This window comes from Dipteris shenzhenensis, chromosome 4 (assembly GCF_047967505.1).
Source record: "Dipteris shenzhenensis isolate YYH24624 ecotype China chromosome 4, Dip_SZ_1.0, whole genome shotgun sequence".
Classification (NCBI taxonomy): Eukaryota; Viridiplantae; Streptophyta; class Polypodiopsida; order Gleicheniales; family Dipteridaceae; genus Dipteris; species Dipteris shenzhenensis.
In genome coordinates this window covers 59,292,751-59,405,085 of record NC_141599.1, presented here as the reverse complement: position 1 = coordinate 59,405,085, position 112,335 = coordinate 59,292,751, and the positions used below count along the sequence as shown (strand labels likewise).

The following is a 112,335-nucleotide window of genomic DNA, read 5'->3' as shown; positions in this document are numbered from 1 at the left end:
TTGCTTACACAATGATTTGAATAATGTTAAGGATGCCGATGTGGAAGCCCGGTAAGTCTTCAATAAATGAAATCCCAGAAGTATACTTTTCCTGGCTGATTAATGTACCATGTTAATTTGCCAAAGTGAGATCGCAATTGTCCTCTTTGCTCTCACGCTTGTTATTGTGAAGTTTACACATAATCTATCAAATAGAAGAGCGGTGGCATGATGTGATTCGGGTTTGCAAGGCCGAGAGAAGCGTGTCGAGAAGGATGATGGGGGACTTCAACATTAATCAACCAATACACTAAATACATGGGAATTAGCAGCACCTGGATTGTTGTCATCGACATTGGCATCATAGAGCTTTGGGTTCAATAGTCTAAAGTTGGATAAATTCAAAGACTTGGTTTTCGAAAGAGTTGATGAATTAGCAATTTTTCCCAAAAAGAGCAGATTTCTTTTAGAGCGCAAGCCTTAGATTATCTATAGCATGTCTAATGGCTCCAATGAGGTATTATTGATAGCCCCATAATTCTTCTTGTTGGCATCGCCTAAATTGCTTATCATCTCGGGTCGAAGTTCATAGAATTATCGAATTCTCATTGTTGCTCCATTGTTGCTAACTGTATTACTTTTTGGCTCGTGAGTCGCATCACGTCATGGTTCCATCTATTGTTTCAAAAGAAGGGAGGCTCTCCAAAACTCATCTTTCTCCTCTTCCAAAACCCATCTTTTTGTAGTTTCCATCTCGCAATGAACCAATCTCCAAAACAGTCGTCCTTTTGCAATTCCATGGCACCGAACCAATCTGATCATCATCTTCAAATGGGGCATTGCATCTCAATGCCCAACCTCTAATCCATGGCCAAGGATAGAGCTTTAAGTTCTCCAGGATTTCGCTTCTCGGTTTTGGTTTTGGTTTTTGTTTGTAGTACCCGCCCAAAACTGCTAGATTATGCCAAAGAGCTACGGAAGCTTCTAACAGACCTAAGCTTACCGTCACCATGAATGGATTGTCTCCCAAATACCTTCATGATTGGATCTGGCCCTCATGGCAACAACTACACGGTGATGAAGCGTGCTTTTAAGGAACGTTGGGGCACTGTTGTCACTAAAACGATACACACAACCTATGATGAGTTCTTTTCTTCGCCTTCTTATACTATAGACAAAACCTTCGCACCTCTCTCAATTGGAATTTCAATGACGACAAGTTAGCAACCAGAGGGGATGAGAGGGAATCATTGTTGGAGCGCAATGGTCGCATTTCTGTTTCAAAAAGGTCAACTTATAGCAGCTTGGAGCCAACCAAGGGCTGCCCTTGGAGCCAAAGGTCAAGGACTGGAGGGCGGGTGGTATTCAAAGATCTCTCACTGTAGCCAAGCTTTGCTCATCCAGTGTCTTCTCTTGTTGTGGATTTATTACTTCCCTTTGCATGCGGCGTGCTTGGCGACATCTTTACGGTTGGTGATATGTTAATGCGAGCATTACGGAGGTTGTCAAAAAACAGGTTTCCTCTTTGCAAGGTAACGTGATGCTTGGCAAGGTGACAAGCCAACGCTAGAGCCTCACGATCATTCGGACCTGCAAAGACCTGAGAACTGAGCGGAACCCCACAGACCTTTGTCCACCAAAATCCCGCACAGCATGTAACACTTTCTCGTTCACTGTTCGAAAGCCTGAATTGATGTACACGATCGTTCCATCTTCTCGCTAGTATACGTTGAAGGGGAAGATGATCATCATTGCTCGCTTCTCATTCTCCAAGCTACAAATGTCTTCGTGCATGTCTGCGAGCTCTAAGATCATGCTATACATCCACATAGCCAGTCGCCAGGGTCATGATTGCATAAGAAGTTCTCTCTGGGAATTTGATCACCTGGCAACTGGTGGTAGACCATGGCAAATAGGCTTCATAAAAAGCCGTAAATCTAGTTACAGTAGGTAGCCTAGAGGGAAGTTTTAATTTCGAGATTCCTCATGAAACCGTGTGTCACGATTGTAGACCTTGATGTTCATAAAAGATCGAAAGGTGTGAATATTATGTTCCAAATTTGTCTGCTAGCTACATACATGGCATGCAGGCATGTTGGCACGTGATGTATACAATAGAATTGTCTGAATCTCATGTGGCACAATTGCACTATTAGACCCTCCCATCGGTCTTGAACATTCACATCGGGCATCGGCCGCAGCGATGTGGTTAGAGGAGGTGGGATACCATTTTGCCCCAGAATCAATGTGAATGTACATCATGCTTCCTTGCAAGGCTTGGAAAGCACAAAATGAACCAGATCTGTGTCCATCATCCCAAATGCTTCATCACCTCTTCTTCCTCACCCACATGGTCCGTGACTATGGCAGCTCAGTTTGACCTGCCTACGGTGGAGATTGATCATTGAGTGATTTCACGAAGGAACACCCTCAGATTGAAACAAAAGCTTCACGGAGGAAGACCCTCGGCTTGAAGATTGATCGTCCAAAGCTTCTAAGTGATTTCATGGAGGAAGACCCTTAGATTGATCATTCGGAGCTTGTGGAGCATGCCTTGGAATTTTGTAATGAATGTGAATGCTGCCCAAAGTAGTAGGAGCGATGGCAGCTGCCGACTAGTGATGCATAAGAGCCACTATGCATACCCCAGATCTTGAGGATAGACTAGTCCTTCCAACAAAATCTGACCTTTAGGGTTTTTAAATTTGAAAGACGCGGGATGACAAGCATCAGAGAGGATTTCCTCATCGCAAACATGAACATTGCGAGGGGCTCCATGGCCTTATTGTTAGTAGTATCGAGAGCCAACAAGCCCGACCTCCTCCAGCACGAATGACCACATCCAAATCTCGCAATGCAGGCTCACTCCAGGAAGGAAATTAATCGATGCTCTAGGAAGGGTAGCGATTAAAAAAAACAATCCAAAAACAATCGAAAAAGCAGTCTTACGCTTTTGCAATGTTGGAAGAATTGATTTTTACCTCTAGCCCTTAGATCAATCCAATTGTACAAGTGGCTCAACTAGGGCTCATGAAAGCCAAACTTACCCTTATGCTGCCTGCCATAAATAGAATGTATATGCAAATGCATGTCTGTGTGTGTGTGTGTGTCGATAGTAGAGGAGAGGGGAAGGAGGAGAGGAGGAGAGGAGAGGGGAGGAGAGGGGGCCTGGAGAGGGGGGGGGAGCAAGGAAGAGCAGGGGGGAGAGGAGGGGACGGGGGGGGGACGTGCAGGCAGCAGCATGGGGGAGTAGGCTGCAGCAAGGGGGAGCAGACTGCAGCGCAGGGGGGGAGTTAAACTATTGTTTACATATCACTACCATGTTGTTTAAAGGGATGATAAGATATGTGATGTCATGTTTGAAAGTGCATAGCATTTTTTCTTTTACATTGAGATTTGCAAAAAAAAAGTGTTGCGACTATTATGAAAACATGGTGAGTTGTTGAAGCCGTTTACCTTGCAACTACTACTCTTAGTGTTTCTCTTAAAGGGAACGGAAGCTATAAACAAGGGCTCCCAAAGTCATCCACCTTCTAGCTGTGAGCTTCTCGTAGGTGATTACATATAGGTGTGACCTTAGACTTAAGCCTTTTAAGACTGGTAATATGCAAGCATTGTTGAGCCCTTTGGTTTCCTGCCTCATTGTTGTTGCGATCCAATATGTCTTGGCTTTGAAGTAAGCATGTCTTGTTCTTGGAAATCTAGAAAAGATAGTCAATTTTATTAGGTTTATGTCCGATTGGTGTTGACCATAGTTAGATACTGTAGTGGGTGAAAGCATGTGAAGAGTGTATGCTATAGAACTGAATCTTTATTTTGTTGGTATCTGAGAAGTGCTCAGGCATAGGTATGGTTTTGCACCCAAATCTTGTAGGCTCGTGCCTTTGCCTTGCCATAATTTGCTAGATGTTCTGCTTTAGCAGAGGTCTTTGAAGTAGTCCGAATCTACTCTTGGACATCTGGAACAGACATGCGAGTTCATTAGATGTGTGTTTTACTGGTGCTAACCACGGCCAAATACCATAGTAAGTGAAAGATCTTAATAGGAATGTGACAACTCAGCATGATATAAACATATTCAATTTTTAAAAATTAAGAATCTTTGCTATGAAACTCAATATTGATTTTATTGATAGGTGAATGGCAGGGAACTTACACAAATTGATGTAATGGGATCATACCAAAACATTACAAGGTCTATGATTATGAGTGTGATCACATGAGTGGGTGTGTGAACACATGTGAGTGTGTAGGTGTGTCTGAGTTAGGTGTGTCTGAGTTAGGTGTGACTGATGATGTGTCAGTTAGTAGGTGTGTTGTCTCTGTGCCAACATGGACTTAGGTAGTACAGAAGGTGTGTGTAGAGTAGCGACAAAGCTCCACTTGTACTTGCATAAGGCTAGGAATAATCTCTCTTAGGAATCCTCAACATGCAAGTTCTACTTCCAACTCCTACACGCATGTTCTACATGCAAGTCCTACATGCAATTCTTACATGCATGTTCTACATATGAGTTCTACATGCAACATGCAACTCCTGCATGAAACTTCTATATGCAAGTTCTACATGTAGAGAGAGAAAGTCTTACAATTCGTACATGCAGAGAGAGAAGCTCTCCAACTTGTATAAAAACCCCATAATGGAAAGAAGCCCACACTCTTTGGGGCATTGTGTTGAGTTCTACTTTAGTATTCCAAGCATTTGTCTCAAGTATTTCCTTGCACTCCACGTCCAAAAGAATATCCTAACCTTGCAACTCCTCCTCCAACCTTGCAACCCATCCTCTCCCTCTCCTCCTCCTCCTCCCCCCTCCTCCTCCTCCTTCTCTCTCTCCTTTCCTCCCATGCTCTTACATCTTCTTCCTCTCCCACTCCTATGCACCCCCTAAACCCTTAGTTCCTCAACCCTTAACCTCCAGGAAGATGAGTTCTCCACCATGCACTCTACCCTGAACCTTGGATCCTCCTTCTAAACTCTAGAACCTCTCTCTGAACCTTGGAACCTCCTTCTAAACCTTGAACCTCCCTCTAACCCTTCAACCCCCAATGAAGGTGAAAGCCTTCATTACCCCAACCATGATGATGCACGTTCCTTTCACACATGCTTGCACTATGTTTGCTTACCCCACTTAAGCCTACGTCTCTCACCGAAATACGACTCGAGGTCCTAAGCTACACTTATACTACAAACGACAACACCAATATATCTGTAGGTGACAAAAAGCCTCGAAACCTTGCATACTGAGAATACCCTGCTCTACCTGCGAAAGCCGTGGGAAAGATCCAATGACGTGTAATTAAAGGACTCTAGGATTGTGGTGTGTGATAGGACTGTGTGATAGGACTGTGGTGTGTGATTGAGAGATTCATGGAGAAATTTGTGGATCTAGATGCTCTCTTGAGCTCATAGGTACATTATATCTCTTGCATATATATCTCTGATGAATGAATCAGCTTCTTTCCATTGTAGTTCCATAATGTGGTATCAGAGCCACTTTGACCTCATTGAGCCTCCTAGATCCTCCTTGAAGTCTATAGCTCTCATTATGCCACATCATCATCTTCTTCTAAGTTGCATTAATTCGGCCAATTATTTTTTTGATTCGAAAAAACACTCAAATTTGCACTTTTTATGATTTAAAATGTATTGAGTGATTTATGCCAATTTATTCGTACGAATAACATAGTATTCATACGAATAATTGTATTTGTATGAATAAACTTAGTATAAGATGGGTCCCACCTTATTTTTTTGTATTTGGACAAAAACTGCCACGTTTGCCTACCTCTTTGCCACTTTATCTGCCTACCTACATGTTTGTTTGCTTACCTTACTTCCCAGTTCACCCACCTATCCACAGATAACCTCTTCTCTCTTGTTTGAGACTAGCACTCATCTCTCTTGCGAGAGTTGTGAGTTGTAGTCTTTGTTTTTATATTAATGTTTGTTTTGTTTTGGGTTTGAGACTGGCACTCATCTCTCTTGTGAGAGTTTGTATTGCAGTTTCAATTTTAATATTAAGATTTGTTTTTTATCTGAGGCTGGCACTCATCTGTGTGATGCAGTCTCAGTTTTGATAATAATGTTTGTTTGTAGGATTGCTCAGTTTGGCACTCATCTCTCTTAAGAGAGGTGTGATATAGTCTAAGTTTAATATTTAGTTGTGTTTTCATAGACACTGAGAATCATGCTAATCTCTCTATTAAAGTCTCAAGAGTTGTGTGATGCAGTCTAAGTTTAGAGATGTTTTCATAGACACTTATTCTGGCACTTAGCTCTCTCTTGAGAGTTGTGTGATGCAATCTAAGTTTAATATCATGCAGTGTGCTCATAGACACTTAGTTTGACACTCAATTGTCCCTTGATAGTTGTGTGTTGCAGTCAAAGACCAATGTTAGGTGTGAAGAAACGGTTAGGTAGTGTTACACACTCATGAATCACAAGATCTCGTAATTAATTTTTTTGTGGTTTGATTTATTGTTACATGAGTTGAGAGGTTGTACTTGGGTTATTTCTAGAATTACTTGCATTGTTAATTGTCATTGCCTGCATTGTTTTTAATCATACATGGCACTATTTTTTTTTTTGGGATTTTGTGTTGCGGCTTGTTGCATACTAGATGGCTCATGCGGGTGAGAAGAGAAAGGCTCAGCATCTTGATCTCAATTGAGCTCAGAAGAAGGTGCTAAAAATTGAGAATATGCAGTCCTTAATGAATGTCGATCAGGACATCATTGGGACTGCTTTCAACAATGGTGAAAGCGTCATGCAAAATCTTGCTAGGAGCATGGCAGAGGGTGGAGTAAGGGCCCTATGTGAACGTTTTCCATACATTTTTCCAACAGAAATGTAGATCAATTCATGCACCACTTCACCTTAGAGAGTCGATGATGTCTTGGTCAAATAGATTAGAAGTGGGAGGGTCCTGCTGTAGAAGCGAGAGTCGCATATATAAAGAATGCATGGCGAGACTTCAAAGGCAAAGGAGCTACCTCATCCTCCATTCCACCAATGCACCCATGCCCCCAAGTACCATTACCATTGCATCCCCCATAGCCACAAGCACCATTGTAGCCATGCCGCCCACAAGCACCAATGCATCCACCACAACCCATCTTCCCATGTATCCTTTTCCTCAAAATTCTTCATGTATATGGTCCCCCGTATTCGACCCCATCATATCCATACCCACAAGTGATTCTATCACTTGTTGCACATCTCCCATCACATTCATGTCCCAATTTTGCAACTTCTTTTGCATGTCCGTTTGTGCCTCCTTTCGGACACGCTCATCAGTTTCCCTCTCCATACTACTCACCTGCACTAGGAATAACTCCAGTACCTACACACCAAGATAATCCTAATGCACATGTTGATAGACTTCCCTCACCATCATACTCGTCTCCATCGGCACCACTAATAGCACTAACACCACATGGCCATGGTGAATGTGTACAGGTGGCAATGCCTCTATGACCCACACAGCGTCAACGACAAGATGTTCGATTCAAACCCATTGTAGCTGTGGGCACAAGCACCCATGGAAATGTTAGCATGTGTAATATTCTCATCAACATATTTGATCCACAGATGATTTATGCCTGCAAGGTGCTGAAGCACTCTAAGCCCCCCAAAGATTTGAAGGCGACAGCCTTGGAGGAAGCCACATGCCTGGGCAATGTCGTACATCTAGGCATCATCTGAGCTATAGGTCTATATGACGATAATCCAATGATAACATTTTCGTTTTGGAATGCAAATCATTTGGAAAGATGGATGACTCGGACATGATGATGAAAAGTGACCATCTCCGGTGGGACACAGAGATGATGTGAAAATGCTTGCTAGAGCTCCATGGGTTCGTCAGCATGTTTTGGATCTTTAAGTGCACTTGTACGCACTGTTCATTACATGCACCAAAACAATGTCCTACATAATGATTTGCATGCGCAAAACATTATGCTACATTTTTATGAGTCATACAAAGAAGTGTATCTGGGCATTTGTGATTGGGGAATGATGACACCGAGGACAAGAACTAGCAAAACACTATCCAGCATTATAGAGTAATAGTCCCACCACTGTGCAGACTTCTCGTCAGAGATTTCGTCATGTAGCTCCGGAGTGCCTTTGCACAAACTCCCCACCTTTCGACATTGCACAAGATGTGTATGCAATGTCCCACCACATTTTGAAGATTAAAAACATTTGCATACCATCTACTTTTTTGGGAGCCATTGAAGCTTTAATCGAGTGGCTACGACGACTCGTAGTCCAAGGAAAGTCTGCACAACCAAACAATCGTCCAAGTACTGCATAATTTTGTGGTGTTTTTGATATTGCTGTAAGATACGGAATATAACTCAGTCCCCACCAAGGACTTAGAACAACCAATGACCGAGTCTCTTATACAATTTGTAACATCTATTTTGGGACATGATTACTTGTAACATGATTATTTTTAAATATTATTGAGTCCCAAGCCCATGATTCAATGCGATATTATTTTAAATATTGTTTGTAAATTTGAAATTCAAATTGGTAATATTTAAAGCGATAAGTGTCATGTTGTGGCGATCTAATGTGATATTGTTTAAATGTTATTTGTAGGATTAAAATTCAAGTTGATAAGATTTGATGTGATAAGTGTCATGTTGATACGATTGCATGTCATTTTTAAGGTTAAATATGAGCATGGAGGGAGAGAGAGTTCTCCCAATGGATCCTCCCCAACCACAAGCACAACCAAAGGATTCTCCAAATCTGTGGGAACATCCCAAGGACCCTCCCCCTCCACAACCTGATTTTGTGTCTCAAGAGGCCGATTTGGCTAACTAGCTGAATCATGCAGAGGTTCAAGCGATCCTTAATGCCCAAAGAGAGATGCTAGGAAGGGAGGGATTGGGTGCGTTCACCACTGGTCCATTGGATGACGACACCATGCAAGGCGACCCACTCTCTCTTTGACAAGTGGCTAGGCTTTGTCCATCGGAGTTCGTAAGAAAGACCTTATTTCTTCAAACTAGAAATGCTAGAAACAGGTATGTATAGCCTAAGTTGTCTGACCTGCGGCACAAGACTCTTGCTCTCACATCCTTCTCGGGCAATTTATAGAGGTGGAAGGGAGCATACCCAAACAACCAGCAGATTCCCATCTTCTTCATTCAACAGGTGTATGTCCACGATGTATTGCATCGACGTGTAGATTGGAATGACAAGCATCACTTGTCAGGAATAGGAAAGGGACATCCTGCCAATTACAAGCGAGTAAGAATAGAGAATAGAGAGCCGGCATCTCAGAGGCCTCACGTGCTAACTCCCTAAGCACATATTGATCGCATTGACCTAGCTGCTGCTACCATATCTCTTCGTCAGCAGGATGTTACTATCGAGGAGTTACAAACTCGCATTGCATCATAGACCAAAGAGATTGAGGACTTGCGAGCATGCGTACACACACTAGAGGTTGAACTTGCATGCTACAAAGGTGCTCTTGGGGACTTGGATGCCGCTGAGAATGTTGATACATTTGATTTTGAGGACTTGGCCAATCTAGATTCTCAGGGTGCAGGACCAAGCACTCATGGTATGGCAGATGTGGGACCTAGTACATCTGTCCCTTGAGATTTTATCAATTGTATTGGATAATCAATTGTGAACTTCATATGTTATAATGAACCAATCGTATTCATATGTAATTTTGTAAAGTTGATCTTGAAATATATTGAAATGGATTATGTGGATTTTGTAGAGTTGATCTTGGAGTATATTGAAGTGGATTATGTCACATAGACTCATGTCACTAAGCTAGCATTGATGTAGTGCACATAATAGCTAGATCAACCCTTGCACCTTGAAAATATAAACTTCGATTGCATAAATATGATTGTTCTCCCCTTTTTCTCGAAGATGCATTGACCAGGTTGGCTTGAAAGTATTTGCAAGTCACAAGGTTGGCTCTAGATATTATGTATGCCAGATCATCCATAAAATGAATAAGCCCAACATAAACAACATACTCCAAACCATCATTTAAAGTAACCTACAAGTCATTAGCTTTATGCCTTCAAAGTACAAGAGCTTCATCCCTTTGCTTCAAGTACAAAATGAGACAAGATGGATATGAGCATATGTACTTTTCTATCAATTAACATATTCTCTTATCCATCCCCTCACATGCAACATACCCATCTACATATTTAGAGCTTCATTCCTTCGCTTACAAGTACAAAATGAGATAGGATGATATGCGCTCTTCCATCACTTAACATGTTCTTCTAACCATCCCATTATGTGTAACATACAACACTCTATATTGCATTTAACATAGGTAAGATATCATCAATCTCTTTGACTTCATTGTTGTCACTGAGTAGAGCAAGCTCGTTTGCTTCTTCGCTAAATGCTCCTTTAGCAACTGCTTCTGCTACTCAACAATTCTCATTACATTGGATTCGCTTGTTGCCTTGGTCATAACATTGAACCCTTTCAACAATCATAGATTCCCAAAACAATAAACCAAATCTGCATCTCTTGATGGCTTTAATCGATTGCATTTTTTTGGATGAATAAAATCTTATGCACTCCAATTTTATTCACATGCTCCTGATGATGTAGCAACTGAGAGCACACATGTTGTAACATGTTTTAACTCTAATGTCTCTCCACCATATTCCTTCCACCAAGTAGATGCAATCGTCGTCTTAATAGCATCAAGATTCCAAGGATCTCTAGAAGAGCCTTCACGGTTCATATACTTCACTCGTTGTTGGTAGGCCAATTTGCCTTGATCTCCTAGAAGCAAGTTCTTACAAACCTCTCAAAAGTTACTTATGACTTCTGGATTCTGCAATTGAGTGTGCATTCGATGCAAAGGGGTGTGCATTCGCTTTCATCGCCTATTAGCCAAATATAGCACTTGTTGCTTTTCCCTTGCTACAAAGTGCATGAATTCTTTAACCTATCGCATTGCTTTGGACATCTTCCAATGCACCTTACCCATAACAAAGGCATCATCGTCAACCATCCTCAACACCATGACAAATGGCTCTACACCTTCTTTTATTCTTTCTATAGTTTTCCAAAATGCTGATGATTGTACAAGATGTACACATTTACTGCTTGGTATTATGTACTGCATCTTTTTCTCGAGCCAATTTGTCCATCGTCTATCAACAACAACAAAACAATCTCGACTAAAGCTTGACACACTTCCAATAATCTAGCAAATATAAAAAAAGAAGTGGCAAATCTAGTTTGACAAAATTGCCTTAGTCGCTTCTCAGAGTGCTCTTTGAATATTGCATGCAAGTATTGATGGCTCTTTATAAAACTAGCTATAGCGTTAGCATCTTGTAGCACTCGTAGCACAAATGGCAATCGTCCAATATCTTTCAACAATAAGTTGAGAGTATGAGCACCACATGGCACCCATGTCAGAGTGGGATACTTTTCCATGATCATCTCTCCTGTGGTCTTATAGTTTGATGCATTATCTATTACTAACATAGTAACATTTTCACTACCACCAATTTTCTGAATTGCTCTTTCGTATATTTTAAAATATATGCTAAAGTTTTTTCTTTTAGACATGTATCAATACTCTCCAAAAACATTGTTCCCTTTGGAGTAATGCACATTACATTTATCAAGGTCTAGCCTGCTTGTTGCTAGTCCATCCATTAAAAGCAAGAGTGTACCCATATATAGGAATAAAATCCAATATCTTTTTCTTTAAGTAGTATGCCACAGTCTTTTTAACTCTATCAAGATGATCCGTACGCATTTTATTATGATCTGGCAAAACAAATCCTGGTCTATCACATGACTTTCAAAGCATTACGAAATGTCTTATCTCTCATGACATTGAATGGTATGCATGGCAATGACGTTGAAGCTTGCTCATGCACTCCATCTGATGTTCTTCAGTTATGCAAATTATATATAGAAAAAGTGAAAAAAGTGGTTAATACAACATGGATAAGGAATCATGGAAGTGTTAATGTGAGCGCTAAGGTTGATGAGATTGTCAAAGGAAAAGAGCCTTTAAATGTGAGGGATCAGTACATGACAGGGATGTAGATTTACTGGCAAGCAGGTTGTAGATGAGTTTTGATGCGATAAATGTCAGTCAAGTAAGAAAGAGAAAAAGGGGAGAACAATCATCTATGGAGGATGGTTTTCTTCAACAAGTGCACGAAGAGCACTTAAGATGGACAGAAGCATGTGTAAAAGTTTCGTTAAAAGCTTCTCTTTTTTAGAAAGCTATTGTGTTTACATTGATGTCAATCGACACCCTAGAATGATTTAGATGAACAACCTAAAGTCTTACACGTGGCTCAAGGAGAGCTTGCAAAACCAAAATATGCTACCATAAAAATTTGATAAAATACTCCCCGAAATACTCCCTGTCGCAAATCTAATGGACTTCTCAAAGTTGAACTTTCACTAAGGCTACCTAGGCTCATTACTTTCTCTACTTTCTGGACTGAACTGCTGCCTGGTCAGATCCAGTTCTGCACTTCGAGACGCGATGGAGAAGAGGGTTTGGGTGAAGCTTGGCGACCTTGCTCCAAAGCGCTTTCGACTTGCAGCGGACAGGAAGTTAGATGTTAAGAAGATCGCGAGCTTTTGGAACCTGGACCCGTCGAGGATTTCTGTAGGCCCTGATCCCGTCGATATCGATACAGAGGGCAAGTCTGTTGCGAGCATCTCGAAAATACGTAAATTGGTCTCTGAAGTTGATGCCGGGGATGGTTCTAAGGACAATCCCTTCTCCATTGAGGGTACTTGCCAGCTTCTTTATATTCATCGTGTTTTTCTGCTTCGTCTGATCTGATCAAATACCCTTGCTTTCCTTATGGGAGTTGTTGTTTCTCAGGTGTTCCTGCTCCTAGTGGGCGGCAGCGGAGGTACTATCGACTTCAGAGTCTCTTTCTTTCGTGCATGCCAAACCCAGGGATTCCTACGCAATATACTTCCCTTCTTCAAGCATTTACTTGCACTTCATTAGCCATGAAGGTTCTCTTGCTAACGTCGTTTGTAAGTCGTTCCTGCAAAGATTTCTTGTTTTTCGTTTTTTTTTTTTGGGATGGGAGGATTAATTCTTGATAGGAGCGGTCAGCCCATGTAGAGGCTGATTAGATTGCTGCCTATCATGTCTCTAACTTGCCCTTTACCATCTGGGTGGAGTCTTTAAGAGTGGCTAGAACAGGTTCGAAAGAGTTGCCATAAGCCACATTTGGACAAAAAAAACACTGCGGTTATGGATCAACCAAATCGGATACAAGGTTGCAGCCCTAACTAGAGGCCACATCGCTGCCCATGGTGATAAGAACCCCTGGGGGAGATCCCAGGAGAGCCGCTTTCCAATTCCGTTTGAGATTGACCCTTGCACGATGCTTGCTAGTTGAATGGCCGCCATACTGGTTTGACAGCCGAGCAGTGCCACATCTGGTGTTCCTCCCTTGCCACCTTAGAGAGCGGGCATATGTAGTGAACTTGCATCCGTTTCCTCAAAGATGCCCCTTACCGGGACGCATCTTAGAGAACTTTCCACAGAAAGAACTTCCCTGCCAAATCTCCTTACATTTCTCCTTTTACTATCGGTCACCATGTCTCATCTGCCATTTCCTGTTTAGCCACGACACAACCTGTCTCTCCTTACTAAGGCAATTATACGCTGCCTTTACTGTAAGCTTGGAGAGCAAAAAACCCTTATCAATGTCTCGCTGTTTGGCCCCCTCCATGCCGTGTTTAAGGTGGCGTTAGTGGGCCATGAGGAATAGCTTGTCCACCTCCAACCAATGTGACTTGGTGAAGTTCAAAAATGGAGGCTATATAAACTATGGTTGCAGCTAGGATATGTTGAATCACCCATGATGTATCATTCCATTCCTGCCACACCCATGCCAGGGTCCCTAGCTTGGACCGAAGTTTTTCTAGGAACCAATCAAACGTTTGTTGCAAAGAAATCCTACCCTGAAAGGGCACGCAGTAAGATACCCAAAGACTAACCCCACTTTTTCCATTTCACGGCAACTCTTTGGCCCACTCAGCCTTAGCTTCATTGGATTACCAAACACCAAAGCTTTTGTTGAGATTATAAAGCGACCCGAAATTGTCACAGAACCAGTCCATAATATCCAATAAGGCCTTAACCTTATCTTGTTTGTTTTGAGTTGGAGCTGAGACATGGCTAGCAGATTTGTATTACCTGGAGAAGAAGACTCCCAATAGAGAAGTAAAAAATACATAAAGTGTGTACCACTAGGGTACATATACACGCATACATCCTAAAGGTGTGTTCACATGCATTGGGGGAGAAACCTCCTAGTGAGGGAAAATAAGCCCCATGCTATTAATTCTCATAGTGATATTGCACCTCAAGCTTAGTGCGAGGATGAAACACAGGGTTCCTTGCAATTGCCAACGTGCTTTGAGCGTTAGTGAAAATAGTAGTGGTGGACGGCTGTCCCACATCGAAATAAGCAAATAATCTTGTGAGCCAAACACACTGAATTGAAAACTGCATTTAACTCAGCCTCACAACTGGAGGTCGCCACCATAGGTTGCTTCTTATTGAGCCATGATATGCATGAATCACCAAGGAAGAAGCAAAATGTGTGGTGGACACCCATCATGTGTCCACTCTTAATTACCAAGGAACGCCATTCCCCCTTCCGAAATGCGGAGGTAACACGTCCCCCATTCTCGAAGTGCATTCGCTTGCGTTCCGGGGATTTGGCGTGGCATTCTCTGCTCTTACTGCCTCTCACCTCCCTCTCCACTCATTACTACCCTTTCAGTCCTCACTTCACTCTTTCGTACCCTCTCAGCCTTCACTCCACTCTCTACTAGCCTCTCAGCCCTCACAACTCAGCCTAGCTCCTTTCTCTTACCGCTCAGCCCTCCCTCAGCCCCCTTCTCTCAGTCCTCACCTCTAGCCTCTCCACTCTCAGCCCTCACCTCCAGCCTCTCCACTCTCAATGCCCGCCTCTACTACCCTCCCTCAGCCCCCTTCTCTCAGCCCTCACCTCTATCCTCCCCACTCTAAGCCCTTCCCTCGGGCCTCCTCTCAGCCTCACCTTGCAAACCCGCCAAGCTTCAGAGTTCAGCTCAAGTTCTCACTGCACAGCCTCTCCCTTTGTTGAACATTTGCAGCTCTTTTACTGCATCTTTTGCATGAGCCCGTACCCTTCTCTCTCCCTCTCCTTCGAGTGCCATCCTCTCTTTCAAAGGCTCCTCCACGTGGCATTGAGACAGACAATAAGTCTCCTTGTTGGTTCGAGGTGGATCACCAAGCCAAGTACGACAAAGCGAAAGGAGAGGCTTGCAAGTGGCTTTGTCACTTTGTAAAGCATTAAAAAGTGGAGGCACAAAATGAGCGAGGGCTCGTTTATTGGGAGTGAAGAAGAAAGGCATCACCCCTTGCCCCTCAGATCTAGCAGTAGACCTCACATGTTTGAAGGCACTTGTAGAGAGGTTGGACAGTATTGGATCACGACCCATAGTACTGGATCCTTGAGGTTGAGCATCGCCGGCCCTAGGTGCAACGGTTTCTTCCATGTGTGGTAGCACACTCTACTTTTGCTAAACACAACGAATAAGATTAGCATCAAATAGAAGGGCAACCAACCATAGATTACATCGAGGTAATTCGTTATTCTATGGTTGGGTTGGTGAGTTAGCCTACACCTTTTATATTTGGTACTAATCTTGTTGCTTGTGTTTAGGAAATTGAGGCTCTATTTGATGAGTATAAAGGGCTTCCTTCCCAAAAACATAGTAACAACTAAGATCGATAATGGACATGTAAGAATGAGACATATGATGGACGGTCGTGAAGGATTGGGCTTGTGAAGCATGATCATAAATTGCTCAAGGATGGTTGTCCATTAGTTGGAGGTTCAGTGGGGAGCCTTGTATAGTCATTGATTTGACATAAGTGGTGCGCATCAAGGTAGTGCTCATACATGTAAAGGAAGAAGCGGCTAAGTATCGGGTTACAAGGTAATAAGATGTAGTCCGTTATACATAACATGTTAGGCCAATTATGGCAAAAGGTCTACTGGAATAGATTGATATTTGGCTATATAGTGGCGTGGCTGTGTGGTGAGTCTTAGGGTTCCTCTCCTACGATTGTCCTTTCAATATATATATATGTGTGTGTGTGTGTGTGTGTGTGTGTATTTATACAAACTCCAATTTTCAAATGGTATTCATATATGAAAAAAGGACATATTACACAATTTGAAAATTTTAAGAATACAATGATTGGGGGCTGACCAACAGGTCAAGGTCCGGGATACTACCCCAACATCAAACTGAAAAGAAAAAATACAAGCCTCTGAAGGCGGAATGAGACGAGTAGCGGCAAAAAGCCACTCGGCGGGTGTGAAGTGCCAGCGCAGCTCATTGGTGGACAATTTCGGGCTGATCCCAAGTGAGGAACTTGCTCCACTCGCGACTAGCATCTAGCAAAAGTATGTGATCCGCTGAGACCTCTAGCTATCCCACAGGGTTCTCTAGAATCCTCAGAGGAAGATGAGGGAGAGACCCTGCCCATACCAATGATGAGCTCAAGTGAGGGGTCTGCTATCTTGGATCTGCATAAAATGTGGCGGCCAATTGAGACATTGGCAAAACTGATTGACTTTAATGAACTTATCTACTAGATTGCCAATTCCATGATGTTATAAAGTAACATCAAATAATTTCCAAGTCTACTCTGCAATTGAGTTTAGAGATGAAGATTCAATACAAATGGGTTCAACGGGTAATGGACTCAGAAACTGGGAAACATAAGATACTATTCACTAAAAGAAAGTATGTGTCTCAAGAGGGAATGAATCATGTATCGAGTTTGAAACCCAAGATTCATGTAATGTTATTTGAGGAGAACAAAGAAAGGACTCTTATGCAGGTTTGTCGTAAGAAACTTTGCATATGTCAAGTTTCAAAAGATGATTGTGAAGCCATACGCCTTAGCATTTGGTGTTAAGACAGGTCCTAATAGACATAACTATCTTCTTCAAGAGTTTTCTTGCTTTCTTCATCAAAGTGATCAGAGCTTGAGAACAAGACATTGCAAACCTAGATTGAAATCCATGGTAAATGAGACATCCATATGTAGTCGAGGATATCAATGGTTAATTTGCTTGTCATATGATACATATTGGACTATCTAGGTAGAGGTGAAAGACAAAGTGGTTTATAGAATTCATGGAAATGCCTACAAGCTTAAATGCAAAAGAAGCACTAGAGATGGAATTGCAACGTTAAAGCAAATCATTGAAGATCATGCATTAGCACATCCTCATTTAGACGGAAGTGTTGAATAATATCAAAATGCAAGACGTGTGATGAATTGAAAAATGCCATTGAGCATAGTAAATTTGAGCAATGACGAGGAAGATATATAAGATGGAGAGCAACCCATTTACGACATGTGCAAGATTCTACATTGTTGTATGCCTCTTGGAGAGAGGAAGCTATTGTCCATAACAAAAAGTCCATGTGCATCACCATTGATGGAATGGATCTGAATATAACAATGTTGCTAAGGTGTAGACGCACCCCATCAGCATTGGAGGGTAAGCATGGACTAAAAATAGGAGGCTTAGTGCATGGATTTTGACTCTTTTGTGATGCAGATTGGAGAGCATTCATAGAGCCACATTTAAAAGAGGGAGATGATGCATTAATAGGGCACACAAATCCACACTATTGTCAGTTTAGCATGCATATCGATATTCCAGTGATGTAATGAAAGCATTACTGAGTGGATGGAGATCATTTATGGAGTGAGTCCTATGCTTTATTACAAAGAATAACTCCATTGGAGGAAACTAGATTTATTCTTGTAAAGAATAAGGCACTTGGCATAGATGAAATGAAAGGCTTAGAAGCCTTTGTAATCAAGTCAACTGAGGAACTTGTAAAATCTCTATGAAAACAAGAAAATTTAATGAGCATTGAATACTCCAAATCTTTTTGGCCGACACAAGCCATATCAGTGAGATTCACATTGGATACAAATATGGCAATAGATAAGAAAGAAGCTAAGAAGTGCCTTTTACGTAAGAAATATTGTGGTAGGAAGGAGGGAAAACCCTTACCAGATTTTGTACCATCTAATGATATTGAAGTGGATACATTTGTTGCAGTTTGGGCATCTGATGCGGATTCGGAGATGGATGACCAAGCTGAGCCTTGAACACCACACCACCAAGATATGCTAATCATACAAGTCCATAAGGATACATCCATACCACCAGAAAAGGACCCACACATCTCATATTTAGCTTACTAGGGTGCTTGATATACCTAATATCATACAATAACAATAAATGCCCTTCATCAAAGGTATTCTCTTTATCTTTTATACCACTCTTTCTTCCACCTTGGTAGAGCTACTCTGGTCTACAAAGCAATACATCTGCTCTCATCTAAACTATTGAGCAATCATCTCTTCTTAATGCCACTCATACAATGACTCTAATTTCAATTGTACATGCAACACTTCCTATTACCCATATAATGATAAAAGTGGAGTCACATTTGTGGTAACCTTGTGAGCCATATAGTAGGCTCCTTGTAGGCCCATAATGCTGAGTGTAGCTTCATATTCCAAGTAGTATGCTTTGGTAGGATTGCAAGGACTAAAAGCTCCAAACATGCTAGTTGAGGATCTCAAATTATAATTGTTTTTCTTTTCTGGGCTAGTTTGTTTGCTTTTCCTGTTTGTTGGCATGCTAGAGGGGGTATTTAACCCAATGCTAGCGTTCATTTTGGGAAAACCAATTCAATTTATGACAGCATCATCGATTCACTCAGCTTTTCTTATTTTTCAACTTTGTCCTACCTTTGTCTGAATTTAGCATAGCTTTTCCTTTCTTGGCTTTCCTAGCTTGATCGTCATTTATTCTCGGCTTGATCTTTTTTTTCGTCATAAACTTTCATTCAACATTGCAATTTAAGCATAAAGGGGAAATGTTGCTACGTAGAGCAAGCAAAATAGGCTTGGGCAATGCTAGCGTGCCCCATGTGCCACTTGTTACTTTTAACCATTGATTACTTGAGCATGGTTGGTTAGATTTTGAGGCCATCTTGTATAGCTTGTACCTCGTTAGTAGTAGCCTACCAATGTAAACTAGCATGCTTTAAAACATGTCTACTCTTCCTTTTTTTTGCTTAAATAGAAAAGTTAGGGATTAAAATAGATTTTGGACATGTGGCTTAATAAGAGATTTAAATGTTTCTACTATTGTTATTCTTGCTATTGTTGGACGTGCTAAGGGTCTATGAGTTTATGTTGTTTTTTTCTAACTGGGGCTTTTTGGTGCTTTCCTTGTGTATTCCGTCAAGTCGAGCATATTATGTTCAGTTTATTAGCATTGCTCTAGAGGGGTTATTTAACCCCATGCTGACATTCATTTTGGAAAACCTAATACAAGTTATGAATCATCATCATTTTATAATAATTCTTTCTATTTCTTTGTGGCTTGATCATTGTTTATTCTTGGCTTGATCTCCTCTGTCGCCATAAACTTTTATTGCAATTTAAGCATGAAAGGGACAACATTGCTACATAAAGCAAACAAAACAAGCTTAGGCAATGCACTTGTTAGTTTAGTTTATTATGTAATTTGTTAACTATAGTTACGTTTCAAACTATGATTATGTTTTTTTAATGTTAGATCTATATATTATTAGTACTCCTAGCCCAACTTTTCTATTTACTATCTCCTCCTCCATCTCCACCTCGCCGGTGAGTTTGCCACCTCTTAGCAGTTCTTGGACGTGTGTCACGTTTCTTGCATTCTATATACGGAGAATTATTTCGTTCTACCACTTGTTCTTGCCTCTTACCATACTTTCGCTAGCATAAATTCCAATTTCCAACTAGAATCTCAGACTGGTTACACAAGTCTTAATAAATAGGCTTTTGGTGAGTAGGGTTGCATATACACTATCGATAGTATGGTGGTAAAAAACCTTTATGTGTGGCGAGAGGTGGTGGTTTCGAGTCCCACTGTTGCAAGTGCATTAAAATTTTCATGTGGAGAAATCCGTCGCCCTGAGCGCTTGGACGGGCAAGCCCCCCCACCTAAGTTTGGGCGGCTGATAAAAAGGACAAGGCCAATGGGTGACCGACATATGGCGATCCGGCATTAAATTTTTGGCCGTATGGGCGGGCAGATCCATCGGCTACATACGTGTAAGTATGTGAGGTTTTGGGAGAATAATATAAGAAAGGTGGTGGCTCGAACCTCACACCTCCAACCTGAGTGAAACATTGTGACCTTGTCATTAGAGCTCATTTTTCAACTTTTTGGGGTGGTTGTATGTGTAACTTTTTTTTTTTGGTGGCTTTGTCCCTTTTAGTAGAGTGCCTCAATGACTTTTATTCAGGGTATAAGTATTAGAGGAGGGGGGAGCGATGGTGCATTAACCTAAGTTGTGCGATGGAGATTAATCGATGGCGAGTTAGTAAATTGGTTCCCAGAAGTTTCATGACGTCTCTTTTTTGAGAAACTTCATGTCGCCGTGAGCACCTATATAAAAGGGAAGGCAGAGACGAGGAAGGGGGGCTGAGAGGCAAAGAGGGGAGGCAGATGCTGAAGTCGGTGACCGTTCATTGCTTTGTGTTGTGTGTTGCATTGAGTCGGCTATAAAAGGTGGCATGCTTCCCTTGCACTTGTCTAATGAAGCATTGTATTGATGGAGCTGCTCATGGAGCGTAGGCGTTGGTGCCTCTTGCTTCGAGGGGTAGGGAGAGCAAAGCAGTAAGAGAGGAGGGAGAGAGGCAATGCTCACCATTAAGTATACTTGGGTGATACTTAATTAATCAAAGTATGCTTGGGTTAATCAAAGGTGATATACAAAAAATTAATGAACAATGGAGAGGGAGAGAGAGAGAGAGAGTGGGAGAGGCACACACAATTTACAAGGGGAATTTTCTACAGAAAATTAGGAGCATGTTGCAATTGATATCAGGTGTAGATCATTAGTAGATTAGAAGTTAGAAATAAACAAGAGGGCACAATTTGTGTGCTCGAGAGCATTGCTGCCTAAAAGAGATGGTCAAGTGTTGTTGTTCCCAATTTCCAAGGGCTCCCAAACAATAAAGCTAATTTTTGCCGTGGTTCTAGAGAAGAACAGTCCTTACCGGCTGCCAACATGTAGACCAAGTGGCAAAGATTTGGCTTGGGAACAACGTCCTACTTTGCTGGCATAAAGTCCCAAATCTCGCACTTGAGCCGTTTATTAGCACTGCCTGTTGCTCTAATTTTGCATCCATGTCTTTTTTGTCGTGCTTCTTCCATTTTCTTTTGCATGTCCCTCTCCTTTTCTACATTGGTATCAAAGCCCAAGCTCCTAGCACTTGATCCTCACGGAGTTCGTGCTATCATTTGTGGTTTGCCAGCGCTTCTGGTTGAGGGGAAATACTAGCAGGTCTTTGGGCAAAGCTACATCAAGGAAATCGTGACCATTGCAAACAAGAGTGGGCTGCCAGCAAGCATGTTTTGACAGGCGTTGCTAGCTCTTTCTAGTTCATGCGAACTTGGGAATAGCAAATGTCACTATAAGTGTGACTTTCTTCCTACCGGTCAGACTATGGACCTTCGATCCTGAATAACTCTAACAATAGCCCTGTCTTGTCGTCGGTCTCCACACCCATGCTGTGATGCCTAGCAGCCCATGCTGTTGTACAATCTCTGCCCTTGTACCTCGAACCTGCTGCCCTCAAACCTCAGATCCGTCCTCTTTCGTCCATTGCGCATATGTGAGATACTTTGGTTCATCCTGCCAGTCTCCGTTGAACGAAACGACCTTGTTGTCACGAACGTGAACACCCCTTTTCTATCCACCACATGCGTCATCCTTTTTTTCATCACCAATGCGTCACCCTCATCGTGTTTCTTTGTCGCCCTCACTGCATCGTGCCGCCCGTCACCTCCTACAAACCTTAGTCTACAAGGTCCTAAGCCTTAGGTTAGACTTTAGACAAGGTTAGTTTAGTTAGGGGTTAGGTTTAGGTTTGGTTAGTTTGGACCTTGGTTAGGTTAGTACTAACTAGGGTTACAAGGAGGGTTAGGTTAGACTAAGTCAGTGTCCTAACTGCCTTACCAGTTCTTAGATTAGGAGTCCTAAGCGTCTTAGGTGACTTAGGGGCCCCCTTACTCAAAATGAAAAGTCCCCATCCGATAAGTACTTGGTTGAATAACACACCTAGAACCGTGTTTTTTTAATGGTTGTGCATGACACTAAGACAAAAACAGTGTTTTATGCTTGATCAACAATGAAAAGCATATCTGATGGGCAAAATACTTTGCATGCACCTTTACATTGGTGGAATTGACTTACATGCAAAGTGGCGCTCTCATCCCATAATCACTTGTTTGAATAACACACCTACGATCGTGTTTTTTGACGGTTGTGCATGACACTAAGGCAAAAATGGTATTTAATGCTCCCTCGATCATGCAAAGCAAATACGATGACACAGTACTTCACATGAGTCTCAACCACAATGGTATTGCATTGCACGCAAAGTGGTACACCCATCTGATAAGCACTTGGTCAGATAACACACCTATAAGTGTTTTTTAATGGTTGTGCATGACATTGAGGCACAACCGGTGTTTAATGCATGATATACCATGCAAAGCATATCTGATGGACACAATACTTTGCACACATCTCAATCTAGGTGTTATTGAGTTACATGCAAAGTGGCATGTCCGTCCAATAAGTACTTGATCGGATAACACACCTAGGAGCGTGTTTTTTTATGAATGTGCTTGACACTAAGGCTAAAATTGTATTTAAAGCTCAATTGACCATGCAATGCATATTCGATGGGCATAATACTTTACTTGCACCTCAACCTAGGTGGTATTGACTTGTTTGCAAAGAGGCACGCCCATTCGATAAGTACTTGGTCGGATAACACATCTAAGGGCGTGTTTTTTTATGGATGTGCATAACACTAGGGGGAAAACGGTGTAAAAAGAAAAAAAGAAAAAGAAAAAGACAGGCAAAAACTCAATAATTTTCAGCCTCTTTAAGGGGGTTTCAAGACCTTATTTTGGCTTATTCAAACCCCGTTTCAAAGCTTCTTCGACGACCTTTCTTTCGAGCCTCGCCATCGACCTTTTTTTGTTTCCACACACTATCTCAGATGCTCATTACAAGAGGGATTTGCTATCCATTTCTTTTTGTCTACATTCGAGCTTATCTCTCCAGGGCTAGTCACCATGCCATCGAAGCGTGCCCCTCGTGATATATTGCATGACAGTGATGAGGTTGCTCAGTATGAGCAAGTGCCTACCATAGTGGTTGCATCCACTGGTGGTATGGAGGTTCCTTCATCTCAGCCTCTCTCCCCTACATCCCGCAAAGCGCAGGCAGCGCAGACGTAGTTTCTCGATGCCCTTTTCTCTATGCTTCAGGGTGCTTTCCGCCATATAGGACAGGAGTTCAGCCAGCAACTTACCACAGCCATGGCCTACCGCTCTTGCCCAGATGGGACAGCAGATCACATTTGCCATTGCTATGCAAGATAAGGGTAAGCAACCCGCACCCCAGCAAGGGGACCATTCAGATAGTCAGGATGTTTTGTTTGCTCCATGCAGGGATTTTATGGTAGATGCCCGTTGTGCCTATGAGCATCATTCTTTTGGACCATTGCATGTACCCTAGCATGGGGATTATCTCGACTTAGATGATGCATTTTCTGTGCCACAGAGCATCTTCTTGTAGAATGTCAGCCCATCTTTTGGCTCTCAACTTTCTGCATCTATGGACGCTGAGCCGTATCTTTTGGGCTGACCCGTTGGTGTGCATCCAGCTAGTGCTCCTTTAACCACACCAGCAAGTATGCTTGGAGCTGGCTTGGGTTTATATGGCAGCCCACACCCCTCGGAGAGAGGTCAGTCCTCTTCTCAACCCTTTGGTATGCCATCATTTCAGAGAGATGCATTTGGCAGAGAGACCCGGGGTTCATGCACCTATCGCTTTGCCAGTAAGCACATATAGCGAGACATAGCCAGTGCATTAGATGGTAGCAGCTACTACGCATCAGGGGGTTGGTCGTAGGCAGCAAGCTACTTTTGATAACATGTTGGTAAATTCTTTGAAGGCATCCAGAAGACAGATATGCTAGCATCCAAGTATTGGAGCTATGATGGGGCACCAAGGGGGTGGGGGCAGCAAGGAGGCGGGGGGAGAGGGCAGGAAGGGAGTGGAGGGGGAGAGGGCAATGGGCAGCAAGGAGGTGGGGGGAGAGGGCAGGGAGAGGCAGGGGAGGGGGTGGGATAGGGGCAGGAGGGGGTAGGGGGAAGGGGGTGGGAAGAGGGGGAAGTAGGGGGGAGGGAAGGAGAGGGGAGGAGCTAAGGGGGAGGGAGAGGGTAGTAGGTTGAATCTAAGGTTTGACTGTGAGAGTTTATCAAATCAAAGAGCTACTATATAGTTCAACCAAGTATATCATACATGGAGCCCCCTCACCCCCCCTTGCCTCGGACAAAGCAACCTTCTCTTCTATGTGAGGAAAATACAAGCTAAGCAATTCGTGAGGTGTTGAAAGGGGAAAACAACTGCTTTGGGACCAGGTTCACCGGCTAAACTTGTCATGTAGCAGTGATAGATGATATCCCTTGTCATTTGCTCCAGCCATGAGCAGGTCGGCCTCCATGCCCCACTACCTAGAAGAAGTATGAAATCTTCGGCTTATTAGTCGAAAGCAGTGACCCAAATCTTTGAAAAATCTTGTGTAATACCTTGTTGCTCGAGCCAATACCTCCCACCAGATGGCGGCCACCCATTAATTGCAACCATATGCCAAAATGGGAAGTATATAAGAAGCTGCACAATCCTTGTGGACTGCCCTGTCTATGTTGGGCGAAACTGCTTCCTTGGGTTTCACAGGCTTCCCAGAGGAGGTGGCACTCTCACGGCCAAAGCTGTCACTGTGTGTACTCATATCTAGCAAGTGAGGTCAATGGCCTAGTGCTTGCCTTACTTCCATGGTACATGGGATTATGGACTCAAATATGACAAATCTGAACTAAAATATGACAGATCTACAAACCTAGATCTTGATGGATTCACTATTGTAGATTGGGCTAGTAGTGTAGATGACAGGAGTACTTGTTGATGGTCTTGTCACCTCACCCCTTGGTTGACTTGTGCTGAACGCGGTGCTCGATAGTAGAAGATGCCCTCTCTTGCACTCATGCAGAGACTCCTCGGTGCTTGGATGCTAGAGATTGAACGTCGTACTATCATGGGGTTGCGTAGGCATGGATGAAACCGTAGGAAGACGGGTGGACGATTGTGCATGAATAAATAGAAGCGTTTGAAGAGAAAGCAGAATTGTAACCCAAGATAAAAGCCAATCACTTGTATTATGAAGAAGAGGCCTCAGCTTGTTACAGACAGACACAGTTGCAAGGGCGCTCATGCACCAAGATAAAAACCAATCACGTGTATTATGAAGAGACCTCGGCTTGTTATTACAAACAACCATAGTTGCAAGGTGTTGGTGCAAACTTCATAGACACTTGCCGCAACTCGAGACACAACTATCCCTTAGAGCAGAAATGCCCAACCTTTAGTTTACAACCTTTGGGATAGGCCTTAATGCTACCATTAGGCGAGAATTGGGGTCTCAAAAGGGCCTGATAAGGAATGGGTTAAGAAATGTATTAGGCCTAATACAAGTCCTCTTGTGGGGTCCAAGGGAGTCCTAACCCCCCCTACCTAGGTGGGTTAAGCCCAGTTGATCCCACCTCTTACACCTCTTACACCTAAGAGGGGGCCACTTTTCCCAAAGTCAAAATTTTGAATTTTGAATTTGCAATCCCTCTCTCTCCCTCCTACCCCATCCTCCAAAGTCAAACTTTTGAATTTGAATTCCCTCCTCCTCCCCCCATCCTCCTCCTTGTCTCCCTTCTCCTCTTTCACACGTCCCATTCCTCCTCCTCCTCCTCCCTCCCCTTGCCTCCCTCTTCCCTCCCCCTCTCCTCCTCCCTTTGTCCACATGCCTCCTCCTCCCTCCTCCCACATGGATCCTCCTCCTCCCCCCTCCCACATGCATCCTCCTCCTCCCCCCTGCTGCTTTTTCCTCCTCCTCCCTCCTCCCACATGCATCCTCCTCCTCCCCCCCTGCTGCTTTTTCCTGCTCCTCCCCATCCCTCATGCTCATCCATTCTCATCTTCCCTTATGCTCACGCTTACTCCTGTTGCTTCTACTCCTCCTACTCATGCGTATTTGTCTGCCTTCATCCTCACACCTAGTCCTCCGCTTGCTTCTCCTCCCTTGTAATCATTAATGGTCCTTCTTATCCCTCCTTAAACATCACCTACCTTCTATCATGGCCTATCACAGTCTCTGTAAACTCTGCGACTATTGATGGCACCATTTGTGGAGATCTCCCATGTTACCATATGACCGTACAGTTGCAGGATCAATGTGATCCATGATTGTTTTTTTAAAGAAAAGAAGCATCTTGAACCTCAATAGGTGCTGTAAAGAGGAGAATATGAGATAAAATGTTAATTTCATAGTGTTTCAATGTAATTTCTTACTTTGGATTATCCACAGTGGTGCATTGCTTTTGCTAAGGTTCCCTTAGTTGTTACCTTCATGGAGGACGATATGAGAATGGTGGGCATGGATGATATGGATCCACTCTTCATATCTAAAGACATAAAGTCATGCATGAGCAAGTTGTTTTGGAGGTGATGCAGGACTTGAAGGGAGTGGTGATATGCAAACGAGATGCCTAGAGCTTGTGATGCTACTAATGTAAGTCTTGAAGCTGAAAAGTTTATTGAAGAAGAAGAATTCACATGATGCATTACATCTATTTAAATTTAAATTTCTAAAATAATGTTTCTTCATGTGTGTAGTAGCAAGCAAAAATGGAGAATCTATCCATTTGGAACAAGAAGGCATGGAGAATTCACAGTATTGACCCAAGGCAACCTATGTGATCCATTCCAATGTGTTATACATGAGATTATAAGAACTTACGAGTTGAATGTGAGATTCCAAATAGCATAGCGGTCTTTCTAAGGACTTAGTCGAGGATTCAAAGATCCTATTATTGGTGTATTAGAGTTGAAGAAGAAGAGAAATAGGCTATGAAGCCTCTTTGTAATACAATTTGTAATATAAACACCTATTTCTAATAATATTGTTTTATCTAAAGCTAAAAAATTTCATGTATTTTATGGCCAAATGGTGAATCTTTTGTTATGTCTATATTAATTATATGTTGTTTCTTTTTTTATATCATCTTGCACACAAAAGTTATGTCACATTTTGATGTAACTTACAAGTCAATAAAATGTTGTTTGCCAAGTTTGGCCATTCCAATACATATGTAGAAGGGATTTGACCATAGCACCACATTGATTAGATGGAGTGTTTAAAAACCAAAATTTGAGATTTTCCTACATCACCTTGTAAAGGATTGATGCATTTCATGATTTTCTACAAAGAAATATAGATTTTGAAGTGGTAGATGAAGAAATTTGACAACTTTGGCCATTTCAATGTCAATTTTTGGCAAATGTAGGAGGAATTTGATCGCGGCGGAGAAGGCAAAGTTAGTTGGGACATCATGGGGTGTCCAAAAATGCCAAAACCCACCATGGAGCGAATTTGGCCATTTGGACACCCTCCAAATGGCCAAATTCGTGCCATGGTGGATTTTTGCATTTTTGGACACCCGATGACATCCTAACCAACTTTGTCTTTAGTGCCGTGGTCGAATTCCTTCAAAATTTACAAAAAATGGACATTGGAATGGCCCAAATTGTCAAATTCCTTCATCTACCTAATTGAAATACATGTGTCTTTATAGATGCATCAACTTCAACATAGATAAACATGGAAAAGAAAATATTTACAAAGTAACTTAGCAAATGACGGTTGGTCAATATGACAACTTATGTGCCTTGTAGCACAGCTCTAGTAAGACCCTTAGGCAATATATTCTCTATATAATTTCTTGCGCTTTGAAGGAACCTTGTAGGTTGGCTATGTCAATGTAATTTTTAATTTAATCCAGAAGACTTTGATCTTCCACTACATCACCTTGTAAATTTTCATTTTCTTTGTTTATCTTGCCTTTGGAGCCACCTTTTAGGTTGGCTATGTCAATGAAGTATTTGATTTCATATTACTAAATCACCTTGAAATAATTTGATGCATTACATGAGAAAATATATATTTTGAAGAGGAATCTAAAAATTTCATTTTCTATGTTTTCTTAGTCATGGAGGTTGGCTATGTCCATGTATCTTTTATTTTAATTTTTAAGTTTGCTACTATATCACCTTGTAAAGGATTGATGCACTTCATGATTTCCTATGAAGAAATATAGATTTTGAAGAGGTAGATGAAGGAGTTTTACAACTTCGGCCATTTTGATGTCCATTTTTGGCAAATAAAGGAGGAATTTGACAACGGCGCAGAAGGCAAAGTTGGTCAGGACATCATGGGGTGTCAAAAAATGCACAAACCCACCACGGCATGAATTTGGCCATTTGGACACCCTCCAGATGGCCAAATTCGCGCCGTGGTGTCCAGATGGCCAAATTCATGCCGTGGTGGGTTTGTGTATTTTTGGACACTCCATGATGTCTTGACTAACTTTGCCTTCTGTGCCATGGTCAAATTCCTCCTACATTTGCAAAAAATGGTCACCAAAATTACCAAACTTGGTCGAGAGTATTATTCATAATATTTTCCTAGATTAGTTTTACAAAATAATATATACAAGTCATAGAACTTAATTGCATGGAATATGAAGAGAATAGTAAAATAGCTATAACATTTGCGCTATAACTTCGATTGTAAATTTTTTTAGTTCAAAATCGAGAGCATGAGTAGCTCTATGATATTTGACTGGAAAAATCGAGAGCATGAGTAGCTCTATGATCCTATTTTTCCTTGAATGTTCAAATTCAATGCAAAAGACCTTCAAAAATCAGTCACAAGTTAAGGGGGTCATAAATTTGTAATTACTTTGGATACAAATGAAGGAGAAGGGACAAGTTTGCATCTAAAAGGTTCACCTCTCTACACAACAAACTTGGAGGTAGTGCAATACTCTACAATTCAAAGCGACATTACCTTATAACACATTTAAAATTTCAACCATGACTTAATCTAAATTATTGCTTATGACATGATATCTTGCAACAAGGAAGAGAATGTGATAAAATGTACATTTTTGTATGATAATCTCTCCATTCAAATACAAACACTCTTCATAGCCTGTACCTCCTCTTTGCTACCTCTAATACATAGAAAAAAGAGGCTTTTGAAATCCCTAAGTAAGATCCTAATACTAATACCATTAAGGCTCTCCTCTCAAGGTAGCCAGGCACAAAGTTTTTTACACCATTGCCAATGGGATATAATGCAATAGGGGAAGCCATGTGATGTAGATCACAATGATCAAGCTGTCAATACTTTGATGCACTTCAGTAGTTAAGTAGGTCATTCTAAAAATTGGATGTGGAAGACCACAATGTATCCTCGTGCTCGACTAATATAGTGCACCAATGAGTGATCTCAAATGCCTCCTGCATCAATTCAACAACCATTACATTAGTAGACCTAACAAAGCACATTACATTAAAAGACCATAAAATATAAATCAATACATAGGATGCTTACCATCATGGCATTGTCTCCTTTCATGATGTAAGCAAGGTAGATAGGTATAAATTGTAAACTTTAGACATGAAATCTTTAGGCATGAAAAATTTATACATATTACCTATGAAAACTTTGGACACGAAACCACACAATAAAACCATCAATGCTTTTGATGTCCTCCAAGTCATGAAGAAAAACTATGCAAATTCAAAAATGCCCAACACATTGTTTGATGTTGCACGAGGGATAAATTGGACATTTTCATGTAGTTCTCTAGATTCTTGCTTGCTATTTCACCATTTCAAGTAAAGTTGAAGGACTATACATTTCATTTTCCATGACTAAAAGGTATTCCTGCACATAACTTAGAGACATTCCATTGTCAGTTATATTAAAGATTCCACTACTTCCCAATGTTAAAATAGGATCTTGTAAAGAAGATAGGCAAGGAAGGTACGTAGTCTAAGAAATACATCCTTCCTCTTAGGAAGCTTATGTGGACCCTTGGCAAAACCTTTCATGACTATCTAGTTAGTCAAACTGTAAGTTCAAGTCATCTAATGCATTTTTTATGTTCTACAACACACTAGAGCTCACAATATTGTCAACTTCTATCACTTTCTTCCTGACCATGCCTCTAGAACACACTAGAGCTCACAATATTGCCATCTTTGGCCACTTTGGTCACTTTGTTCGTGACCATTCCTCTACAACACACTAGAGCTCACAATATTGCTAGCTTGTCACTTTCTTCCTGACCATACCTCCAGAACACATGAGCTCACAGCATTACCACCTTGTGTCACTGTGTTATAGACCATGCCTGTTGGGAAAACAATAGCTGTAGGAGAGGAAAGAGTAGTTATATCCTATATGAGAAGGAAAAGAAAGAGGGAAAAAGCTCTTGTAGGAGATCAAAGAGTTGGTGTAGCAGAAGGAAAAGTGCTTGTAGGAGGGAAAAGAGCACCTATACCAGAAGGAGAAGTGCCTACAGAAGGGAAAGAGAACCTGTAGGATATGGCGGCTAAGCAAGAGGCCATAGAAAAAGAGAGGGCAGATCAAGAGAGGAAAGAGAAGGCAGAGGTAGAGCATAAGGAGATAGAGCAAGAGGAGGCACACAATGAGAAGAGCAGGAGAGAGAAGACCACCTGTAGGAGGTGCTACAACCCAAATTTTGAAAAATGGAGGGAGAGAGTAGCTGGAGTAGAGTAAAGGAGAAGAGAGAGAGGGGGCATGCCTATAGTAGGCTAGAGGACAAAAGAAATTCGTCCAAAAGGTCCCACAATGGAGGGAGAGGGAAGTTGGACCAGAGCAGAGGAGCAGAGAAAGGGGAGACCTACAGTAGGCTAGAGGACAAAAGAAATTCATCCAAAAGGTCCCACAATGGAGGGAGAGGGCAGTTGGACCAGAGTAGAGGAGTAGAGAAAGGGGGCAGACCTGTAGTAGGCTAGAGGACAAAAGAAATTCGTCCAAAAGGTCCCACAATGGAGGGAGAGGGTAGTTGGACCAGAGTAAAGGAGCAGAGAAAGAGGGGGCAGACCTGCAACACACCTAAGGAGAAGAGAAATTCACCCACAAGGGCCCACAAAGACATAAATGAGATTTGGGGATGATCTGGGGTGGGTGCTCATGGGAGGGTGGTCAAGCATGGATTAAGGGGGGGGAGGATGGTTTGGGTGGTCCCCAATGTAAGAGGAATAGCCAATAGGGGATTTCTGCATGCCTGCCATCCCTCCGCCTCAGCATACCATTGCCCCACACAAAGGAGCACTCTCATTGGTACACCTCAAATCCGTCTCTAATCCCTTGAAATTAGGAAACACTAATTGGAGGCCCTTTTGAGACCCCATTTCTCCCCTAATGTCAGTGTGGCTTGGAAGGGCATGAAGAGATGACGCAAAGGCCCTTTTTTGATATAGAAATGGAAATACTCTTTCACTAACCTTTGCTATTTATCCGTATGAGGAAGAGGCTTTGATGCTGAAGGGACTGCTCTTATGCCAAAGATACCCATCCATGTAGGTTTGGGAGATGAGAACCCCATATCGAAGCCAATGCTCCCCTATGCTCCAGCATAATTTCTCTAGATCTCTTAGTACTAGCAAGGTTTGAGGGGTGTTAGAGACATTGACTTTAGCAAAACTTTTAATGTGGAAGACCAATGGTCACATGGAGAAGAGGGTGAGAGAGTGCATGGGCAAAGCTACAAGCATGCAAGTGGCATATATATAAACTAGTGTGTGCTCCTCAGAATAACCTGGTTTTTTGGAGATATTAAAGCCGTTCTCCCCCTAAGCTAGACAAGTAAAGCAATCTTGATATAGTTCCACTACACCGTCTAGACTCTAAATCTATTGTCTATCTAAATTAAGTAACTAGCTGATTGGGACAAGCATAGCAACACGGCATCTAATCCAGATTCAGAGATGGGGATGACCAAGGTGGCCCAATTTGGGTTGCAAATGTTGCTCATATAGGAAGGGATGAGCTTTATGGTATTAACAAAGTCTTTGAAAAGTATTCCAAAAAAATATACAATGAAACAACTTTAGGAGGGTTGCTTGCTAAAGAAACACGAATGGATTCCAAATAAAGAGAGCTTGATAGAGGTGGAAGTGAGTACATTATATATAACTGGAAATCAAGGACTCACAGTTATAAAAAGAAGATTCATACAGATATTTTCACGACACTTTTGAGTACATTTCTTGCTCCATGTCTATGACTAGAAACCTCAATCTGGAGGCATCTCCTAAGCTAGACAACTCCAATTACGGTACATGGAAATACCAAATGGAGACCATTCTTGTACTTCAAGATAAATGGGAGTATGTCGATGGATCTACACCTAGACCATTGGATGATCTAGCCAGCAGTAGCTCTATACCTATTGTCACATCACCAGTAGCAGCGGGATCTACAATGGAATCTACAGCTACACAAACACTTTTTGCACCTGTAGTAGATCCTGCCATTATCGGCGGAGCTGAGGCAGAATGGGATAAGAAAGACAAGTATGCCTATCATCTGATCAAGCAGAATGTGCAAGATGTCATGCTAGGACAGCTCAACACAGTCAAGACATCGAAAAAAGCATGGGATATGTTCGTAGCTCTCTACGAGTCCAAGAACACATCTAGGATTCTCACCCTGAGAAACCAAATCAACCAGGGTTTCTGCAACAGTTGTGAAACTGGTCATGCTTATGTACTCCGGATAAAAGACTACAACAATCAACTTGCAGCAGTAGGAGAGACTATGAACCTCACAGAAATGGTTCAAGTCATCTTGAATGGACTAGGAGAGGGATACGAGAATCTAGTCCAAACTATTGCCATACAACAGCAAATTCCGACACTGGAAGAACTTTAGTCAGTCCTACTTGGTGAAGAACTCAGAACTCAGGCCATTCAAGCACAAAAAGGTCATTCTAATGATTAGGCATTCATAGCTTTAGATAGAAGCAGAAGCAGAGGCAGAGGTATGCCTACAAAACTCAATAGATGACTGTATGGGTTTCAATGATTAGCACATTGAATTACTAGAACTTTGCCTTAATAGAGTGAGTTGCCTTTGCTTTGATAATAACTATTGGATTGGGTACCACATCTATTGGATCTAGATCAGCTAGGTTGAGTAGCCTTGGCCTTGCTAGCTCGGCTCTATTCCTATGACCAATAGTGTAGCCGGCCCAACAAGTATTGGACTTCTCGATTATCTCATGGAAAAGAAATCCTCCACGATGCATAGAGTTTATCGGAGTAAAAGCAAAGCTTTACTTTATGGAAAAGATTATCATAAGGCTAAAACATCTGATGAGTGGCAAGCATAAAACCTAACTGTGATACGATAGCTGAATATATTATACCTAACAATGGCTAAGCAAGAAGCTCTCAAGAAGCTTGTCATTCTTGAACCTGGAGATGATGCCCGCCGGCGCAAGATCTTGAGCGTGAAGTGTTTCCTCACTTATCCATCTCAGATCCTCCGTGGTGTAAATGAATATCTTGTGTAGTTTCATTACTTCACTTGCAATGTCATCATCAGGAGCCTTGGGAAATTTCTCCCCGAAATATGTGTGTATGTCTATCATCGTCCTGCAAAATCGCGAGGGTGGGCAGCAATAACCCAAAGCAAAACAGAACCACCAAACAACAAGTTGAAAGGCATTCAAATGGTCTACCCTATGGCCTTAGAAGCAAAAGCAGCAGTAGAACAAATGACTTGAAGGTGACGAAGGAGCATGAGGGGGTGTCGAGGTTTGGAGTGGGGGGAAGAGAGAGAGAGAGAGAGAGAGAGAGAGAGAGAGAGAGTAGTGAGTGAAATAGTAAGGAGAGAAAAAGAGGGGGAGATGGCATATCCCAACCAATGGAAATTGAGAGAAAAACTAAAAATTCCAAAATATGGAATTTTAGCTTCTTGCACAAAAGCGTTCACTATAGTCTACCCACAAGGCAAGCCAACAAGATTACACAACACCGACAAGTGATAAGCATGCAAAAGAAAATGGAAGAAGCACGACAAAAAAGACGTGCATGCAAAATTAGAGCAGAGAAGAATAGTCCTATCGGGTGCCAACAACATGTAGACCAAGTGGCAACGAGTTTTGCTTGGGAACAACACCCTACTTGCTAGCACAAAGTCCCAAGACAAAAAATTGCTTTATTGGGAGGCCTTGGAAATCGAGAACAAAAGCACTTAACCATCTCTTTTAGGCAGCAATGCTCTCGGGCACACAAATTGTGCCCTCTTGTTTACTTCTAATCTACTAATGATCTACAACTGATATCAATTGCAATATGTTCCTAATTTTCTATAGAAATCTCCCCTTATAAACTGTGTGCTCCTCTCCTGCTCTCTCTCTCTATCTGTCCCTTTCCATCGCTCTCATTAATTTTTTGTGTATCACCTTTGATTAACCCAAGCATACTTTGATTAATTAAGTATCACCACTTAATGGTGAGCATTGTCTCTCTCCGTCCTCCCTCACTGCTCTGCTCTCGCTACCCCTCGAAGCAAGAGGCACCAATTCCTATGCTCCATGAGCAACTTCATTGATAAAACACTTTATTAGACAAGTGCAAGGGAACCATGCGACCTTTTATAGTCGAGGCGACTCAATGCAGCACACAACACAAAGCAATGAATGGCTACCGACTTCAGCATCTGCCTCCCCTCTCTCTCTACTCATCTTCTTTGCCTCCCCTCTCTACGTCTCAGCCCCCCTTCCTTCTCTCTACATTCCCTTTTATATAGGTGCTCAGGGCGACATGAAGTTTCTCAAAAAAGAGACGTCATGAAACTTCTGGGAACCAATTTACTAACTCGCCATCGATTAATCTCCATCATACAACTTAGGTTAATGTGTCATCGATCCCTCTCCACTAATACTTATACCCCGAATAAAAATCATTGAGGCGCTCTGCTAAAAAGGATAAAGCAAAAAAAAAAAAGGTTACACATACAACCACCCTAAAAGTTGAAAAATGAGCTCTAATGACAAGGTCATGATGTTTCAATGAGCGTGGAGGTGTGAGGTTGGGGCCACCACCTTTCTTATATTATTCTCCAAAAACCTTACATACTTACACGTATGCAGCCAATGGATCTGCCCGCTCGGACGGCTAAAAATTTAATGTCGGCCACATGTCGATCACCCATTGGCCTTGTCATTTTTACCGCCCGCCCAAACTTAGGCGAGGGGTCTTGCCTGCCCGAGCGCCCAGGGCGGGGGATTTCTCCACATGAAAAATTTAATGCACTTGCAACGGTGGGACTCGAAGCCACCACCTCTCGCCATGTATAAAGGTTTTTTACCACCATGCTATCGATGGTGTATATGTAACCCTACTCGCCAAAAGCCTAATTGTTGAGACTTGTGTAACCAGTTTGAGTTGCTAGTTGGAAAATGAAATTTATGCCAGCAAAAGTATGGTAAGAGGCAATGACAAGTGGTAGAATATAATAATTCTATCTATATAGAATGCAGGAAATGTGACACACATCCAAGAACTACTAAGAGGTGGCAATCTCACCGGCGAGGTGGAGGAGATAGTAAAAAGAAAACTTGGGCTAGGAGTACAAATAATATATAGATCTAACATTAAAAAAACATAATCATAGTTTATAGCTATAGTTAAAAATTTACATAATAAACTAAACTAACAAGCGCATTGCCTAAGCTTGTTTTGCTTGCTTTATGTAGCAATGTTGTCCATTTCATGCTTAAATTGCAATAAAAGTTTATGGTGAAAGAGGAGATCAAGCCAAGAATAAAGGATGATCAAGCCACAAAGAAATAAGAAGAATTTCTATAAAATGATGATGATTTATAACTGTGGACTTCACATACTCAGGTATGCGTCTAGCCGCATCCAAATGTGGTTTCCTTGGAGCCTGCATCTACCCACTGAAACAATCTCCAATGCCTCTGAGGTTTTCCAAAACGAATGTCAGCATTGGGTTAAATAACCCCTCTAGGGCAATGCTAATAAACTGAACATAATATGCTTGGCTTGATGGAATACACAAGGAAAGCACCAAAAAAAGCCCCAGTTAGAAAAAAACAACATAGACTCATAGACCCTTAGCAGGTCCAACAATAGCGAGAATAACAATAGCAGAGACATTTAAAGTTCTTATTAAGCCACATGTCCAAAATCTATTTCAATCCCTAACTTTTCTATAAATATTTTGAGCAAAAAAAGGGAAGAGTAGACATGTTTCAAAGCATGCTAGTTTACTTTGGTAGGCTACTACTAAGGAGGTACAAGCTATACAAGATGGCCTCAGGCAAGATGAGCTCTCATTAAGCCATGTGCCCAAAATCTAACCAACCATGCTCATGTAATCAATGGTTAAAAGTAACAAGTGGTACATGGGGCACGCTAGCATTGCCCAAGCCTATTTTGCTTGCTCTACGTAGCAACATTGTTCCCTTTGTGCTTAATTTGCCATGTTGAATGAAATTTTATGACCAAAAGAAAGATCAAGTTGAGAATAAATGATGATCAAGCTAGGAAAGCCAAGAAAGGAAAAGCTACGCTAAATTTAGACAAAGGTAGGAAAAAGTTGGGAAATAAGAAAAGCTGAGTGAATTTCTATAAAATGATGATGTTGTCATAAATTGAATTGGTTTTCCCAATATATATGCTAGCATTGGGTTAAATAACCCCTCTAGCATTGCCAACAAACAGAAAAAACAAACAAACTAGCCCAAAAAAGAAAAACAAAAATAATTGGAGATCCTTAACTAGCATGTTTGGAGCTTTTAGTACTTGCAATCCTACTAAAGCATGCTAGTTTCGAATAGCTTGGAATATGAAGCTATACTCAGCATTATGGGCCTATGAGGGGCCTACTATATGGCTCACAAGGTTGCCACAAATGTGACTTCAATTTTATCATTATATGGGTAATAGGAAGTGTTGCATGTACAATTGAAATTAGAGTCATTGTACGAGTGGCATTAAGAAGAAATGATTGCTCAATAGTTTGGATGAGAGCAAATGTATTGCTTTGTAAGACAAGAGAAGCTCTACCAAGGTGGAAGAAAGCATGGTATGAAAGATAAAGAGAATACCTTTGATGACGGGCATTTATTGTTATTGTATGATAGTAGGTATATCAAGCACCCTAGTAAGCTAAAGATGAGATGTGTGGGTCCTTTTTTGGTGTAATGGATGTATCCTAATAATGGACTTGTATGATTAGCATATCTTGGTGGTGTGGTGTTCAAGGCTCAGCTTGATGGATCTTGGTTGAAAAAATACAAAGGCCCCATTCATCGATGATGGTGAATTTTGTTATGTGGACTACTATGGCTGCAATGGTTTGCTTAGCTACCCCTTGTTTTAAAAATGGTACATCTTATGTGTACATATGTTGTTCCTTTTGCAGTAATTTTAGGTTATATTGCATGGTGTTTTTGGTCATCGGGCTTGCTTTTGGATTTTTGTAAGCTTTAATGGTTTCAAATAATCATTAACCTATTTGTCTTACAAAATTTGTTGGATTCTTTCCTGATTTTTGTAGGTTGTAGTATGCCTCATCTTCCTTTGAGGATTCTGGAGAGCCCTATGGGATAGCTAGAGGTCTCAATGGATCACATACTTCTGCTAGCTACTTGCTCACGATGTATTGTCGATGGGCAGCTGAGTCACACAGATGGGCCAAGACGATGGTTGTCAAAGGTGCCAGCTACAAGTTATCGAGATCCCAAAGCATTGTCTTTGGGAGTGCTTACATGTGCAAGGGATTTGGAGCAGAGCCTTATGGATTATAGCCAAGGTGGTTCCAAATCTCACTCTGATATAATGGGGGGCCTTTTGTTGGCTCACCACACAGGCAGGCAAGCATCGTGGGTTTGAGGCCTCTCCCCACGACAGTGTTTACAGGATTTCCAGAGGCACATGGAGCCGCATCACCCTTCCAGAGCATCAGGTGGACGTAGACTCAGACACATATGTGCGACGGGAGGCATGGGAGATCCTTGGTAGCATCACGGGTTGGCACATCTAGAAGTCCCGATGCTCATAGGCCCTTGGGGGTGAGGTGATCACAGTGGCTCACAACATTGCTGGCATTTAGAGCGAGATTACCCACACCCTCAAAGAGCAGTGGGATCAGATTCAGGGTAGCTCGCGCAGCAGTCTCGAGCGAAGGAGGAAGTTCCTCCTTACTTGGGATCAGCACGATCTCTTCTTCCAATTGTCCACCAGTGGGCCGCGCTGGCACTTCACGCCCCCGAGTGGCTTTTTGCCGCTACTCTTCTCATTCTGTCTTGAGAGGCTTGCACTTTTTCTTTTCAGTTTGTTGTTGGGATAGTACCCTGGACCTTGACTTGTTGGTCGGTCCCCAATCATTGTATTCTTGATCTTTGACTTAATAATCAGCCCTACCTTTTTTGCTTTTTTGCAAAAAAATATGATGGCTCATGGGGGACAGCCATGGCTAATAGCATGGAGGAAAGAGAAAGAGAGAAATAAAGAAAGAAAGTGGTTTTAACGTTTTCGAAAGGCCTCATTGATACATGTAGTATCTCATCAAAATGAAACAAAAACTGAAAGAACGGGGGGGAAAGCAAACCCGTTAGCCACACAAAGAAAGCCTGGAAAAATCTCAACCTTGAAGACTGGATTGTGGTCGAGTCACATAATGAGGTGCCCTGAGTCGGCTTCGTCGCTTCTGATTCAGAGGCCCGGGACGCAGAGACGAAGAATTTTGAAGATGCATTCCATCCTCAAGGAAGAGAAGCGACACCTCTTCTTTCGGAGAACGCAGCAACGTGGCGGTGATCAAGAAGAAAGAGGACCCACTCGAGAAGTACAAGAAAATTTGCCCTCCAGGCGGTGAGAAGAGGGTCGTGCTTTACACTACAAGCTTGCGGGGAATAAGGAAGACGTTCGAGGATCGCAACAGTCTCAGGGCAGTGCTACAAAGCTTCTGCATTTACATTGACAAGAGGGATGTGTCGATGCATCAGGACTTCAGAAAGGAGCTAAGGGAGCTGATGGGGAAACCAGTGGCGGTGCCGAGGCTATTCATGAGGGGCAGGTATATCGGGGGCGCAGAAGAGGCCCTTGAGCTACATGAAGGAGAGCAGCTGGTGGAACTGTTGGAGGGGATGCCCAAGCACAAATCTCTAGACATCAACACAGAAAGCACATCCATGGTAGATTCCGGTGTCAACCCAAGAAGCGTAGTCCTGAAATCATTGAAGTCCTTGGAATCCGAGAAGTCCAACTCCTCACAGAGCTTCCCAACCCCGTTAGCCACGGCGCACACATAAAGCACATCCATGGTAGATTCTGGTGTCAACCCAAGAAGCGTAGTCCTGAAATCATTGAAGTCCTTGGAAAGTCCTTGGAATCCGAGAAGTCGAACTCCTCACAGAGCTTCCCAACCAGCCATAAGTCGCACTGCCTGGTATACTTGCATTCAGACAACGGAATATCACGACCCCAAGCCTTCAATTTACAAAGTGGCACCTGGTCAGCCTCCCAAACTGTCTCTAAATCAATCAGAAACCACCCACGACCATCACACCTCAATATATTATTCCATCAAATATCCCTGTGCACCAAGCTTCTGCTATGTAAGATACCTAATCCCATAAGCACTTGCTGAATAGCAAGACGTAACTCATCTTCATTGATTGGCTTTCTCCACACATCAACTGGTTTGATATCTACTGTGTACCGATCACCCCTAGCCTTGGGAATCTTTTCTGACCACACTAATCCACACATATCATCCCCCTCTTTCTTGTATGCTTTGACGACATATTCAATCTTGGTGTAGCCTAGTTTCACATGCTCGCTGAATGGAGAAATTATCTTTACTGCATTCTTTGGTCTGAAGTGAATCTCCCTTGTGATGTCACTGTATGTTACTTCCCATTTTTTACCCGGAAAAGGTACATCCTCTGAGTAGATACCTCTATTCTTCTTTAGTGTGAGAGCATATCTCCATATGTTGAAAAAACACTTCACGACTAAATACTTGCCTTCCATAATGTTTGCATTGTATGGCCCAGCTATCAAATGTTGCTGTTTTGTGAAACGATTCATGGCATAGAATGCAACACTATTACCAGATGTTGCAGCCCCTAAAAGCCAATGCCTGTCAAACGTACCAAAATATGCAATGTCAAATTCAGCAAGCTTATCTACCAGCTCACGCTCCGGTTTTGCTAGGACAGTGCCAGCAGCCTTCTCCTCCATCTTCAGGATAAGCAACTCACACATAAGGAAGACCAAGTCAGGCCTTGTGCTTCCTCTTGAACTTCCTGATGGATTTGTAGTGTTACGATTCAGATAAATCCCACTTTCACCTGATAGATTAACCAGATTTAGCAATGGAAGTACAATTAGCGCAGCCCATACAGTCTGCCACAAAGCCTCACTTGCTTGAGAGAACAAAACTTTCATTTGTAGCGCAGTAGTTATATCAATTGAAAATGCTGGACAGTAAAATTCCTCTTCTGATATTAGCCTCTGTCTCCATACAGGATCAGTAGCCACCTGTTGATAAAGTTCACTGTGGACAGGTAGTCTGCAAGGCAAGCTTCACAAATCATGTGTTGTAAGCCTTCACTGGAGTCTTCAACCAAAAAAACGAAGGGTTGTGAAAGAGATTGCAACAGCTCTCTGCAATGATCATCACGACGACCTGCAAAGAAAAAGATAATTGAGAGTGGTTTTAAACTTCAAAAAAGAGACCTGAATTTTTGAATGAGTTGAATTGTAGAACATACAGGGCAAGTTTACTTGTTGCAGTCTTGTTAAGATTGACTGTGAAATAACAAGGGTAAAAGATCCATGGTAGCATGTCGGAGGCGTATCTCTTCCAAGCTTATTCTTGATAGATTAAGTCACCGTTAAATTGTGAAACATTGCCTTTGTGGGGATGGCCTGTGCAATCGAAGAGTGGTTGGGTGGGAAATCAAACATGCTGGTTTTGTCAGACTCAGAAATACCATCTGGCTCAGTTGTCTCCAGAGTTGTTTGTGATTAGATGTGTTGCTATGCTTGTCCCAATCAGCTAGTTACTTGATTTAGATAGACACTAGATTTAGAGTCTAGACAGTGTAGTGGAACTATATCAGGATTGCTTTACTTGTCCAGCTTAGGGGGAGAACGGCTTTAATATCTCCAAAAAACCAGGTTATTCTGAGGAGCACACACTAGTTTATACATACGCCTCTTGCATGCTTGCAGCTTTGCCCATGCACTCTCTCACCATCTTCTCCATGTGACCATTGGTCTTCCACATTAAAAGTTTTGCTAAAGTCAATGTCTCTAACACCCCTCAAACCTTGCCACCAGTACTAAGAGATCTAGAGAAACTATGCTGGAACATAGGGGAGCATTGGCTTCGATATGGGGTTCTCATCTCCCAAACCTACATGGATGGGTATCTTTGGCATAAGAGCACATGGATGGGTATCTTTGGCATAAGAGCAGTCCCTTCAGCATCAAAGCCTCTTCCACATACGCATGAACAGCAAAGGTTGGTGAAAGAGTATTTCCATTTCTATATCAAAAGCGGGCCTTTTAGTCATCTCTTCATGCCCTTCGAAGCCACGCTGAGTAGCATTAAGGCCTATCCCAAAGGCTGTAAACTGTAGGTTGGGCATTTCTGCTCTTAGGGATAGTTGTGTCTCAAGCTGAGGCAAGTGTCTATGAAGTTTGCACCAACACCTTGCAGCTACGGCTGTTTGTAACAAGTCGAGGTCTCTTCATAATACACGTGATTGGTTTTTATCTTGGTGCACGAGCGCCCTTGCACAGCTGTGTCTGTTTGTAACAAGCTGAGGCCTCTTCTTCATAATACAAGTGATTGGCTTTTATCTTGGGTTACAATTCTGCTTTCTCTTCAAACGCTTCTATTTATTCGCGCACAATCGTCCACCCGTGTTCCTACGGTTTCGTCCGTGCCTACACAACCCCATGATAGTACAACGTTCAATCTCCTGCATCCAAGCACCGAGTAGTCTCTGCATGAGTGCAAGAGAGGGCATCTTCTGCTACCAAGCACCGCTTTCAGCACAACTCAACCAAGGGGTGAGGGGACAAGACCATCAACAAGTACTCCTATCATCCACACTACTAGCCCAATCTACAATAGTGAATCCATCAAGATCTAAGTTTGTAGATCTATCATATTTTAGTTCAGATCTGTCATATTTGAGTCCATAATCCCATGTACCATGGAAGTAAGGCAAGCACTAGGCCATTGACCTCATCTGCTAGATATGAGTACACACAGTGATAGCTTTGGCCATGAGAGTGCCACGTCCTTTGGGAAGCCAGTGATTTTTCAAAGATTTTTCAAAGATTCGGGTCACTACTTTGGACTAATAAGCCCCGGAAGATTTCATACTTCTTCTAGGTAGTGGAGCATAGAGGCTGGCCTGCCCATGGCTGGAGCAAATGAGAAGGGATATCATCTATCACTGCTGCATGACAAGTTTCAAAGACGGCTTCCCAGTACTTACAGACCTACCCGACAACAGGAAAGTGTTTCACTCAAGATCATAGCAGGGCTGAGGCATATCTAATGAGTGTTTACTTGGGGGATGGTAGCTTGGCTTTCAAAGGGGAGGCACATATTTCACATAGGGATGATATCCCCAACTTACTTGGTGAGTGGAGAGACTATCACAAGTGAAGAGATACAAGATGCCACTCCTCTTCCAAGGCCAGCGTCAAGGCCTAGAATATCTCGGTTGCATTTTTTGGCCTATTAATGAGAGGAAAGCAGATCTGATCTCTCGCTTTCATCAACATCTGTCTGAACATCATATATAGCTTGCAAGCGATATGGGAGCAAGTTTCGTACGGATGGTTCCAAGAATCTGTCTGAACATCATATATAGCTTGCAAGCGATATGGGAGCAAGTTTCGTACGGATGGTTCCAAGAAGACTACTAACCATTGCAAGCCTTTTCACAGAGCCTGGCCTACAAGTACCTTCAACATTTTCATGGGTTGAGGAATCCGTCAGTTGTATAGTCCATCACACTAACCTTTGCACCTGCTCCCACGATACCATAGCTGGTGAACCTGGTCCCAAAGCAGCTGTTTTCCCCTTTCAACACCTCACGAATTGCTTACTTTGTATTTTCCTCACATAGAAGAGAAGGTTGCTTTCTCCAAGGCAAGGGGGGGTGGGGGGGCTCCATGTATGATATACTTGGTTGAACTATTTAGTAGCTCTTTGATTTGATGAGCTCTCACAGTCCAAACCTTAGATTCAACCTGCTACCCTCTCCCTCCCCCTAAGCTCCTCCCCTCTCCTTCCCTCCCCCCTGCTTCCCACCCCCTCCCCCGTCTCTCCCTGCCCTCTTCCCCCACCTCCTTACTGCCCATTGCCCCCTCCCCCTCCACTCCCTTCCTGCCCTCTCCCCCCGCCTCCTTGCTGCCCCATTAGAGCTCCAATACTTAGATGCTAGCATACGTGTCTTCTGGATGCCTTCCAAAGATGATGCCTTCAAAGAATTTGCCAACATGTTATCAAAAGTGGCTTGCTGCCCAACCACCAACCCCTTGCTGCGTAGTAGCTGCTGCCATCTAATGCTTTGGCTGTGTCTGGCTATATGTGCTTGCTAGCGGAGTGATAGGTGAATGAACCCTGGGATGGGTCTCTTTGCCAAATGCATCTCTCCGAAATGATGGCATACCAAAGGGTTGAGAAGAGGACCAACCTCTCTCCGAGGGGTGTGGGCTGCCATATAAACCCAAGCCAGCTCCACGCATACTTGCTGGTGCGGTGAAAGGAACACTAGCCGGATGCACACCAATGGTCGGCCCAAAAGAGACGGCTCAGTTTGCATAGATGCAGAAAGCTGAGAGCCAAAAGATGGGATGACATCCTGCAGGAAGGTGCTCCGTGGCACAAAAAATGCATCATCTAAGTCGAGATAATCCCCATGCTGGGGTACATGTAATGGTCCAAAAGAATGATGCTCATAGGCATTCCGTTTTTCGTTCTTCTCTTTCATGTATTTTAGTGTAGTTGTATTTTTAAGGTAATGTTAATTTTGGGTATTTGCAATTCACGTTACAGTGGTATCAGAGCTCTTGCTAGGCTCCACGAGGACTGAGATGGAGAGGTACTTCTCCAAAGGATTGTTGGGAAGAGAACTGAAGAATCCGTCGACCCAGATTTCAAGAAGGGGAACTCCAAATGCACTTTGGAGAGTGGTAAATATGAGTAATTTTTGAAGGGCCTTGTAACTTTGATCAAGTCTTCTTTCTTTGGAAAAAAAAAAAAACAGAGAACTCTGTCTCTGATACGTAACGCCGCGCGACAGACGGACAGCCCTTCTCTTCGTAGATCACCATTCTTCTCCATCCTCTACTCCAGTGCATAGCCTCATCAAAGCTCTTGCCAAGCCTCTCCAATCAACAAGAACGACTCGGTCTCTAAAAATTATGCTTGGTTACTCTCCCTGTACGAACGGCCGCGCGAGATCAAGGATAATCAGCCTGCAAAATTTTGGCGACAAAATTGCTTCTAGAATCGGCACCAGAGTTTTCAGACCCTTCGAATCTATTCCCCCAGTCCGTTCAGGCTAATTCCGACCACAGCAACAGGTTCAAAAATGCTTATCAAGGAGAAATCGTTCAAGAAGAAGATAAGGGCAGTTTGGAGTGATAAGAGGAAGAGAATTTGCTTGATAAGTTATCAAAAGTGTCTAGAACTTATCAAAGCCCTCTACTCCTTTTCTACCCCTCTCCCATATTCACTAATTCTTTCATAAGTGAAGTTATTTGAATGCTTTTTCGAAAGCCGATTGTTTCAGGTTATTACGGCTATAACTTTTGGGAAGTATGATTAACTTCTGGAACTCTATTTGAGGAAAGTATCATAATTTTACGGTTTGAATATTGTAATTGCTTGTTGTTGACCTAATCAAGTCTTAAGTTGCTTGTAAAGGAGATTACGCCAAGATTTTCTTCAATTTCGACAACCTGCACCAACATTCTGAGTTCTTGAGGGAGTATACGAGAACCCTTTGAATATGTTGGAAATTTTTCAATGAAATTATATAAAGCCAAGTATTCCTTTGTGAAGCTACATATTTCATTTGCGAATTTTGTTATTTTCTGACCCGAGTTTAGACTTTATACTGGTATTTAATTGCATTCTAGGTTTCACGAGGAGACTGATCCAGAAACTGTGGATTGAAGAAAGAAATGTGTGGTTTTTTCTTGGTCCTATCAGGAACATGAACTCCAGTTTTTGAATACTCTAGCCGAATACTCTAGCCGAACAGATCCTTCATACCAGCTTGGTCATAAAGTAATATGATGGTAAGAAGTGCGTTGTTGTTTTCCTGGGACAGAAAACATACGTGAAGCTAGTATTGGGAACAGTTTGGTAAAAAGATAATTGGTTGGTAAGTAAATATCGCATTTATTTTGTTATCACATTTACTTTTGACAAGCCTCAATTATGAGGAGCGATATTTGATGCCTTATGCAACTCCAATATATTTTATAGCAACAAGAGCTTCCTTAAGAAATTGAAGGACACTAAGGAAGTGATTTAATTTGATTGATTGAAAGATTTTATAGTAATGATCCCCAAAGGATGATGTGACACAACTAAGAAGATTCTGATAAATTGGTTTTCTTTTACATGGATTTCATAAGCCAATATTTTCCATGAGACCTTTAGAAAATGTCAATCTATTCCATGAGGATCTAGTATATTTAATTGATTGGTAGATATAAGAAATTACCATTAATCTACCTTAGAGGTTAAGATTTGATACCTTAAATTGATATGAGGAAAAGTGAAATTTTTGGCCTCTTTTGATGCATAGAATAAATTAATTCTAAGTCGAAATATATCTTTCAAATTCAAGAGATTATTAAAATCATTTTCAAGGTTTTCAAGTAATGTTTATACAAGAGTACTCCTGACAAATAAGAAATGGTAAGACAAGAGGAAAGATGAATGTAAGTAAAATTGATAGAGAAATGATTTTTCTAGCAATAGATAGCCAATGCCTAGTCTTGTTAATTTGGTATTTAAGAGTTTATTTTTCGAATTCCAATGGAAATACAAGATGCTTAGATATCAGAGTGAAATTTTTAGTGAATACCGAATTCCATTTGAGGTATGACGAGTTCATCACATTATTCATTTTGATTTGGCCATACAAATTTAGCTAAAGATGGCAATGAAAGTATTATAGGTCCCATTTATAAGCTCATAAAAATGGCAAGATAAATAAGTATTAACATTCTTTCATATTTACAATTGGGGACTATATGATAAGAAATCTGGCATATATCAAGAAGATGATGATGCCTGACATAGCTTAATTATAGAAAAGTTGATTGATCCTTAATCTTCAGTATCTTGATTTGCAAATTTATTTGAGCTTTAGCTTTGTAAAAGCAAAAAATATTTTTCTCTAATTATGGATGAACATTCATGCCAAGCAAGAGGGCAATACATGAATGATTGCTTATGAAATTTTGCCAAGTTGCAGATCTTGCATGTGTTTAGCTATCAAGGAAAGCTTTTATTAGCTAGATTAAATCTTGATTATTGAAGCTAGTATCTCTCAAGGATATTTTATACAAATCTTGTTTTGACTATGATTTCCTTAAGGAAAGGATAAGGGAAGAAACTTTGGTGAAATTATCTCCAAAAAGATAAAGATTTAATTACTTGATATATATTTTGATGTGTACTAGAACTCTGCTGACGCATGCAAGTTAGTACTATCCAAGAAATTGAAATTTTCAAAGTAATGAGTAGGAATGATTATCCTAAGAAGATGAATGATAGGGAAAGGAAAGTTCCAAGACATCATCTCCTCAAAGATGCAAAGATGCTTGAAATTGAATTCAATGTGAAATAGATTTTCAATTGATTGTGAGGCATGTGATAATGCAAGTTTTATACTTGAGTTTTTAGACTTCATTCAAGAACATTATGAATATTGAAATTGATGAATGAATATTTCAAAGATGGTATACCTTCGATGTTTATCAAGTAGTACACATTGTTGGAAAGCCTTAGTTGAAGGCAATTATGGTCTATATCCATCATTAGATGGGTAAATCTTTTCTCATTCTCCTTTTGGAAAAAAATAAGTATTGAAAAGGGTAATCCTTGATTATATCATAATGATCAATAAAAAAATCCACACAATGAGATTCAAGCACCTTCCAAAGAAAGAAGCACAATGGTTCCTAAGTAATATATTCAAATTTCCTTGATCTACTACACTCATGTAAGAACACAACTGCGGTCAGTTGCATCTCAAGCAAGAGGGAATGTTACGAGAAATTATTTCTCAATTCTTATCTTGAAATTAAGCAAAGTATTTTGCGAATAGAATAGCATCGCACCAGACGTGGCGGGGATTCTATAGGTATTCTTATGTGGTTTAGTTGAGGGACGCCTAGCTAAACGAGTGCCATTTAATAAAGTATTGTGGGTGATGCCATTATGAAATACTTTGAATTATTTGGTAGATGCATGTGATGACCATTTCTTAGCATGATGGTACTATGACGAGTAGTCATGAGTATTTTGGTGTATGCCATTGGGATGCTAAGTGCTGAAGATATTAGTATTTAATGTGCGATGCAATTATTTACTAATATGCTTTGGTTTCATGAGTTCAGGTGATGCTAAGGAAGATTGGAATATTAAGGCTCAAAATAACATTGGCAAGCGTTCGCAATTATTGAAGTATAAGGCTGTGTGCCTCACCTTGGTATATTTGGTCTTACGAATTAATGATCTTGTCGTAATTGGTGATTGCAATTGATAAAGGGCTAAAATGTCTTTTACATTTATTGGCACACACACACCCGATTGAGCTATTTAATATATAGATAAACAATAAATGAAAAATGGAATTAGTTTTTATTTAAAGTTTGTTAGAGTCTCTCTCTCTCTCTCTCTCTCTCTCTCTCTCTCTCTCTCTCTCTCTCTTTCTTCCCAATATGTGTGAGATCTCAAAATTTAGGGTAGCCAGATCGAGCTTGTAGATCTCTCTGGTTGTGTGTGTGTGTGATTTGTGAAAGAACAAACAAACATTCTTTATAAAGGTATTGTTTTTAAATATTATTTTTTATTTTTACAGGCACTCCATTGAGCTATTAGCAGTAGCGCTCCATACTAGGACTTTCGTTTGTTTGGCGAGGTAGGTGATGTTTTCTTCTTGCCACTTACATTTGCTTTAATATATAGATAAATGATAAATGAAAAATGGAATTAGTTTTTATTTAAACTGTGTTAGAGCCTCTCTCTCTCTCTCTCTCTCTCTCTCTTCCCAATATTTGTATTCTACTTGCATATATGTTACAAGAACGTGTCACTCTCCTCTTTAGATTGGTTTGCTAGGAGAGATAAACAAAATTTCCCTTTTATATTCTTTATTATATGCAAACCTCTCTGGTTGTGTGTGCGTGTTTCACACCTTAAAAAAAAAGTGTGCTTTTGAACCTACAAGACCAACATTGAGGCCTTTGTAGAAAAAGTTTGCCAAACATAACCATAGGCACTTATTATAAAGATATGATTTGGATGTGAAGCCTATTTATTACATAAGAATGCAAGGAGAATAGTTATCATGTATGTTTAACATATTGCCATATCTTAAAAATGGGCAATAATGATCCACATTTCTTATACTCTATAAGGGCAAACCTTCATTGAGAATGTGTTATAATGGAGGGCAATAGGTTAGGGGCTAATGGTGAGAAATAATAAGGTATACCTTTGCATATCTTCTAATTAACCTATGAAAGATGGAGTGGTGTACCTTTTGATGTTTAATATAGTTTCCATAGTAATCTATTTGTATGATGTCCCATAAACTATAAAAGTGCATCACGATTTGAGAGTATAATATGTAAGGTATTTAATATGGTAAGAATTAGTATCCATCACATGACTTGTTAAGCTATATTGATTTTTTCTAAATGTGTTAAATCCATGCGTGTGTGTGTGTGCGTGTGTGTGTTAGCCATTTCTCTTATAAAGAACAAACAAACATTCTTTATAAAGGTATTGTTTTTAAATATTATTTTTTATTTCTGCAAGCATTCCATTAAGCTATTAGCCATGGGAGATAGAAATATGTATATAAACTCCATGGTATTCATATATCAAAACTGTAGGTATCTAATTATATTTTCTAAAAATTCAAATTTCTATAGGGGAGGGAGAGAGAGGGAGAGAGAGAGAGAGAGAGAGAGAGAGAGAGAGAGAGAGAGATCCACCTACACACACACACACACACACACACACACACACACACATACACACACACACACACACACACACACACACACACACACACACACACACACACACACACACACACATAGCACACTTATCTCACAAATCCTTTAGAAATTAATAAATCAAGCTTGGACAATCATCAATTGAGCCAATGTGGCGCTTTAAAGAGGTTTAATAAATATTGTAGCCTATATTTATTTTTTCTAGATGTGTTAAGTCCGTGTGTGTGTGTGTGTGTGTGTGAAATGATGTTTAGCCATTTCTCTTATCCTTGACCTTTAGCAGTGATGAGTGGATGTGTATTGTGGGCCTTATTGATTTCTTGAAGAAACCCCATTAGTGCCTCTGATGTCATGGGCAATCTTGCCATTGTTCCTCACATTGAAGAGGAAATTTCTGGCATTGTGGTGCCGTCCTTTTGCGAACAACGAAGTGTGTGTGCAATGCAACGAGTTGCAAGGGTAGAGAGTTCTACGATTTTTGACATTGTTGTGTCATCTTTTCGTGAACAAAAGCCTTCGTGATATGAAATGAGCGGCAAGAATGAGGACTTCCACTGGTGGGACAAATCAGACAGCTAAGTGCTTCGCCAAACAAAATGGTATTGCTGTTAAGTCCATCCATGAACATCACACTTTTGCTACTATAATGAAACGACTTAGAGGAGAGGGACCTTCCACCCATGCAACAGAGCATGCAAGGAAGTGTCTGTCATCTTCAAGGCAATATGGTCTCTCTATTACACATCCTTTAAAGTCCATTCAAAATGTATGTGAGTATAATGGTGATGTGAATGCTATGAATACAAGATATCTAACATCCTTATGGAGAGAAGTCCATCTTGAGACAATGATGGAGTGGAAACAGAGGGTAGGGGTGCATCCTCTGAAACTCTCATTGAGAGGATTGCTCATATGGAGAATAATGTAAATGACACGAACCAGTATGTACGACAACTTTTAGGGGGGGTGGAGGCTCAGTAGTATGTGATAGAGGATGTAGGTTGCAAGTTGACAAGCTAAAAGAGCAAGTTAATCTATTGTGCACCCAGGTATCAATATTCAAAATTGGTTTGAAGGGGATGACAGCCTTGATGACAAGGATGAGCCGTAAGTTGGAGCACGTTGCAGCTCATGAAAATTGAGATGGTTTTGGGACTTCTATATTGCTTTTTGTAAAGGATCGCAAAGTTCTTCTATGTTATTTGCATACTGGGGCCAATCTTAAGTTATTTAGTAGGATAGCCTTTTGTGCCTAACACACAAAACTTCTATATTTGGTTTTCAATTGCAATAATAAAATTTTTTGAGCTTTCTTATCTTTATTTGATTTATGTGGCAATGTAAGTCAAATTAAAGCAAAATTTTAATAATTATGGTTTGTACATGTAAATAGAAATACATGGATATCTGTGAGCTACAATTGATGGAGTATCATTATATGTGAGTGAGACACTTATTTAAAGTGTGTTAGAGTCTCTCTCTCTCTCTCTCTCTCTCTCACTTCCCAATATTTGTATTTTACTTGCATATATGTACAAGAAGGTGTCACTCTCCTCTTTAGGTTGCATCTAAGTCCATTTTATGTGCTCACAATCTTCTCAAATAATGTAGAAGGAGCATGCAATGTATGCAATTTGATGCATACTATGTTTTCTCTGGTTATTTTTTGGAGGATGCCCCATTTACAAGGCTGTAACCCAAATCTTTGTAACATCATACTTTATGAGTAGAGGTCTTACTTATGTAATTGCTTATATCATGGAAGGTAAGGAAGAAAGTTCGATGAGTGAAATATATGAATATAAGTGAGTAACCTTGAATGTGATCCTAGGTCCTTCAGATACATTTATTTAATGCGCTCTCTCTTCGAGTACATATTTAATTATGATATTAACATATGTCATGCATGTAGATACATACATACACATAACTTACCTACGTATATCACTCATGTGCATGTAGTCACACCCTTACGCTATTCATCTTAGTTCCCAATCTTTGTATTTTACTAGAATACATGTTACAAGAATGTCCCATCATATTCTTTAGGTTGCATCCACATACATGGCATTGAGTCTTTCCATACATATGTTTGCATGAAATTACACATATATGCATGCAATTATGCACTCATGTGCATGCACTCACACCCACAAAGCATTTACACCTACATATGTTTCATGGATGCAACAAGCCATGGATTCAAATCTAAAGTGAAAAGGTGAAAGCTTCATTCTACAAAATTACAATAGGAAGTTATAGGTTCTTTTTGCCTTTTTCATTGTCAAGCATTCCATTTAGCATGCATGAATATTTCTATTAGTTGACTCCATTTAGCGCGCATCATTACTTGTATGTGAGTGAGACACTTATTTAAATTGTGTTAGAGTCTCTCTCTCTCTCTCTCTCTCTCTCTCTCTCTCTCTCTGTGTGTGTGTGTCTCTGTCTCTCTGTCTCTCTCTCTCTCTCTGTCTCTCTCTCTCAATATTTGTATTTTACTTGCATATATGTTACAAGAAGGTGTCACCCTCCTTTTTAGGTTGCATCTAAGTCCATTTTATGTGCTCACAATCTTCTCAAATAATGTAGAAGGAGCATGCAATGTATGCAATTTGATGCATACTATGTTTTCTCCGGTTATCTATTGGAGGATGCCCCATTTACAAGGCTGTAACCCAAATCTTTGTAACATAATACTCTATGAGTAGAGGTCTTACTTATGCAATTGCTTATGTCATGGAAGGTAAGGAAGAAAGTTCGATGAGTGAAATATATGAATATAAGTGAGTAACCTTGAATGTGATCCTAGGTCCTTCAGATACATTTATTTAATGTGCTCTCTTTTCGAGTACATATTTAATTATGATATTAACATATGTCATGCATGTAGATATATACATACACACAACTTACCTACATATATCGCTCATATGCATGTATGTAGTCACACCGTTATGCTGTTCATCTTACTTCCCAATCTTTGTATTTTACTAGAATACATGTTACAAGAATGTCTCGCCATATTCTTTAGGTTGCATCTACATACATGGCATTGAGTCTTTTCATACATATGTTTGCATGAATTTACACATATATGCATGCAATTATGCACTCATGTGCATGCACTCACACCCGCAAAGCATTTACACCTACATATGTTTCATGGATACAACAAGCCATTGATGCATATCTTAAGCGAAAAGGTGAAAGCTTCATTATATGAAATTACAGTAGAAAGTTATAGGTTATTTTTGCATTTTTCATTGTCAAGCATTCCATTTAGCATGCATGAATATTTCTATTGGTTGACTCCATTTGGCATGCATCATTACTTCTACCAAATGAGTCCATGTACACTCTATTTATTTGATTGACAAATTAATCCTTTGCCTTACATGCCATAAATCCCAAACCCTTTATATATATATATATATACATGTGTGTGTGTGTGTGTGTGTGTGTGTGTATAGAGAGAGAGAGAGAGAATAAGATATATATGGTTGTGTTCGTAAACAGACAATGGCAAAAGAAACAAGTTGTCATAGGAGAAAATTATGGGATTCAACACGCATGGCACGTCGCAGTATTGCCAGATAGAGAACAATGTTAAAAAAATAAGGTTTTAGACACATGGGGCCAATTGTAGAGGTTGTTCATTGCAGACAACACAATCAAATGCAAGGACATAATGATGTACAATGGAATGTAGATAATTTAACGTGTCTTGATAAGAGAAGTTTATTGCATTCAACACATAAGGCACATTGCAATGTTGCTAGGCAGAGAACAATGCTTAAAAAACAAGGTACGAGTACATCTATGGAATGTATGAGTACGGAATTTGCTGATAGTCTTAGAGAAGGGAATGTTTTTTGTACTACAATTAGAAGTGTGAGAGTGCAGCCACATGCAAGCATGGATTCTCACTTTTGAGAGCCAGCAGAATCTACTTTTTGCACTGATGGTGCACCGAATGTGTAGCATTGTGTTGTTGGGGGAAGAAATACAATAGATGCTCTAGTAATAGGGACAACAATTCAATTGGATGCAACTAGAGATTATGTGCAGTCAAGGGCACGAGAGCATGTTGCTGGCAGCAAAAAGGAATGCAGGTTTAGGTTCCAGAGGGATCCTATCTAACTTGCATCGATTTCCATTAAGGGATGACATAGGGCACCCATCTTTGTATCCATTGGTTTCCAATAGTCCTGTTGTTCATTCAATTGGAAGTATGTATTGCATATGCAGTTTCTATCATGCTCAATTGTGGAAGCAAGTGACGAGAAGTATGCATCAGGTTATGGGAAAGTATTGTGGTAAATTTGGCCATGTGTCATTGTTGCCATTGGAAGATCCCTTAGAGATTTTAAAAGTTCTACTTTATGGAAGTGATGCTAGAAGCAGATCATTTAAGGATAATATAAGAGCCTATAATAGTGTCATGGCGTTTACCTCACTGGGAGCCTAAGTTGATAAAATGTTTTCTGGGAATAGGGGTATACATAATTTATGGATTCATGGCATGGTGTACCATCGTGTCGGGAGTTTGCTACCTGATGAGTCTAGACATGAGCTTCCACGGTTTGCACAATTATATGTCCATGATACAGATCATGAGTTGCAAAACTGTTTGGATGGGATGCGTGGTTTGAATCTTGGCATTTGGAATTGTTGCAGAGGATGATGCATGAATGCAATCCGTATGCCAGCGCGCTAGTTGCTGTGGGGGAAGTATTGAGAAGAAATCCACATGCAAACTTGAAGATGGTAATTTGTGAGAGCCGATCAACCTCAAGACAGTACTTGGTCCCAACAGCTAGCGAGGTTGCCACTATCATGCTAGGGCAAGGGGATGATTCTGATGTTGGGAATTGAGACATCCAATTTTTAAGACGTAATGGATTGATAACCAGAATATCAAATTTGCATCGATCATACATGTCACTCATGTATGTTCTTCTATTTCCCTAAGGGGAGGATGGATGGCATTTATATATCCCTTATAGAGACGTTCCTACTCATGTATCATTACATGATGTACAAAGGAACAATTGTGTGACACAGAGACAATATTATGCGTACCGTTTGCAGGTAAGGCCTGATACACGTGCGTGCCTTCTACGAGGGGGGAGATTATTGCAGCAATATATTGTTAATGCATATAGTAGTATCGAAGAGTCCAGATTAGTGTGGATATGCAACAATCAATCTTCTTTACATGCAGAAGTTTATCAAGGATTGATGGACATACTAAATGCAACTGATGCGGTGCATAATGTACTGGGCAATGCTGTCGGGCATAGAGTTGTGTTGCAATCCTCTCTTATAGGACGACCGCGGTATATGTGCCAGTTATACCAGGATGCAATGGCAATTGTAAGAAAAAAGGGTAAACTAGATTTGTTTATTACGTTCACCTGCAACCCAAAATGGTTAGAAATATCTGAAGGATTATTGCCATGTCAAAGAGCACAAGATCGGTCGAATTTGACAACTCGTGTATTTTATAAAAAACACAAGGATCTGATGAAGTTGATTATAAAGCATGATTTGTTAGGAAAAGTTGTTGGGTATGTATGTGTGATTGAGTTTCAAAAGAGAGGTCTTCCGCACTCACACATACTATCGATTTTGGAAGGTGCATTCAAACCTACTCAGGTTGGTCACTATGATCAATTGGTATGTGCAGAAGTGCTAGATAAAACCCTTTTCCCTGAGTTGCATGAGATTATTGCAATGCACGTTATGTATTAGCATCAGAAGCATGCTGGCACATTTATGAGTATGATATGCATGATGAAAAGCGAGATGTACAAAGGTTGCAGGTCCATCTTTCGATGTTGAATAATGTGATATTCAGAGATGATGATGATTTGCACAATGTGGTGGATATGGAACATAATAGAAAGACCAGCCTCATGAAATGGTTCACTTACAACCGATTGCAACATGATGCAGATAATTTGCTTTACAGTGACTTTCCATGCAAGATGGTCTAGAACAAATCCAATAAAAAGTGGATGCAGATAAACCATGTGGAAGGACAAGGACAACTACACAACCCAGTCAATTGTGGCATTGATGAGATAAATAATTACCTAGATGCACGTTATGTATCAGCATTAGAAGCATGCTGGCACATTTATGAGTATGATATGCATGATGAAAAGCCAGACGTACAAAGGTTGTAGGTCCATCTTCCGATGCTGAATAATGTGATATTTAGAGATGATGATGATTTGCACAATGTGGTGGATAGGGAACAGAATAGAAAGACAAGCCTCAGGGAATGGTTCACTTACAACCGATTGCAACATGATGCAGATAATTTGCTTTACAGTGACTTTCCATGTAAGATGGTCTAGAACAAATCCAATAAAAAGTGGTCTAGAAGAAGGTGGGGCAATAGCATTGGTCGGATGTATAACATTTCTCCATCTGCTGGTGAATTATATTTCATGCGTATGCTACTTAACGTTTGCAAGGGTTGTAAGTGTTTTGATGACTTACGTACTTTTGATGGGCAAGTTTACCCGACTTTCAAGGTAGCATGTGTAGCTAGAGGGTTGTTGGAAAGTGATAAGGAATGGTTTATCTACATGCAAGAGGCCATTTTACATCAAAATAGCACACAGTTGAGGCACCTTTTTGTTGCAATTTTGATTTTTTGTGAGCCAACATCTCCAGGAATTTTGCGGGAAAGATCTATCAGATGATTTCTTCCATGCATTGGAATCAAGTATGGTTGACAGCTGTGGATTGGCATGGAAGGAGGCTCTATGGCACTTGGAGCACATTCTCCAACAACATGGGAGAAGGTTGGTAGAGTTTGATGGATTGCCTACCTTGGATAGATCATGTGTATTGGCAGCTACAAATGCTCTATTGCAAGAAGAAAGAATGTTTGATTTTGAGAGTGAGGCACGACTTGGTCAACAGAGGAAAAGTACCTTAAATCATTGTCAATGGACTGCCTTCGATAAGATTTTGGAAACGGTCTATGCAAATGTTGGTGCAGTGTTTTTTCTTGATGGTCCAGGAGGATCTGGAAAGACTTTCCTATACAATTGTTTGCTTTCTCGGTTGCATGGGGAGGGGCATGTCACTTTGGCATGCGCTTCTTCTAGGATTGTAGTGCTGTTACTAAGCAATGGACACACAACACACTCGCGGTTCAAGATACCACTAGATTTGGATGCCACCAACAGTTGCAATATAAAGGTTAACAGTCATCTTGCAAATGTTCTGAAGATAGCAAAGTTGATAATATGGGATGAGGCACCTATGACTCATCGATTCACATTTGAGGCACTGGACAGGACATTGCAAGATATCATGTCAAATGGCCAACTGTTTGGTGGAAAGGTGGTGTTGTTAGGGGGGGATTTAAGGCGGTCTTGATAGTTATTCCTAAGGCAAGATGAGAAGACATTGTCAACTCTACATTGTGCCACACAAGGATTTGGAGATGCATCAAGGTAGTGAAGCTGGTACAGAATATGTGAGTTATTCAGGAAGGTGATAATTCAATAGAGTAGGAATTCATACAATGGGTGTTAGATATTGGAACTGGAACTAGCAGGTGTATAAAAGAAGACACTGTTTGCAATCCCATCAAAGATGCTTTTAAGGACAAACTCTATGGAAGGTCTGATTGAGTGGGTGTATACAGGACTTGCAAGGGTTGTGGATTATGCACCGTATTTTTGAGACCGTGCTATTCTCGCACCCCTCGAAACCTTGAAGTTGATGCAGTCAATGCTACTGCACTAAAGGCAATGCCTGGCGAGGAAAAGGAGTATCTAAGTGCAGACTCAGTAGAGAGCTCATGTGGAGATTCTTTTTTGTATGCAGCAGAGTATCTTAACACGCTCGATCTTGGTGGTGGATACCCACCTCATCGGCTAGTTTTGAAAAAACATGCTCCCCTCATTTTATTGCGCAATCTAAATCCTCGACAAGGATTATGCAATGGGACTCGGCTGATATGCAAAGAGTTTCACACGAAGGTATTGGGAGTTGAGATTATCATTGGTACCAATGCTGGAGATAGGATGTTCATTCCAAGAGTAACTTTCATTCCCAGTAACTTGAAACTTCCATTCGATACAAGAAGAAGGCAATTTCATGTTCGGCTAGCATTTGGCATGACGATAAACAAGGCACAGGGCCAAACAATGTCTATCCTAGTGTTTAGCCACGGGCAATCATACGTGGCTTTCTCACATGTCCGATCATCAAATGTAGTCAAAGTATTTCTTCCACAGAGTTTGGATCGGGTTAGTAATGAGGATGCTGAAATGAGTTGTACCACAAATGTTGTATACAAAGAGGTTTTACAATTGGCATCAAGAAGAACCTAGTAGTATGCCATTGCTCTTTGAAAGCCTCTTCAGACTTTGTTGGGTGATAAATTTTCATAGTCTTTTTTGTATCATTGTGTTCTTTTAGGCGATCAAAGGTCTATCAATTGTAAGCCTTTGAAGTGTGGATTAAAAATTGGTGATGACTATTTTTGTATAATTTTCATGAGCTCATTCCATATTCCATTCAAATAATGTCGTCTGTGGAATTTTGACAATGTTTGATTTTTGTGAGTTTTATGGGTTCACACATTGTTATTTTTTCTTCAAATTATGGATTATCAAATGTACTATAACTAATGTTCTTTTTAATTTGTGGCTTGGTGAAGCCTTTTAATTTCTTCTCTATATATAGGTTGACACATCTATTGTTACTGTAATATGATATGTATTGTTATTGTAATATGATATGATAGGATGGTAGTGTCATTTACATTCACCACCGAGACAATTGCATGGGTAGTAGGTACATAATTGTGTAGTAGTTAGTTGCTAAGTTGACTTATTTATTAGCATAGTCATTTGCCTTTAGGAGTATACAGATCTCGATGGTTGGAGAGCTAGGGTGCGTGCCCAGCTATTGGTTGACATCTTGGAGTTGGAGAGCTTTGTTGGGTAGATAACCTATATATTTTTTTGTGTTATTTTTTCATATAGGTGAAAGCTACTTAGGTTACATATATAAGCGACTAAACATGATATTACTTTCCTTTAGGACAGTTCTCGACTCAAGTTTTACATTGAATCTCCTCAGTCCAGCGTATGATGGGGTGGACCGTCTCAATTTTTGATATTTTGCTGTGAGTTCTCAACGTCTTGCTGGGAATAATGGTCCCTTAACCATCTATGTGCGCTTCATTGGGTACATGGAGCCAATGGAATCAGATGTATTTTATCGAGGGGCGAACGGAGACTTTGTATATGCATTTATGTATACCACATACACACTCCTGTGCGCCAGCGTAAGCATTCTTATTAATGTGTTGAGTATTATTAATATACAGTTCTAAATTTTCATGGATTTAATGATTATAATTCTTAAATGATCTTTTTGCCTTGCGTAGATGTACGATGCCGCACGCGTGTGGTGGTGCATGGGGTGGGACATAGACGTAGTCTGTTTTCTTAGGGGAGCTGGTATAGACACTCTATATCTAGATATATGAATTTGTAAGATTTTGTAGTACTCTTTTATAGAGCGTATATTTTGTTAGGTATGCTATTTTTAAGTAAATCTTCTTTTGTTGTGTTTATTGAAGCATGCACATATACGTTTATACTCAAACAAATTCACGAATTCTATTTATTTATACTCAAACACATTTAATTCAAACAAATTCATGAATTCTATTTATTTATACTTAAACTAATGTATCCCATAAACCAAGATTGATTGTGTTGCAATCTAGCACTGCATTGGCATACAATGTATTGCGCGCGTAATCTTGCAAAATTCCATGTATGAAAGTAGAGAGGGGATATGCATACAAACATGTTTAATTCAAACAAATTCATGAATTTTATTTATTTACACTCAAACTAATGTATCCCATAAACCAAAATTGATTGTGTTGCAATCTAGCACTACATTGGCATACAATGCATTACGCACGTAATCTTGCAAAATTCCATGTATGAAAGTAGAGAGGGGATATGCATACAAACATGTTTAATTCAAACAGATTCATGAACTTTATTTATTTACACTCAAACTAATGTATCCCATAAACCAAGATTGATTGTGTTGCAATCTAGCACTACATTGGCATACAATGCCTTACTCACGTAATCTTGCAAAATTTTATGTATGAAAGTACAGAGGGGGTTTAAGGAAAGCTGGTGGACAAAATTACAACAATACCCCAAGGAGTAATCCTACACTGAGTGAGCCAAGCCCAAGCCAAGCGGTTCCAGTGTTGCAACGGGTCATCAAACTTCAGAATTTCTCTTTTGAAATCCCACCTTGAGACCCAACAGAGCAGGTCTCCAACTCGTCGTAGACGGGTCAAGCTACTCGTCTTATCTTATGTAAGATTAGAACACCCCATTTTGAATGTGACCGATGGCCACGTGGATTTCATAGGATAAAGGGTACACCTATAATGTAGAGCGGACACGTAAAAGTATAGACCATTTCTTACTCCTTGAAAGCTTTCTGGGTCGTGCAGAGGTAGGAAACTCTGATTTTTGAATCAGGGTTATATAATCTGCTTTCCCGTTGCGCGGGGGGAATTGTGGAAGATGGCAGGCTTGCTGCAAGTAGATGCTTCCCAGATAGCACTCGCAACAGCAGGAACGTCGCATGGTAACCTGGAGGAACCGGATCACTCCAGCTCAAATTGGTATTTCTCCCGCGAGTACATTGAAAAGAGTTCCCCTTCAAGAATGAATGGCATCGACCTTAAAAAGGAAAGCTACTTCCGGAAGTCTTACTGTACCTTTTTGCAAGACCTTGGTATGCGACTCAAAGTGTAAGTGCTGTCTACGGTACTTTAAGTTGCAAGGTCAATTTCGTACTTCTGCAGAACGCATATCTTTTCCTGGCTGCCTTAAGTGTTTATGCGTGTAAGCGTAGGCACTTGTTCTCAAATATGTTAGTGGATATCGGTCTTGTCTGTTTCGGCGTGGGGGACCGACATATTTTTGAAAAGAAGTTTTCAATAGACAGATGCAAGGATCATCAAATATATACCATTTCCTGATGGCTATCTCGAGGCATTATTTAATATGGACACGCTTGCTTTTCACCTCCCGTACAGCTCCAAGTGTCTAGCCCAAGCCTGAAGAATTGCAATATCGTCAGCTGCCAGTAAATGTTAAGCGTGTTAGTCTTCTCTACTCTTACAACTTAGTTTAGCATGGCAGTCAGGTGTCTTTTACAAGATTTGTCTTTGGAATAACGCAGATTTGTAAGTTGCATATGTTGAAGTTGCGATGTAGAAATAATTTCTTCAAGCATGAGAGAGCATAGCCTGAGTGGATTAGTAGCTACAACATGGATATTTCTCGATGCCTCTTCCAGATTGCATTACTTTGGTACCCAAAAGTGCTCAGTGTGTCTGAGGATTTTGTGGAGCTTGAATATAAATTTCATTTACGAGTGCAAGACATCTAGTCAGATGACATTTTATATAAAATTTAATTTGTAATATATTATAGTCTTACGAAGTTATCTATTGAGATGACATTAGTGCAAATTTATTCTTTGCCCTTTTAAATTGTGTATTGTTTTCCTCCTTCCGAGCAGCAGAAAAATGGCATGGCGATTGGCATTCAGCCATTTCCTGAAACTGCATTTCAGCTATTTTCCTCATTGTAGCTGGGAAACCGGCAGCTGTTTTTCCACAATGATGTATTTTGTAAAGGTTAATCTGTGTATATGTATATTTTCCAAGCTACTGCGTGTGAACTATATGTTTATGCGTGGGATATGACTGTTCGTAATTCTAATTTGTTGTTTATCTTGTTTGCATGGTATACACATTGCATTGGGAATTTTCTATCATGATTTTAATATGAACAGATTACAATTCAAAACTAATCCTGTTGCACTTTCTTAGCGATTTGTGGCAGGTACTATTTTGTATTCTGTATGCCTTTTATCAAGGGACTTGGTATGTGCCTATAGTAGTCACTTTAGGGCTATTAAGGGGCAACTTTAGTTTTGTGGTTTAGGCACTATCAGGCGCTAACAGTCCAGCACTTAGGTCCCATGTTATCACATCATTGTACCCAAGAGATTTTGGAATCTTCGAACCCTGATGACAGCTTATGCTTGGTATTGACGAGAACATAAGCGTAGCATTGTTTAACACAAGTTTTTTTAATTTTTAAATCTTCCCATTTACTCATAACTTTGTGTGAGTTGCTTGCAAACTCCCTTCTTCCCTTTGTTCCCTTGCTTGTCTTATATTGGATATATTCTAGTCTTATGAAGGTATAGATAGAAATTGGCATAGACTAAAATGAAATGACTGAAGTTACTCCAAACACAGACTTGGTGTAATTTGATTTTAATTGCAAAATAAGACTTTAAAACATGACAAATCTTAGGAAGCTCTAGTGCCTAAGCCACAACACGGAAAATTAGAAACAATTTTTTGTTTTAAAAGTGAATCCTTATGTAGGAATCAATAAAACTCATGTTGAAATCCGAAATTGTTAGATGAGATCCATTAACTAGTGTTCAACAAGCACAAACTTCAGCTAGATGATGAGATTTAAATGAAGAGAAGAAAATCTTCAAAGATAATACGACCCACAAAAGATTTTAGAACCTAAAACTTAGGGGTTGACTAGACTTTCTAAGGCTTATAGTGTTGGAATGGTCACCTCCCCATCTATAAGTCCCCATGTGAGGAGAGCATGGGGGAGGTAGACCTAGAGATATTGGGGCTGCAGTACATGAGCTGCCATGTGGGCAGCTGTCAAGGCAAAGGGCAGGCCATGGACCTGCAATTGGAGGTGCAGCTTGGCGACCTGTTTGGGCAGGCTTGTGCGCAGGGTTATTGCCTGCAACAGGTCTTGAATAGGGCGCGGACCTGTACGGCTGCAGTACGACTGCATGGCGGGGGTCTGTGGGCAGGTATGAAGCTTGCAAGAGGGTCTCCAGCAGCAACAAAAGGGCAGCCTAGCAGCAGCCCAAAAGGGCCTGGCTAGGGCCCTTATACAGGGCTGGTTGGACCAGCCAACCAAGTCAGTTTTGTGACAGACCAGATCGGCTAGGTTGATCTAGGCTGGTCGGTTTTTGTCAGTAGCCCTTGGGGGCTATAAAAGGAGGGTTTCCATGCCCTCATTCCATATCACCTGGAGCAGCAGTAAGACCTACCTTGGGCCTATCTTCTGGAGGTGAAGGAGGTACATCATAGCCTGTAGACAAAGCTGAGAAAGGGCTGCCCACCTAGGCTGGCTTCTGGACAGCAAGGTGGAAGGGATCTAGACAGAGAGTCTACATATGCTCGAGGTGGAGCACGCGGTCTTAGAGATCTAGAAGTGCTTGACATTTAGTAGGAGATCTTTGTGGTAGTGTATCTTGTTCTACTTTGTGGACGGGTGGAAATATAAAGTGTTGCTTCTATATTTGTCTCTGAGCATTGTCTATTTACTGGCTTGCACATCTATGCACATTACACCCCACACCACACTATGTGAGCTCTTGGGCAATACTATCAGACTTCCACTATGTGTACCCTCTGGTGGGTCATTTCTAACATATAGCTTAGGCGAGATACCTCAGGTTTCACCCCAATGTTTTATAACAATCTAGACCAAGAGTGGGTTCTTAGGGTGCACAATGTGTAAGATGGCTTGGTCAAATGGTGTAACATGCAACGGTTAATGATCGTGTAATGCGCAGCAAGACCTTCTTCAAACCTTCGTGAGAGAGAGAGAGAGAGAGAGAGAGAGAGAGAGAGAGAGAGCAACATGACATGATTTGATGTTATTTATGCCTCCAATAAACCAAACCGTACAAGATCTATAGAGAAGAGAGCTTCATCTCTTATTGCTTCAATATTTGTCTTGTTGTACAGGCCTCAGGTGACGATAGCTACAGCCATCGTGTTTTGTCATCGCTTCTTCTTACGGCAATCCCATTTAAAGAATGATAGATATGTGAGTATAAGTCATGATCAGCATGCTAGTTGTCATTTTAAGAAACTATCTTTAACTTAAACATGGCTTTAGATTCATGTGTTCTTGGTGAAGGTGTAGTGCTTTTGAAAATATAACAACTCATTTAAGTTTTGAGAATAAAGGCGATTTTCATCAACATATACCTTGGTTTCGTTAGTGGATGTGAGTGCTCTTTGTAATTTAGTTTCCATTGTAAGAATGGCGTTTCCTTTAAAGACACCCAAATATATATAGACATGTTGAAATTGCCTAGATCTTCTCAAGAGGCATAAAGTTATGCTCAATTGTTTAAAACCTTATGCTTGACTATAAAGTCCTTGAAGTGGTCATAGTCGATGACTTTTCTCTTATGTGTTTTTTGAGTGGAATTGATTGAAGGAGTGATATTTCCACGGTTGCTAAGCTTTGAGGATAAAGATGGTAGAGGTGTCTATATAGAGCCCCAGGGTTTACTCTTTATGACCTAGTTAATGTAGATGAGGGTTTGAGGGTTATAACAAGCGTAGCTCTCATCATTTGGGCTATCAATCATCGAGGAACCTAGATTCCCAAGGGGTTTAGAGCTAGAATGTTTCCAAGATACCTTAGAGGTGAAGATACTGTAGAGGTGCATCACGATGGTATGTGCTTTTAAATGGGTGAAAGGAAGAAAGGTAGGCCAAGCCTAGCACTGAATTATTGTGTGGAGCATCAGTCATTGAACTATGTATGTAACTAGTGTGACTTTAGAGGTCAGAGGGCTAGATAGATATGTTAGGGAAAAACAGATGTGGAGATTGCTTGCTGCAATCTGGACTCCACATTGCTTCAATTCATTGCTCTTCTTCTTGAGCAAGAGAAGCGGCTCTTGGAGACAAAGTAGGACCTCATTTGCCATTCGTACTGAGTTTTTGCAAGGTTGGATGCCTTGGTGTTGGCCCGGGAGAGGATTGGGGCACTGGTTGTGATACTCTCTTCTTGGGGGTGCAGTGGCTAGCCTTGGGCTCAGTAATGGCTTGGATATATGTGAATGCATTGCTTGGCATGTTGTCAGGTTGTTCTACTTGTCTTATGCATGACTACTGAAAGGAACCAAGAGAATAGCACTGGGAGTTGGTCACTAGCGCAACCACGGGTTAGCATTGTACTGGGTTGCACCTGCGGGTGAGCTCTTGAAGGGAGTCCCTTTGTATTTGAGCTAACCAGTAATTAAATAAATACCGCAAGGGGTGCCAAGTTTTGGGGCCAACATGTGTCACTCTTCATGCTTTTGAGTAGGGGCATTCTAGCCTCCCTTGTCTTAAATGGTTCAACGATACTATTCAGTGAAGTTATATGCTCTGAGTTTTGTGTTTATGGACAATGGCAATGTTTTAAGTTGGCTGTATTTCAGTTTTGTGAGATAGTAGAGTCAGTTACATTGCCCTTTGTCGATCAAAGGCCGGTTACAGTGGTTCCGTTGCCGGGACCCTCTCATCAAATCATCCAGAGGAGTCCCTGGGCAGCTTGGGTAGAGAAAGCTTTTGCTGATTTTGTTACAGCCATCCATTGTTTTTGGATATGGAGCATATAAGGTTTGATTATGATGCAGACTCAGAGTCTGAGCCAGAGCTACAGATAAGGGGAGCATACCCTGGAATAAGAGTGCAAGATGCAGCCCATCATGGGCAGAATGTTCAGGTTGATGCATTGGGGCAGCCAGCTCCACAAGTGCAAAATCTTGTGGGTACAGTTGCATTGGGTGTTGGCCCAAGTGTACAGCCAAATGCTATGGCAGTAATGCAAACAAAGATGGCTTCTGTGTTGCAAGTATTGACTCAGCTCACTCAGAGTTTTGCTGAGAGTGTGCATAATCCAGTTTTGATGCCGAGGGCAGAGGCACAACCCATTCAGGGTCCACAGATGCATGTGGGACAGCCACTACGAGAGCCACCGACACCAGTGGTACAGCCACTATCAGAGCCACCGACACCAGTGGTACAGCCACTTGCGGTGCCACAGAGGCGGGGACCAAATGGGAATGAGCATGGTAGCAATGCTTAGAATGTGCAGCAAGGGCAGCAAGCCCAACCACCGTATGTGGTTCAGCCTACACACTTTGGAGGAGGATCCATATTTCAGGCCATGACCTCACAGCCAGCCCCAAATTCTTTGTATGCTAATGTGGGGATACAGCCTGGACTGCAGGGAGGCAGTCCCATGGTGTCACACGCTCAGCGAGTACCACTTGTGCCTCCAAACCCAGGTGTTCTTCAAGCTCCAGAAGGACCCCAGGACAGCAGCCTCTTTATTTGCAGCCGCTTGGATATGATCAGTTGGAGCCTAGGCTCAAGATGAAGGATTACAAGGAAGGGGGGCCAGCAGTGAAGTTTGAGACCTTCAATGGTCATGCAGATAGGATGAAGGCTCTTACTTTCTTGCAGCAATCTGACTTGACTTTTGCTGGAGGATACTTCAGGAGTCCTCGAAAATCAGGAAGGCAGCCACATTCCTTAAGGGTAATGCCATGCAATGGTGGTCTAACCTTTTCCTTTAGGGCCAAACACCTGCTACATGGGTTGAATTTAAGAAGGCATTCTCAGCTGCATGGCTCACCACTACTTTTGAAGTGGGTGTCATGTCTCAGTGGCATAACTTGAATGCTAGGGAATGCAAGAATCTAGAAGATTACAACAAGAAGTTTTGGGATGCGCTTTTACCTGTGAGCTCTTACAGAACAGTCTCCATTTTAGAGCAAGCTGAAAAGTATTGTTGTGGTCTTCCCAAAGAGTTGAGGGACTATTGCACCAAGACACATTTCCAGCATGTCACAGTCGATAGAGAATGCCAACACAGCTTACTCACTCATGCAGGGCAGAGTCTCAAGTTTCAAAAGCAACTTCAAGGAGGAGCCAAAGAAACCACAGCAAGCTGGAAAGAGGTGTTTTCTTTGCAAAGAGACGGGTCATAGGGCAGCAGATTGTCCTAACAAGAAGAGGAAAGAACCTGCAGCAACTCGGGCTGACCCTAATCAAGTCACTAGAGAGGACTCCAGAGGCAAGAAACCCAAGCCAAGTGCTGGCCACATACCTGACATCATTGGGGGTGAGCATGATGAGAAGAAGACTGTGGAGCCAAAGCAAATTTCATTACTCCTAACATTGGGTCTTCAACCAGAGGAGATTGGTCCTCTTTGTGAGGCCAACATGGCTAATCCGGAGCTTAGTACCCCTGTCACTCCTATCATAGGGAAGCTACAGATTCATATTCAGGGATATGTGGACTATGAGGATTTCTATGTGATGCCTTTACTTGAGTGTGATGTTTTGCTAGAGATGCCTTGGATGTACCGTGTGCATGCTATCATTGATACACATGATAAGAAGCTTACCTTGACTTATAGGGGGTAAAACCCAAGTCATAGATGTAAACTCGAAAGGGGAATCAGTCCCAGTTGTATCCACTTCGGCGATTTCTTCTATAATGAAAAAGCATCTTTCAATGTATTTGATTTTTGTCAAAGAAAAAGAACCACTTGAGGATGAATCTAATTTCTCCAAGCTGGAAAAACAGCTTTGTATTTCAGTCTCAAGATTGTTTTTCAATGAACTCCCAGAGGAGTTACCTCTTGAGAGGCTAGAAGATCATACCATTGATATCATTCCTGGCAGTTCTCCACCTAACCGACCACCATACAGGGTGAGTGTGGCACAGCAAGAGGAGATCATGTGTGAGGTGAATGAATTGTTACAGAAGGGCCTGATTCAGCCAAGCTCTTCTCCATATTGTTCTCTCGTCCTACTTGTGCAAAAGAAGGATGGATCTTGGAGAATGTGTATTGACTACAGAGCTTTGAATAAGATCTCAATCAAGAATCGATTTAATTACCTTGCCCAAACCATCTCGGGAGTTGTTTGCTGGTTTGCATCTTTCTAGGGAGCTCTCCAAGACACGTGTTTCACTGTTTGCACTTTCCCAAGGTTCTCAGGTTCTAGGCTGGTCGTTTCTTTGCTTCGTATGTTCCCGGGGCTAATTTGGAATGGCAGCCTATTAGAGCCCGCCTGGAACCTATTTGCTGATTCACAGTTTGCCAGGAGCTCACCAAGCCAGTTGTTTTTCAGTTTCACTTTCATCTGGGCTGTTCTAGAGTCTCCTAGTACATTGTCCAGGAGTTTTGCAAGTGCCAGAAGCCATCCAGGGCTTCCGTGTTAAAAATCACGATACAACGGAAGCAAAAGAGATGAATACTTGCTGGAAAACAACTCAACTAAAGTGCAGCGACACAGTAACAAAGGAGATGGCAAAATTGAACAAGTTCTTCCTTCTAGAACGAAGGGCAAAAGGCTGCAAGAGGAGCAGCTACAAAGGGCAGCAGTTGCTGCAATCTTCTTCGACCAACGGTGGGCTAGACAAGCCGCCTTCTCCCTATTAAGTGCGTGCTGCTGGAACAGCTTCAGTGCTGAGAGGCTGAAGGCTTGAGCGCTATATGATAGTGAGGGGGAAGGGGGCTTTATATAATAGAGCGGAGGCCACAAAGGGGTGGTGGATTGACCACTGACCATTGACCTTGGCCACCGACCATTGACATTGGCCACTGGCCATTGACCTAGATCACCGGCCATTGACCTTGGCCATCGACCATTGACCTTGGCCACCGACCATTGACCTTGACATTGACCTTGACCACCGGCCATTGATCACTGACCATTGACTTTGACCTTGGTCACTGACCAGTGACTTTGACCGATTGACGACCCCCTCTCAATCACTCCCCCTTCTAAGTGCCTAAGTCCCTTGCCCTTCTCCTCATAAATGGGGGGGCAAAACATGTCCCCGGGGCATTAACCATGAATTCTAACACCCCCTCTTAATGACCCAATGGTGGGCCGATACCCATGCGTGTGATCAGATGCTCCAGTTGCTCTCGAGGGAGAGCCTTCGTGAAAACATCAGCAAGGTTGTTGGCAGTGGGGACATACATCAGGTCAACAATGCGTCGATGATGAGTTCTCGAACAAAATGGTAGTGAACCTCGATGTGCTTGGCTCTGGCGTGAAACACCGGATTCTTCGCAATGGCCATGCAACTCTGGTTGTCACACTGGATCATGGTTGCCTCTGTCTGTGTCTGGTCCAGATCCTCCAAGATCCATCTGAGCCATAAAGATTCGCATGCTACGGTGCATGCAACCTTGTACTCTGCCTCCGTCGATGAGAGGGCAACGGAAGGTTGCTTCTTGTTGAGCCATGAGATAGCTCCTGAAGAAAGCACAAAACAATAGCTTGGAGTGGATCTCCGAGTGTCGAAGTCCTTGGCCCAGTCGGAATCACAGAAATCCCCAAGGTCCAAGCCTGAGGTGTAGGTAATGCCATAGGTACTAGTACCGTGTAGGTACTGTAGTACTCTTAATCCTGCTCTCCAGTGTGCCTCCTTGGGTTTGGCAGAGAACTTGCATAAGACTCCAACGGAGAAAGAGATGTTGGGCCGAGTGTTGAAGCCCAACCTCCATCAGTGTAACTGCAGGCTTGCAGTTCTCCATCTGGAACCTCCTAAGCAACTTATGACGATATTTCTCCTGACAAATGAAAATACTATCACTGCTCTGCCGTACCTCAATACCAAGGAAGTAGTGGAGCAGCCCCAAGTCGGACATCTCGAACTCTGTTATGAGCAACTTCTTGACTTCGGCTATTCTGTCCTTGTGATTCCCTGTGAGCACGAGATCATCCACATACAAAATGATAACCAGCATCATCCCGCCCTCAATCAAGAAGTAGAGGTTGGGATCAAAAGGACTCCTCTCGAGCCCAATCCGGTCAAAGAACTCATCTATCTGTTGGTACCATGCTCTGGGGCGTTTCAGCCCGTATAGTGCCTTCCTCAATCTGCATACTTGTGATGTGGACCCTAGAACATGAAACCCTGGGGGTTGCTCAACATAAACCTCCTCCTCCAGGGTCCCTTTAAGGAAGAGAGATTTGACATCCGACCAACTATGATGTGTAGCCAAAGCTATGACTGTCCGGAATGATGTCATCCAAGTAGTTGGGGCAAAGGTCTCATCAAAGTAAAGACCCTTTGACTAAGCATATCCCTTCACCACCAATCTAGCATTTGTCTTTGGCCAAGCTCCCGTCGGACTTGAACTTTTGCTAGTAGACCCACTTGGTTCGGATGACCTTCCTCTTGCGAGGTCGATCCACCAAGTCCCATGTGTGGTTCTTTTGGATGGCGTCCATCTCTGTCTGCATGGCCGCCTACCACTCTGGGATGTCCTTGGCCTCCTTAAAGGACGTGGGTTCTGTGACTTGAGTCACTAACACACAGTGAGCAGATGAAGCTGAAGCATGCTGCTGGGACCTCCGAAGGCCAGAACTGCTCTCAGGTATATCCGTCATTCGAGACTCTTGTAAAGTCTTGAGATACCACTTTGGGAGTTTCCTGGCTAGCTGAGGATCCTCTGAAGTGGGTACTAGAGCTGGTTGCTCCTCCTCCTTGTCTTCGGCTTCTGGGGCCTCTTGGGGGACCTCCTCAATGACAACTTTGGGTGGGGGAGGGGGAAGAGCTCTGAATTCGTGATCATCATCAACAGTCTTTGGCAGTGTCTCCTCAAACACCATATCTCGGCTGACAATGATCTGCTTCCTCTTGAGGTCAAAGAGTCTGTATGCCTTAGACTCTTCACTGTAGCCAACAAAGATGCACTGTTGGCTTTTAGGATCAAGCTTCTTCCGTTCATCCTTGTGCACATGAACATAGTCGTTAGAACCAAAAATCCATAAGTGAGAGATTGTTGGTTTCTTACCATAGTACACCTTGTATAGTACACCTCGTATGGAGTCATGTGTTCCACAGCCTTTGTCTTCGTCTGGTTGAGAATATGAATTGCAGTTGCAAGGGCTTCACCCCAATAGGCTTTGACAAGATTCTTGCCTTGCAACGTAGTCAATCCCATCTCAATTGAGGTCTTGTGTTTCCTTTAAGCTACACCATTTTGCTGAGAAGTCCTGGCTGTAGTCAATTGTCGCTTGATTCCATGTGTTTTGCAGAAGTCGTTGAATTCAATTGATGTAAACTCGCCTCCTCAATCGGTACGGAAATCCTTGACCTACCTCTTTGTTTCTTTCTCCACCTTTGCCTTCCATTCCTTAAACTTTTTAAAGGACTGAGATTTCTTGGCAATACAATAAACCCAAGTCATCCTGCTAAAGTCGTCGACAAAGAAAAGAGAATACCCTGAACCTGCGAAGAAGTTTGTCGACATCGGTCCACATAAGTTGGAATGGACCACTCTAGAGGGGCCTTAGCCGTGGATGAAGCCTCTTGAGGGAACTTGTCTCGATGCTACTTTCCCTCCAAGAAGCTCGACAAACACCATCTTTGCCTGTGATTAGCGGAAGTCCATCCACCATTTTGGTCTTTTGCATGTCGGTCAAAGTGCCATAATTCACATGTCCGAACCGTTCGTGCCAGAGTTTGGACCTGCCCTAATCTCCACGAACAAGTAGGGCATTGAGTCGATACAACTCATGGTCCTGTACTCCTCTAGCAACCACCTTTCCGTCCTTGGTCTTTACTGTGACTTGACCTTTGCTGAAGAGAACTGACATTTGATGTTGGTCCATTTGGCTCACAGAGAGAAGGTTTTGCATAAGTCAGGAACATAAAGTACACCAGATAGTACCTTCTGTTCATCGGAGCTCGTGACGAAAGGATTACTTCCAACACCTTTGACAAGGCACGTTTTGCTGTCCCCCACCGATACTTTGGAGCTTGGATGAGTAGATTCCATGGTGGTGAACCAATCCTTTTTGAAGGACACGTGTTTCGAGGCACTGTTGTCCACGGACCGCCAAGAGAGTAGAGCATGTTTCTAAGATCATGAAGAGCTTCTATGTGGTAACATTTGCCGCCTCCCCACTTGAGTCCTCCTTGCCCTTGTTCTACTTCTTTCGCTTTAGGTGTGCCTTCTTCTTGCGGCATTCCTTCGCCATATGACCAGGCTTCTCGCAATAGAAGCATTTCATGTTCTTCTTGTGCTCCTGATCGTCAGTCTTCTTGTGGAAGTCCTTGGACTTGCCCGTGCCGGCCCTGTCCTTCACAGTTAGGGCTTTCTCGTCTGCTTGGGAGTACAAATCCTCTCTAGCCTCCTCCTGGATGAAAAGAGGGCAAAGCTCTTCAAAAGTCATGGGCTTTGTTCTTTGACTTGCTGTGACCGTCGTCATGAAACCTTTGAAGCTCCTGGGTAGCTTATGTAGCACCATCAGTGCCAACTGGCTTGAATCCACCTTTTGACCAACTGTCGCAAGTTGGTCTCTCACAACCTTCACCTTCGTTAGGTGTCGTGTACTTTGTCTCCCTCACTCATATCCATATTGTGAAGTTGATGCTGGAGAGTGAGGATGTGGGCCGTGTTGTCCGTCTCGTAGAGGTCTTTCAAAATGGCCCATGCCTCTACGAAAGTCTTTGCCATTTGGATATGTGGGATGATCGCGTCTGCTGACATCCCAATAAGCATGGCAAGAGCTTGAGCATCTCGGTCTTCCCAATACTTGAGATCATCCAGATCGGTCAGGGTAACTATGTTTCCTTTGCTGTCCAAGGTGTCTACCGGACTTGGATCACCTCCCGTGACGAGCCTCCATAGTTTCCGGGCCACGAGGTGACCGGACCTTCACCTTCCATATCGGGTAGTTGGTACCATCGAGCTTCCCACTTTCTCCGAAGTTGGGGATGAAGGATGAGAAGAAGAGGGAGAGGGGGCTGTCGTGGATGAGGCTTTTGTCGACATGTCTGGAAACAGAAATCTTCTTCCTTACTGTTCGGACAGCAAGGACAGCAAGTAATACTTGAACCGGGACCGTCTTCGGCGAAGATTCTCGCGTGGAAGTCCCTTCCTTCAAGCTTCCAGGTGAGCCCTAGAACATGGGCTCTGATACCATGTTAAATCACAGTATAGCGGAAGCAAAAGAGATGAATACTTGCTGGAAAACAACTCAACAAAAGTGCAGCAATAAAGTAACAAAGGAGACGGCAAAACTGAACAAGTTCTTCCTTCTAGAATGAAGAGCAAAAGGTTGCAAGAGGAGCAGCTACAAAGGGCAGCAGTTGCGGCAATCTTCTTCCACCAATGGTGGGCTAGACAAGTCGCCTTCTCCCTACTAAGTGCGCGTAGCTGGATCAGCTTCAGTGCTGAGAGGCTGAAGGCTTGAGTGCTATATGATAGTGAGGGGGAAGGGGGCTTTATATAATAGAGGGGAGAGTCCACAAAGGGGTGGTGGATTGACCACTGACCATTGACCTTGACCATTATTGACCTTGGCCACCGGCCATTGACCACCGACCATTGACCTTGGCCACCGACCATTGACTTTGACCGGTCGGCGACCCCCTCTCAATCACTCCCCCTTCTAATCGCCTATGCCCCTTGCCCTTCTTCTCATAAATAGGGGGGGGCAAAACATGTGGAGCATTAACCACGAATTCTAACATTCCGGACTTGACAAATTTCTCCAGCAGGCTTCCAGGGTTTCTAAACAGTGACTAGATTCAATCTTCCATCAAGATTGGACTGCCAGGGATTAAAGGCGTGGCAGAGGGAAGGCGATTCGGTGTTTTCGTCTTGTCTAGGGCTGATTCTGTTGATTTCGCCTACAAGAGTGCAAGAGAACTGCTCCAGATAGACTTGCTTTCTTTCTTGCTGTTGTTCCAGGGTTCCCAGAGCCTTCAAATCAGTTGACTGCTTCCCATAAGCTTTCCTGCTGCCTCTGAACCTTTAGATCCTATTGCTTTGTTGCAGCTAGCCTCTCTATCTGCCAGGAACAGCTAGGGTTGGTTTTTTTGCATGGCCTCTGTCCTGCTAGGACTCCCTCGAAGAGTGCCAGAATAGACTTGGCATTGCAATGCTGAGCTAGAATCTCGAGTTTTAAGGACGTTGGCTGATTTCTTTCTTGCCGGAACTCCCTTGAATCCTACTTTTGAGCAAGAAGGCTAAATATTGGTAGATAAGCTTCAGATACAGGTTTTTTCCTTCTTCTTTGTGTGTGTGTGTGTGTTGTTTTGCAGTGGATTATCTCCATTGCAAAAAGAAATACTTCTGTGGTTAAAAAGTGGTGTTTGGAGCCTGTTTGAAGTCAATCCACAAAATGCGTTTGAGTGCTCGATCTGGCAGGCACTTCACTTTTTGACACGTCAGGTTACCATGGGCTATCTAAGATATATGAGACGGAAAGTTTTTTGAAATTTGTTGCTGATACTCAACAGCAATGTGTATAACAATGAATAATGCCTTCGTGAGACTCATCAAGCCCCGCCCAATTTTCTTCAAAGATGACGACTTACAGCTAGTGTATTATTCCCTCAGAATCATGTAGGGTATGACATCTTTGTATTGTAACTTAGTGTTTTATTCCCTCAGAATTATGTAGGATATGGCATCTTTTTATTCTTCTCTTTATAGGTTTTGTATGAAGTTTCTTTTGTAAGGTCCACAGTTACACCTCTAAAATGGCTCAAGCTGTCTAACTATGTCACTCTCCTTGTCAAGGTACATAGGGTTAGAGATATTTTCTAATCAGGAGAATGATAGTTGGACATTTGGGGCGAGATAATAGGTAAGGCAAGCGGTCAATTCCTTTTGAATCCATCTTTTTGGGAATGAGACCCCTGTCCAGAAAGGCACGCAATGCAGTCCAGATCAGGCAGCCCAGCTATAATGAAGCATCATTCTATAGGGGATTACACTCTGATATGTACGACTCTCTCTTCCTTTCCTCTTGCTCTATGGTTCTTTGCTTTTAGGTTCCAGTTTTGAGCTTCCTGTACTTGGTCAGGGGTCCTGGAATTTGAGTAGCTTCTGCAGCTTCTGTTTGAGATGTGTTTGTCTTTAAAGGATCTTAAGGTCGGCCTTGATTGCATGTGAGGAACTTATGATCCTTTCTTGGGGTTGAGAGGTATAATAGTAAGCTTTTAGGAGCAGGTTGTGATGTCATTTATTAGCTGCATTCTAAAGCATCTCCCTTGGCAGATGATCGCAACAATCTGTATGTTTCTGGCTGGAAAAGTTGAAGAGACCCCCAAAGGGCTTCGGGATGTCATTTTTATTTCATACGAGATTAGAAACAAGAAAGATCCAGCTGCTGTTCAAAGAATTAAGCAGAAGGTAAGGATAGGCTTGTGTTATATTGAAACTGGAAAGATGATAGTGAGGTTTTGTTAATGTGATTGCTTTTTTTGCACGATAGATGTTTCAGACTTCTGCTGTGTCTTTAAGTTTAGCAATTGATTTTCAGTTGTCTTTTGGTACAGGACGTTTATGAACAACAAAAAGAGCTTGTGTTGGTTGGGGAACGGCTTGTTCTTACAACATTGGGCTTTGATCTAAACATTCACCACCCTTACAAGCCTCTGGTTGCTGCTATCAAGAAGTTCAAGGTTGCACAAAATGCCCTGGCTCAAGTGGCTTGGAATTTTGTAAATGATGGGTATGCACTTCTAAATTGTGGTACATTTTCTGCTAGTTAATTTCACCTTACATCCAACGCCAATGGATTACTTGGGGGGAATTAATACTGTACAAGGGGTGTGTAGGCTGCGCACCTCTCTGTGCTTGCAATTCAAGCCTCATCATATTGCTGCGGGGGCTATATTCCTTGCCGCAAAGTTCCTCAAGGTCAAGCTACCATCTGAGGGGGAAAAGGTCTGGTGGCAGGAGTTTGAGGTTACTCCTAGACAATTGGAAGGTAGCACTGACTGATAATGCTAGATTAACGTTCCACATTATCTGCATCTGATGTTTTAATTTTCTTTGGCAGCTAATATCATGCTTTGCTCTTTGAATCAGGAGTGAGAAATTAATATTCTGGGATCAGTGTTTTTCTAGTGGGAGATGAATTTTGTGTCATTTTGATAAAATAGTTAAAGTTGTAATTTTTATATTTGAATTTTGTGTTTTGCAGAAGTCAGTAATCAAATGCTAGAATTATATGAGCAAAACAGGGAAGCACCTGCTTCTCGTTCAAGTGATCCCAGTGCTAGTGCGGGTGTAAGTAATCGCAATAGAGCAATAGGTGAGACACCTCCTGAACCAAGCCCCGTGGCAGAAAAAAGTTCAGTTGTGGAAACAAAGGCAAGAATAGTAGTTGAAGATAAGGAGCAAAATCAATATCCACATCAGCAAGAGCAACCCAAAATGTCGCGGGCTGGTCTTGATGATGTCAATATTGATATGCTGAAGGCAGCTGTAGAGAAGAGGCGGAAGTTTAGAGGTGAAGGGGGAGACGTGAAGTCTTCTGTTGCTAAACCAGAGCTCACTGATGAGGAAGAATTGCTAGAAAGGGATCTGGAAAATGGATACAAGGATGCTCAGTGTGAAAGCAAGTATAATTATGCTCTTAACAGGGACCATCACAATCAGCATCCTCGTGGGGAAGGTGGTGACCAAAAATCGATTGTTAAACCCGAGGTTAATGAGGAGGAAGACCTTCTGGAAAGGGGCCTGGAAAATGGATGCAGAGATGGTTCTCTTGACAACAAGCATCGGCATGTGCACAGCAGGGACAATCTTCATCACCATCATCAACACCAGCGCAGGGTTGAGACCGATACAGATCACCACCATAAAAAAGAGAGGGATTACCTAGAAAGGGACCACAAGAGACCACGTTGTGAGCACGGGAAGTAATCCAAATGCCACTGTGTTGATGTGGCTAGTAATTTGAAGCTTATACCATAAGATCTGGAGGATACTCAAAATGAATTTGCCTTCAAAGATATTTATATCAATGCCATGAGCGTGAAGGAATATTCCCTCATTTGGAGGAAGTCTCATAAACACAAGGGTAATTCAACTAACAGCCATGCGTGCAAGGAATTGTAGATGGTCAAACTGGTGCAGTCTGGTGCTACATCCCCATGCACAATTTTGGAACACTTTGTTCTGCTCTTAATCCTCTCATCGGACCCTCACAAGGGTGCTTTCAATGAAATGTGGTAATAAAGACTCGGAACATCTGAAACGGGAACAATAAGGCTAAAGATTATGTCAGCCATAACAGCTACACGAAAGATGGTGGAGAATATTGTACGCACTATGGGGAACACTTTTGAGCCACTTTGACCCTCACAAACAGTCTTTATGGGTGTAATTGCTTTCAAACTTGGTGTGCAAGATCCCATTGTGGAGTATGCGATTAATGGGCTTCGCCCTAGATTCATTTTGGCTCTCTACAATGCATTTTATTGTATGTGGGCACCTTGGATGACACATTGTGTATCAGTGTTTTAAAGGGTCCAGAGAGTGACATGTCTCTTTTATGAGTAGAATAGCAGGATTGTGTATGCAGATCTGGGATCGAATTTGGCTGACTTGAAATATATGTAGTCTGTAGATGGAACGGATGAGCCACCATCTGGAGGGAGACTGTACCTAGTCTGGTGTTGCATTCTCCCAATCTGACTATTTATTTGCACCAGCGTCCAATCTTGTGATTATTAGTTTCCATGTTTTGCGCTTTGGATTCTTATTTTAGATGGATCAGATCAAGGCTGGAAAACTCACGTTCTTAAAAAGTGTGGTCACGGCTGTACTGTTACTTTTGCACATGTTGTAGGTGATGGTTCAACACAACATATGCTAGTTTTACTGGCCAAAACATATATGGCGGTCACCAAGATTCTTTACAAGTGTTATGCAAACTAGTCCAGAACAACGATTCTTCATATGATCGTGTATTTATCCGCGGTAAAGTGAGTGCTTCTAAGCTCTCTCCAACAATTGTCACCGTTCTCCGTTTTGATTTCCATTACCTTTTCTATTTCCCTCTTCCATACCTTGTATTTCCCTCTCCTCTCTCTTTATCATCCTTTGTCTTCCTTTCTCACTGTATTTTGTTGGGCCTTATGTCCTTTTGCTTCATTTCTCAGTGACATGGTCCCGTTTTTTTTCATCTTTCTTATGCATGTTGTTACCTTGCATGAGCACCATCTCTAGTCTTGCCTTATTGCTTGGCATCAACCCTTAAACTGTGGTGCAAAATGGGTAAAGAGGACCCATTGTATAATTGTCAGCTCTAAACTTGAGCAAGAAGCATATATGAACAGCCTAGAGAGGTTCTTCAAATTTGTACTTATCGTGTGCCATCAAAGGGTTTTATTATGTAGGATCTAGGGTTTTATAATTCACAGCATTTGAGCGGGTTTTAATATCTAGTCTAAAGTTTTCATACTAATAGTTTTTGGAATATTGTGTATGTTCCGATGAGAGAACCATATGTATCAAATGCAATTTATTACCTTATACCTTTACTTTGGCGAACCCTTCCATGTGACATTAAACGCAATTTCGCACTTCAACTTTGCAAGCAAGTTTTTCTTGTTTAAGTCAAGTGTGGACAGTTTTCAACCATCAGTCTAGTATAATGGAAGTAAAAAGCTGGAGGTGTATGCGTTGATACATTGCTGTTTGAAAATGTGTCATTCATGCCTAGTTTGCCAATTTTCAAGGAAATATATATGCTATCATGAAATATATAAATGTTTTATTTTAGTTTTAAAGATTTTTTTAAATATTGATGTTCAAGATAAGGAACATACAGTGACAACCAAGGATGTAGCAATGCTCAAACATAAAATACTTTCTCAAAGATGTGTCCCGCAACTTGTATATTGAAAAGGCATTTTCATTTCCTCAATTAGAGTATGAATATCATTCTCAACTACAAGAACAATTTTCTATACACTTAATACACTTTGTAATCACAAATTTCTTCAAGGCAAGGATAAACTCTCCATAACATACAAGATACCCTTGCCCTTCCACTAATAGTGTTCATCAATGTCTTACTTCAATTGTGACTTGCATTTTACCAATTTTTGATTCATGTCATGTTTCTCTTATTCGAACCTTGTTGTATATAGAATTCCAAATGGTATAGTGGAAGCACTATAAGCAAAGCGAGGTATGTTTGGACTATAGGTATCTTGCTTATAGTGGAAGCACTATAAGCAAAGCGAGGTATGTTTGGACTATAGATAAGATATATGTGCTTCTGTAGGAACTCTTTCAGCAAGACTGCTACCATATCTCTGAACCTTTTCATCGTTTGATTCTGAGGTGGTCTCAATTTCCTTGTTAAAAAAGTAGTCCACGGTTGACCAAGGCCAAACAAACTTTGAAGACACTATTATAGCCTTACAGAAGACATGTCTACAAGCATGGCAAGATTTTTTCTTGGGTTCATTCGTATCTTAGTCTATAATCACAAAGAAAGGCCCCTCCCCTCTCTAAAAAAAAAGAAAATTTCCTTTCTCATACAAGCTTACACACCCATACACAAGGACACATCACAAAGAGTTACTGCAAAGGTTAGGGTGAGGTACTACGAGTGTTTGCAAATTTCATGTTAGCCCGCTATGCTTTTTGTGCTTTTTAGCCCCCACAAGATAGCATGAGCTGAAAGCACACACAAGTGAGATTGAATTATGTTCATTGGAATTATTTATTTAATAGAAAAATGTTTGTTGGGAGTACATGAATAATAATTACAATGCATGGCATTTCATGGGACAAGGACGAGGTTGAACGATAGTTGCTGTGATAATTGAGAGGCAATCATGCTAGTTACTGCTCCAAAAGCTTAGACAACAGACCAGCTTGCCAACTCGTCGCAAACTGTAACGGACGTGATTCAAGCTTGATGATGGCAAGGAAGGGGAGTGGTGGTGGGATTAGGTTGCACACCTCCACAAGGGGGAGGAGTGGCTCGAAAGACATGTGAGGCTCCATTCAGGGGGGGGATCAGCTTGGAGGGAAACATGCTCAAGCTCTAGGTCGAAGGTCAAAGAAGAGTGCCACTTCCAAAACAGAGGAAGCTATATCGAAGGGAAAGGCTACAGCTGGTTCTAACTTCAGCCCACATCCAAAGAATAGGAGAGTTGACATAGCTAGTTCTGATAGTGAGATTGGCATGCAAAAAAATAGAATATCCTCAGTTTTGAACTCTTCAAGTGATGGTTTGTTTCAGTTTGTACATGTCTCTTGGTTTTCACTTTCTCTGCTTTGGTTGGTTGTTGTAAGTAGCTCAACTATTGTCTTGTGAGTAGCCTGACTATTGTCTCCTTCTCTGTGGTGCTTGTCTTGTTCTCTCTAGTGGTTGCCCACTTTGTGGCTATTCCCTTTTACAACATAGTGGTTAACATACGCTTTCATTCTATCTATGTTAGGGTGATGGAAAGCTCCAAGAGTCATGTATCCAAAGTAGTCAAAGTTGTGCCTAAAGGGGGAGGAGTTTCATGAGGAATATGGTCTTAGATTCATCCCTATATAGAATAAAATGAAGCAATGTTTGTCTTGATGTGTATAGACATTTTATCATTTTTCACAATAAAGTGTACCAAAAAAAGCACCCTATCAACATGGATGTGAGTGTGGCCTTTGCCATGGCATATGCAAAGGAGTTTAGCGCAGTGTCAATTGAGCAAAGTAGTTCACTTGTGTTTGCTTGGGCGGTTTTAGCTGAGCAGTGCATTGAGAAGTTGCAAAAGAGTGACTATTTTGATAGCCACATCACGAAGTGAAATAAAAACAATGCAGGAATATCTAAAGTAAGGGATGAGATGATATTCCAGATATAGGTGAGAAGGGCCATGCTGAAGAAACCCCCCACTAGATTGTCTACAAGGTAGGGCAAAAGGAACAAGGAAATGAGAGGTTTCAGCCCTGCTTGTAGCCCAGATGCATAGAAATAAGTAATTTGTCTAATTGATCACTTGGCTGTTGAGATGAATAGTGCAATTGTTAGGAAGAGGAGATGGGGAGTTAGTAAGTGCAGTTGTCAAATAGCTTAGAACCAAGAAGGATGAAACAAAGATGGAACTAGAATCATTCTAGCCAGACTCTACCAATTCAAAGCAGAGGTTTGGGCTAGAATTGACAATTTCACATATCTCTAAGATGCTGGCACGCTGGCCATGATGTATGTCAGGTTTGTGCATCTACCCTTGCATATAAGTAGGCTTACTTAAAGGCATCTTCACTTGTACAGGATGCGTCATTTATACGAGCAAAAACCTATGAGCAGGTTTATCAGAGCGTGTTTTTCAAGATAATTAAAAAACGGTATTTCTTTAGGAAACATGATTTTTACACTTTTATTTTCACTAGAACTAGATCCTTTTATCACATAGCATAGTCACTCATTCACTTTCACATAATGTAAATTTTCTTATTCATAGACATCCTTTGTACCCTTGTTATTACCTAAAAAGAGTGTTGGAAAATAATTTCTATAGGAAAAATCCCACACAATTACTCTCAATGTTATAATATTATACATATATAATTACTTATTAAACAAATTTATATCAATATGACAAGAGTTTCTAGTGGTTTTATAGAATAAATAACAAGACATTTATGGATATGTTTCTAAAGAAGTAAAAATAACCATAAATAAGTATCAACTTGGGCTTATAAATTTACTCTCATAAATTACATGTAAGATTTAAGAATGTATATGCAAGATTTTGCAAAATATAACCCAATAGATGTGCTCAAATGGCATTTTTTGGTCAATTTGAGTGGTTAAATGACTATATTTGGACATTGGATGAGAAAGTTACGTCACTTTTAAAAGTGGTCTAAGGCCAGCGAAAGTACCTTAGAAGACCTACTTCAAAGGCGTTTTGTTGGCAAAACTACCTTGGATGGCTTGCTTCAAAGGCATTTCGTTGGCAAAACTACCTTGGATGGCTTGCTTCAATGAGGTTTTGTTGGAGAAACCCTTTCATTGATGACAGGTTGAGAGAGGGTTTTCAATGTTACCCCCTATTAATTAAAAGTTATAAGAAGGATCATAAGGGAATTTTTATAGAGAAATCTACTCTATATGTGGATTGTTCAAAAGCCATCCCATTATCTTATTCACAATCTCCAAGGATTCATGTAAAGGTTTGTGTATAAAATAGATATTCCTATAATACTTTGCATATTTCTAAGTGAAACTATGTTTTCTTCCGATCCAGTTTGGCCATATTTTTACATAGTTGGAATATTTTTTTCTCCTTTGCTTAGATGCTTAGAAGATTTCGCTCAAAAAATGGTTGTTCCCCAGTTGTACATAGACTTTGCGCTTGCTGTAGGCTACAGTGGAGCTACAGTTAGAGCAATTATTGGAGCTTCAAGGCCAGCCATGTGCAGCTTGTGCCTACCCCTCCTCTTCCACGACATGTAGGAAAGGGCCAAATCACTACATCAGGATTCTGCACAGGTTGTGGCATGACCCTTGAGCATGAAAACGCCCTGATGTAGGTCGGTTTGCCATGCAAGCATAGATATCATGTTTTATGCTTTTCCACTTCTTGCAGCAGCATGCATGGCATTCAATTACAACTATGTGATCGATGATTCTATGAAGAGTTTGGTTGGGGCATGCACAAACAATGATACCACGAAGGCTTCAACAGATGCCCCAACCAAAACAGATGGTTAGAGTTTAATTTGAAGTGATAACAATTATTGGCAAGGACCCGTTTGGTAAGAAGCATGTTCCAAGGTTGAATTTCTTTGTACATAGCACCTCAAATTCAACATAGCTTTGTTTTAAACACATTTATGTTATTAGTACACTTGTATTATTGGCACATAAGTTATTTCGTACATATGGTTAATAGCATCTGTGAGTTTTAGCGCATCTCTTTTTATCACTTTTGTGTGGTTAACAGGTGTGCTATTAGCACATCTATAAATTAGAACCCCTGTTATTATCCCATATCTATTTTTATCATATTGTTAGATCCACACAAATGTTGTTAACATAAGGTTATTAGCACAACTGTTCTTAGCATATCTTTTAATACCACATGTACCATTGGCACATCTGTTTTCAATAGGTTATTTTTTAGCACATCTATGTTTTAGCATATGTGCTAATTAGCCGCTTATCTCTGTTATTTAGAGCATATGTTGATAGCACATACATCATTTGTAAGTACCATTAGCATAACCTAAGTATTATTATTAGCAGGCCTACTGTTAGCACATCTATTATTAACCCATTTGTATTGTCAGCATATTGTTATTAGCATGAATTATGTTAGCATATCTGTTAATAGCACATTTGTGATAGCCTACTGTTATAAGCACAACTGTTCTTAGCATAAATATTGTTAGTATCTCTATTATTAGCACAATTGTTATTAGCATATATGTTATTGGCACATCCACCATTGCCACATCTATTTTTGGTGGGTGTTTTGTTAGCACATCTATATTATTATCATATGTGCTAATTAGCAGCTCATCTGTTATTAAGAACATATGTTATTAGCACATACATCATCTATGTTGTTAGTAGATGTGCTATTAGCACACCTATTATTAATTCATTTGTGTTATTAGAATAACTTATGTTAGCATATATGTTATTAGCACATTTGTGTTAGCATGTTATTATTAGCATGACTTTTTGCATCTTTGTTATTAGCACAATTGTTGTTAGGCTCATATATCTTATTAGCACAACTGTTATTAGTCCAATTATTAGCATATTGTTATTAGCACAACCATTAGCATCTCTGTTATTAGCATAATTTTTGTTAGCATATATCTTATAGTATAATTCTTATTAGGATATTATTATTAACACAACGTATGTCAACATACTTTCTATTAGCACATTTGAGTTAGCATACTATTATTAACACATTTATGTTAGTATACCATTAGCATCTTTGTTACTATCACAACTATTGGTAGCATATATCTTATCAGCAGTTATGTGTAGTTAGCAGGTGTGCTATGAGCACACCTTTTATTAGCCCATTTGTGTTATTAGCATATTTTTATCTGCATGATCTTTTGCTATTAGCATGAGCACAATTGTGTTAGCATATTGTCATTAGCATAACTATTGTTCCTATTGTTCCCACATCTGTGTTATTTAGCATATATGCATGGATGGCAATCTTCGTAGAAGGATAAGATGACTTAGTTTCTTTCTATGTAGGATGCCAATGCTGTAGACTTGTAATGCATGTATGGTTAAAGCCACTTAACATCTATGTATTGCAGTAGTTAATTGACCTTTTGTATTGTGAATATGTATCATGAAGGGGGCAACTTGAAGATGGAGCCACAGGCCATGAGTCGGCTTGGAAAGGATTTAGTTGCAACAGATGAAGTAGGGAGAGAGGACATCTTGCAACAAAAGTCACTCGATGGTGAAGACATGGCTGGTGATCTATATCGTTATTTATGAATATGCAATACATGAGGTGTTGTCCCATATCGCCGAACTTGAGAATCAGGGAGTGCCTTCAGATGATCCCCAAATGGACATGGGTGATGATAGTCCCCTACAAAACTTGGCTGCAAGGATGGATAAGAGGAAGAAGTTGACCAAATCTACTTTTGTACTTGATCCTACAAAGAGACAAAAGTGTGCATTTGGCACAGAGGTGGATTGCACAAGTAGCAAGAGTATTTCCAAACCACGGGAATGCAAGAAGTTGTGATGTAGAGTCTGTGCTAGTTTAGGAGTTCAGCCCAGGTGTCTTGTATTATAGAAATACTATATGATCTATAGCAAAGGAAGCATTCAGCCCATGTGGCTTTCTTGTACTTTTGGGTTTCACTTATTTGTGAAGACTTTCTGGTCTTTTCACAAATCTTAAATAAAAACTTATCCTTTGCACAAAAGCCTTGTAACGCATGTCTCTTTCGATTTTGGATTTCCTTGTCTGGATGCTTTAATGTTTGATTTAATGTATCTCATTCCAATTGTAATATGGTTGTTTTCGATTTTATAAGACACTCTTATATGTCATATTTTAACGTGTTCATTCTAATTCATATATGGTTCCTTGCTATTTGTTCATTTGGATTGAGAGGTTTGAATATTGCTAATTCTGTACCATTATGGATTATCTTAAAAAAAAAAAAACCCTTTGGGTTAACTTCTGAAATGTTGGTTCATGAAATGATGTACATGAGTGAGATCTACTTTATGTCTAGTTTGTGTAAAAAGTGTGTTCACTATGTTAACTGTTTTCATAGATTGCACTAAATACACTATACTTTAATATTTGTGAGGAATTGTTGCACACAAGTTTCTTGCATCATCTGAGGTTCCATCGCTTACAATACAATATATTTGAGTTTATTATCTATTAGAATTTAGTGAATACAAGTTGTCTGTGAGGTCTAAAAACTTCTCTAGGTATAAAGACGTCAATAAACCTTAAATTCAAGCCTACAATGCCTAAAATAACATTTTAGCTATGGACTCCATGGAGTCTACTTAAATAAAGAGAAGGACCTTCCCATAAAATTGCTCCATATAAGAAAGGAGGTAAGCAGGGCATGCTTTCAAGTATGTCAACTAATGTTTAGAGGAGTGCTCTCTATTCAATATATAGTCCTTGCAAACATCTTTCTTTGATTTGCATGATATTTTTGTATTAGAGGTAATATCATGGGGAATATGTTTTTGGGGATTCATATTCTTTTTGATTTTTTAATAGCAATGGATTCAAAGAGTATGCTGAAGGACTTTAACTATGCAACTACTTGCTATATGAAGTCTAAGTTCTCAATTGCTTGTTGTTAGAGGTGAGATTAAATATATCTTCCTTGCTTAAATGTCAGAAGCTCCATGTCATCTCCATGCCTATCATTTCACCATACCTAGTAGCAAAATAGAAGGGCCTACAAGAATTGAACCGTGAGGCAGTCGAACACCAGAAACTCCCAACATTTCATCTTTTGTGCAAGTGATCTTTCCTCTTCTTCTTGTTTCCTTGCTTGTCTACAACTTCCACATATTCAATTACTTTCACAATAATGGTCTTTCCTAGTTCCATTAACAATTCTCCGCTTCTGTAAGTCATTAAGTCCATGTATAGTAGCCTCCCTCTCGCTGTTATCTCTTGCCCATTGTTGTCTTTTCTTTGCACCTTCATATTCCCTTACAATTTGTCCCGTGTTGTTGGTTCAATGGAGATTTCCATGTTGCCTTGCATTGATTCACCTATTTGGTTACTCAAAAGTAAACCCCAAACCTGCAATAAGTGCAAGCTAAAATTAAGTAATGCTTTGAACAATGTGAATAATATCAACCAAGAGTCCATAGATCATTTTGGATTAGCTCCATAATGCGAAGACCAAAAGAACAGAACAAGTGGAAGCATCAAGATCTAGTGAAGTGTGCTTGCAACTTGTTGCATACATCTAGTGCTCCTAAGTGGGAATCTATTATATTGCCTTCTCCTTTAAATGTTTCAATTCTTTTCCAAGTTTCCTGCAATTTGTTACAACATATACATAAACGATACAGATGGTTGAATTGTTTATGTTGTGAGGCTCCCCTAGTAGACAATCAATGCACCTACACGAAAGCTCTATATGAGCCGGACTTTTGATCAACCCCTTGTGACCTCCTAGGTTCTTGCACTTAAAAAAAATAATGAAAACTCTATATTTTACAGCTTGGTACAAACTTTCTCCTTTAGCGAGAGTAGAACTTGCATTGGCTATATGTTACAGCCTATCTTCTCTCAAAGTGTGGTGAATTCCAATGAAAGATTAAACAATGAGATAGTCCAACTGTGGGCTTTTTCCTTTCGCCTTGCTAGAGCACACAAAGAAGGTTTGAAAATTTTATTTTTCTTTGATGGGTGACCACCTACACAAAATGTTCAACCATTTCAAGAGGCAAAAAAGATAAGGGGGCACCGGTTGTTGTGACTATGGGGTGAGCATGCTTATGAAGGCTTCAAGAAAGGTTGCTTGTGAGGAAATCTATCAAGGATCACGTCCTATGGGACTATAGACCCTGGAGTGGTTTGCTACCCCTTGCTCTACAAAATGGTGGACAAGGAGAAAGGCGGAGGGTGTGGTAGCCCAGCTACCTTTCAATGTGTCATTTGAGAGAGAGAGAGAGAGAGAGAGAGAGAGAGAGAGAGAGAGAGAGAGAGAGAGAGAGAGAGAGAGAGAGAGGGTCCACATGAGAGAGAATAAAGTAGGACACTGAATCCTCATGATGGACTAGGCAAGCACCTTTGTGTGTGTGTGTGTGCATGTGCATGTGGGCGTGCATGCTTGCTTGCATGCATATGTGCATGTGTGCACGCATGTGTGTGTGTGTGTGTGAGTGTGTGTGTGTGTGTGAGAGAGAGAGAGAGAGAGAGAGAGAGAGAGAGAGAGAGAGAGAGAGAGAGAGAGAGAGAGAGAGAGAGAGAGAGAGAGAGACAATAACTATAGTTTGAGTTGAAAATTAAAAGAGAGGGAGAGAGAGAGAATCCACGTGGGGGCTGAACTTGTAATTGACATTCAAAATTTTCTCACTTAAAAATATGCTATTCAATGGTTCTTTCTTAGCATTGTCCATGGACATGCTTTTTAAGCGAGTTAACATGCTTCCACCCATAAACAAACACCATCATAAGCACATCATCAAATGAAGACTCCATGTTTCATTGCTTAATGACATGTCATTTGGTTAAGCTTTGATTACAATCTTAGTACAATGTTTTCTAGCATATTTGTGGTGTCATGAGTTTTGGCCTCCTAAGCCTTGAGTGCACATATGTTCAATTAATGCTTCAAATGTATAATCCATGTACCATATGAGCAAACTCTTACGAGAATACTCCAAAACACAAAGAATGTACATCCAACCTTTGCATTATTGCACACATGTTCAAACTGACACTCTACATGCAAATTGTGAGTGCCATCTGAGCAAATCCTTGTAGGAATACTCCGAGGCACAAGAAACATAGATGTAAAATTTTGAGCAAATCTTCACAAGAGTACTCACCTCTCTTAATAAGATGTCATGCCATTTTGTAATAATCTAAACTTTACTCCAAATTTAATAAGCCCCATGTCATTTGGTTAAGTTTTGGTTGCAATGCTTCGTAATGTGTTTATGGTATCGTGAGTGTTTGTTTCCTTTTGCCTTGGTTGCATGCACATATTTGAATTAATATTTGGCATGCATATCGTGAGTGTTTGTTTCCTTTTGCCTTGGTTGCATGAACATATTTAAATTGATATTTGGCATGCTTATCAATTTACTACCTGAGCAAGCCCTTTCATGAGAATAATCCAACACACAAAGAATATGCATCCAACCTATAAATCAGCCCATGCATACATTCAAATCAATGCTCGACATGCAAAGTCCAAGTGCCATCTTAGCAAACCCTTGTAGAGATAATCCAAAGCACAAGAAAGATACATGCAACATTCACCTACTCAAATTAATACCCCATGTGCAAATTCCATTTATGATCAATATTGCCATCACCCTAACAAAGATGCAAAGGAACATACCCCCCCCCTCACCACCACTGTCCTCTTTCCTTTTATCCTCATCTTGGCGCCAAGGGGCATCACTCATTGATTGGGTGCTCCCATTGTGCCAATAACTAGGTACACATGGTGTTCCTTCCAACTCTCATTTCCCTGGTGGCATCAAACAATCCTAGCATTGTATGATGATCACATCAAGCCTAAGTTCTTAAAGTGGGGGAAACATGCCAATTCATGTAGGTGTCACTCATGCATCAATGTTACAAATGTCCCCAAGGGGGATGAGTATGTACACCCAGACATTAGAAGGGACCCCAAGGGGAAGTGTGTGTGTGTGAGAGAGAGAGAGAGAGAGAGAGAGAGAGAGAGAGAGAGAGAGAGCGAGAGAGAGAGAGAGAGAGAGAGAGAGAGAGAGAGAGAGAGAGAGAGAGAGAGTTTTAATGATTTTTTATGAAGAATTCATCATTTAAAGTGCTACATAATTGTAATTTTTCCTATCAATGCATGTGTAATTTCATTTCTCTTATTGATCACATGTTTATTTGTTAATGTAGACAATAACTTTTGGATGAATGCGAATGTGAGTCTAAGCAAAACAAAGTGCTTATTGTGCCTTGTCCTTGTGCTCGTTGTATAGGATGCCATTTCAAAAATCTAAAAGAAATTCATGACCACATTATAGGGTATGGATCAAGACCACCCAATCCAGTCTAGATGGGAAGGAAGGTAAAGCTACAATAGATTCTATCTACTTTAATTTTTAAATATTCTAACTATTTTTCACATTATATATAACAAATATTTTATTTATAATAAAATCAATGTGTTACATTTCACTTAATGTGGGAGTTAGTGGAAACGGCATGGACAGAGTTCCAAAAAACTCAAGTCCATTACACCACATGAATGTGGGGATGTTCATCTAGATATTCCCCCTTTGTTGGACAAAGAGAATCCACAATTTTAAGCCATCATGTAATGGCCTTTGGGAGTGTGTCCTTCCAATCCCTATAAATAGACCCTTCAAATATTATGAGAAGATGTATGTGGTGAAACAATCAAGGATACACAAGGATGCAAGAAATGGTTTGTTCATCCTAGAGGATGTTAATGAGAACACGGAGTTATTTCCATATGGAGGCATTTGATACAAGCATTTAGTAATGGGAACAACTTTGTCATTTCTATCCAAGAATAAAGACATATGCACTTAGAGAAAATCAAGTGCCAGGAGTAAAAGAGAAGACTTATCATGTCTTAGTGGGAGATGTTCTAGACGGTAGTGTGACTGGCTATATTAATAGCTCCATTTACAATAAGTGTTTGACCAATGTAAGATGGGATTATGAACCTTCTACAAAGCCTTCGGACAACATTCATGTTTATCTTAAGGTTGTGTGGTTTCTACATTTCTTTGATGAGGAATACATGGTGGCCTACTCAAAGCTTTAATTATTGTATTTCATGCTACATGGTCAAACCATTTGATCACTATTTCCTTTTGCATGAACCAGATCATTGTTGATGAATTGAGGACATTGTGGCATGGAGTTACATCTTATGATGTCAATGCCCTTGCTCCATTAAAAAGCAAGTTTACCATGAGCGGTATTCTTTTATGGACGATTCATTATCTACTAGCATATGGTTTGCTTGCAAGTGCCTATTGATCACTGCTTTAGGAGGATGAAGAGGGCTTTTGATGGAGATGCGGAAGACAGACCACCACCTAGCCATGAAACTCCTTTGGAAATCATGGAAGCTTGCAATAAAAGAAAATTTTGGCTAATGAATCCAAAAATGGATGGAGGCGACTAAGCATTTTTTATACTATTCTACCATACTGGAAGGTTCCATTTCTTCTTCTTTTCAAACTTTGCACTATTCTTGTTTTGAATATGTAAGATCTAGATTATATTCATTTTTTAAATCCCTTGCAATAGAGTATGCCTTCTTGTATGGTTTCAAGATCTTGCTATGCGCCACACAATAGATGGACGCATGTAGAGGAGAATATTGTAGAGAATCTATTGAAGACATTAAGGTGGGAGAGAAGGATGGTGTCAAAATAAGAAAAGATATGGAAGAGATTAGTGTTCGTGAGGACCTTTGGGCAAAGCCAACTGGGAGAGATGGGAGAAAATTTATATTATCAACTCCACCATACACATTTACAAAGGTGGAGAAGGAAAATTTTTGCAACTTTTGAGCAATATTCATGTACCCACATATTATGGATCATCTTGGAAAGCCCACATAGGAAACAGAAAGGTCTTAAGTATGAAATCACATGATTATCATATATTTGTGCAACAAATTCTACCCCTTGCAATTTGATATTCATAAACTGAGGGAGCACGTGTCGCTACCATGAGGATAAGCTATATTTCAAAAGGTATGCTGTACCAAAATTGATCCAAGGGACTATCATAACTTGCATGAGGAAGCTGTTTTGGCCTTGTGTTATTTAGAGAAGGCTTTTCCACCATCGTTCTTTGATATTATGACTCATCTACTTATTCATATTGTAGAGCAAACAAAGTTATGTGGTCCAGTTAGGGTTCATTGGATGTATCCATTTGAGGGTATATGAAATACCTAAAAGCTTATGTTAAAAATTTAGCAAGGCCAAAGGGAAGCATGGCTAAGGGATATGCTGTAGAAGAAGCCATTGGGTTTACAACAGAGTACTGGAAGGAATTTGAAGGTAATCAAACGAGAGTTTGGGATGCAAAAGCATAACCAATCATTGAAATTGAAGGTTATGAAGATGATGTAAAGAGAAAAGTTATAAGAGTAGATCTTTCTCCAACCATGCTATGACAAGGTCATATTTGTGTTCTTGACAATAGTACCGAAGATATTGAACCATGGAGACAGTAAGTCCACAATGTTGTTTATTACAAGTGACACATTTTGTTGTTATAGCACATGTATGGTACTTCTTTCTTTATTTCTTCAGTTAAGTCTTAGCATGAATCTATGTGAGACATATGTATACTTTTAAATTTATACTAGTTATCTTTTGCTTTCATATTGTTTGAAGAGGAAGTTACGCTTGCTAAAACAAGGACAAAAGCAAGAACAAAAAGGTTAAACTACTTGAAAGACTTTCCCAATTGGCTTTCAAACAAGGTATTGTGCTACTAAATTGAAAACAATTATTTTTACTTACATCTCATTGATAAGCTACAATGCTTACTAATCATATGTTTTCTTCTTTCATATCAATGCAATAGCTTTTAGAGATTTTTGAGCAAGGTGGACATGTGCCTGTCTCAACTTTCCCAATTGGCTTTCAAACAAGGTATTGTGCTACTAAATTTGAAAACAATTATTTTTACTTACATCTCATTGATAAGCTACAATGCTTACTAATCATATGTTTTCTTCTTTCATATCAATGCAATAGCTTTCATAGATTTTTGAGCAAGGTGGACATGTGCTTGTCTCACTGTTTGAGCTTGCAAATGGAACTGGTCATATAGCACAATCATATTCTATAATAAGTTACAAAGGATAACACTTTAGGACCGAGAAGGGAAGTCACACAAGAGTGAGGAGTTGCAACTTATTTTGATACTTGGAGTCATAGTAGTACAAAAGACAAAAATCCAATCTTAATTCATATTCACTATTTTGGCAATATCCAAAAAATCTTGAAGCTAGATTTTTGATCTTTTTCATCCACTTTGTTGTATTGCAAATGGTATACACCAAATATGAGTGGGAGCTCTTCCACAATGAGGAAGGATAAGTATGGCTTTTAGACGGTAACATTGATAGCATTTTGAAAGACACAGACATTGATGATCAACCATTTATGATGCCTGCACATGTACAACAAGTCTTCTATGTTCCTGATGAGATGGCTACAAGATGGAGTGTGGTGTAAGAAAATAGGTGAAGGTCTATTTACTCCACAGATGCTAGTGATGAGATAGCTAATATATCACTTATTATAGACTTCTCATGTCCACTTGTGCTACCTACTACTGATCCTGTTGATAGTCATGAGAAAGTGCATGAAGGTGGAGATGAGATTTTATTAGTTTCTGATATTTTGCCTCAGCATAAGAGAAAAAATAAAAGTTAAACTTCAAGAGAGTGAGGATTGATATGTATTGATGATGAAAATCCTCTTGTTTTTTCATATTATGCATTACATTCCTATCATTTACACCTTGCAAGATAATTGATTTTGATGGATTCTTTCCTTCTATCTTTATTCTTTAAATTTTCTCTCATTGATTTAAATTGTTTATCTACTTCATTACTAACAATTTTATCCAGGATGGCTTCCTGGTGGGCTAGTCTTTTGGCTATGCTTAGGGTTCAATTCTCCATAAGCCACAACTTGAATTGTGATATTACAAGTATCTAATTTAATTTTTTTTTCTCCAAATGAACCGACCTTGTAAGTAATTTATTTGCTTGTGGTTTTAGATGTGTGCAGGCTATCAATACCAAAAGAACAATATTTCAAGGGTGATTTATTGGCCCAAACAAAATTTGCACTTTGCTTGAGGACATGAAAGGTAAGAGTAATTGGCTGATATTTTTTTATGTCTTTTAGTTATATCTTCATATTTGATTTTAATTCATGTCACTTTGTTATAACATTTAAGCTAATATTTAATATTGGTATTTAGAAACTAGACAAGAGTACACGCTCACTGAGCTTAATTAATTTCTAGCTTATGCAATTTGAATAGCAAGATCCTACATGCATGGATCCATATTTCTAGATATAAGAAAGAAAGATCATTAATGATGATCCAATGTGTCCTCAATTGGATCCAAGTGATGTCCCTTATTTTGTAGCTATTGATTCTTTGCTCGGCTCCTTCATGAGCAAGTAGAGGAAGAAAACATAAAAAGGATTATGCTCCTCTTAGGGAAAATTTTCTTAAGCAGTAGTTTTTTATGATACAAACTTAACTCCCAAAAACACTACCTTGGATATTACTGGAGTTTAAGATTGTCTTAATACTTTTTGCAAGGCTTCTAGGTTACTGATAAATTGCACAAAAATAGGCTACTCCACTCTCATTGATGAAGACTAAGATTTTGAGGCCACTTGTCTATCACAAGATTCCTAAGGGCATTTTTTTGAGACTATTGGGAATTCGAATGGGGTTCAAGATATCCATGAAGGATGGGTGGAAATGGTTTCTAAATAGTTTAGAAAAAAATCTAGATAGGTGGAGAGGGTTTTAAGCTCGTTTTAAGCAACTCTAGCTAGGATGAGGATCATCTTAAATCATTGTATTTATCTTATGGGGCCATCTTCTATTGCTCTAGTTGGCACCCCTCTAAAATTGGGTTGGATCCTTTCTATTGGGAGGGGAACAAAATACGAAGAGGTTATCAAATTTTGGATGGTCCTTTGGCACAAGAACGAAGATGATGGTGGTAGTGGATATATAGCATGCTTCTTATAAGCTATCTACAACTTGAATAGTAAAGGAAGCACTCATCCTTGGATGGTGGGATTGGGCCCATGCTATTAAGAGTTTTCCTTGAGATGGTCTCAGCCCTCTATAACCCTGAGACTTAAAAAAAGAAAAAAAACCTTGAGACTACTTGATACACTAAAGGTAGCCCTCTTTGGAAATCCTTGTGAAAATCCTACAAATATTTGAAGATTCGTGTTGTTTTTCCTAGAAGAGGTACCTTCTTGATCCTAAACTCTATTTGGGTCTTCATTATATTCAAAGAGAATACTTGTAGCAAAAGTTAAGTGATGCAGGCCAATCCTTCTTTTAAAAAATGCATACAATGCTAGGTTACATTTACCATACATCTAATGGAGAACTCTTTCCTCCCACCTTATGTATTCGATGTCACCTCAAGTGTGAACTCCCATTGCTATTATGTAAGGTTACATAATCCCATTGCTATAGTGTGGGTTAGAGAGAAGATATTAGGGCCCCTAACGAACCCAATCATGCTAGACATTCTTCTTTTAGTGTAATGCTAATGCTTTACTCTCATGATCTTGTTCTTTTGGTGCACTACTTATGCTCTTCACTCTTGGAGTGACCTTTGGATGTGCAAATATGAAGTTTTTAATGCCTTTAGATGTATGAGTGGTCTAATAAAGAGATTTATTATGGTTCTTGATGAGGTGCATGATCATCTTTGTGCATTACTTAGTCAGCCCATGTTGTTCACTTTGATGCATTGGTGATTTTGTTAGCATTAGCCTGTAGAGACAAGGCTTTAGGAATCAATTTGGGACCAAGTTGTGTAAATTTCCATGTATATTCATTTTTTAGGAAAATGTATGGACTAGAGTTTATATCAAATTTAGTGTGGTTAACTTTGGGATGTCAAGTTTGCATATTGCTTGCATGCGCTTTGCACCTCTTGTTTGCATGTCTTGTTCCCATCATCTTTCTTCTCTCCAATTTGCCATTCTTCTACTATCTAAGACATTCTTCTACTACTTGGTGCTAGAGGTATTAAGAAAATCAGGAGGCAAGGGTAGAGGTATTGAGTAGATCGAGAGGTGGGATGGAAGCCATTGAGTGTTGACATTGAAGAGCAAGTGCTACCTAAGTAGAAAAATTCGAATTCGTGATTCAAAAAAATCGAGAAAATCGCTCGAATGATTCGAATGGAAGAAAAAATCGATTAAAAAAAGGTGACACCTCACATTTTTTATATAAATCACCACATCATCACCATATATTCGTACGAATAACTTTTATTCGTATGAATAAACTTGTATTAGGACGAAGAAGTTCCTTCGATTTTGCATATAATCTCATTGTTTACCAATTTTTCTTATCTCACGCTTGGTTCCTCAGCTGAGCATAGGAGATCTAAAAAGGAAAAGAAGGAGAACGGTCCTCAAGGTTGTGAAAGCAATCTAGAAGGTCCGAAATAAGATAGATTTTTGTTAGGGAGCTTTAGGATCTCATTATGAGTTCTTGAGATCTCTTGTTTGGATTTTGGTTTTGGTCTTTTCTTTTGTTTATTGGAGTTCTAGGTTCTCTTTATTGAGTACCTTCGATCTCTTGTGATAAAAATATTTTAGATATTTATGTATTTGAAATTTGTTTGTGGGAGAGTTCCTTCAATCTCTTGTGATAAAAATAACCTAGATATTTATGTGTTTGAAATTTGTTTGTGGGAGTTCTAGGATCTCCTTGTTGAGTTCCTTAGATCTCTTGTGAGGTAAATTTTTTTGTGAGAGTTTGAGGATCTCCTTGTTGAGTTCCTTAGATCTCTTGTGAGAAATATGTTTGTTTTTGTGTCCATGAAATTTGTTTGTGGGAGTTTTAAGATCTCCTTGTTGAGTTTCTTAGATCTCATGTGAATAGATTTTTATACGTGGGAATTCTTGGATCTCTTTGGTGAGTTCCTTAGATCTCTTGTGATAAATGGGCTTGTTTTGGTGTCTCTGAAATTTGTTTGTGGGAGTTTTAAGATCTCCTTGGGATCTCTTTGTTGAGTTCCTTAGATCTCTTGTGATAAATGGGCTTAGGTCGATAGTTTCTGAGAGATCTATGAGATTTGTGAGAGGTACCATGATTCATACATGTCTAAACAAGTTATCAATATGAAGGCAAGTCTCTTAGTTGTGAGGAGACGTAGGAGTAGACGAAGTCCTGAGTCGAGATCATCTCTTAATGTTTTAGCAGAGGCCTATTTTTGAATCCTCTTGCTTCCTGGCAACTAGCTACGTGTTTACTCTTCATGCAAAAGGGACTTTGGCATATTGTTGGCTGGTACAGAGAAGAAGCTGAAGGAGCACTCTCATGATGCAGATAAAATTCCCATGTGGGAGTAGAAGGATGAGAAGGCAATTGGCTATATGGCCAGAGCTTTAGGACGTGAGTGGTAAAGGCACAGTGACCTTTAACCCCCACAGTACTCTCCCCCTCCATCTGACCTTGCAGGCCTGTTTCTTTCTCAACCATAGCTTTAAAAGATTTGAAATGCCCAAACACTTCACTTTTCTTTTTCATAAAATACACCCAAACTTTTCTGCTGGAGTCATTAATAAAAGTGACAAAATAATGATAGCCTCCAATAGATGCAGCTTTAGTAGTCCACACATCAGAGTGGATTAATTCATACTCCCCATAGGGAATGGTTCTCCACTTATGACAGTGGAAAGATAGGTTGTGTGCATCTTGGAAATGACTATGCATGTGACATAGTGGGAGCAGGTGACATAAAGTTTTCTTTTGCAAATGGGTCTGCATTTGTTTTGAAACATGTGAGACATGTGCCTAAGTTGACCAAGAGTCTTATTTCAGTGGGTCAGCTAGATGATGCTGGTTTTCACACCACTTTTGGCTTTCAGAGTTGGAAAATTCAGAAGGGCTCTATGCTTTTGGCCAGGGGTGCCAAGTGTGGGACTTTGTATCCCTTACATGTATCAGGGGTATTTGATCATGTTGTTGCAATAACCGAGCAGCCAAGCACTTCTTTGTGGCATTGCAGGTTGGGGCACATGAGCTAGAATGGAATGAAACTCTTATGCCGTTTGGGTTATGTACCGCATTTGAGTTTCTCTAATTTTGAATTTTGTGAGCATTGTCTCTATGGGAAGCAGACTAAAACAGCCCATAAAAGAAGGGGAAAGAAAGAGTTTGAAATGATTGATTTGGTGCATTCAGACGTATGTGGTCCCATGCCTACATGGTCATTAGGCGGGGCTGAATACTATGTGACATTCATTGATGATGCAACTAGGAAAGTGTGGGCTTATGCTATAGCTCGGAAGAGTGATGTGTTCCAGGTATTTCAGAAATGGCTGGCCTTGGTTGAGAATCAGTCAGGTAGAACGCTTAAATGCCTACGAACTGACAATGGTGGAGAGTATCTCTCTCATGACTTTCAGCATTTCTGTGATACACATGGGATTAAGAGGGAGCTCACATCCCCTCGTACTCCAGAGCAAAATCCAGTTGCAGAAAATATGAACCGTACCATTCAAGAAAGGTTGCAATGCATGCTTTCCAATGCAAGTCTTTTTGGTGGTTTTTGGGCTGAGGCAATGAAGACTGCAGTGCATGTGATCAATAGATCACCTAGTAAGAGTTTGGATGGTGGTATTCCTGAAGAGGCATGGAGTGGAAAGAAGCCCTCTTACTCTCATTTGCGGATATTTGGGTGTGAGGCATATGCACATGTGCCAAAAGAGCTTCGAAAGAAGCTAGATCCTAAGTCTAGGAAATGCATCTTTCTGGGTTATGGTGAAAGTGGGTGGAGAGATGGGCTATCGTCTCTGGGATCCAGAAGCAAAGAAGATCATACGCAGCCATGATGTGGTCTTCAATGAGAAGAAGATGCATAAGGCACCCATGAGGGATGTGGAAATGAGGAGAATCACTTTCCAGGATGTGAATCCACCTGCATATGTTGATAGACAACAAGCTGTCCATGCACCAAATGTGCAAGAAATGGTGCCACCAAGTACTCCCACAGGTATACAATCAAGGGTAGATGATGGATCATCTATTGGTGGAAATGATGAGCCAAATGTGGCTGATATGCAAGTGGGACAGCAAGCTGAAATGCCCTTGAGAAGATCATCTAGAGTGTCTAGACCGCCTAATAGGTTTGTTCCAGGGGTAGACTATGTGATGCTTACTGATTGCGGGGAGCCTTCTTGCTACAGAGAGGCTATGATGCATGAGGATCAACGCAAGTGGGAGTATGCTATGCAATCAGAGATGAGTTCACTTATGAAGAATAAGACTTGGGACATGGTTTCTTTGCCACATGGAAAGAAAGCATTACCATGTAAATGGGTCTACTAAATGAAGGTCACAGGTGATGATGTGCCTAGGTACAAGGCCCGTTTGGCTGCTAAAGGGTTTAAGCAAGAGAAGGGTGTGGACTTTGATGAGATATTCTCTCCGGTTGTGAAGATGACCACACTTAGATGCATGCTTGGACTAGTGGCATCAGAGGATATGGAGCTTATGCAAATGGATGTCAAGACAGCTTTCTTGCATGGGGATTTGCATGAAAAAATTTACATGGTGCAACCGGAAGGCTTTGAAGAAAAGGGCAAAGAGCATTTAGTTTGCAAACTGAAGAAGAGTCTCTATGGTCTTAAGCAAGCACCTAGAGAATGGTATCAGAAGTTTGATGCTTTCATTCGGTCCCAGGGTTTTAGAAGGAGTGAAATTGATCACTGCCTCTACACTAAAAGGGCTAAGGATAATAGCCTGATAATCTTGGCACTATATGTGGATGATATGCTATTGGCTAGCAAGAATACTTATGAGCTAGATGCATTAAAGGCCAAGTTGCATGAGGCCTTTGATATGAAGGATTTGGGATTTGCAGGTCATATTCTTGGTATGCGCATCACACGTGATCGGAGTAGAAAACTCCTTTGGCTTTCACAAAAAGAGTATGTTACAAAAGTATTGCAGCGTTTCAATATGGAGGGGGGGAAGGCAGTGAGTACTCCATTGCCTCCATATGTGAAACTAAGTCATACAGATAGTCCCAAATCAGATGAGGAGAGGGCCATGATGGCCAAGGTTCCTTATGCATCAGCAGTTGGGAGTCTTATGTATGCTATGATAGCTACTAGACCAGACATTGCATTTGTAGTGGGAGTTGTTAGCCGGTATATGGCTAATCCAGGAAAGAGGCATTGGGAGGCAGTTAAGTGCATCATGAGGTACATGAAGGGTACCAAGGAGATGTGCATTTGCTTTGGTAAAGGAGACATGCGTGTACTTGGGTATACAGATTCAGACTATGCAGGGCATGTGAATAGTAGGAGATCCACTTTTGGTTATGTGTTCACCTTTGCAGGTGGTGTAGTGTCGTGGATGTCTCGTGCACAGAAGTGCATGGCTTTGTCTACCACAGAGGCTGAGTATGTTGCAGCCACAGAGGGTTGCAAGGAGGCTATATGGCTTGATCGGCTAGTGGGAGATTTGGGGATTCATACAGGTGTACTGACATTGCATAGTGATTCCATGAGTGCTATTCAGCTAGCACGGAATCCGGTCTTTCATGCAAAGACCAAACACATTGAGGTCAGGTACCATTTCATCAGGGAGGTACTTGAGGACAAGCGCATAGAGCTTGTCAAGGTTCATACAAATGATAACCCTGCAGATATGCTGACGAAGAGTCTACCTAGTCAGCGTTTTGAGTATTGTCGTGTATTGATGGGCATTGGATAGTATGCTCACTGGTTCTTCTCCCTTAAAGGCACATTGCCCTTTAAGTGGGAGGTTGTGGGTTAAAGGTCACTGTGCCTTAACCCCAGTTATGTACAATACTCAAACACATATATAAATGAATGAAAAAGAAGATTAGGGTGGTTCTGCACCCACCAAACTTGTATGGTTCTCTGTCTCTCTCTCTCCTTCTTCCGTTCTTGCTTTCGTTGAGAGCACTCTCATACCCAGCTCTTCCTACGAAAGAAGTAGGAAAGAGCCAACAACCACATTTGAAAAAATTGGTTTTTTTCCATTAATCAAAGCCTCAAAAATCTTTTTAAGCATAGGCTTTATGTAAGGTCTTGCTATTGGTGAAGATGCTTGCTTTCACCCCACCAATGAAGCATGTACAACATAAGTCTTTTGGCCCCATATGTATCTTTGATCGTCATCTGTCAATGTCTCATTCAAGAGAAGATTTAGGTTCTTCATTATGACATCATTTTTGCTTTTGAATCTAAGACCCTCCGTGTCCTCTACATGTTCTTTCTCTTCTCTTTGCCCTTTCTTTGTAGATGAACAACCTCTTTTTCAAGTACTTGTAGCTAGCTTGGAAGTGTAGCTCATGAAGTACTCGCCTTTTACATTTGATGTCGGGGTTTATTTTTTAGGGGCTCTATCTGAATCGCTCTAGATCGCCCTACTTCTTCTTCTATTGCCTCCACTTCAATTGTACTTAAGGGATGCTCTTGTTCTGTTATCCCATCAATTTTGTGCATTACACCATCTAAGTGAGTAATACCATGAGCGAGAGATGCATGTGCATGTCTCATCTCATCTGATGCATGTCATCTCTCAGCTAATGTAATTCCTGTGTCATCTGTAGATCCCTTGTAACCATCCATGTGTACAAGACCCTCATCCAACACTACATGTTCTATCTCATCCACTCCAGTTCCTCTCTCATTTATATGACCCTAAACCAAGTCTACATGGTGTGTCTCATCTATTCCTTTCTCATGTCTGGATTTGTTAGGGGAATTTCGGACTAAAAAAGGGCCTCTAGGATTAGTCCCTTAAGATTTATGATTAGCGAACCAACCAATGGGAAGGCTTGGGCATTAAAAGAATGGAGGATTCCATATTGGCCTCTCATTGGTGGAGAGTCCTCCTTGGTCCCCACTAGGCTTCCACTTGCCTCTCTCTTGCCCCCACCACCTCTTGAGGCATTTACTCCCCCCCTTTACTTTTGGATGGTCCCCATACCCTCCTAGGCTCTCTTGGTAGGCCCCCAAATTCGTGACATTTTTTTCCCTCCAAAAAATAAAAAATTTCTGAAAGTGTCCCTAGCACCCCAAACTCCTCCCAGGAGTGTCCCCAAACTATCCCCATTGACTCCCCACCTTTCTCTGAGCCTCTTCCTCCTCTCTACCTCCTCTCAACCTCCTCCCAACCTCTTCCTCCTCTCAACCTGCTCTCAGCCTCCTCCTCTCAACCTCTTCCTCCTCCCAACCTCTTTATCTTTGCTTGCTCCCATTCTTTCTACAATGGTGAAGCACTCCCCTTCCCCTAGGCCAAAGCTATGAATTCAATTTTGTGTGGGTTGCATTTTTAAGGATAATAGTGATATTTGGATCCCTCAAGAGTTTAGGTTAATGTCCTAGGTCACAATGCAACCATCTGCAATAGGTCCATTTAAGGTTTCTAGAAAGGATAGAGTAAAGAAAGAGAAGCATTGGAAGGGTTACATTGTTGGGGCGAGGGGAGGCGGGAGTGGAATATGATGGAAAATTATTTAGGCCAATATACTACATTGTCCAATATTTTATTACCTAAATTGTAGTTGGACCTTTAAGGTATTAAAGTGTCTAAAGTCAACTATATAAAGGGCCATTAGGTATGACATAGCCTTTGTTGTCCTCACCTCCTAGATAGTATGCTCTTGCCATCTTCCACAAACCTCCAATGGCCACACCCTATGAGGCATACCATGACTTTGTCGCTTCTACTCGTCATTCAAGTAGAGAGGCAGAGTTATATGACATTTTTGATCGTCAAATAGATGTCATCGGCACAGTCCACAAGCATCTAGATCTCTTTAGAGATGTGGTAGATTATGTGAGAGAAAATCAAGCCTTACCTGATTCAGCTAGACATAGATAGAGTACACTGAGTTCCTGTGACTCTTCTCATTGACTGTTGCTAAGCTAATAGCACTTTCAAGCATAGGTTGTAGAGAATTTGCAAATCCCTTAGTCCAAAAAGTTTTAGAAGGATTTCCAAGGATGAAGAGTTGGATCTGCAAGTGGGTCCTATAGGAACTCATTTTTATCCCTAGAAATAGCCTATTGGAAATGGAGGACACAGATGCACCTCCATTCATCAATGTAGAGGCACCTCTTAATCTAGTAGCAGAGCAAGATGTTGAAGTTGAGGAGAATCCCAATGTGGTTGCGGAAGCCACCGTTGCTCTAGATTGGTCTAGTGCAACTTTGGACAAGGGAAAGCACATAGCAGAAATAGAGTAGACGATAGAGTTGGTTGTGGTTTCCAAAGCAGGTGGGACATCATCCCCCATAGGACAGCCAAAAGAGGAAGAGGAGGAAGGAGAGCAAAAAGAGGAGGAAGAAGGTATGATGGATGAGGTTTTGATGCAAACCCTTCCATATATTTTGATTGAAAGCAGAGAATATTTATTTTTGATTGACATTCAATACATTAAAAATTTGAGAGAAGATGAAGTACTGGGGGCACTCTTCGCTTGGGAGAGTAGTAGTAACTTAGGTTACCTAAAAGAGGGGTTGGATAGGTGCACAAATTTGGCACCTGCAAACACTTTGGAGCATCCGATCTTAGCTGTGTGGGAGGAAATGCATGACTCTACTAATGCAGTAGTTATAGAGATGTTCCATGAGGTCCAAGAAAGATTGGAGGTAGAGAGCGTACAGAAACGCTAGAGAGTTGAGAATACTACAGAGGCCTCATCATTGGCACCACCTCGAGCAATTGATGAGAGCAAAAGCTCCATCGATATAACTCGACCAAGAATGGATGAACAAGATGCTACCCACATTATAAGTTCATGATATTTTGTCAATATGAATGAATTTATGTTCTTAGTTTGGCATTGAGAAGATTACTGATGTTATCTCAATTTTCAGGACATCATTGAAGTTGATCAGTTTGTGACACGTAAAGGGGTTTGAGGTGACAACATTGGTGTGGATTCAGCACTAGGACACTACATGGGAATGTTTGAGCACCATAGCCTAGTGTGCTTCCATACTTTGTTCTCCCCTTATGGGAAGGAGGAGATGATAAAGTGTAGGGCACTTTCAAAGCTAGTCTCCCTTGTTCCTTTACCCCCTTTTGCACGGTGCAAATGTATTTTGGTGAGGCAGGATTTGGCACTATTTACTTTTGGGGAGAAACTAGCAGAAAGAATCATGGTAGTTGCTGCTATGGGTGCTTCGGTAGGTGTTTATGATGCTGGACAACTTGTAGAATCTTTCAGTGAACCCCCTGTTTTGTCAACTCAGAGGAGAGGAGCAATAGTAGCTAAAGCTAAGTAAGCAAATATTTTGTAAAAAGTGCATCTATTGGATGCAATATACAAGAAATATTGTATAGACATCAAAATTAAATATATATTTCTCTTGTTTTTCAGATGGGTGGTGTTTTGCATTATAATTGAGTTTCATTTCTTGGATTTTAGTGTATTCTTGTATTCTCCAAAATTTGCATCAAGTAGGGCTTGTTTTTTAAGTAAAAAAGTCAAGTAGGACATGAGACTATATACATGAACTTAATGAACTGCAAAAGTGGATAATTATAAATGATACTATGACATTCCTTAATTTAAGTATACAGTTGATTTTGAAGAAAAGTGCATTCCCTTGTCAAAGGTTTCAAGAATTCTTCAAGTTACTAGGTGTATGAAGAGACAAGATCAAGATTGCCAATTAACTCTAATCAAGATTGCTAGTGTAACACGTATTTGTAGCAGAAATTTCTTCTATATTCATATATATATGTATATATATATCGTGTGTGTAAATGGGGCCCAATCCACCAATTTAAGGCATTTCTTTTATAATTATATATAATTATATATATATAATCCACACACACATGGCGGATTGAGGCACCTCCCCCCCTTGGGTTGTGTGCATGTGTGTCTGATGGGGGATGCATCAAAAAACAAAAAAACAAAAAAAAAGCCCCAGAGGGACCTTGGTGCATGCAGGCGCAACTTGACAGGGGCTGCACATACCAAGGCCCCTCTAGGGCTTTTTTTTTGGCAGGGATGAATCCCCCATCTCACACACACACCCCAAGGGGTGGAGGTGCCCCAATCCACCATGTGTGTGTGTGTGTGTGTGTGATGGGGGGGATGCACCCCCCCTTAAAAAAAGGAAAAAAAAAGCCCCAAAGGGGCCTTGGTGTGTCTGGCCCCAAGTCGCCACCTGCATGCACCAGGGCCCCTCTAGCGCTTTTTTTTTACTTTTTTTGGGGGGGGTGCATCCCCCATCACCCCCTCGGGAGAGGTGCCCAATTCCACTAGTGTAATGGGAGGATGCATCTTTTGAAAAAAAAACAAAAAAAACACCCCAAAGGAGCCTTGGTGCATGCAAGCATGACTTGGGGCCAGATGGGGCCCCCATCTAGCCCAAAGTCGTGCTTGCATGCACCAGGGGCCCTCTAGGGCTTTTTTTATTTTTATTTTCAAGGGATGCATCCCCACATCACACCCCCCCCCCCCAAGGGGGAGAGGTGCCCAATTCCACCATGAGTGTGTGTGTGTAATGGGGGATGCATCCCTTGAAAAAAAAACACAAAAAAAAGCCCCCGAGGGGCCCTGGTGCGACTTTGGGTCGGGTGCATAAGCAAGGTTTGGGGGAAAGTTTTGAAGAGTTTTTGGCCATTTTGGGCACTTTTGAAAAATTTTAAATTTTTGGGCTCACGAGATACTTTTTGGGAATGTAAACCACCTAAAGGTTGTAAAGAGAGTTAACTTTTTGAGAGTGGGGGGGCCCTCCAACTAGGAGAGGGAGGTGCACTTTTGGGGACCACCAAGGGCCTAGGGAGATGTACTTTTTTGTCCCCATATGGGGTGATGAGACCCTTTGTAGGCCTTCTTAGTTCTTAATCCATTTTGTTAATCGACTCCTTATGAGGCCCTTTTTGAGTCCAAAATTCCCCTAATGCTTTCACCTTAGGTGTCTCATGTGTGGATCCTTGTACCTTAGGTCCCTCGAATGAAATTGAACATTGTTCTATGGCACCATGAAAGTATTCAAGGATTATCTTTGGATGCATTTTTCTTGCTTCCTCAATGGGTAATACCTCCCACACATGTTGGAGGATCTCTAATGGAGGCACCAATTTAGGAAATCTAAGTGCTTTTGGAGGCAGCATCACAAAGTGCTTTGCATCTTTCTTTAAAAGAAGAAACATTCTATTGCTCATTCTTGACTTTGTGTAAATTATCATTATATTGTTGTCTTTTTCAATTTTTATTTCGAGTAAAGTGCACCTTGAATCAAATTGCTCTTTGAGAAAGATACATCCCATGCCTCCTCATCTTTCTCCAACTCTCTCTTTGTCATCACTAAAATGAGATTGCCTTTGCTTAGTACCAAGGACCATGCTTTCTTAGTGGTATCAACAATGGTCTAGTTTGTGAAGCCCTTCGAGGCATACACTTTTCCATTGTACTTCAATGTCATACTGTTAACAAATGTTGTAGCCTCAAGATCCATCCTATATTAAAGTATAATAAAAATTTTAGATACAAATAATATATTACTTTTGTATGGACTACAATTAATTTGATAAATTAAAAGTACAATGAGTCCCATTGTACACCTCAAGATTTCATTCTCCCCAATGGCATACTTGTGTTACTTTCATGCTTTGGGAATAACCTAAAAGGATTTATAAGGCTTAGATACATGCATAAATGAGGGGAAAAAAAAAGGATTTACAATGAACTCGTGGATAGTGTAAAATGAAATAAAGTACAATTGGATACAAATTTGAAGTCTGTCTTATACAAGAGCAATATGCTCTGTCCACTCCCATAACTAGTACAACTGTAATCTACTCTATCCTCTCCCACAACTGATACAACTGTAATCTATCCTGTGCACTTATACAACTTGCAATCATCTTGAAAGTTTTAAAACTTTGATCGTTGCTTAAATGGTAGGGTTGTTGTGAGTGTGAAACCACATGTGAGTGAATGGATTGACTCCGATTAGGAACTAGTCAGGCAATTTCGAGCATGGCTTTGATTGGTTTTTTTGGAGTTCTCTCCTCTAAGGATAAACTAATCTATGCTAATATAGACTACACCAACCGTTGAAGTGAATAAAAGCAAGAAATAATTTCTTTTCCATTATTCTTTTTAATATGCTTAGGTTGTGAGTTTAACAAAGACAATTACAATTGGGATAAAAAATTTAAAAAATGAGACACTATTTTTATTTACCAAAACTAATGTACTTATAACTAATAAGAATTTAACAATCACATTAATAAGAAGATAAAATATCAATAAATTTAAATTTGACTTTATGAAAAATAATAAAAACTAAAAATTGAAATTGACTGCTGCAAACCCTAAACTCTAACCCTAAACCCTAACCCCAAATCCTAAATCCTAAACCCTAACACCCAAACCTTAAACCCTAACACCTAAACCCTAATCTTAGCCTTCTAAACCCAAAACCCAAAACCCTAACTCCCAAACCCTAAACCCTAAACCCTAACTCCTAAACCCTATACTCTAAACCCTAAATCCCACCTAACTCCTAAACCCTAACCCCTAAACCCTAGACCCTAGACCCTAAATCCTAACCCTTAATCCCTAAAGCCCAAACCCTAATATTTGCCTTCTAAACCCTAAACCCTAAACCCTAACTCCCAAACCCTAAATCCCTAAATCCTAAGCCCTAAAACCTAACCCTTAAACCCTAAACCCTTTTTTAATTCAAATTGATTTCACTTAAAACTAATAAGAATTTAAAATTCACATAAATAAGAAGTTTAAATTTTGACAAAGTAAATTCTTATTAATCTAAACTCTAAATTCTTATTAGTTTGAATCACAAAATTCAAAATTCAAATAAAGTAAAATTTAACTTTATGAAAAATTTAAAAATTTAAATGTAAAATTCAAAAAATAAAGCTTAAAATGAAAAATGGAAAATTTAAGTAGAAGCAAAATTTAATTCTCCCTAAAAGGAGAGAAATTAAACTAATATATTGAAAATGTAAGCTAAACTAATTTAAATTTAAAAAAAAGGCGAGAAATTTGAAATTCTACTTTCTATATTCCAACACAAAGTACTTTTTTAAATAGTATATTCTATAAGTTTCAATTGAGAAATTAAACTAGTAAATTGAAAATGTAAGCGAAAGTCATTTTAAATTGTAAAAAAAGGCAAGAAATTTGAAATTCTACTTTCTATATTCCAATGCATAGTACATTTGTTGTTTGTCTACTAACTTTTACATTTCATAAGTACATTTGTTCATTACCAAGTTCCTTGGTAACTACTTTCGACACATTTGTCTTTCCACACACCAAGGTACATTCTATATTTCAACACAAAGTTTTGTTTATTCAAGTTTCAACACGTTTGTCTTTTCACACACCAAGGTACATAGTTTTGTTTGTTCAAGTTTCGACATTTAGTCATTCCTATGTTCTCTTTACTAGCCTCTAATCTCTCTCCTTGATTGTCGCCTCTACTCCTATATCCATCGTCATCTCAAATCACCTTCAATATCTCTCCTCTAATACACCTCCTTGATCGTAGCTCCCACATCCCTCCATTAAAACCTCTCTCCTCCAATATCCCTCCTTGATCGTCGCACACTCCTTAGTCATTTCTCCTCCTCCTTGGTAAGATTTTCTATCTCTCTTTTCCTATTTTCTATCTTTTATTCTCACTCTCTCCCTATCTCTTGTACTCTCTCTCACTCCCTTCCTCCCTAGATTTCTCTCTCTCTCTCTCTCTCTCGCGCACATATGATCTCCCTACCTACCATCTTTTCCACAATAAGAGCAATGTCGAGTGTCTCGATTGATAGCCAAGTAAGATCTTGAATCATAGATAGATGAACAAGTACACTTCTCCTCACTTAAGAGCATTCCCACACAGTCTAGGAACTCCAGATCCTCATCAAGATGTAAAATTTGAAATATTTCACCAAACTGCTCCATAGGTAAACTTCTAAGCAAGATAGCCTTCTTATCTTCATCCTCAGCTCGTGCTCCTACATCACTCAACTGCCTTAGAAGAGCTTCCATGTGGTTTAGAAACACACTAGTGTCTCAGATTCATTCATTTGGAGATCAAATAAATCTTGCTTGAGATTCAACTTCGAGTGGTTCATGCGAACTCCGAATAAGGTTTCCAATGTTTGCCAATTCTCTGCTACCGTGGCTTTCACATCAAGGTGGTGGAAGTACTCATTATCTTGATAGCTTTGATACAAGCCCATTCATCACAAGAGATCTAAGGAACTCAACAAGCCCATTTATCAAAGAGATCTAAGGAACTCCATCAATGTACAATACTCAAACACATATATAAATGAATGAAAAAGAAGATTAGGGTGGTTCTGCACCCACCAAAACTTGTGTGGCTCTCTGTTTCTCTCTCTCCCTCTTCTGTTCTTGCTTCCGTTGAGAGCACTCTCAACTGGTATCAGAGCCCGGGTGATCTAGCTGAGTGCTTTAAGAATTAGTGAAATACAATGGCTCACATCCTCCACCACAATGGCTTGTCCTGTAACAAGGACAATGATTGAATGACATGATTTGGAGATTGGTGGACAAGTTGGATGGCATGATTTGAAGATTGGTGGAGGAGCTAGTTGGCAAGTTTTGAAGCTAAAAGTTTGCAAAGGCATCCATGATGCAAGGAAATAAGGACTAGGATCAAGAGCTTACAATAAGGAATAAAGTAGAGGTGTAGAACTTGGAAGGAAAAAGGAGTAAGTTCATGCCTTGCGAGGAAGATGGAGGTGCAAAGCCTGTAGGAAAGAAGATGGAGGTGCATGGACTATAGGGAAGAGGAGGTACAAGGGGCATGCATAGAGTGGGCTCAAGAGCACGCGTTCCTTAGAGCTCTTATGATAAATGGGCTTGTTTTTGTGTCTATGAAATTTGTTTGTGGGAGTTCTAAGATCTCCTTGTTGAGTTTCTTAGATCTCATGTGAATAGATTTTTGTACGTGGGAGTTCTAGGATCTCTTTGGTGAGCTCCTTAGATCTCTTGTGATAAATGAGCTTGTTTTTGTGTCTATGAAATTTGTTTGTGGGAGTTCTAAGATCTCCTTGTTGAGTTTCTTAGATCTCATGTGAATAGATTTTTGTACGTGGGAGTTCTAGGATCTCTTTGGTGAGTTCCTTAGATCTCTTGTGATAAATGGGCTTGTTTTTATGTCTATGAAATTTGTTTGTGGGAGTTCTAAGATCTCCTTGTTGAGTTTCTTAGATCTCATGTGAATAGATTTTTGTACGTGGGATTCTAGGATCTCTTTGGTGAGTTCCTTAGATCTCTTGTGATAAATGGGCTTGTTTTTGTGTCTATGAAATTTGTTTGTGGGAGTTCTAGGATCTCCTTATTGAGTTTCTTAGATCTCTTATGAATAGATTTTTGTATGTGGGAGTATAGGATCTCCTTGTTGAGTTCCTTAGATCTCTTGTGAGAAATGGGCTTGTTTTCGTGTCTATGAAATTATTAAATTAGTTTGTGGAAGTTCTAAGATCTCCTTGTTGAGTTCCTTAGATCTCTTATGGGAATTTTTGTATGTGGGAGTTTTAGGATCTTCTCGTTGAGTTCCCTAGACCTCATGTGAGAAATATGATTTTATTGTGTTTGTATTCTCACACTTTCTTTGAATGAATATGTAATATTCTTTCAATAAAATGTAAAAGAATACAAAGAGTTTTAAAGTGTACAAATTGAAAGTTTTAAAAGTTATTAGAAGAGTTATCTCATTCTTACACTTTTTGTTGAATGAATATTTAATATTCTTTCAATAGAATGTGAATTATTTTAAAATAGTGTGATTGAATGACCATTAATATATTGCATGCTTGAATGTGTTTTTCAAAGGATATGTGTTGTTTTTTATAAAATGTATATTGCAATATGTTTCTATTATATACTCAAATTAGTTTTTTTTGCATTTTATTTTTAGCAACTTCAAAAGCATGGTGTGTGGCAAGATTTGGTCATACGTGATGGAGATACGAAAAGTACATGCCTCGGTCTCTTTCTTGTAGTGTAAATATTGTGGACACAAATTCACAGGTGGTTCTACTTGCATCAAGCAACATTTTCTTAGAATAGGCAGTGACGTTGAAGCTTGCACATGCACTCCGTCTGATGTTCTTCCATTATGCAAATTGTATTTAGAGAAAGTGAAGAAAGTGGTTAACCATCTATAATAGTATTGAGGATGGTTGATGCTGATGCCTTTGTTATGGGTAAAGTGTATTGGAAGATGTCAGAAGCAATATGACAAGTTAAAGATTTTGTGCGCTTTGCTCCCAGGGAGAAGCAACAAGTGGTATATTTGGCCGATAAGAGATGGAAGGCATCACATCGCTTTCCAACCCCAAAAAATAGCTTGTGAGTGGCCTCACAAAAAACTAGACTACGAGCTTGCAGCAGATGCATTGGAGAGCTTGTAGAAGCCGCACAACAAAAACCTCCAGTAAATAGCTCAGGATTCGCCTCTAGCACCCCGTGGCCTAGGTCCTATGCTCCCGCTCCAGCGATGACACATTTTCCCTGTCTCACCCACACCTACACCCGCAACACAAGGAGCACCCTTGGCCTCTTGCACACTTGGAGCATCAGAGACATGTAGGACCCCAAAGATAGATTTAGGAGCTACTACACAATTGTGGTGACCTCTCAATCCCTTGACTCCTTAACACTATTGCACAATATCAGCATGGGAAAAAAAGCATGAAAAAAAAGGCCTAAATTTAAGAGAATTTTCATAGGAAATTTAAAAATTGTCAATCTTTACGTAATTCTAAAATGTTGGATAATTTTTTGGTACAATGATATTCCAAAAAAGATGAAATTTTTGGTATAGCTACACAACCAAAAAGTGTATATGCACTCTCTCACTCTACAAGTGCATCCTCTTCTATATAAACACCTATAGTTTCATCATGATTGAGGTTATTGTCATGGTTTGATGATGAATGAAAAGTGGATGATCCATCCTCCTCAGCACTATCAGCAAGAACATTCTCTTCATTCCTGTGAAGACTTAGTTATTCTTCCATTTGCAACCGCATGAGTCTAGACAAGGATCCAACAAGATGTGTGGCATACATTGGAACTTTGTCAAAGAGGATGTCTATCATCTTCTTCCTTAGATGTTCATCATTTCTAAGTTGAAAATCATAAACAAGTTTTCAATATAAAAAACATCCAATCATGGCTAGTTTTTGGTGCCCCTTCTTGCCCTTTCCTTTTTGGGAATGTAACTAATTCAGGAACATATTGCCTTGTAATGAATTAGCATGCATAGCCCTAAACCATTGCACAACAATATAAGCCACTTGCTCTTACATAGCCTTTTGAAAATTTGCCACTTTTGCAGTCCATATGGATGTCTAAGAGGGTCCTCTTGAGCAAGAGTTGCATTCATGGATCCAACCTTCAAATCTTATACAAAACTTGCCCACATTTCTATGAACTCTTTTTGTGTTGGTGAGATCTTCATGGGCCAAGATACATCTCTTGTGAAGGTACATTGATCAATGCTTCTACCTCAAGCATTAGACTTTCAAACTATGTAGGTTGTCTTGAAGGAGAAGAAAATGTTGGCCATACAAAAGGATTACACAAAGTAATAGTGTCACTCTTGAGCCAATCAAGAATGAGGGCTTGGTCGTCAAAGAAAGTATTCCACACAATCCACTATCTCCACTTCTATAGTATGTTTTGCCTTTGCAATCAAACTTCTCCTCTCAGACATGCATCTTTCATAGTCAACATCCCTTCCTTGAGCTTGTGCCTGCTTCACCTCACTATGAAGCACCAAAGGTTCTTGTTGGGGAAATGTACAAATCTCATGGATTAGAATGAAGGACAAAAATTGTAGGCCATCCATGGGCATCCACTTAGAGGAGAGGCATATTGCTTACCATATAGATATGTTCTTTGATATGCCAAAAATCTTAATGAGAAATTGATAAATCTTTTAAAATCATAAGTCTCTTTCAAAGATAAAACTTAATGGGGTATAAGATTCTTTCACAAGATCCATCATCTCTACCGAAGTAAATGCATCATTTCTTCCAAGCTTTTTGGAGAATGTAGTGGACATTTGATCTATTTGATTGTGAGTATGACCAACCAAGATGAATCCAACTATGATCTTATCAAGAATTTCCTTATAAATGTCTGGTTTTTATTTTCTCTTGCTATATTGTCATATTGGATATATAGTGTTCTTGGAGGGGGTCCTTTGCAAATAATGTGATTTATAGTTATTGTGATTTATAGATAATGTGCAAATTTGGATAATTAAAAAATACCTTTGCTTGGAGCTTTTTGTGATACAAAAGACATCCCACAAGATGCATTTGCACAAATATCTCTTCCTTCACATCTTTTGGAACTCTCATGAAGTGTGGTGAATACGTCTTCTTTTGATCCATACCATCCATAAAGATCCTAAGATACTTCTTGAGATACTCCAAACACTTTCTTCTATGCTTTGCTAACCTGGAGAATGCTTGATCTTGTTGCTCTTTGTGGTGCTTTAGAGCACTATTGATTAGTGGGGCATTTGAACTGCATGTGAAAACACAAAAAAATACTAGACATACTCAAAGTCTTTTACAAAATGAACTTGTACATGTAAAAAGATTGATACCTCATTCACTTGAGGTTGATGCCCTTTGTTGTTAACTCTTGAGGTTTGCACATATACTACATACTCCCATTCTTTCTTCTTTGTGTATCCTCACATTAATAAAGTTCTTCCACAATGTGCTAAAATGACTATAGCTAGTAAACTTTTCATCCCCTTCTAACTTCACGTCCTTGTGTAGTTTGTCAACTTCAAATCTTATGTAAGTATCCATCAAATGCAGTTTTTCTATTGTGGGCATCACTCCTACATTCATAGAAAACTACCTTTCCATCCATGATATGGCCATATGGCTAATAGGCCCAAGAATACTTGAATTCCTAAAACATATTGTCCTCTTTTTCAGAGGTGCAGGCCTTTTGTTCCCCAAGCTATAAATGTTTAGAAGATTGGTCTACAAATCTGCATACTACTAAAAGGATACTCTACCTTATCATTCTTCAGCAATGTGATTGTTGCATTCAATCAATGCTCTTGTTACTCATGATTTAAACCAAAGTACCGTGTCCTCATAACTCTCAGTTGTCTCACAACTATGAAC

General features: G+C 40.6%; 2 protein-coding genes and 1 long non-coding RNA gene across 3 annotated transcripts; 2 read left to right on the top strand and 1 right to left on the bottom strand.

Annotated features, from left to right (window-relative positions):
* The first annotated feature begins 12,456 nt into the window (after positions 1 to 12,456).
* On the top strand, positions 12,457 to 26,795 carry LOC147903128 (uncharacterized). Its single transcript, XR_015540839.1, has 3 exons — positions 12,457 to 12,765; positions 12,861 to 12,891; positions 26,738 to 26,795. It is a non-coding gene; the product is annotated as an uncharacterized LOC147903128 (long non-coding RNA).
* Positions 26,796 to 39,143: 12,348 nt separating this feature from the next.
* On the bottom strand, positions 39,144 to 41,166 carry LOC147903127 (crinkler effector protein 8-like). The gene is given in 4 exon segments (XM_087374004.1): positions 39,144 to 39,404; positions 39,545 to 40,731; positions 40,734 to 40,835; positions 40,934 to 41,166. Coding segments are annotated over 4 exon segments (1,611 nt in total). The 5' UTR covers positions 40,995 to 41,166.
* An 18,781-nt stretch (positions 41,167 to 59,947) lies between these two features.
* On the top strand, positions 59,948 to 77,159 carry LOC147903126 (cyclin-T1-3-like). The gene is made up of 6 exons (XM_087374218.1): positions 59,948 to 60,284; positions 63,345 to 63,426; positions 74,432 to 74,566; positions 74,713 to 74,888; positions 74,995 to 75,146; positions 75,363 to 77,159. Exons 1-6 carry the CDS (start codon positions 60,055 to 60,057, stop codon positions 76,085 to 76,087), a joined length of 1,500 nt encoding a protein of 499 aa, XP_087230344.1. The 5' UTR covers positions 59,948 to 60,054; the 3' UTR covers positions 76,088 to 77,159.
* Positions 77,160 to 112,335: the final 35,176 nt, after the last annotated feature.

What these genes read in the sequence shown, in the direction of transcription:
- LOC147903126 (XM_087374218.1), top strand. Translation starts at nt 60,055, where the DNA reads ATGGCAGGCTTGCTGCAAGTAGATGCTTCCCAGATAGCACTCGCAACA. An exon ending in CTTGGTATGCGACTCAAAGT is followed by an intron (nt 60,285 to 63,344) that starts GTAAGTGCTGTC and finishes CTTGTTGTACAG; the next exon opens with GCCTCAGGTGACGATAGCTA. An exon ending in TTCAAAGAATTAAGCAGAAG is followed by an intron (nt 74,567 to 74,712) that starts GTAAGGATAGGC and finishes CTTTTGGTACAG; the next exon opens with GACGTTTATGAACAACAAAA.